The 144,179-nt window shown below is 47.2% G+C and overlaps 1 protein-coding gene across 1 annotated transcript; it reads left to right on the forward strand.

Annotated features, from left to right (window-relative positions):
* The first annotated feature begins 39,373 nt into the window (after positions 1-39,373).
* Positions 39,374-94,656, forward strand: LOC145353742 (RNA-binding protein 38-like). The gene is made up of 4 exons (XM_080204514.1): positions 39,374-39,698; positions 49,819-49,942; positions 52,617-52,671; positions 93,150-94,656. Exons 1-4 carry the CDS (start codon positions 39,489-39,491, stop codon positions 93,439-93,441), a joined length of 681 nt encoding a protein of 226 aa, XP_080060640.1. The 5' UTR covers positions 39,374-39,488; the 3' UTR covers positions 93,442-94,656.
* The last annotated feature ends 49,523 nt before the right edge of the window (positions 94,657-144,179 follow it).

A 144,179-nucleotide genomic window follows, 5' to 3' on the forward strand; every position in this document is an offset into this window, starting at 1 on the left:
GAAGGCCCACCACCGCCACCTTCTCAGGGCAATCAGAGATGGACAATAAACGCTGGCCCAGCCAGCAACACCCGTGTCCCAGGAGCAAATATTTTAAAATTAGTCCGTGACTATGTAAATGGGGCCAGCTGATAAACAGAAGCTAAAGAGGGCCCCCAAATGCCCCCAATTCCGACCCCTCCAATAGTTAGCAGGGTTACAGAGATGGTACGCTTTCTGGGCAAGTACACCGGACTGTACCTCTCCGCCGAACACCAACTCCCTCCCTGTTATGTGGCACTGTTCTGGGGATATCTGCAGAGAGGCACATTCCCAGAGGAAAGTCCAGGCCAGGATTTCGCCCCAGCTGCCAATGAATCGTGTTCAGTCTAAAGCTGTTTCAGACACAAGAAAGTTGAGCTGTGGGACATCTGATTCAGAAGGCTATAAATCCAGGGGGTTTGATAATTGATAGTTGCTCCACGATCCTTTAACAATGTAATTACCTTGTTTTCGTTGGTCAACAGTTTAATTAGTGCACACAGTGTACATGAAGCACTGCACTCAGTGCCTGCCATTTAGTTCCAGCTGACTTAGCACTGGACAAGGGAGCGAGCAGAGAACACCAGGCCCAGCTTACCTTGGAACTGCTGCTCGTGTGAAGTCAGCACTCTGCTGAGGGGTGGTAGGACAAGCTTGGGGCGGGGGAAGGGGGTCAAGATTAGTCCAATAATTGTCACTCTACCTGTAAATCTTAATCACATAGACAAACCAGGAAGGAAAAAATGCATTTATATAGCAGCTGTCATAACCTTTAGAAGTCTCGAAGCATTTCACAATCAATGAAGTATCCTTACTGTTGTAATATTAGTTATATGCAGGAAACACAGTAACCAATTTTTTTTTATTCATTCATGGGACATTTGATTTGATTTATTATTGTCACATAGATCATAGAATCCTACAGTGCAGAAAGAGGCCCTTCGGCCCATCGAGTCTGCACCGATCACAATCCCACCCAGGCTCTACCCCCAGATCCCTACATATTATACCCACTAGTCCCTCTAACCTACACATCCCTGGACACTAAGGGGCAATTTCTTAGCATGGCCAATCAACCAAACCCGCACATCTTTGGACTGCGGGAGGAAACCGGAGCACCCGGAGGAAACCCATGCAGACACGAGGAGAATGTGCAAGCTCCACACAGACACTGACCCGATCTGGGAATCGAACCCAGGACCCTGGACATGTATTGTGAGAAATATTATTTCTTGTCGTTGCACAGACAAAACGTAGAGAAGGAAAGTAGAGAGTGCGGAATGTAGTGTTACAGTCACAGCTAGGGTGTAGAGAAAAATTAACTGACTAAGAGGTAGGTTCATTGGGGTGGCACAGTGGTTAGTGCTGCTACCTCACAGTGCCAGGGACCAGGGTTCAACTCCAGCCTTAGGTCGTTGTCTGTGTGGAGTCTGCACATTCTCACTGTGACTGTGTGGGTTTCCCCCGGGTGCTCCGGTTTCCTCTCACAATACAAAGATGTGCGGGTTAGGTTGATTGACCACACTAAACTTGTGCCAGGGGGATTAGCAAGGTAATTATGTGGGGTTACGGGGATAGGACCTGAATGGGATTGTGGTCAGTGCAGTAATCATGGGCTCCTTCTGTACTGTAGGGATTCTGTGAAAAGTCTGATGGTTGCTGAGACAAAGCTGTTCTTGAGTTGGTTGGTGCGTGATCTCAGACTTTTGTATCTCTTTCCCGACAGAAGAAAGTGGAAGAGACTATGTCTGGGTGCATGGAGTCCTTGATTTTCTGAGGAAGTGGGAAGTGTAGACAAAGTCAGTGGGTGGGTGGCTGATTTGTGCGATGGTGGAATAGAATATCGCTGGCGGGCCAGCATTTATTGCCCATCCCTATTTGTCATGTTGCTGTGGCTCTGGAGTCCCATGTAGGCCAGAGCAGATAAAGATGGCAGCTTTCCTTCCTAAAGAAATTTATACCCAGGAAGCTGCACAATCATCATGTGTTTTTGGTGCTTGAAAGGTAGATATCAGCCAGATGCTGGTGAGGGTGGTGGCTGAGTGGGGTGGGGGGGGTAGGGGAGGAAGACTCCTGCTCTTCTAAGTAGCAGCTTTGGATCTTTGGCCTCCAGCCGAGAAGGCAGAGAGGGTTTTGTCTTAATGTTTCACTTCAAAGCTGGTACCTGATACAGTGCAGCACTCCCTCAGCATCATCCTGTAGGGCCAGCCCAGATTGTGTACGCTAGTCTCTGGAGTAGAATTTGAACTCACAGCCTTCAAGAGTGCTGCCACTGGCTATGGTTAGCACAGGTCTCTTAAATAAACAAAACGCTGGCTCTTGGTGAACAGCCTGACAGACAGAGGCAGGGCAAAGGATGGTTGAGTGTGTGACAGGAGCGATGGAAGAATGGCTGACTGGGGGAGGAGACAGTGCCACGTGGGCTGCAGTCAGGCCCAGTGGAACCAGGCCAACGTTTGTCCTCTCCCACTGAGAGAAACTTGGCCAATGAGCCCATATTGCGGATAAAACGGAAGGGAAAACCAGTCAAGGTTTCATAGAATCCCTGCAGTGCCAAAGGGGGCCGTTCAACCCATCGAGCCCACACCAACAACCCCACCCAGGCCCTATACTCCTGTCACCATGTATTTACCCTGCTAGCTCCCCTGACACTAAGGAGCGATTTAGCATGGCCAATCCACCTAACTTGCACATCTTTGGACTGTGGGAGGAAACTGGAGTACCCTGAGGAAACCCATGCAGGCATGGGGAGAACATGCAAACTCCACACAGACAGTGACCCAAGCCAGGAATTGAACCCAGGCCCCTGGAGCCGTGAGGCAGCAGTGCTGATCACCGTGACATCATGCTGCCCAAATTCACATCCAAGCAACAATCAGTAATACTGACTCTAATGAGTTCAATTTTCAGACCAGTTTGGACAATTTTATTGCTATCCATCATTTCCAAACTTCACTGTTTATTACAAATGTATGTGCCCCTAGCAAAATAGGGAAAAGAAGGTGAAGGGAAGTTGTCTGAGGGTTATCACTAAGTATAAAGTTAAATTGAGTTTTAAGTTAAATGAAAATGAATGAGAATTTGGAACTGTAATACCATGAGCAATGTGCTGGGAGCTGGAGCTTGGCAATTCAGTGGTGTCACTCAGTGTTTGGAAGTTTGGAAGATAAATGTACTGGCAAGTTACCTGCCCAATGATTAAAGGTATCGCCCAGGTCTAACAGAACGGTGACACAGGAAGCAACTGTGGCAGACAGGAAGTGTGAACCAGGTGCAAGATAAGAGCCTCAGTCGGAAGCTTTGTCAATTGTCCAGTTGAGGGGTGGCATGGTGGTTAGTATTGTTGCCTCACAGCGCCAGGGGCCCGGGTCCAATTCTGGCCTTGGGTGACTGTCTGTGTGGAGTTTGCACGTTCACCCCGTGTTTGTGTGGGTTTCCTCCGGATGCCCTGGTTTCCTCCTGGCAACATCCTCAGCAACCCACCAATTGTCCCAGCAAGATGCGTAAAAGTGGAAGTGGATGGAGGAAAACTGAACGCTGAGACAGAAAGCTTCGGCAGACGAGGGTTGGAAGGGCAGATGGAATTGAAGGTCCATTCGCCTGTCTCCCTCCATCTGGTAGTCCAGAGGGTAAATGGGGAAAAAAATACCCCTCGACTGTACTTAAGCTTTGGCAGATGGGTGATGGAAGAGTGGGCAGTGACGGACTCTGTGGGATAAAGATTGGCTAGGGCATCAGGGAGATTCTATGGCTATAGAATCCTTTCCATCCCATCCAGAGGATGGCATTTTCCATGGTGTTCTCTCTCAGTTCTGTCGTGGCAGCAAGGATTATATACTCAGTTTCTTGAAGTGGAATTCAATCCTCTGTAGTTCAGTTTGGGAAACCTGGTCGGCATGGAGGAGTGGGGGCCAAAGAGTCTGTTTCCGTGCTGTATATCTCAATGACTCTGACTCATGGTGGTTGGTTGTTTGGGTGAACCAGTAAAGATTTCTAGTTCCTGTAGAAGGGCATCTCAGCAAAAAACACAGCCTTCAGGAGAGACAGGAAGGCGAAAGTGTTGAAAAGGGGCAGGTTTGAACTCAGCTACTTCTATTCACTGCACCCAGAGGCAATTTATTCCTGTTCAAACATCTTCAAATCTTAGGATCCCTATTGTATTTGGGCACAAGCCAAAAACTGCAAACAAATGGCAGGCTGGCACAATGGTTAGCACTACTGCCTCACAGCTCCAGGGATCCAGGTTCGATTCCCGGTTTGGGTAACTGTCTGTGTGGAGTCTGCATGTTCTCCCCATGCCTGCATGGGTTTCCCCTGGGTGCTCTGGTTTCCTTCCACAGTCCAAAGATGTAGGTTAGGTAGATTGGCCATGCTAAATTGCCCTTAATGTCAGGGAGATTAGTAGGGTAAATATATGGGGTTATGGGAGTAGGGTCTGGGTGAGATTGTTGTTGGTGCAGACTTGATGGGCCCAATGTTTTTCTTCTGTACTGTAGGGATTCTATGATTCTGACTATGTGATAAGACTAGCCAGCCCATGTCCTGTCTATGGGGAAGCTGACCACACCACTGTACGGTTCCAAGACTCTAAACCCAGCAAGAGAGAAAGAAAACAATCGTTAATCTACAAGAATCAATGTTAAAAAATTCATTTTGATTTAGGAGTTGCAATTGATGACACGTCTCTCTTAAAAATAAGCCTGCTCATTTAGTAAGATATCAGTGAGCTGCCCCATTCTCTTTGATCCTCAGGGCAGGCCCAGCATCTCCCCAATCTTGACAAGAACAATCTGTATTTCTGTACAAACTTTAGACCTGAAAAATATCCCCTGGTGCTGCACGGAGGTGAATCATAGAAGCCTACAGTGCAGAAAGAGGCTCTTCGGCCCATCGAGTCTGCACCGACAACAATCCCACCCAGGCTCTACCCCCATATCCCTACACATTTACCTGCTAATCCTATGCATCCCAAGTCACTAAGGGGCAACTTTAGCATGGCCAATCAATCTAACACGCACATCTTTGGACTGTGGGAGGAGACCGGAGCACCCGGAGGAAACCCACGCAGACACGAGGAGAATGTGCAAACTCTGCACAGACAGTGACCCGAGCCAGGAATCGAACCCAGGTCTCCGGCGCTGTGAAGCAGCAGTGCTAACCACTGTGCTACCGCGCCGCCTTATGTAATCAGAAAAAGTGGCAACTGTCCCATTTACCAGACTGTTTCAGTAGAGCCCTGGGGGTGACTGGGAAGAGTTCCATCAGGGCTAGTCGTAGTGTAAAAGGTGGTGAAACACAAGAGAGGGAATGAGGGGAGGTGGAGAGATGGGGGATGGGTGGTTTGGGGTGGGGGGGGGGGGAAGACCCAAAGATAGAGTCTGAAACTCAGTCTAGCATTCACATTAAATCCCATTCCAAACAATAAATCTGATCTCAGTAATACACCTAGCCCAAACATTAACATCAAATCACAAACCATATCCTTTATGGATGTATCACAGCTTGACACGGCTCCAGCTCTGACCAAGACTGCAAGAAACTACAAAGGGTTGTGAACGTAGCCTAATCCATCACACAAATCAGACGCCCATTCATTGACTCTGTCTACAATTCCCACTGCCTCGGAAAAACAGCCAGCATAATCAAGGGCCCTACGCAACCCAAACATTCTCTCTTCCATCTTCTTCCGTTGGGAAAAAAATATAAACGTCTGAGATCATGTACCAACTGACTTAAGAACAGCTTTTGAATGATTTTTTTGACTTTTGAACGGATCTACCATATATTGAGATGATCTTTCGCTCCATCCTGCTTGTGAAGTGTAGTCACCATTGCAATGTATGAAGCACAGCAGCCAATGTGAACATAGCAAACTCCCACAACAGCAACCAGATCATCTGGTTTTTAGTTATGTCGACTGAGAACATAAGAACATAAGAAATAGGAGCAGGAGTAGGCCATCTAGCCCTTCGAGCCTGCCCCACCATTCAATAAGACCATGGCTGATCTGAAGTGGATCAGTTCCATTTTCCTGCATTCTCCCCATAACCCTTAATTCCCTTGTCTGTCAAAAACCTATCTACCCGTGACTTAAATATATTCAGCATGGTAGCCTCAATGGGCAGAGAATTCCAGAGATTCACCATCCTTTGAGTGAACAAGTTCCTCCTCAACTCCGTTCTAAACTGCACCCCCCTCCTTATTTTGAGGCTGTGCCCCCTAGTTCTGCTATCCTTTCTAAGCGGGAAGAATCTCTCTACCTCTACACGATCTATCCCCTTCATTATCTTATACGTCTCTATAAGATCCCCCCTCGTCCTTCTAAACTCTAACAAGTACAGACCCAGTCTGTTCAATCTCTCTTCATAAGCTAATCTTCTCATCTCCGGTATCAGCCTAGTGAACCTCCTCTGCACTCCCTCCAAGGCCAATATATCCTTCCGCAAGTGCGGCGACCAAAACTGCACACAGTACTTCAGTTGCGGCCTCACCAGTGCTCTGTACAGTTACAGCAAGACCTCCCTACTTTTATATTTTATCCCCCTCGTGATAAAGGCCAGCATCCCATTTGCCTTCTTGATCACCTGCTGCACCTGCAAGCTGGGTTTTTGTGATTCGTGCACAAGGACCCCCAGGTCCCTCTGCACTGTAGCATGCTGCAGCTTTTCACCTTTTAAATAATAATCCCTCCTACTATTATTTCTTCCAAAGTGGATAACCTCGCACTTGCTAACATTATACTCCAACTGCCAGGCCCTCGCCCACTCGCTCAGCCTATCCAGATCCCTCTGCAGACTTTCCACACCCTCCACGCAATTTGCTTTTCCACCCATCTTCGTGTCATCAGCAAATTTCGTCACCCTACACTCAGCCCCCTCCTCCAGATCATCTATGTAAATGGTAAACAGTTGAGGCCCCAGCACCGATCCCTGCGGCACTCCACTAGTCACCAACTGCCAACCAGAACCTGAAAGGCCCCCCCCAACTGCCAACCAGAATAGCACCCATTGATACCCAACTCTCTGCTTCCTATTAGACAACCAATCCCCTATCTACGCTAACACCTTACCCCCAACTCCGTGCACCCTAACCTTTTGCAGCAAAGACTGAGGGATGAATAATGCCGACAACATCAAGGACAGCTCCTTGTTCTTCAAATAGTGTTGCGGAATATTTCACATCCACCCACACAGGCAGATGGGGCCTCAATATAACAAGGAACCCACCCCCCCAGCAGTGCAATGCTCACTCTGTACTACATTGGAGTGTCAGCTTTGAGATCAAACCCTCTGGAGTGGCATTTCAAACAACAAATGGCAAAGAGAGGTGCAGCACAGGGACAGGCCCTTCGGCCCTCCAAGCCTGTGCTGATCATGATGCCCTAACTAAACTAAAAAAAACCTTCTGCCCTTACTCAGACTGTATCCCTCTATTTCCTCCCTATTCACGCACCCATTCAGATGCCTCATAAATGTTGCTATTGTGCCTGCTTCCTCCACATCCTCTGGCAGCACGTTCCAGGTACCCACTGTGCGAAAAACTTCCCCCCCACATATCTCCGTTAAGCTTTCCCCCTCTCACCTTGAACCTGTGCCCCCTTCTAACTGACACTTCCACCCTTGGAAAAAGCCTCTGACTATCCTCTCATAATTTTGTAGACCTCTATCAGGTCCTTTCTCAGCCTCCGTCTTTCCAGTGAAAATAATCTTAGTTTATTCAACCTTTCTTCATAGCCAACACCTTTCTGGTGAAACTTCTTTGCACTCTTTCCAAATCTTCCATTTCCTTCTGGTAGTGTAGTGACCAAAACTGCTCCAAATGTGGCCTAACCAAGGTTTTATATAGCTTCCAAGGTTTTATATAGGAGAATTTTGTGTTTCAGAAGGAAGAGTGCTACCAACCAAGTCACAACTGACACGCTCATTAACCTTAACAAGAGCTCCAACCATAATTCCAACACTAATGCCAAATTTATCACTAATGCAAACAATTAGAGAAATATTAACACTAATGCTAATACTGTTCCAACTTTAAAACTATCAGTAGCAATAATACTGACCTTACAAATACCACTAAATATTTATATTAGCACTAACTTTATAGACTGACTGTAGCATGAGACTATGCCAAAACTGAACACTACTCAGACCTCAGTACTAGCCAGAACCACTAAACGGGTCACGGGCAGCCCCACTGGCTCTGACATGGGCAGGCACAATAGCACAGCGGTTTGCACTGCTACCTCACAGCACCAGGGACCTGGGTTCAGTTCCCAGCTTGGGAATTGTAATTGGAACTGTCTACGTGGACGTTGCACACCGTGTCTGCGTGGGTTTCCTCTGGTTTCCTCCCATAGTCTGAAAGACATGCTGATTAGGCACATTGACCCGAACAGGCACCAGAGCATGGTGACTAGGGGAATAGCAGAGTAATGTAAGCCTTACTTGTGACTAATAAATAAATTTTAATAGTCTAACTAGAAGCAACATCAGCACTAACATGAAGCTAGCATTTGCACTAACACTGACATTACTAGTCAGCTGTCTGTACAGTGAGGAGATTGTTTGTGAGGACCAATGCCAGCTGGCTCCCTGTCAGCTCCCACACTGCTTCCTCTCAGGGCTTGGCTGTGTGCCCAGATGTGTACAGGTGTGTTACTTTTGCCGCCAGCCACCCAGCTTCACCTGTAAGCAGTGGCGGGAATGATTGCAAGCACTCAATACAAAGAGGCATAACTCACAACAAAGCTCACTCAAAGCAGAGCACTGCATTATTTTATAAAAATGGGATAGGTTTATAGAGAAACCCACAGACTGCAGAAAACACAGCCCCTCTATACAGTAACACAGTGACTATAGATAATACAGCTCTCTATACAGTAACACAGTGACTATAGATAATACAGCTCTCTATACAGTAACACAGTGACTACAGATAATACAGCTCTCTATACAGTAACACAGTGACTACAGATAATACAGCCCTCTATACAGTAACACAGTGACTACAGATAATACAGCTCTCTATACAGTAACACAGTGACTACAGATAATACAGCCCTCTATACAGTAACACAGTGACTACAGATAATACAGCCCTCTATACAGTAACACAGTGACTACAGATAATACAGCCCTCTATACAGTAACACAGTGACTATAGATAAGACAGCTCTCTATACAGTAACACAGTGACTACAGATAATACAGCTCTCTATACAGTAACACTGTGACTACAGATAATACAGCCCTCTATACAGTAACACAGTGACTACAGATATCACAGCTCGTCTGTATAGTAATACACAGACCACAGATAACACAGTCCCTCTGTACAGTAACACACAGACTATCGATAACACAGCTCGTCTATACAGTAACACACAGACTATAGATAACACAGCTCGTCTATACAGTAATACACAGACTACAGATAATACAGTCCCTCTATACAGTAATACACAGACTACAGATAACGCAATCCCTCAATACAGTAACACACAGACTACAGATAACGCAATCCCGCTATACAGTAACACAGACCACAGATAACGCAATCCCTCTACACAGTAACACACAGACTACAATAACAGTCCCTCTATACACTAACACACAGACCACAGATAACGCAATCCCTGTATTCAGTAACACAAAGACTAGAGATAACACACCTCCTCTGTACAATAACACTGACTACAGAATAACAGAGACAATCGATTACTTATAAATGATCTCCACAGCAACAAAGCGTGCCGAATATAAGGCACACCATACCTTAAATCAATGTACCTTGGAGAACTGATGCGTTTCTTGGGCGGTTCATATCAGTCACATTGTTTTGTAATATTTTGAAGTCATTCAATGTAATATCCTGAATTGTTGTAATAATGTTACAATGTGTGTGAATCAGGAGGTGTTTGATGATTCAGTAGGAGCATGGGAAGAGGACCACATTGCTGTATGAGCAGCTCTGAACTTCCTAACTCCACAGCACCGTGCCCACTGCTCTCCTCGGTGCTCCCCTCTACTGCCAGAATCCTGGAGGGGGGAGGATGCTCAGGGGGAAACTATTCCCTGCAGTGTAAAGGACAACTCACCAGTGAAAGGCCACAGCAAGATACCATTCAGAGGTCAGTTCTGAAACATCTCAGTGTACTGTTGTAAAAATCAGCCTGTTTTAACCCTTATACGGTGGACAAATAACTTTGAGTAGACGTCTTATTAGTACAAACAATATTTATTTAAACCCACACAATCAATAATCACCCACCCGACCAACAATAAGTTATCTTACAGAAATGCTAGAATTCAAGTACAATACAAGACCTTGACTTAACTGTCTGTGACTGACAAATACCCAAACAGATACTGGCCTTTATCTGTGTGCTGGTCTTGGTAGTTGTCTGTGTAGTTTGGTCCTTTGCTCTGGTCTGGCATTCTGGCTGTAGTCTCTCTTTCTTCCTTCTCGGGTGTGGTGGCTCTCCTCTTGCTGGCGATGTTCACCATTGTTGTAGCTCGTTCGTGGGGTCAGAGAGAGAGAGAGAGCGATTCCTGGTTGTGCAGCATCCTTTATACCCCATTTGGCTTCACGCCCTTTTTTTGGCCATTGCCAATCAATCGATCAGGACTTGATCACCCTGATCGATAAGAGTCCAATCAGGTGCTACCACACTGATCTCTGGGTGTGTCCCTGGCGGCCATGCCTGTAGGTGTTGTAGGCACATAGGCCACATACCTTCCTCCTAAATAAGGATTCACGGTGCCTTTACGTCTGGCACACAACCCAGTGTGATCAGAAAGTCTCTTTCATCCTGGAGATGGCCCATATCCTGTGTATTCACTCATCAGGGTTGCAGCCTGTTTGTCTCTGTCTTTAAACTGCAGCCTGTCGGTTTAGTTTCTTGCCCGGTTATCCCAGAGTGCTTTACAAAACGCCATTTTAGATGGCCTGTTTGGCTACATTCCCCCCTTTGATCCTGAACGCAAAGCGTGATGGATCACAAATTCAGGACCAATATCTGTCAGGAATTCCCCAGTCACTCAACAGTCAAGCAAGGCCCAGGTATTGACATGTACAGTAATAATGCATCCCTACAACATATTCCGGAGGCTACAGACAACAACAGTCTACAATACAAATATAAACAACCACATATTCTAAACCCCATTATTACAATAAACTAGTTACCCACAAATACAGACAATCAGATATTCCAAACACCAAACAAATAAATTAATTATAAACCAACACTTAAACAAACATTAGAATAAAGTATTCACATATCTGAGACACATTTTGGTAGTAGAATTTCTAATGGCTCATTAATATAAATGGTAAAATGGCAGCCTTCCTATAAACATTGTTCTACTGAATTAGAGGAGGCCATGATTCAAGGGCGAACCCTACATTCTGCCTCCGGGTCATCCTCTTTTTCCATCGGCTGAATTGGACTGTGAGGATGATCAGATATACTAGGGTAAACAAAATTAATACTACAGCTAGGTGTGACATTAAGCGAACAAATGGATGGATTTGGATGTTTGAGCCCCAGTTCCAAAGGTCATCCCACCAAGTGGTGACTTTGATTTCCTTAATCCTCTTTTTTTACCTCTTGGGTCTGCTGTACTACTTTGGTGAAGGTTCTGTGGGCTGTAGCCAATTTTGCCCGAATCAGGTTCAATTCCTCCAGCAGGAGGTTTAAGCTTGTATCATATTTCTCATGGTTCTCCCCTCGAGTCTTTTGGAGCTTGTCAGTGGCATGCACATCTATCCTCTCCCTCTTATGAATGTCTATTAGTTGAATGAGGCCCACTCTGGCTGGTATGTATTTTCCTGCTTCTGGTGGGATGAACCACATATATCCAGGGTATCGTAGGCTGCTCTTCTGGTCTTTGGTTGAGGTGGTGTCTGTGGTTCAGTCTGAGACGAGGAATCCCAGATAGCAGAGAAGTATGTTGTTCATTCTGGGGGAGATCAAGGTAGCACCTGTTAATTCTTATTAATATCTGATTTTCTTTCCAATTTCATTACAAGAATGTCGTATGACTCCCCCGCCCTTTTTTTTTAAAAAACAAAGAAATAAGTAAATGAATAATAAAGGCCCAATAGTGCCATACGAAGGGTTGGTTGGCAATCAGTGTTTAATGGGGTTGAGTGGGGTGAGGAATTTGCAGAGCGTGAAAATAAAATGTCAATTGGGTGATGCGTGGAGTGGCCGGATAAAGCTATTTACAATCTGGACTGTGATGTCCTGGTTCTTCCTGAGTGAAGAGAACTTATGTGGGCAGGCTTTGGCTGCCAGGTACCATCCCTGGTAGTGAGCGCCGGGTCAAACAGTTCTGGGAGTCCTGGTACCGGGGGTGCCGTAGGGGGTAAGGTTTGCGGGTTCCCCATCCTTTTCGTGAGGGTGCCCGGGCCATGGTTTTATTCCTGAAGCTCTGTAAATTGGAGCGGGGACCGTGGGTGTATCTGTTGGTCCTGGGGATACTGGGTGGGGGTTGTAGCTGCTTGTCGGGCCGGTCCTGCGAGGGACATGGGTTGGGGTCCATCGTCGGAACCTCTGAGATGGTCGTGTGGGGTAGTTGGGTGGTGCCCTACAGTCCCGGGCAAAGTGGTTGGGTTGCCCACAGGTGTAACACTGTACTTGTGGGCGTGGGCCTCTGGGCTCAGCTCTATATCGTTCTCGGTGTCGGGGATTGGGCCTATGTTCTGTGTGGCCTTGTGGTCCCCTGTGTCGGCGATCAGCAGGGTTGTATGGGTGTGCAGGGTTTGCTGGTCTTCTGAAATTTGGTACCCTACAATCTCGGGCAAAGTGTCCCGACTGCCCACAATTAAAACATGTCCCTCTATCTCTCCCTGGGGCTGCTGTGTAAGGTAGACCTGTACCTCTCTGGTATTGGTGATCCCCTCTACCTTCGTTTCTCCATACTGGACCCTGACGAGCCCTCATCGGAAGCATTTTTGCCTCCTTTTCTGACCGTGACGTTGGGGCTCCCTGAACTTCCTGTTCCCAGATTCGAGCTAAGCGTCGGAGAACCCACGCTTCATTGTGTGTGGTTTCTGCAGGGTCAAAATTAGCACAGGCTTTCTTGCCTTCCTCTGTAGCATGCGACACTAATGTCCTAGCCCATTTGGATGAATCAGCTTCATTTAATCTAGTCCGATCTAATTCCCCATATACTCCTGTGAAGTGGATCCACAAACGACTGGCAAAGGCAGTCGGATGTTCCCCTTTCCTCTGTCTGCATTTATTTAACCCATCTACAGGATCCCCTTTATTAAATCCTATCGCAGTCAATATCGCTTCCTTCATTTCGTTTAATGTCCCTTCCCCAACATTTTGAGGGGCTGGCAAGGCAGACCGTATAGACTTGCTTAAGCACATGACAATCAGCTTCACCTCCTCTCTCTCATCCAGCCCATGCATTATCTTTTGCTGCCTAACATCCTCAAAGAAACTGTATGGGTCAGCCGATGGCTCAAAAGTTGTGATTTTATTTGCGATCTCAGCCAATTGTGCCACTGTAAATGGAGTCGTGTATGTAACAGCCGGGTCCTGACCCCCTCCTGTCCAACGTTCAGTCGTCACAGGGTACATCGGTACTGGAGGTAAATCTGGGGGTGCCGTGGGTATGACCTCCCCTGGGAAAGGCAGTGGTGGACCCCAACTCTCGGTTTGCATAACATAAATTCTAGCATTCTCCTTTAACTCTCCCCAGTCTGCACTGTCTATCCCCTTTTCCTCTACTGTCCCGAAGGCACACATAAATCCATTTTGAACTGATAATAGGGATTCCAGCCTTGAGATTTCTCGTTGGCATTTTGAGTGGTCAGCAGTTGCCTGTCTCTGTTCTTTACTGGCTTGATGTAGAGCTTTTATAGCAGCCTGCAGATCAGTGCACTTAGCTTCCAATCGTGTTACTGCCTGCTCAGCTTCGTCTCTGGCCAAGACAGCACGCTGGGCATCTTGGTAGGCTCTCTCATACTGGGTTTGGAAATTGCCCAGATGTAATAAATTTGCCTGGTTAGTTCGCCTTAATTCATCTATCTGTCTGTCCTTTTCAGCTTTTATCTGTTCTATTCTCTCCTGCTGCTGTTCCTTTAGTCTCTTGATCTCCTCCTCCTTTTCCACCTGTGCCTGTTTTGATTCCTCCAGTGCCTTACGTATCTCTCTGTCCTTTTCGGCTTTTATCTGTTCTATCCTCTCCTGCTGCTGTTCCTTTAGTTTCTTAATCTCCTCCTCCTTTTTCACCTGTGCCTGTTTTGATTCCTCCAGTTCCTTACGAACTGTGTTTAACTCCTTTTCTGTACCTAGTAGCTGTCCGAAGCAGCTCACAATAGCAATCTGTTTCTCATATTTGTTTGCCTGTTTTCCCTGAACTTTCCTTAGATCATCCCAATACTTCTGCCCTAGGGATCCCGGTCCCGTCTCAGTATTGGCACAAGATTCTGCCCATAGGGGCCACCCTTTCTTCTTAATATAGTCTCTGATTTTTTTTTCCCATATGGGACACTTCTCTGCCATTCTATATTTAACGACAAGGGGTAGGGAGGCGATCGGACTGCGGGTATGGCTTTATGCTATGTTCCGGTCCTAATCCCTCTGGGTTCTAATACAAACCTACAGAGTTTACCCTATCCTCCTTGTTAGTAACAATACATGCACAATAAACAATTTCCCGAAAGCAATTATTTGTCCAATAAGGAGTTCACACCTGTTGGCTCTGAGTTTTAAATAACCATTCAATTTAAAGTCTGTGGGGTTCGATATCGGAGCAACAAAGTTACTTCTTATCGATGCCCACCCAGGGACGCCAAATGTTGTAAAAATCAGCCTGTTTTAACCCTTATACGGTGGACAAATAACTTTGAGTAGACGTCTTATTAGTACAAACAATATTTGTTTAAACCCACACAATCAATAATCACCCACCCGACCAACAATAAGTTATCTTACAGAAATGCTAGAATTCAAGTACAATACAAGACCTTGACTTAACTGTGTGTGACTGACAAATACCCAAACAGATACTGGCCTTTATCTGTGTGCTGGTCTTGGTAGTTGTCTGTGTAGTTTGGTCCTTTGCTCTGGTCTGGCATTCTGGCTGTAGTCTCTCTTTCTTCCTTCTCGGGTGTGGTGGCTCTCCTCTTGCTGGCGATGTTCACCATTGTTGTAGCTCGTTCGTGGGGTCAGAGAGAGAGAGAGAGAGAGCGATTCCTGGTTGTGCAGCATCCTTTATACCCCATTTGGCTTCACGCCCTTTTTTTGGCCATTGCCAATCAATCGATCAGGACTTGATCACCCTGATCGATAAGAGTCCAATCAGGTGCTACCACACCGATCTCTGGGTGTGTCCCTGGCGGCCATGCCTGTAGGTGTTGTAGGCACATAGGCCACATACCTTCCTCCTAAATAAGGATTCACGGTGCCTTTACGTCTGGCACACAACCCAGTGTGATCAGAAAGTCTCTTTCATCCTGGAGATGGCCCATATCCTGTGTATTCACTCATCAGGGTTGCAGCCTGTTTGTCTCTGTCTTTAAACTGCAGCCTGTCGGTTTAGTTTCTTGCCCGGTTATCCCAGAGTGCTTTACAAAACGCCATTTTAGATGGCCTGTTTGGCTACAGTACATTGACTTTAATACAGAATGGTAGCAGGGGAGCTGATGGCCTAGTGGTATTATCACTAGACAATTAACCCAGAAACTCTGCCAATGTTCTGGGGATCTGGGTTCGAATCCCCCTATGATAGATGGTGGGGAATTTGAATTTGATTTAAAAAATAAATCTAGAATTACAAATCTACTGATGACCATGAAACCATTGTCGGAAAAACCCACCTGGTTCACTAATGTGCTTTAAGGAAAGGAATCTGCTGTCCTTACCCTGTCTGGCCTACATGTGACTCCAGAGCCACACCAATGTGACTGACTCTCAACTGCCCTCTGACATAAACATAAGTAAACATAAACATAAGAAATAGGAGCAGGAGTAGGCCATCTAGCCCTTCGAACCTGCCCTGCCATTCAATAAGATCATGGCTGATCTGAAGTGGCTCAGTTCCACTTTCCTGCTTTCTCCCCATAACCCTTAATTCCCTTGTCTACCAAAAACCTATCTATCCGTGTCTTAAATATATTTAGCGAGGCAGCCTCCACCACTTCAATGGGCAGAGAATTCCAGAGATTCACCACCCTTTGAGTGAAGAAGTTCCCCCTCAACTCCGTTCTAAACTGCCCCCCCTTATCTTGAGGCTGTGCCCCCTAGTCCTGCTATCCTTTCTAAGCAGGAAGAATCTCTCTACCTCTACCCTATCCATCCCTTTCATTATCTTATACATCTCTAAGATCCCCCCTCATCCTTCTAAACTCCAACGAGTACAGACCCAGTCTATTCAGCCTCTCTTCATAGTCCAACCCCCTCATCTCCGGTATCAGCCTAGTGAACCTCCTCTGCATTCCCTCCAAGGCCAAAATATCCTTGCGCAAGTGTGGCCACCAAAACTGCACACAGTACTCCAGCTGCGGCCTCACCAGTGCCCTGTACAATTACAGCAAGACCTCCCTGCTTTTATATTCTATCCCCCTCGCTATAAAGGCCAGCATCCCATTCGCCTTCCTGATCACCTGCTGCACCTGCAGACTGGGTTTTTGCAACTCATGCACAAGGACCCCCAGGTCCCTCTGCACCATAGCATGCTGCAGCTTTTCGCCCTTTAAATAGTAATGCCTCCTGTCAAAGTGGATAACCTCACACTTGCTAACATTGTACTCCATCTGCCAGGTCCTCGCCCACTCGCTCAGCCTATCTAGATCCCTCTGCAGACTTTCCACACCCTCCGCACAATTTGCTTTACCACTTTTATATCACTTCCTGCAGGAACCCACAGGCAGCGTGCAAGGATCACTAAGTGAATGGGACTCTGAGACAGATGCTCCTTCCACTATAAAGACTACCACCACTAAGCAAACACAGGAGCAGAAAGAGCCAAATAACCCCTGTCTTTTATGATTACAGCACTGTTCCCCAGTGTCAACCTATATTACTGAAACACATTTTGCAGCCACTCATCACAGAGCTACTGTGGGAGCTTGCTGTGCACAGACCAGCTACTATATTTCACACAATGCAACCGCGAGTACACATTTACACAATGTAAACCCTTACAACAAAAGGGCCATTCAGCCCAGTTAGCCTGTGCTAGCTCCCCAAATCTGTCCCACTTTCCACTCTCTTTCCCCTGCAATTTTTCTCCATTATATTCCTTCCCCGTTCTGTCCCCTGATCACAACAGGCCCTGAAACATGCTGATCCTCCCCTCCTGTGACAGTCTGCAACACTCCGGGATGTGACGGGCGCTATATCAATGCAAATCCCTCTGGAAATTCCACTCTGTTTTTTAGATATCCACTCACCCCAATTCTCTCTCTGCCCCCAGGCCAGCTCAAGGGCAACTAGGGTTGTGCAATAAATACTGGGCCAGCCAGCAATACCCATGTCCCACAAATGAATTTTTTAAAAAAGCCAAAGTTTAGTGTGCGCAGTTCATGACGGGCTCACACTAATCCTGTGTTGCCCCTACAATGTGGCCTGCCCCATGGGACCATTCAGCCCCTCCAGCCTGTGCTATCATCCAAGTTGAAAATTCATTGAGATAACTTGTTTGGCGATTGTTGGTTGAGGGATAATTGTTGGCTAGAAAATAACATTCACAGTGTCACTCCCATTTATTCCCCATCCCTAGTTTGACCTTGAGAAGCTGCTGGTGAGGTGCCTCCTTGAATCGCTGCAGTCTGTGTGGTGGAAGTTATTGGCTTCGCAGTTCCAGGACTTTAACACAGCCACCGTGAAGAATTAGTATTCCTGGGGCAAGGTAGTCTGTGTGTGTGTGTGCCTGTGTGTGTGTGTATCTTGGGAGTGACTGGTGTTCCTATCATGCCCTTTACTGATCCTGTTCAGTTCCCCAGCACCTGACTCCCTTTGTGTTTCTAGATTGCTGCTTTCAGTTTGAACCTGTGTTGATAAGATCAGGGGTGTGGCTTTGCAAGTTCCCTCAGAAACAGAGTCTAGAGCGGGAAGGTAATCTCTAGGACGGATTTATCCAACCCAAAAAACAATCCCGCCCTAGACCCGCACTTAGTGTGTGTGCACTGCTCTCTGAATCCCAATGAATTAAATCCACATTAAAAGGGTCAGGGTTTTCTCGGTGTGATTTCTGACCCAGTAATCTCCCTCTCTCTCTTTCTCCTGTTCTGGTAAATGAGGCAGCTCTATGTATTTCAGTGGGTCTGTGATTTCTTTAAATCTCCCAATTCCACAATTCTTGGCTCCAGTCCAGTGCAGGCAAGAGGAATAGTGAAGGATTGTTAAAACCCGTGTGTTCGCTCTCTTTTTCCTGCCAGCTGTGTAGCTTTATGCCCTGTTTTAACATCAGGGTGTTCCATTTATATGAACAGGCTGCCAGCTATTAAAGGTGTTCTCTCCCGGAGCTGGCTGGATAGGCAAGAAAGAAAGTGACAGAGACCAGCTTCCCCTGAATTGGGACTGGGGACAATGAGGCTGAACTCTGTTCCAGAGAATTTTCACAGTAACTTCATTGCAGTGTTAAGCCTACTTGTTACACTAATCAACAAACTTTAAACTTGGCAATAAATCCTACATGACAGAGAGAGTTCCTGGACTGTAAAATAGTTCATTTTACATGGAAACATTCGATCAGCATTGCAACTTGTTTTATCCACAAGTTTGTAACAAATCCCAGTAATGCAGTTGGCTATGTGGGGCTCACTATCTCTCTCTAATGTATCACTGTCACTGTCAGTGTTACAAACCCTGCTCTGTTACACTGGTTACCATAGCCACCGGGTGGCGACGCTTGAACATCAGACCGTTCCCCCCTAGCTCCCCCGGGGTGGGGCTGGGGGCTGTGCTCATGTGTAAAGCTCCACTGGCTATCAAACTCCTGTAAAGTGGTGTTGCCATCAATACAGGACCCCTACTCAGTCTCTGATATCCCCCTCCCCTTCTTATTCCTATTCTTTTAAATGGTTTTGTGAGCTCCGACTGCGTGAAAGTTGATCACACACAATGTCCAGGAGGCTGTTTGCTATTCTGGTGGCACAGTGGTTAGCACTGCTACCTTGCAGTGCCAGGGTTCGAGTTAGCCTTGGGTGTGGAATCTGCACCTTCTCCCTGTGTCTGCTTTGGTTTCCTCCGGGTGCTCTGGTTTCCTGCTACAGTTGGGTGGATTGGTCATGCCAAATTGTCCCTTAGTGTCCCAAGATGAGTAAGTCAGGGGGATTAGCAGGTTAAATAAATTGGGTTACAGGGATGGGACGGGAAAGGTAAGAAGCTGTAACGGAAGGAAGGTGCAGACTCAATGGGCCAAATGATTTGTTACACTCTCAAACTTGTGGATAAAACAAAATGCATTGCCAATGGGCACAGAGATCAAATGTTTCCATGAGAAACAAGTTATTTTACAGCCCAGAAACTCTCTCTGACCTGTAGGATTAATCACAAAGTTTATTTATTAGTGTCACAAGTAGGCTTATATTAACACTGTAATGAAGTTATTGTGAAAATCCCCTAGGATACCTTGAGTGAATGTCTGTGCAGAGTCTTCACATTCTCCCCATGTCTGTGTGAGTTTCCTCCGGGTACTCTGGTCTCCTCCCAACTCCAAAGGTGTGTGGGTTGTGTTGATTAGGTTGTGGGTGGTATGGTGGCGCAGTGGTTAGCACTGTTGCCTCCCAGTGCCAGGGACTTGGGTTCGATTCCTGGCTTGGGTCACCACCTGTGTGGAGTTTGCACATTCTCCCCATGTCTGCGTGGATTTCCTCCGGGTGCTCCGGTTTCCTCCCACAATCTGAAAGATGTGCTGGTTAGGTGCATTGTTCTGAACAGACTCTGGAGTGTGGCAACTAGGGTAATTTCGTGGTAGCTTCATTGCAGTGTTAATGTAAGCCTTCCTGGTGAGTAATAAATACATCCTAACTTTGATTGGTCATGCTAAATTGACCCTTAGTGTCAGCGGGATTTACAGGGATAGGGCCCGGGTGGGATTGTTGCTGGTGCAGGCTCAATGGACTGAATGGCCTCCTTCTGCACTGAAGATATTCTATGATTCTGATTGTACCGATGGCAAATGATCTCAGAATGTCAGGTGGGAAACGTTGCAGTGGGAGCTGGGAGTTGTAGTTCACAGACAGCTGTCAGTGAGCAGGGAATCCCCACAGTGCAGAAGGAGGCCTTTCTGCCCATTAAAGCTCCACTGACCTCTTGAAAGAGCATCTTGCCGAGTAGCTGTTCAAGTGGTGGGGATGGTTTTCTCCTCCATCTCTGCTTCTGGCCCTCTGACTGAAATTTCTCCTTCATTCCTCCCAGACAAACATATATTTCTCAAGAGAGAGAGAGAGAGAGGAGGGTAGGATAGTGAGAAAGGGAGGGAGGGAGAGAAGTGAGTGAAGGAGAAGGGAGGATAGGAAACTGAGAGGGAGAGGGGAAGAGGGATAGGTGGGAGAGAGAGAGAAAGAATAGGGAGAGAGAGGGGGGAAGGAATAGAGATAGTGAGTGAAGGAGAATGGAAGATAGGAAAGGGAGAAAGGGGAAGAGAGATAGGAGAGAGCAAGAGACAAGGGTAGAAGCGGGAAACAGAGAGAGAGAGGGAGGGTTAGAGATATCACTGGTGCGAAAGAGGGAGCTAAGGATTGGATAGCGGTGTTTGAGGTGATCAAAACGCTTGATTAGAGCCATTAGTCTGAAGCAGTGTTTCTGCTTTGCTTACAATGCTGGGATAGCCCCACTTCCATTGTGTTCCCAGCAGGGAGCAGGGAATTAGGAACACACTGCTACAGGTGACTCACAGCTGAGACAACAACACACTGAAAGGCCAGGGATGAGTCCTTGGGCAATGAGGGTGATAGCAGGATTGAAGCATTTCACAAATGAACAGGCAACTGAGAAATTGAGGCAACTATCTTAATCACAAGAAGAATTAGCCTAATCCTGACAAAGGGGATGTGGGTGGGGTGGGGGGGTGGGGAAGTGGGGGGGAGAGTGAGGATATAACAGAATCTGCTAACTGCTGCTCCACTGTGTTTATTGGTCAGTGAGAGAGTAACAGTGAGGTTCGGATTTTAGGAGGTGGAAGTCATGATTTGATTTGATTTATTATTGTTTCATACATTAGTATACAGTGAAAAGTATTGTTTCTTCCGTGCTGACAGACAAAGCATACCGTTCATAGAGAAGGAAAGGAGAGAGTGCAGAATGTATAGTCAGAGCTAGGGTGTAGAGAAAGATCAACTTAATGCAAGATGAGTTCATTCAAAAGTCTGATGGCAGCAGGGAAGAAGCTGGTCTTGAATCTGTTGGAACGTGACCTCAGACTTTTGTATCTTTTTCCCGAAGGTAGAAGAGCGAATGTCTGGGTGAGCGGGGTCCTTGATTATGCTGGCTGCTTTTCTGAGGCAGTGGGAAGTGTAGGCAGTGTCAATGGATGGGAGACTGGTTTGTGTGATGGACTGGACTTCGTGCTCAACCCTTTGTAGTTTCTTGCAGTCTTGGACAGAGCTGTGATACAATTGGAAAAACTGCTTTCTATGGTGTATCTGTAAAAGTTGGGGAGAGTCACAATGGGCATACCAAATTTCCTTAGTCTTCTGAGACAGTAGAGGCTGGAGGGCTTTCTTAACTATTGTGTCAGCATGGGGGGACCAGGATAGGTTGTTGGTGATCTGGACACCTAAGGACGTGAAGCTTTTGACAATTTCCACTTTGTCCCCATTGATGTAGACAGGGATATGTCCTCCACTATGCTTCCTGAAGTTGATGGGATTTATCCCACTAATCCCCCTAATCTACACATCGGGGGCACTAAGGGGCAATTTTTCATGGCCAATCAACCTAACCTGCACATTTCTTTCATTTTATTAACATTGAGGGAGAGATTACTCTCTATCACTTTCCTGTACTACCCTGTAAATCACTCCCAGGGATTCTGTATATAAACCCCCCTCAAGCCTCGCAATTAGATTCTCCCAGGTACCTGTCATTCTATGTATGAACCACACAAACATCTCAAAATAGATTCCAATCTATGACTTGCTCCCCAGTATCTGTTATTCTATATTTATAATGGTGTTGGCGATGTTGAGGATATGGAGGAGCCGGCAGTTTAGCATAGGGTCAGGTAGATTGTCAATGTTGCAAAGTAACTCTAAGACAGAGGCAAAATACTGCAGATGCTGGAATCTGAAACAAAAATAGAAAATGCTGGAAAATCTCAGCGGGTCTGACAACATCTATGGAGAGAGAATAGAGCCAACGTTTCCAATCTGGATGATCCTTCGACAGAGCTCATCAAATTCGAGTCTGGAAGACTCTTCGCCAGCTCTGAAGAACGGCCATCCAAAATGGCTCTATCCTCTCTCCTCCGATGATGTCAGACCTGCTGAGATTTTTCCAGCATTTTCTGTTTCTGTTCATAGAATCATAGATTCCCTACAGTGCAGAAGGAGGCCATTTGGCCCATCGAGTCTGCGCAATCTCACCCAGGCCCTATCCTTATAAGACCCAGTATTTACCCTCACGAGTGCCACCCGACACTAAGAGGTCAATTTATCATGGCCAATCAACCTAACCCGCACATCTTTGGGAGGAACCGGAGCACCCGGAGAAAACCCACGCAAACTCCACAGGGACAGTGACCCAAGCCGGGAATCGACCCCAGGTCCCTGGTGCTGTAAGGCAGCAGTGCTAACCCCACTGTGCCACTGTGCCACAAAGTTGTAAGGTAACTCCTCAGACATAGACAGTAATTAGAGTTTAAAATATTCAGTGTTTCTGATACTAGTACGCTGCTGGAAAAAGATGAAGGATGCAGTTAATGAGTGAGGAAGTTAAGATTAGACTAGGTGGATGCTGTAGGTAAAACACCAACGCAAATTTACACAGAAATAGAACATTGCAGCTGGTGGAAAGTGCAATGAAAACAAAAAATGCTGCAAGTATTCAACATGGCAAGCAGCATCTGTAGAGAGAGGGAGAGAAACAGTTAACATTTCAGGCAATGTGACCTTTCACCAGAAGTGGGAAATATTAGCAAGTGAGGGTGCTGGGAAAGACAATAATAAAGGGTACCTCTGTGATAGGGTGGACAGGCAGCACAGATTACATGACAAAGGAGATGGTGGTGCATTGTAAAAGGAGAGAGTCATGGGCCAATTAAAGAAACATTACATGTGTTAATAGGAAAACACTAAATCAACAAACAGCTGCCATCTAAGAATAAATAAACCAAAAATGGGGCCAAAGGTTATGATCTGAAATTGCTGAATTCAGTTTTGGGTTCAGAAGGATGAAGTACTGTTCCTCAAGCTTTGGTTGAAATTAATTGAAACAGCACAGGAGGTCAAGGACAGGGAGGTCAGCGAGGGAGGCAGAGACTAATGTGAATTATCAGTCAAATGTAACTCACTCCCTGTATCTGTTATTCTATATATAAACCACTCAAAACACTCCATTGGATTCCAACCTGGAACTCAGTCCCTAGCATCTGTCATTTTAGATGTAAATCACCTAAAGCCCTCCATTAGATTCTAGCCTGTAACTCACTCCCAGGTATCTGTTATTCTGTATATAAACCCCTCGATTAGATTCTAGCCTGTAACTCACTCCCGGGTATCTGTTATTCTGTATATAAACCCCTCGATTAGATTCTAGCCTGTAACTCACTCCCAGGTATCTGTTATTCTGTATATAAACCCCTCGATTAGATTCTAGCCTGTAACTCACTCCCAGGTATCTGTTATTCTGTATATAAACCCCTCGATTAGATTCTAGCCTGTAACTCACACCCAGGTATCTGTTATTCTGTATATAAACCCCTCAAACCCCTTGATTAGATTCTAGCCTGTAACTCACTCCCGGGTATCTGTTATTCTGTATATAAACCCCTCGATTAGATTCTAGCCTGTAACTCACTCCCGGGTATCTGTTATTCTGTATATAAACCCCTCGATTAGATTCTAGCCTGTAACTCACTCCCAGGTATCTGTTATTCTGTATATAAACCCCTCGATTAGATTCTAGCCTGTAACTCACACCCAGGTATCTGTTATTCTGTATATAAACCCCTCAAACTCCTTGATTAGATTCTAGCCTGTAACTCACTCCCGGGTATCTGTTATTCTGTATATAAACCCCTCGATTAGATTCTAGCCTGTAACTCACTCCCGGGTATCTGTTATTCTGTATATAAACCCCTCGATTAGATTCTAGCCTGTAACTCACACCCAGGTATCTGTTATTCTGTATATAAACCCCTCAAACCCCTTGATTAGATTCTAGCCTGTAACTCACTCCCGGGTATCTGTTATTCTGTATATAAACCCCTCAAACCCCTTGATTAGATTCTAGCCTGTAACTCACTCCCAGGTATCTATTATTCCATCTATAAACCCCTCAAACCCATCAATTAGATTCTAGCCTGTAACTCACTCCCAGGCATCTGTTATTCTGTCTATAAACCCCTCAAACCTCCGTGATCAAGGAGAAAATAGCTAGGCATCTTGAGGAGAATTGTTTGATAGAGCAGACGCAGCACGGTTTCGTTAAGGGGAAGTCATGTCTGACGAATTTATTGGAGTTCTATGAGGATGTGTCTAGGGCGGTGGATAGAGGAGAGCCGGTGGATGTGGTGTTTCTTGATTTTCAGAAGGCGTTTGACAACGTGCCGCACAAGAGGTTATTACAGAAGGTCAAGGGGCATGGAGTTGGGGGTAGGGTGTTAGCGTGGATAGGGAATTGGCTATCAAATAGGAGACAGAGAGTGGAGGTCAATGGGTGCTATTCGGATTGGCGGTTGGTGACTAGTGGAGTGCCCCAGGGGTTGGTGCTGGGGCCTCAGCTATTTACCATTTATATAGATGATCTGGAGGAGGGAACCGAGTGTAGGGTGTCGAAACTTGCCGATGACACCAAGATTGGTGGAATGGCAAATTGTGTGGAGGGTGTGGAAAGTGGGCAGAAGGATCTAGATAGGCTGGGCGAATGGGCCAGGAAATGGCAAATGGAATTTAATGTTGGCAAGTGTGAGGTGGTCCACTTTGGTAGGAATAATGGTAGGAAGGACTATTACTTACATGGCGAAAAACTGCAGTATGCGACGGTGCAGAGGGACCTTGGGGTCCTTGTGCATGAGTCGCAAAAACCCAGCCTGCAGGTGTAGCAGGTGGTCAGGAAGGCGAATGGGATGCTGGCCTTCATAGCGAGGGGGATTGAATATGAAAGTAGGGAGGTCTTGCTGCAGCTGTATAGGGCACTGGTGAGGCCGCAGCTGGAGTACTGTGTGCAGTTTTGGTCGCCGCACTTACGCAAGGATATTTTGGCCTTGGAGGGTGTGCAGAGGAGATGAGGGGGTTGAACTATGAGGAGAGGCTGAATAAACTAGGTTTGTACTCGTTAGAGTTTAGAAGAATGAGGGGCGATCTCATTGAGACGTATAAGATGATGAATGGGATGGATAGGATAGAGGTGGAGAGGCTTTTCCCGCTCAGAAAGGGCAGTAGGACTAGAGGGCACAGCCTCAAGATAAAGGGGGGGGGGGGGGCGGTTTAGAACGGAGTTGAGGAGGAACTTCTTCACTCAAAGGGTGGTGACTCTCTGGAATTCTCTGCCCGTTGAAGTGGTGGAGGCTGCCTCGCTAAATATATTTAAGACGCGGGTTGATAGGTTTTTAATAGGCAAGGGATTAAGGGTTATGGGGAGAGGGCAGGAATGTGGAACTGAGACATGACAGATCAGCCATGATCTTATTGAATGGCGGGGCAGGCTCGAAGGGCTAGATGGCCTACTCCTGCTCCTATTTCTTATGTTCTTATGTTCAAACCCCTCCATTAGATTCTAGCCTGTTACTCGCTCCCAGGTATCTGTTATGCCATCTATAAACCCCTCAAACCCCTCAATTAGATTCCAGCCTGTTACTCATTCCCGGGTATCTGTTATTCTATATATAAACCCCTCAAACAGATTCCAGTTTGTAACTCACTCCCAGCTTTCTGTCATTCTATATATGAACTCTGATTAGATTCTAGTCTGTAACTCCCTCTTGTAACTCACTTCTGTCATTCTATATATGAACCCCTCAAATCCCTCGACTAGATTCCGGTCTGTAACTCATTCACAGGTACGTGTTACTCTATATATGAACAACTCAATTCAATTCCAATCTATGACTCACTCCCCAGTATCTGTTATTCTATATATAGAGTTCCCCCAAACCCTTTGATTAGCTTTTAGCCTGTAATTCACACCCAGGTATGTATTATTTTCTGCATAAACCATTTGATTTGATTACAGCTTATATCTCAATTTTCTGGATCCAAAACCATTGATTTAGATTCCAGCTTTTAAGTCACTGCTGGGAATAAAGTGGGTTCATTATTTGGAGAGGTGTGTGGGGGGGTAGGGGATTTTTACAGTGTCTATTTTCTTAACTAACAAAGATGTAAGGACGCTGCCTTGTGGCATTGCAGTGACCTTGTGGGGAAACAGTGAATTATGAGTTTATGTTATAACACCAATGTTATAAATAGATGTTGCATCAGATCTGACTCTATGAGTGAGTTAGCCAAGCTGAATACATTCTGCTAACAAGTATACTGCACTAGTCTCCAAGAGTTATTGCCTCAATGTCACAATTTAAATCTACTCTGCTTCTTAGCTCATTGTGACAGAGCCAAACTCTGCTCACAGCTACAAGACAGATAACAAGCTCTTCAGTAGTGAAGGTCGAACAAAGTTCGGGTAGAAATGTCTCCCTCCTGAAAGGAGAATTAGGAAGTACAGGAAGGCAAAACAAATTACATTTTTATCGCACCTTTCACATCCTCAGGGTGTTCCAAAGAGCTTTGCAACCAATTACATGCTTTTAAAAATGTAATCAGTGCTGTAAAGTCAAAAATATAGCAACTGATTTGCACACAGCAAGATCCCACAAGCAACAATGAGATAAATGACAAGATGACTGTATTGGGCCATGTTGATTGAGGAATACACATTTGGCAGGACGCTGGGGAGAACTCTGCTTGAATACTGCCGTGAGAAGTTTTTTATGTTCAACAAAGCTGTGTCTAAACGGGCAGCCCAGTGGCAGAAGGAAGCAAATCCTGCACTTCCCATCCCACAACTCTGTGTGCCGAAAGATCCATGGGTGAAGAATTAGTCACACAAACACCCGGAGCAGACATCATTCTCAAATTGATGGACACTGATGACAAAGACTGGTTATTTAGTTTGTAGAATCATAGAACCCTTACAGCACAGAAGGAGGCCATTCAGCCTCCACCAAGCCTGCAACAACAACATTTCCACAGAGGGATAGACCATGGAAAGGTGCCTGTGTCTGTGGGGTCCCTGGGGGACACTCTGGATAACGTGTCTGTGGGTCCCTGGGGGACACTCTGGATAACGTGTCTGTGGGGTGCCTGGGGGACACTCTGGATAACGTGTCTGTGGGGTCCCTGGGGGACACTCTGGATAACGTGTCTGTGGGGTGCCTGGGGGACACTCTGGATAACGTGTCTGTGGGGTCCCTGGGGGACACTCTGGATAACGTGTCTGTGGGGTCCCTGGGGACACTCTGGATAACGTGTCTGTGGGGTGCCTGGGGGACACTCTGGATAACGTGTCTGTGGGGTCCCTGGGGGACACTCTGGATAACGTGTCTGTGGGGTGCCTGGAGGACACTCTGGATAACGTGTCTGTGGGGTCCCTGGGGGACACTCTGGATAACGTGTCTGTGGGGTGCCTGGGGGACACTCTGGATAACGTGTCTGTGGGGTGCCTGGGGGACACTCTGGATAACGTGTCTGTGGGGTGCCTGGGGGACACTCTGGATAATGTGTCTGTGGGGTGCCTGGGGGACACTCTGGATAACGTGTCTGTGGGGTGCCTGGGGGACACTCTGGATAACGTGTCTGTGGGTCCCTGGGGGACACTCTGGATAACGTGTCTGTGGGGTGCCTGGGGGACACTCTGGATAACGTGTCTGTGGGTCCCTGGGGGACACTCTGGATAACGTGTCTGTGGGGTCCCTGGGGGACACTCTGGATAACGTGTCTGTGGGGTGCCCGGGGGACACTCTGGATAACGTGTCTGTGGGGTGCCTGGGGGACACTCTGGATAATGTGTCTGTGGGGTGCCTGGGGGACACTCTGGATAACGTGTCTGTGGGTCCCTGGGGGACACTCTGGATAACGTGTCTGTGGGGTGCCCGGGGGACACTCTGGATAACGTGTCTGTGGGGTGCCCGGGGGACACTCTGGATAACGTATCTGTGGGGTGCCCAGGGGACATTTTGCTGAGTTAAAGAATCAGTATGAATGCAGATTGTTGTTGGATTGCTTATAAGAGTGAACAGATACAAGGAAATGGAGGGAGGGAGGGAGGGAGGAAGTCTGGAGAACAAGACAAGAGGAGAAATGTGCAGGGTTTTCCAGTTTCGGAATGAACGCAGCTGGAAAATCCCACTCTAAGGAGCAATTTAGCATGGCCAATCCACCTAACCTGGAGTTTTGGAGGAAACCGGAACACCCGGAGGAAACCCACACAGACATGGGGAGAATGTGCAAACACCACACAGACAGTAACCCGAGGCCGGGATTGAACCCAGGTCCCTGACACTGTGAGGCAGTAGTGCTAACAACTGTGCCACTGAATTTTGCCGCTCCTAACATCATCCACTTTGGATTGGCATCCATTTTTATGATTCGCCCTCTGTGAAGCACTTTTTTTTGCCGTTTGATTCCTTGTATAATCCTAATTCTGAATTTTAAACTGATATCCTCCAGTCTCTGAACTTCTTCACAATGTGAAGGAATGATTCTAGTTCAATCTTCTCACTTATCCATCTTCCGTCTGTCATCTGGTAGAAGGGGGAAGGAGTTCCTTAAATGGGCATACATCCAGGGAGTAATTTGGGGAATCTGCTGTGCGCAGAACAGTCTATAATTAAGTGGGGGACGGGAGATAATTAAATCTGTCAATGTTTCTGATAGTGGATGGATAGGGGCTGGTGTTTGGAATGGGAATAGGCTACTCCACTGGCAGGGCACTCCTGGTGTTATCCAAATTTTCTTCCACAACACTCCTGGTCTGGGGGGGGGATTCTTCTGCACTTTCTCAGATTTCCAATCTTTCCCTCTGCTCCTTTTCTGGGACTATTCACACATCCTCCAAATCTTAGAGAAAAAAACATTATCTCTTCATGTCACTTATTTATTGACTGCTTTTCTTACTTTTTCCCTACTTCATTTGTAGTTACAGAAACAGTTACCATTTGGCCTGTCGTGTCTATGCTAGCTCACTGAAGGAGCAATTCAACTACAGCCACCCTCACCCCCCCTTTTCCCCATAATCCTGCACATTCCTCCTCTTGTCTTGTTCTCCAGACTTCCTCCCTCCCTCCCTCCCTCCACCTCCTTGTATCTGTTCACTCTTATAAGCAATCCAACAACAATCTGCATTCATACTGATTCTTTAACTCAGCAAAATGTCCCCCGGGCACCCCACAGACACGTTATCCAGAGTGTCCCCCGGGCACCCCACAGACACGTTATCCAGAGTGTCCCCCGGGCACCCCACAGACACGTTATCCAGAGTGTCCCCCGGGCACCCCACAGACGTGTTATCCAGAGTGTCCCCCAGGGACCCACAGACACGTTATCCAGAGTGTCCCCAGGGACCCACAGACACGTTATCCAGAGTGTCCCCCGGGCACCCCACAGACACGTTATCCAGAGTGTCCCCCGGGCACCCCACAGACACGTTATCCAGAGTGTCCCCCAGGGACCCACAGACACGTTATCCAGAGTGTCCCCCAGGGACCCCACAGACACGTTATCCAGAGTGTCCCCAGGGACCCACAGACACGTTATCCAGAGTGTCCCCAGGGACCCACAGACACGTTATCCAGAGTGTCCCCCAGGGACCCACAGACACGTTATCCAGAGTGTCCCCCAGGCACCCACAGACACGTTATCCAGAGTGTCCCCCAGGCACCCACAGACACGTTATCCAGAGTGTCCCCCGGGCACCCCACAGACACGTTATCCAGAGTGTCCCCCAGGGACCCACAGACACGTTATCCAGAGTGTCCCCCAGGCACCCCACAGACACGTTATCCAGAGTGTCCCCCAGGCACCCCACAGACACGTTATCCAGAGTGTCCCCCAGGCACCCCACAGACACGTTATCCAGTGTGTCCCCCGGGCACCCCACAGATACATTATCCAGAGTGTCCCCAGTGACCCCACAGGCTCGTTATCCAGAGTGTCCCCAGGCACCCCACAGGCTCGTTATCCAGAGTGTCCCCCAGGGACCCCACAGACACGTTATCCAGAGTGTCCCCAGGGACCCCACAGACACGTTATCCAGTGTGTCCCCCGGGCACCCCACAGACACATTATCCAGAGTGTCCCCAGGGACCCCACAGGCTCGTTATCCAGAGTGTCCCCAGGGACCCCACAGGCTCGTTATCCAGAGTGTCCCCAGGGACCCCACAGGCTCGTTATCTAACAATATTTGACACTAGTTGGACAGCTTGGCCAAAGAGGTTGGTTTTACGGAGTGCCTTAGAGAAGGACAGTGAGGACCTGGAGAGGTTTAGGGAGGGAATTCCAGAGCTTGAGGCCTTGGTGGCTGTAGAAAAATATCTGTGGGTGCAATAAAGTAATGATGTGGAGGTGCCAGCGTTGGACTGGGGTAAGCATGGTAAGAAGTCTCACAACACCAGGTTAAAGTACAACAGGTTTATTTGGTAGCAAAAGCTTTCGAAGTGTCAATCACCTGATGAAGGGCTGTGCTTTGTAAGCTGGTGCTACCAAATTAACCTGTTTGACTTTAACCTGGTGTTGTGAGACTTCTTACTGTGCAACAAAATAAGTCAGGAATGGTCAAGGGCCCTTCACAGATCTCACAGGGTTAAGACCATAAGATATAGAAGCAGATATAGGCATTTGGCCTATCAAATCTGCTCTGCCATTCTATCATAGCTGATGTGTTTCTCAACTCCATTCTCCCACCTTTTCCCTATAACCTTTGACCCCCTTACCAATCAAGAACCTATCTATCTCTGTCTTAAATACATTCAATGACCTGGCCTTCACGGACTTCTGAGGCAAAGAGTTCCACAGATTCACCACTCTCTGGCTGAAGAGGGTCAAGAGTGTTTTAATAATACAAACAAGAAGGCTGGTAGGCGACTTACAGAAATTAATGAGATGGAGGAGATTACTTCTCATTGCAAAGTGGGTCCATGAATGGTAAGAAGAAGAATAACGAGAAGTGTAGCACAGGAACAGGCCCTTGGGCCCTCCAAGCCCGTTCCCTAACCAAACTAAAAAAAAACCTTCTGCCCTTACGTGGATTGTATCCCTCTATTCCCTCCCGATTCATGTACCCATCCAGATGCCTCTTCTATGTTGCTAATGTGCCTGCTTCCACCACCTCCTCTGGCAGTGCGTTCCAGCACCCACCACACTCTGCAGGAAAATCTTCCCCCGCAAACGTTCCCCCCTCTCGTTTTGAACTTGAGCCCCCTTGTAATTGTAAGCGCGCGGAGACAGGAGGAACACCAGGCAAGAAGGTCATAGGAAGAGAACGAGAGGAGCAGGGGAGTACAAGAATGAAGGAGAGTAAAACAGAGCAGGAGGAAGGGAGAGCAGGGAGCAGACAGGAGTGGGGCTAGGGTAGGGGGAGCGGGAGAAGAACAAAAGCAGAGGTGAGGAGAAGCAGAGGAGGTAGGAACAGGAGAGAGGTCAGAGCTCGAGGAGAGAAGTGTGCGAGGGGAGCAGCGCACACTTGTGGCCACTGTTGACTCGGTTAGGCTTGACCACAGTGGCTGGGCAGCTGTTCACCTTGTCTACCCATAAGGTTGGATTGGTGACTGGACCTCCAAGAAGCTCACCGTAGACCCCAGTTTGGGTGCTGAGTGTGCCAAGACAAGTGTTTGGACATGCCTGGTATGATGTCCTGCCCTGGTCACACTGGCTACATGTCAAAATCAGTGACCAACTGAAGTCCTTGAATCAAACAGCAAGGATACATTTTATCAGATATGTCCCAATCCAATTGCTGCACTCCCCTTGTGTCACTCTTTCTGAAAACAATGTATCACATCTTCATCCAGCTGTTACATTGAAGGATATCAAGACATTCATATGTCTCTGAGTGCATCTCTCAATATATAAATACATAGATGTATGTATTTGTGTAAGTGTGCTTGTGTCAGTGTAGGTATGACATCCAAGAACTTCTCTAATGCAATAAAATGTCCTACGATACTTCATGGGATCATTAACTTATGCTACTGAGGCCCAGGAGACGGTATTAAAGCTTGGACAAGTAGAGGGGGTTTAAGGCGGAAAGTGAAATAGAGAGCAGTGTCAGGAGGGAATTCGAGAGTTTGGAATCGAGGTTAGTGAAGACACAGAAAGCAATGGTGATGAGATTAAAATGGGCTGTGCCAGAGCTAAAGGAGCGCTGATGTCTGGGACGGGTGTGGGACAGGAGGGGATTATGGTGATAGGGAGGGGTAAGCCCAGGGGGAGATTGGAAATTAAAGGACGAGAATTTTAAAATGAAGATGTTTCTTGTTGAGGAGATAATATAGGTTAGTGGGCATAGGAACAATAGGCGAATGGACCTTTGTGCAGCTTAAGACACAGGCAACAGAGTGTTAGATGAATGCAAGTTTCTGAAGGATAGAATGTGGGGGAGCAGCCAGCGGTGTGCTGAATTCTAAAATCACTGAATGTTACAGTCCAGAATCAGGCAGTTCAGCCCATTACACTGTGGCACAGTGGCTAGCATTGCTGCCTCACAGTGCCAGGGTTCAATTCTGGTCTTGGGTGACTGCCTGTGTGGAGTTTATACTGACCCTGAGTAAGATGCTCTTTCAGAGAGTTGATGCAGACTCATTAGACCGAATGGCCTCCTTCTGTATGGTAGGGATTCTATGATTGTGAGTGTGTCAGCTCTCAGTAACTTACCAAGTGTCCCTGCCTTTTTACCATAGCTCTGCAAATTATTCCTCTTCAGATAATAATCCAAGTATCTTTTGAAAGCCATGATTGAATCCACCTCTACCACACACTCAGACAGCACATTCCAGATCCTAACCATTCGCTGTGTGAATCTGTCTCCACCACACACTCAGACAGCACATTCCAGATCCTAACAACTCACTGTGTGAATCTGTGTCCACCACACTCTCAGACAGTACATTCCAGATCCTAACCACTCGCTGTGTGAATCTGTCTCCACCACACTCTCAGACAGTACATTCCAGATCCTAACCACTCGCTGTGTGAATCTGTCTCCACCACACTCTCAGACAGTACATTCCAGATTCTAACCACTCGCTGTGTGAATCTGACTCCACCACACTCTCAGACAGTACATTCCAGATTCTAACCACTCACTGTGTGAATCTGTGTCCACCGCACTCTCAGACAGTACATTCCAGATCCTAACCACTCGCTGTGTGAATCTGTCTCCACCACACTCTCAGACAGTACATTCCAGATCCTAACCACTCGCTGTGTGAATCTGTCTCCACCACACTCTCAGATAGTACATTTCCAGATTCTAACCACTCACTGTGTGAATCTGACTCCACCACACTCTCAGACAGTACATTCCAGATTCTGAACACTCGCTGTGTGAATCTGTCTCCACTACACTCTCAGACAGTACATTCCAGATTCTGAACACTCGCTGTGTGAATCTGTCTCCACCACACTCTCAGACAGCACATTCCAGATCCTAACCACTCACTGTGTGAATCTGTCTCCACCACACTCTCAGACAGTACATTCCAGATTCTAACCACTCGCTGTGTGAATCTGACTCCACCACACTCTCAGACAGTGCATTCCAGATCCTAACCACTCGCTGTGTGAATCTGTCTCCACCACACTCTCAGACAGTACATTCCAGATCCTAACCACTCGCTGTGTGAATCTGTCTCCACCACACTCTCAGACAGTACATTCCAGATTCTGAACACTCGCTGTGTGAATCTGTCTCCACCTTACAGACAGTATATTCCAGATCTACTTGCGGGGAGCTGGCAGACCAATCCCACTGGAGTGAAGGGGATCTATTGAGTCTCGTTGGGCACTGGGGGCTGCCTCTTGGGCATTGCCAGCCTGGGCCCCTAGCACTTCCCAAGAGGTAAATTAGTAATGCCCATGGGCACCAAGGGGGTGGGATCTAATGGAATGGGGCCAAATAGGGACAGGATCTCTTGGGGGTGATCAGTGGGGAGGATCCTGCTGCCATTCTGCATTTGGGCTGAGTGCCAGAAGGAGCGCACCAGTGATCGGGGCATGCCCTCGGGGTTGGACAGCAGTCAGCCTGCTGGGGGAGGTCAGAGATGGAGAGGGCTGGGGGGAACGTCGAGGTGGGCCGCTGGTGGGGTTTGAAGCTGGCTCGGGCATGTTGGGGAAGCCAGCAATCGGGCTGTAGAGAGGGTGGCAGGGCCAGTGATGTGGGGTGGCAGGGCTGGCAGGCTATCAGGAGGCTGGCAGTGCAGGGTCACTGTGCATGTGCCTATCTCGGTGCTGACAGATCAGTGTCTTTACCGTGGCCAGCACAGCGCTATGCTGCTGGCCTCTCCAGTGGGAATAGGCCCCTGGATTCTGGAATGATTCATGCTAAGGCACTCTGCAGTGCACAGGAAGTGGGAGATTCATTTTTAAACTCCTGCTAAAAACAACAGCGTGATTTATTCCAGTTTTTACGTAAATTTGACACTAAGAATTTTTTTGAGAAAATTGCTCCCCTGGAATTAAGAATCTACTGATGACCATGAAACCATTGTCAAATGTCGGAAAAACCCATCTGGTTCACTAATGTCCTTTAGGGGGGGAAATCTGCTGTCCTTACCTGGTCAGGCAAGTAGGGATGGGCAATAAATGCTGGCCGGCCTGCGGTACCCATGTCCCATAAATGAATTAAACAAACCCCAGGTCCAAATCTGGCCTCAGGTAACTCCAGAGCCACAGCAATTTGATTGACTCTCAACTGTCCTCTAAACAAGGGCAACTAGCCATGGGCAATAAATGCTGACCGGCGATGCCTGAGTCCCACGAATGAATTACAAAAGTGGTTGGAGTCTGGGAGGAAACTGGAGCACCCAGAGGAAACCCACGCTGACATGGGGAGAATGTGCAGACTCCACACAGAAACTTGGGGCTGGAATTGAACCCAGGTCCCTGGCACTGTGACATTTTTCAAACAGTATGATTGAAGGAGTCACCTGTCACTCATTACATGTCAGCAAATGTGCTCTTATTTTTAATTGTAGTATAAAAATATTCTTTATGATACTGTATTTTATTATAAGACTGAAACAAGAAGACAATTAACCACTGTGCCACCCTATCATGTCTAGATTCTATTGAAGTTGAGCTCTATTTTCCTCACACTTAATAACTTTCTCCTGACACACTCTATTTAACTGAATGCCCTTCCCCTTTTAGCATTAATGTGCATTATCTTGCATTTCTCGATTTAAACACATATTGCACAATTATGCAGTCTGTGACTCTTAGTTCCAGCCCTTTTCGCAATGATCTGCCCTCACAAACACCTTGTTGTCATCCTCTGATTGAAATATTCTGCTGTTAATGATTTCCTACAGGCCCAAGGCTTCTTCACCTCAGGGAGTAACTCCGACAAGAGGCTTCTGTGGCCCGGGTAGGCCTTTCCCTCAGACAACAGAACTCTACAGTGGGTTAAATGATGATGGCTCTAAGTTCAACTGGCACCAAGTCTCACTCAGGGAGCTGACAGGAGGGTGCGAGGAATGGGAGTGCCATCCTGGTGCACCGGGAGGGATTCTGCCTGAGGTTAGGGCTAGGAAGAATAGAAGGGGGCCTTTTTGAGGTCAGAACTCATCAAAGTCTGGAGACAAGAGACCACGCTAATCCCGGGAACACTTTGCAGTTTACAGCAGCTCTGATAGAAAGAACCATTAGTCTGTCCTTATCTAGAAAATCCTTAATCCAGTTCAGACTTTTCTCTTTTTTTCCCAAGGGGGTCTCATGTTAGTCACAACCCTGGGAACCTTATCAAATCTGTCCTCAACATCAAGATAAAAGTAAACACTATTTAACTACTAGGCACTAATTCTGTTAAATCTCACTGAACTGTATCTATGTCAGGGTATTGACACAGGCACATGATGCCTGCAACAATTGCCTCTATTTAAATATGCTTAAATTGCTGCTTTTTTTTAACACAGACTGTTGTGGAACAGTTTATAATCATCATCCCTGTGTCATTATTTACTGGCTGCTGATTTTGGAATGGTCCTGGGTTCAGCTCTGGTTTCACCCCCATTACCACTTTAGATACATAAATAAACAATAACTGCAAATTGGTGGAAAAATATCATTAAAATGACTGTCTCACTCCCTGGCTCAGCCATCTTATACTGAGGGCTCCCCATTTAGTCTTTGCTGAGATATTGAGAGTAGGTTGAAATGCCAGGAATAGCTCCCATGGCTTGGTACTCATAATGGGTCAGACAGTTGGGTAATGCCAGTCCATGAGGTCCCACATTGATTCCAAGGTCTGTGATTTGATCTGATTTATTGTTGGCACATATTAGTATACAGTGAAAAGTAATGTTTCTTGCATTATACAGACAAAACATATGATTCAAAGAGTATGTAGGGAAGAAGGTATGGAGAGGGTGTTACAGTCATAGCTAGAGTGTAGAGAAAGGGGTGATACAGTGGCACAATGGTCAGCACTGTTGCTTCACAGTGGCAGGGACCCAGGTTCAATTCCAGCCTTTGGTCACTGTCTATGTGGAGTCTGCAGATTCTTCCCGTTTCTGCTTGGGTTTCCTCCGGGTGCTCTGGTTTCCTCCCACAGTCCAAAGGTGTGTGGGTTAGGTGATTTGGCCATGCTAAATTACCCCTTATTGTCAGGAGGACTAGCAAGGGTAAATGCATTGGGTTATGGGGATAGGACTTGGCTGCAGGCTTGATGGGCCAAATGGCCTCCTTCTGCACTGGATCAGTGCTGGGACCTTTGCTGTTTGTAACATATATAAATGATTTGAAGGAAACTGTAACTCGATTGATTAGTAAATTTGTGGATGATACAAAGGTTGGTGGAATGAGGACCATCAGACAATATAGGATATAGATCAGCTGGAGACTTGGGCAGAGAGATGGCAGATGGAGTTTAATCCGGACAAATGTGAGGTATTGCATTTTGGAAGGTCTAATACAGGCAGGAAATAGACATTAAATGGCAGAATCCTGAAGAGTATTGATAGGCAAAGGGATCTGGGTGTACAGGTACACAGGTCACTGAAAGTGGCAATGAAGGTGGAGAAGGTAGTCAAGAAGGCTTACGGCATGCTTGCCTTCATCAGCTGGGATACTGAGTTTAAAAATTGGCAAGTCTTGTTCACGCTCTATAGAACTTTGGTTAGACCGCACTTAGAATACAGTGTTCAATTCTGGTTGCCACACTACCAGGAGGATGTGGAGACTTTGGAGTGGGTACAGAAAAGATTTACCAGAATGTTGCCTGGTATGGAGGGCATTAGCTATGAGGAGAGGCTGGAGAAATTTGGTTTGTTCTCACCGGAGCAACGAAGGTTGAGGGGAGACCTGATAGCAGTCTACAAGAAGTCTCAAGTCTGAGAGGCATGACAAAGGATCCTCTGGACTTGAAACATCAGCTCTTTTCTCTCCTTACAGATGCTGCCAGACCTGCTGAGGTTTTCCAGTGTTTTCTCTCAAGATGGAAAAGGGAGTTTATCTGGGATGCGAGGTGTCCTTGATTATGCTGACTGTTTCTCCGAGGCAGCAGGAAGTGTATACAGAGTCAATGGATGAGAGGCTGGTTTGAGTGACAGACTGGGCTTTGTTCACAACCCTTTGTAGTTTCTTGTGGTCTTGGGCAGAGCACAGCAAGCTGTGATAAACCAGAAAGAATGCTTTCTATAGTGCATCTGTAAAAGTTGGTGAGAGTTGTAGTGCACGTGCCGATTGCTGTGCTGACTTATATCAGCCTGGGTTACTCTGTATCCCCTGATAGTGCCCAATTATCCCAGTTTCCAAATCCAATTTGCAATCTGTGCTGATTTACTGAGGCATTAGGGCATGACAGCTGTACATGAGTTAGGGAGGGACCACCCTTACAGGTCTCGGTATGCAAATGGAACCCAGGGTAACAGACTGACAGTTGCCTATCATGTGCTGTAGGCTGATGTTAAAGGGAGCTCTGTATTATCACCCACATGAATCAAACCCAGCTCCCTGGCGCTGTGACACAGCAATGCCTCACAGCTACGTTAATGCATTGTGGGATCTTGCTGTGCGCAAGTTGGCAGCTGGAATGCATTTCCTGCTTTACTCCAATGTCCACACTCCTGAGCAGTACAGTATGAGAATCCTAGAATCACACAGTACAGAAGGAGGCCATTCAGCCCATCCAGCCTACACCATCAACAATCCCACTCAGGCCCTATCCCTGTAACATCATGTATTTACCCCAGCTAGTCCCCCTGACACTAAGGGGGGAATTTTCCCACAGTGGGCAAGGGCAGACCACGCAAAGGTCAGTTGACCTTGGGCAGGATTTTCCAGACTTGGGGTGAGCATGGCTGGAAAATCCCATCCTAAGGGGCAATTTAGCAACCCACATAATCTTCACACCTTTGGACAATGGGAGGAAACCGGAACACCTGGAGGAAACCCACTCAGACACGGGGAGAATGTGCAAACTCCACACAGGCAGTGACCCAAGGCAGGAATTGAACCTGGATCCCTGGTGCTGTGAGGCAGGTGTACTGTGCTGCCCTGTTGCTCTGGAATGCCCTGAACTCAGGAAAAGCTGTATCTTTTATATGTTGGTATACAGTCTGTTGGAGATCTAGCGGGGAGAGTGGGGGTGGTTCTTGTAAAGGATCAGGATTCAGAGGTTTAAGTGTTGTCACTGCCTGGCCTGGCTTTGGGATTTCAAGGAAGACTAGGCTGAACCAGTTGGGTAGTTTTTGCTACCAAATAAACCTGTTGGATTCTAGCCTGGTGTTGTGAGACTTCTTACTGTGTTCACCCCAGTCCAACGCCGGCATCTCCACATCATGAACCGATTGGAGCAGACACGCCCTCTGTTTCTGTTGTGTGTGAAAGGACTACAGCTCCCAGGTTCAGTTAGGGCAGATAAGACCGGGCCAATGAAGCGGCTGCAAGGTGGAGCTTTCAGCTGAGGCTATAAGAGGCAGTGTTGCAATATACTGTGAGTGTCACTGTCTACATGGACTGAGCTATATCAGTGTGTGTACATGGACTGAGTGCCTGTGCTGGCGGTTCTGAAGCTGTTCCAGCTTGGACTCTCTCTCTCTCTGTGTGATATCTCTCCAGTCTGTTCAATGCTCTGGCAGTCCCCTCTCGCCTGCACCGACCCTGACACCATGCACACCCTGCAGAAGGACACTACCTTTACCAAGATCTTTGTGGGCGGCTTGCCTTATCACACTACCGACTCGTCCTTGAGGAAGTACTTTGAGGTGTTCGGGGACATAGACGAGGCGGTGGTGATCACTGACCGGCAAACAGGGAAATCCCGGGGCTACGGCTTTGTAAGTACATGCGGGAGGAGAGTGGGAGACAGGGACTTTGCCCTTTCCAGCTTAACTTCTCTCTGTGCAGCTGAGGTTTGAATGGGGCTAGCTTTTTGTTTGGGGGGGGGGGGAGGGGGGAATCTCTCGGTCTCCTTGCAGAGTATATAGGGGGCTTTGAGACCCACACACACACACACAGGCAGGAGTTACTGTGTCACAGATGTGTGTCTGTAAGCAGCCTGGCTCGCTGTACGCTGTCAGAGCTGATAGCTCCTGCTGGAAACTACCTCACTTCCCCAATTGGCCAAAATGCAGAAGTAGCTGCTTGATTTTAATGTGTGTGTGTGTGGTATTTGTTTTTGAGTGTCTAATACTTGGAAGCTAATATGTTAAACCAGAAAGTTTAGAAACAAAGGATTAAACTGCAACAACTCAGTCGGTCAGGAAGTGGGCTAGTATGGCGTTGATAACTCTCGTGTGTGTCTGAATAAGTCCTGAGAGGACACAACAGGTGTTTTTGTACAGTGAGGTCTGTAAGATATGAAAGTAGGAGAGAGAGAGAGAGAGTCATACACGAACCCAGTCTGGCTGACTGCATTTAGAAGTGACAAGAAATTTTTAAAGTTTATTTATTAGTGTCACAAGTAGGCTTATGCAATGAAGTTACTGAGAAATCCTTAATCACACTTCCTGGTTTAATGTGGCTGCGTTCCCCCCCCCACAACAACAAAATCTATAATTATCCTTCATTTTGTCCCATGTAGCAGACAAGTTGTTTTTCTGCCTGGCTCTGCGGATCTCTCCTGCTCTGCAGTAAACACCCAGCTGCTTCTAGCATGTGGTGACAGTATCTGTGCTTCACTTTGTTCCTGCTCTCTCTGGTGGCCAGGCCAAGGGGTACAGATTACTGAGCCAGTTGGGCCAGGGATGAGGAGTGGGCATCCTCGGTCAGGGAGGGGCTCCTCAGTTGCTGCCTTGATGGGTGTGAGTCCGTGCGATGGAGTGAGCGGGGTGGGGGCGGAGGGGAATGACAGTGTCACTGGGACTGAGCATCTGAGGACGCTGGGTCTGTGCTGGATGAAGTTTAGAAGGATGAGGGGGATCTCATTGAAACTTGCACGATAATGAAAGGCCTGGATAGAGTGGAAGATGTTTCCATGAGTAGGAGAGGCCGGTATGCGAGGGCACGGCCTCAGAGTAAGGGACTGCCCTGCATAAGTGAGATGCGGAGAAATTTCTTCAGCTAGAGGGTGGTGAATCCGTGGAATTCATTGCCACAGAGTTGCTGTGGAGGGCAGGTCATTGAATATATTTAAGAGAGAGAGGTAGGTTCTTGATTGGTAAGGGGATCAAAGATTATGGGGAAAAGGTGGAAGAATGGGGTTCAGAATCTTATCAGCCATGATTGAATGATGGAGTAGACTCAGTGGACTGAATGGCCTAATTTTGCCCCTATATCTTAAGGTTACTTTGGGAGTGAGCCAAGTGACCACACAAGCACTGGGTGTGGCCTCAGCCTCCCTATCGGTGGGTTGTGATCTATTGGCGTGGCTCATTTTGCCCCGAGATCAGTTGAAGCTCAGACAGTGCTGGCACAGTGCCAGGAGCTTAGTCACGATTTGAAATTTGGTGGCCCAGCCTGGTATTTGACCCTCCTTCACGTCCTAATTGCCTTCTCCTTGGCTAAGAACAAAGGGACCCTGTTTGGAACCCGGACCCGGCATGGTAGCACAGTGGTTAGCGCTGCTGCTTCACAGCTCCAGGGACCTGGGTTCGATTCCCGGCTCGGGTCACTGACTGTGTGGAGTTTGCACATTCTCCTCGTGTCTGCGTGGGTTTCCTCCAGGTGCTCCAGTTTCCTCCCACAGTCCAAAGATGTGCGGGTTAGGTTGATTGACCATGCTAAAAAATTGCCACTTAGTGTCCTTGGATGTGTAGGTTCGAGGGATTAGCGGTAAATGTGTAGGGATATGGGAATAGGGCCTGGGTGGGATTGTGTTTGGTGCAGACTCGATGGGCCGAAGGGCCTGTTTCTGCACTGTAGAGTTCTAGGTAAATGGACCTGGTCTCTGCGTATGGATGTGCTCCGTGACGATCTGTCCCAGCAACTCTCTGCCTCACAAGCACACAAGAGAACAATGTCAAACTATGCTTCTGATTCCTGTGGGATGGTGTGTCAGAGAGTGTGCACTGAGCCCTGCCAGAGCAACAGGAGAGGGATCTAATTAACCAACACACCCACGGAGTGGGGAGAAACGAGGGGAGGAAAACAGTCCTGCTCCAAGTGACTTATCATTGGAAGGACATTTGCAAATGTTCTGAGGGTGGGGTCTGTGTCACCCCCTCAAGGGGGAATACTTTTCTGTGGTAACTGCCTACGACCACATGTGAGGAATAGCTAATGAGGAAAGGTGGTTGGTCCTGGTGCAGACTTTCCCCTGTCTTTAGAAGATGCCGGGGTCAAAAGAGAAAGTACATAGAGGGTGACATGTTGGCATTGCTGCCTTACAGCACCAGGGACCCAGATTTGATTTCTGGCTTGGGTTACTTCTGTGCAGATTCTGCATGTCCTCCCTGTGTCTGCGTGGATTTCCTCCGGGTGCTCCGGTTTCCTCCCACAGTCCAAAAGACATGCTGGTGAGGTGCATTGGGCCGTGCTAAATTCTGTGTCAGTATACCCGAACAGGTGTCGGAGTGTAGAGACTAGGGGATTTTCACAGTAGCTACATTGCAGTGTTAATGTAAGCCTGCTTGTGACACTAATAAATAAAGTTTACTTTAAATTGAGCACCCCTGTAATAATGCCCTTTAGAGAAATGGTGGTGGCTTAGAGAGCAGAATGTGTCTCATTGTTTGTCAAACATCTTACTCAAAAGTAAAACTGAGATTGGATCAGCTAATTATTGACGCCTCCGCTAAACCCCAATCACTCTGAGCAAATAAATCCATGAGTAACTTCAGAATGGGTTAAATAAATACAGATGGTGACTGAGGAAAGGCCACCCAATCTCCTGTCTCCGGGGAATGAACTGGGAGGTGCTGAACAGAACTGGATTAGCATAAAGGGACGGTTGGGAGTTTAGGCTGGGACGTGTTACTGAGTCCCACACGGTGCAAAGGAGCTAGGTTAACAACAAGTACAGATTCCAGCAGTAGCACAGGGTTTTTTTGGCAGTCAACTGCATGTATTTATTCAGCTTATACACACTGGGCAAAATAACAGGCCCATTCTGGTCATCTCAACTGCCTTATGTTGTCAGCTTCTGCTGTTTAAATATCAAAGCACACAAAGAAAGCCACACAAAAGGGATGTTGTTTGTTTTTTTATGGCTCGCTACCAGCAACAGTCAATAATCCTGAGTTTCCCATTTAAAAATATATATAATTTTAAAGATTAGAATTAAATACTGCAGTTATCTGAGAAAAATCTCAGGTGTTAAGTTTGAACTAATCCCGAGACAGGAGGGCGCAAATCACTTCCTTCAGCCTCGGAACATGATGGATCCACTAGGCCCTGTAAGTGGATTGCAAAGTCTCTCATGCTGTTTAAAGTTTTAAGTTTGTTTATTAGTGTCACAAATAGGCTTACATTAACACTGCAATGAAGTCACTGTGAAAATCCCTTAGTCACCACCCTCCAGGAAACACTGAGGGAGAATTTAGCATGGCCGGTGCTCCTAACCAGCACTTCTTTTGGACTGAAAGAGGAAACTGGAACACCTGTGGAAACCCATGCAGACATGGGGAGAATGTGCAAACTCCACACAGACAGTGACCCAAGGCCAGGAATCGAACTCAAGCCCCTGGTGCTGTGAGGAAGCAGTGCTGATCATTGTGCCAGCATTTTGCACACTTTCTTGGGCCAGTTGCTTGCTGGAGATACTAAATGATCCAGTCATACATAGTGGGGTCTACCTTCTTAAAAGGGCACTGTTTTAGAAAGAACTTGCATTAAATCATGCCTTTGAGCTCTGAATGCCCAGACTTTGTAGCCAGTACTTTTAAAGGGCACCCACTGTTGTCATGTAGGAAACACAGCAGCCAGTTTGTGCACAGCAAGCTCCCACAGACTGCAGCGTCTTTTGGATTTGTGAGCAGCGCAGTGGTTAACACTGCTGCCTCACAGTGCTAGGGATCTGGGTTCGATTCTGGCCTTGGGTCACAAGCTGTGTGGAGTTTGCACATTCTCCCTGTGTCTGTGTGGGGCTAAGGGGATAGGGCCTGGGTGGGGTTGTTGTCAGTGCAGTCTTGATGGGCTGAATGGCCTCTTTCTGCACTCTAGGGGGGTTCTATGATCTTGCCTCCTTCAGTGCGTTTCTGCAAGTCACACAGATACAAACATTGCTTCTTGATTACACATTTGCCATTGCAGAGTTTGAGGAAAAATGCGAGAGTGTTGTAAAACGTCTGATTGTTCTAACGTCCTGCCTGCAGATTTGTTCTTGTGTTTCCTACGTTACAGCAGTGACTGCACTTCAGAAATCAGCGACTGCACAGCCTGGAGTGGTGACTGCACCCAGGGCAGCTGAATATTCATGCTGCTTCCTCCTTGGTCACAGTTAGCGGGCTGTGCTGCAAACTGGGTCGACTGCACTTAGGGTGTTAGCTGTAGCTGTGGCCTTTATCTGGTCTGAACAGAAGGGGCTTGTTATGTCCCTCTGCACCATGCAGCACTCCATACTTCTGCCCCGTGTGGGCTGCTAGTGAGAGTGTCACTGTTGGGTGGGGCAGGAGTAGCAGAGTTTGTAACATGGTCATTTGGAATCACAGAATAAAATCCCTACAATGCAAAAAGCAACCATTTGGTCTATTGAGTCTGCGCCAAGTCTCTGACAGTGCACCTTACCTAGGCCCTATGCGTCCCTGTAACCTCATCTATTTACCCCACAAATTCCCCCAGCATCTTGGAACAGCTAAGAGGGCAAATTAGCATGGCCAATCCACCTAGCCTGCACATCTTTGGAGTGTGGGGGGAAACCGGTGCACCCAGGGGAAACCCACACAGACATGGGGAGAATGTGCAGATTCTGCACAAACAGTGACGCAAGAGTGGAATCGAACCTGGGTCCCTAGCACTGTGAGGCAGCAGTGCTAACCACTGTGCCACCGGTTTTGATTGGACCTCCAGGGATGCCCTATTGTCACCTGACAGAAGTGGCACCATTAAAATAATAAACCACCAGGAGATCTAATCAAACTGTTTAAAATAAAGCAGCAAAGCCGCCATTCCGAAAACACCATCGGAAACTTAACAACTAAATCATGACGTTATTGTCTATTAGCCAGTCCAGTCCCAGCATACAGATCCTGCTGGAGACTACATGCTCCTTCTCCAAGGCCACCCAGATAGAGACAGAGAGACTGGCAGCCAGAGGGAGCACCCTCCTTCCCCACACTAAGTGCCATTCTCTGGAAACGTTGCGTGTTTTGTTGAGATGTAGACTATTATAGCACAGAAATAGGCCACTCAGCCCTTCAATCTGCTGGTGATTTCCTCTATCTGAGTAGCTCACACAATCTGGCTCTCCTGCTTGTCTCTCATAAACCGATAATATTTCTCTATCTAATTCTCTTTCACAACAAAAGATGTGTGAGTTAGGTAGATTGGCTGGGCTAAATTGCCCCTCAGTATTAGGGGGATCAGCAGGGTAAATATATGGGGTAATGGGGATGGGGCCTAGGTGTGATTGTGGTCAGTGCAAATCTGTTGGGCTGAATGGCCTCCTTCTGCATTGTAAGGATTCTGATTGTAACAGTTTATGGACAGTGGTTTGAGCAGAGACCCCCTGTGTAAAATATTCTTTAATCTCCCCATCTGTTAGTTTGTGCCCTTGTGTGTGCTTAGTAGAAATGATGTACCATCTCTGAGCTCCTCTGTTGCCTGTCATCCATCTTTATCTCTCCCTGTTTTTCACAGTTTTGACTTTGGGCTGCATCAACTGTATATGCGTCACAGGACAGTAGCAGCTGTTAGGTTCTGATCTACTTCAACACTAGGATTCCTTTAGCTGTGTTGGACCTGGTGTTAGCTTGTTCCATTATTGGTGCCTCTCAGATTGATGGGGTTTTATGGTGCTGGTTTTGAGTCCTGGTGACACTGGAGGCACTGTGCCACATGATTGATCCAGCGATATTGGACATCAGCATCATCCCAGCCTTTATGGGCTCCTTTGGCTTTTCAGTGTCATAGATTCAGAGAGATATACAGCACAGAAACAGGCCCTTCAGCCCAACTCATCTATGCCAACTGGTTTCCTAAACCGAGCTAGTCCCATTACCTGCATTTGACCCATGCCCCTCTAAACTTTTCCCATCCATGTATTTGTCCAAATGCCTTTTAAATGTTGTAATTGTACCCGCCTCTATCACCTCTGGCAGCTTATTCCATATACACAGCACCCTCTGTGTGAGAAAGTTGCCCCTCAGGTTCCTTTTAATTCTTTCCCCTCTCACCTTTAACCTACGCCCTCTAATTTTGGACTTCCTTACCCTGGGGAAAAGACCTTGGCTACTCACCTTATCTATGCCCCTCATGATTTTACAAACCTCTATAAGGTCACCCCTCATCCTCCTACGCTTCAGGGAAAAAAGTCCCAGCCTATCCAGCCCCGGTAACATCCTTGTAAATCTTTTTTGAACCCTTTCCAGCTTAATAACATCCTTCCTATAGCAGGACAACCAGAATTGTATGCCAAATGCGACTTTACCAATGTGTTGCAAATTATAACATGGTGGCTGGAGTTTTATGACCTCACTTCTCCCGAAACCATAAAATGCCGCCTGAGGTCAATGGACTTTCCCATTGTTCGTCCCTCACCCGCTCTGATTCCTGTAGCAGTGACATTCTGGCCATTGTCCCAACTTCTGTACTCAATGCTCTGACCGATGAAGTCAAGTGTGCCAAATGCTGCCTTCAGTATCTGTCCACCTGTGATACTACTTTCAAGGAAGTATGTACTCGCACCCCTAAGTCTCTTTGTTTGACAGTACTCCCCAGGGCCCTACCTTTAACTGTGTAAGTCCTGCGCTGGATTGTCTTACGAAATGCAACACCTGACATTTATCTGAATTAAACTCTATCTGCCATTCCTCGGCCCACTGGCCCAGTCACTCCAGTTTGCTGCCTACAGTAAACCTGAATATTGCTCCCTTCAGTTCCTCATGCCTAGAGTGGTCTCCTTGCTGACCCTTGTGGAACCTCATTTCCCATAAGTTTCTATTCTGACAAACTTCCCTGGTCACATGGTTTGCCACTTTGAGTCACAGGGTTGTGGGCTCAAGACCCACTCTGGAGACTGAAGCACATTGTTCAGATTGGCAGTCCAGTGCAGTGTTGAGGGAGAGTGCTGCACTGTCAGAGATGCTGTCCTCGGGTGAGAGCATGGCCCTGTCTGCACCCCTCAGGTGGATGTAAAAGATCCTGTGTTACTATTTCTGAAGAAGAGTTTCTTTGGATTATTCATAATATTTATCCTTTAACTGTTATGATCCCGTTTGGGACTGTTAATGTTGAATTAAGAGTACCTAGCAATTAACCATCAGGACAGAACTATGCCACAGGATTTTGTGTTTCTAAACAATTGTGGTTTTGATTATCAACAAAACTAAAAAGTAAGCTCTGTTAACTTAACATTGTACTTATAAAAACTTAGGCAATAAATCTAGTTCTACTTTTTACTTCTGCCCTGCCCCCTTTCCCCCAAGAGTTCCCTTGTTTGACAAAATTTTGAAAGTTCATTCACCTTTCTGGTGACCAACCCCAAAGGTATGCCACAGCCCTCTGGAATTTACTTGAATTCTCCTTAGTTTCCAGCCATTCCTCTGATGTAAGATTCTATGGGGCTCCTTCCACTGGCTTCTTGGCTACGTGGCCCTTCAGCTTTTACTTCACCAACCTCGTGACTATGGATACCTCAGCTACTTGTTCGGGTTGCTGGCAGATTTCTAACTGCCCTCCACCCCAGCTTTCTGCGAAAAGGCTCTGTGAAGATCACTGTCGATATCTTCCAGCTGCCTTTCCCCCCTCAAAAACCAAATTGAATTATTTGATCAGTAGATCATATAGATAAATTAAACAAAAGAACCTTCTAAGCAAGGCTTCGCCATGAATTACTATCTCCATGACAATATGACACACTCTGGGATAATTTGACTCAAAATGCAAATGCATTAGTTTATCTTCAACGTACTACTTTTCATTCTATAAACCATATAGTTAATGTGTATCGCTAATTGATATCGTGGCCTTCCTCCAGAAATTGGAGGTACTGTTAAGGAACACTTCTGTTTGCAACCTGGTCCTGGCTTCTTTTGATTTGGGAACTATATACATCATTTATATTCTTTCACTGAAGTAAGTGTAGACCTTTTGGCTCTTGCCCAGAGATGGGATTATTTATTGTTCAAGCATTGATTTGAGTTGCATTTACAGTAGAGTTGATTATCACTTTCTCAATTAGATGCCCCCATTTTCTACAGCTGACACTTTTAATTCCTGAAACTAAAATTAACATTCTACAACATATCACTAAAATATTTGCAACAGCACCGAAATGGATTACCTGCTCATTGTAACATAGCTGGTTTGTGGTGCCTTGCTGTAGGCAAATTGGCCACTGCGTTTCTCACAAAAGTGACTATGATTAAAGAATTTACTTGGATATCAAGTGCCTTGGAAGGTACTGAGGTCACGAAAGGCTGTGATATGAATCACAGAATCTTTACAGTACAGAGGGAGGCCATTTGACCCATCGGTCTGGATCTCAAAGAGCATTCTACCCAATCCCACTCCCCTGCCTTATCCCCATAATCTTGCACACTCTTTCTTTTCAGCAATCCAATTCCCTTTGGAAAACCTCGATCGAGCCTGCATCCACCACTCTCAGGAAGCTCATTCCAGACTCTGGCTGAAAAACATTTTCCTCGCCTCGCTTCCACTTCTTTTGCCAAAGTGCAAATAATAATTATGTTTTAATATCGTCACGTTTTGCTGTCTATGCTTTAGCCGCCTCTCTTATCATGCGGCCACATTCCCCCTTCATTCCATTTGCCATTATCTTTGCTCCAAGTCTGTCGTATGAAACCTTATCAAATGCATTTTGAAAATTCATGTAAATTTGAGTGTTTGGCTTGGGGGGGGGGGGGGTAGCGCTGTCGCTATGGAGCTGGAGGATCAGAGGGCTGAGCCCCAGTCTAGAGGTGGCCGTATCGAAAGAGGTGGATTTGAACTGAGGTCACATATCCTCCACCCCAGGTGGGTGCAAGTGGAAGGGATCTCCGAACTATTAGAAGAGGAGCTCTCGGGCACCGATATCAAAGTAAAGATTACCCAACCTTTTGTTTCTGTGCACATTTGCAGCATGTTGCCACCACGTTTACCTAAAAAAAAAATTGGTTGTCCCTATACTTTGAGCTTGTGAAAGACTCTATATAAAGGAGTGGAGGCGGCTGGTATTATTATAAGTGCAGTGTCTCAGGTTAATTCTGTCCCCACACTATCCTAACCTCAGTGGTGAGGTGCGGTCCATTGAGACTGAAACATGCTCCTCTCCACAGAGACACTTATTTCAGTGCGACTTTATATCCCGAGCCTTAGTGGGCTGCTGTTTTTCATTTTTGTACCTTTTTTTGATACTTTATTCCCACTCAAAAATCCAGTTTGGCCCAATCAGAGTTCCCAGAAGAGAGACAAAACAGATCCAAGGTAGGACATCTTGGGCTCAGTTAAACAAGATCCAAGCTGACAGGATGAGGTATTACACCCACTCCCAGCCTCGGTCTCAGCTTCATCTTGGCCAAAGGGCCCTGATGGCTTCGAACAATTGCTTCAGGTGAAGCCTCAGTGTAACCTCATTGGCTAAGAGCAGGTTCAAGACCAAATATTACCCTTAATCTGAGCCGAGAGGCTGAGAGGCTCGGTAGACTGCTGTTGCTGACATCTCTGCTCAAGTCCAAGATTTGTAAGGTTGGTTGACGCACACTTGCTAGACCTGCCTGGCTCCTGTGGTCCAGGCTGGAGATCGCCTCTGGCCTACTCCAGTCGCTCTGGCTCAATTTCCCAGCCAATTCACTGAGGGAGTTGCACGCACTGGCTGGATTTAACTGCTAACAGTTTTGTTCATTTATCTATTTGCCATAGGTCACCATGGCAGACAGAGGTTCTGCAGACCGTGCATGTAAAGACCCCAACCCCATCATCGACGGCAGAAAAGCCAATGTCAATCTGGCCTACCTGGGTGCAAAGCCAAGAACCATACAAACGGGTAAGTAACCAACCTCTGTATGGAGCAGCTGCCCTTCTGGAGTCTTGCTGTGTACCCCTGGTGTGTGATTGTTGTACACCTTGAGACACCACATCCCTGCTTATCATTACAGCCGGCACAGCTGCCTCACAGCGCTAGGGACCCAGGTTCAGTTCTGGCCTTGGGTGACTATGTGTGACTATTGCACGTCCTCCCTGTGTCAGCGTGGTTTCCCTCCGGATGCTCCAGTTTTCTCCCACACTCCCAACGATGTGCGGGTTAGGTTGATTGGCCATGATAAATTTCCCCTTAGTGCCTCAGGATGAGTGGGTTGGGGGGGGGGTAATGGTTAAAGTCTGGATGGGATGACCTATCAAGGAGCTGGTGTACACTTGATGGGTCATTTAGCCTCCTGCACTGTAGAGATTCTATGAATCTTTTTCACTGCCCCTATTCCTCATCCAGTAAACTTCCTCGAATACTGCCTGACTTTTATTTTCCTGTATTTTTCTGCTTCTTTTGGTTAAAGGAATCTAGACTTCCTCCTTGGGAAGTTCGTCCTTCATTGAAACAGACACTGGTATAATGGTCAGGGTATAATGAGTGACTTCAGTGTCAGGGTATAAAGAGTGACCTCAAATCTTCCGTTCTCCCAACCGAGGTTGAACACTCCTCCCCATGTAGGGCAGTCACGTGACATCCTCTCCCTTCATCTCCAGAGTCTGGTCAGACTGGTGGGGATGTTAGCCACGCTCCCTTCTGCTGGTTTTGTGTGTAGAGCCCCTGTGGCAGTCTTGCCGCAGAATCCTGTGGCTACAGATCTCTGACATGGGCTACCTCTAACTCAGCTCCGAGGGGCTTCAAGGATAACTGGGGTGGGACAAAGTGTTTGGAAGGGCTTGAACACTGGGATTCCATCAGCAAAGTGATGGAAGGTGTCATTGACATCGCAATAAAGCACCACTTACTCAGCTCGCTGAAGCTCAGCTTGGTTTCTACTGAGCTCCTGACCTCAGTGTAGCCTTGGCCCAAACACGGACTAAAAAAGCTTAACTCAGGAGGGGAGGTGAGAGTTATAGCCCTTGATATCAAGGCAGCATTTGACAGAGGGAGCCCTAGGAAAACTGGCATCACTGAGAATTTGGGTGAGGGAAGAATCTCTGCTGGGTGGAGTCATGTCTAGCACAAAGGATATTGGTAAAGGTGGTCAGAGGTTAATCATCTCAGTCCCCTGGACATCACAGTAGGAGCTCCTCAGGGTAGTGTCCTCGGCCAGCCATCTTCAGCTGCTTCATCAATGATCTTCCTTTCATCATAAGGTCAGAAATGCGGATGTTCACTGATGACCAATTCCTGGCTTGGGTCACTGTCTTTGTGGCATTTGTACATGCTGACCGTATCTGTGTGGGTTTCCTCCGGGTGCTCCGGTTTCCTCCCACACTCCAAAGATGTGTGGGTTCAGTTGATTGGCCATGATAAATTAGCCCTCAGTGTCCTGGGGTGCGTAGGTTGAAGGAATTAGCGGGGTAAATATGTGGGGCTGTGAGGATAGGTCTGGATGGGATTCTTGTCAGTGCAGTCATGATGGGCTGAATGGCCTCCTTCTGCACTGTAGGGATTCTATGACTGCAATGTTCAGCATCATTCGCTACTGCTCAGATACTGAAGCAGTCCCTGTCCATATGCAGCAAGACCTGGACCACATTTTGACAAGCGGTTTGTAGCATTTATGCCACTTGCGTGTCAAGTACTGACCATCTCCAACCAAAGAGAATTTATCCATTGCCCCTTGACATTCAATGGTATAACCATTGATGAATCCTGCACCATCAATGTCCTTGGGCTTATCATTTGACCAGAAACTGGACTGGATTAGCCATATAAATACTGTGGCTACGACAGCAGATTGGATAGTGAGAATTCTGCAGAGAGTGACTCACCTACTAACTCTCAAGACTGTCCATCATCTTTTTGAGGGGTAGAAACTGGAATCCCACACTAGTTTTCTGGATTTAAACGTGGGCATGAGGACAAATTCAAGTCCTTCCAAATAATATATATTCCAGAGAGGACTAAATCTGGTAAGAAGGGGGAAAGATTTCCATGGCAAGTAAGGAAGTTAAAGACAACATAAAGACAAAACCTAAGGCATACTGTACTGCGAAGGCCAGTGGCACGCTGGAAGATTAGGAAACTTTTAAAGATTAACAAAGGGTCTCCAAAAAAATCATATAAGTAGCAGTGGTAAATTATTTAAGAAAACTAGCACAAAATATAAAAATGGAGAGCAAACACTTCTGTAAGTATTTAAAAGGGAAGAGAGTAGCTAAAGTGAATGTTGGCCTCATTTAGAATATAGTGTTCAGTTCTGGTCGCCACACTCCCAGAAGGATGTGAATGCTTTAGAGAGGATACAGAAGAGGTTTACCAGGATGTTGCCTGGTATGGAGGGTATTAACTATGAGGAGAGGTTGGATAAACTCTCAAGGGAAACTAGGGACGAGGAATAAATGTTTCCCTAGCAACTCCCATATCCAGTGAAAGAATGTAAATGAAACAAAATTGGGGGCAGCTGAGAAAGAACGTCATCCCATAACCCCCGTGCTCCCCAAAACATCTATCTAGCACAGTCTCAGGATATAACATTGATCTGTCTTGCAGTAGTTTTATTTATAGCCGATCATTTTGTTTACAGGCTTGGCTTTGGGAATTCAGCAGATTCACCCGGCCCTGATCCAGCGTCCCCTTGGGTAAGTGAGAACAACATTTGTTTTCAAAGTGTGGCCTTTTACAAAAGGAAGTCGTGTATCTCTGGAATGCCTTGCAAGGTGTCCCAAAGCCTTCTAGAGCCAGTGAGGCACTTTGTTATAGTGCACCTTTGTCATAAAGTAAGAAGTGTAGGAAGATCCCACAACGTGACAGTGAGCAGCTCATCTGCTTTAGTGAGCGTGGTTGATGGATAAATATTGGACAGGTTGCTGGGGTCAGTCTGATTCTCTTTGAATAATGTCACAGGATCTTTTGACCTCACCTCCATTCGCTCAATGTGCTGATGGACAATAAATGCTGATGGGGACGGGAAACACTGTTAAGATGGGGCCTTGGCTGAACATCTCGTCCAAAAAGTGCCTCTTCCAACAATGTCTTCCTTTCTCCTTTTATGTTCTGCTGTTTCTCAGAGGCGGAGAATCCATTTGGAGTTGTTCCCAATCATCCCGGCTGTTAAATTTCAATGGTATCTCTCCAGCTGGAGTGTCAGTTTAGATTTTTAAGAATTTATTTGTGGGACAATGGGCGTCACTGACTAGCCAGCATTTATTGCCCACCCCTCGTTGCCTGAGGGCAGTTGAGAGTCAACCACATTGCTGTGGCTCTGGAGTCACTTATAGGCCAGGCCAGGTAACGGCAGATTGCCTTTCCTAAAGGACAGGTGGGTTTTTCCGACAATCAACAATGGTTTCATGGTCATCAGTAGATTCTTAATTCCAGATTTATATTGAGTTCACCATCTACTGTGTTGGGATTTGAACCCGGGACCCAAGGGCATTACGCTGGGTCTCTGGGTCACCCGTCCAGTGACAACATGGTGGCACAGTGGTTAGCACTGCTGCCTCACAGCACCAGGGATCCGGGTTTGATTCCTGGCTTGGGTCAGTGTCTATGCACATTCTCCCCATGTCTGCGTGGGTTTCCTCCAGGTGCTCCGGTTTCCTCCCTCAGTCTGAAAGGTGTGCTGGTTGGCTGCATTGGCCGTGCTAAATTTTCCCTCAGTGTACCCGAACAAGTGCGGGAGTGTGATGACTAGGGGATTTTCACAACAATGTCATTGCAGTGTTAATGTGGGCCTCCTTGTGGCACTAATAAAGAGAGAGAAAAATACCAGTATGCCTTCTCCCCAGTTAGATAATGGCAGCTCTGCATCGTAAATTCTTTGGCACACCATGGTTCCATATCCCTTCAGTTCCTTGTTTGATTAAAATTGATCATTGTTAATTTTGAAATTGTCAACTAACCTAACATCCTGGTGTTCTGTGGGAGGGAGTGCATTCCTGGAATCAGCTCTAAATATCCTAACTCTAATCCCAGCTTGTACCCTCTCATTCTTCCCAACACAAAAATTGGTTTCTCTCTATCGATTCTAACAGATCCCTTATCTCAGCAATACCATTCACAGATATCTCAGCTCATTTTTTTTTCTCTCTCTTGCTCTCTTCCTAATTTTGATGGGAAACATTTGCTTAGTTTTATTAGCACTGAGTACACAGCATTGCATTCCCATTTGCCAAGGAGGCGGATAATCCCTTGTTTTTGAGCGTAGTTCAAATGAATTCACACTAACCTGAACCTTTCACATTGCATTAGATATTCAGGCAGAAAGAATGTCCGGACTGAATTCTGTGGAATCTCTTGTGTGCTTGTCTAATCCACCTTCCTTTCCCCTTTTATATTCTGCTGTTTCTCAGAGGCAGAGAATCCATTCGGAGTTGCTCCCAATCGCCCCAGCTGTTACGTTACAGAGCTTCTGACTTTTCAGTACAGTGGGCTGTGGAGCATTGAACCCAGCTAACCCAGAAACCCCTTGGTCCCATTCCTGGTCTGACTGGGATTCTGGTCCTGGAGATGCAACAGGCCTCTCTGAGTTATTTGTGCTGGGGAAGGTGGTATGACAAGTGGAGAGAACAGTTAGCATTCCTGCTCTTGAGGACAGCCCACTGACCTGTCTGTGTGTGTGTGTCAGTCTGCCTTTCTGTGAGTGTCTGCCTGTGTACATGTATCTGCTTGTATTTTTGAGTGTGTATGTGTGTCCTGTGTGTTTGTGTGTGAATGTGTACGTGTGTATCCTCCTGTGTGTCTGTCTTTGTGTGTATCTGAGTAGTTAAGTATGTATGTCTGTCTGTGTGTCTCTTGGGCTGCACTGTGATGGCGTCACAGTTGATACCCTGGTGCAGACACATTCCTTGTGTGTGAGTAGCGAGAATTTTTCCTGGGCCCTGTTCCAGGGCCAGATATATTTTTGGTGTCTCCAATGTGAGTTGCAAATTGGGAAGAGGGCAGTTTGAAATAAAAGTTGCGCTGTGGGTGCAGGAAAATCCCCTTCCTCCAGACTTTGGAGTGAGTTGCTTCAGAAACAGTAATATGTCATGTGTAGACCCTGTAAGATCCTGTCATTGGTTTGTCCATTCTTCTGGTTCCTGTTAAGAGCTGGGTATCCATCCAACTCAATCACCAACACCACATCCAGGAAAGGAAGGAACTGCATTTATGTAACACCCATCACAACCTCAAAACATTTTACAGCCTTTTCAAATGCAACTGCTCTTGTAATATGCAACAAGGAATTTTCTGTTTGCCAACAGCAAGATGCCACCATGATCTGAATGATGAGTTAAGAGCATGGTGGCACAATGGTTAGCACTGCTGCCTCACAGCGCCAGGGACCCAGGTTCGATTCCCAGCTTGGGTCACTGTCAGTGTGGAGTTTGAGTGTTCTCCCCATGTCTGTGTGGATTCCTTCCAGGGGACATTGCATAGAATCCTTACAGAATCCCCATAACATTCCTAAAGGTGCTCTGGTTTCCCCTCACAGTCCAAAAGATATGTTGGTTAGGTGCATTGGCCATGCTAAATTCTCCCTAAGTGTACCCGAACAGGAGCCGGAATGTGGAGACTAGGGGATTTTCAGTGACTTCATTGCAGTGTTAATGTAAGCCTATTGTGGCACTACTAAACAAACTGTAAACTAATCTATTTGTGCTGAAGCAGTGAGGAGGAAATGCGAGCCAGTTTCCAGAGAGATCCCCTGCTCTTCTCATATATCAGACCCAGCTGGGATGTGATTTAATATTTTGGTTTAAAACAGTGTCCCTGTCAGTCCCTCAAACTGGAACCCGTGATCTTCAGACTCTGAAATGGGGTATGGAGTGTGGGGGAGATATAGTTGTAAATTGAAGTAAAATGGCCCATAATCTTCAGTTCTGTGGTCATCTATTTATTTATTTATTTATTAGTGTCACAAGTGTGCTTGCATTAACACTGCAATGAAGTTATTGTGAAAATCCCCTAGTTGCCACACTCCGGCGCCTGTTTGGGTAGCTTGAGGGAGAATTTAACATGGCTAATGCACCTAACCAGCACATCTTTCAGACTGTGGGAGGCACCCAGAGGAAATCCACGCAGACACGGGGAGAGCGTGAAGACTCCGTACAGACCCAAGCTGGGATTTGAACCTGGTGGTGAACCTGTGGTGCTGTAAGGCATCAATGCTAACCACCCGTCATCATCCCTTCCCTTGCAATCTATAGCACAAGATCAGGGTCAGTTCTAGGAGGTTCCCACAATTGCCCCTAATCCCTGGCACTTCCTGCAACTTGGGCTTTGGTAATCAACTAGCTTCCTGAACAAAAAACAAATGTAGATCCCGGGGCCTCCACTGCTCGAGGTTCCCATTCTCTCTGCCAGTCTGAGTTGAGTTTCTCACGGCATTAGTTGTAAAGGTGAGGTTGTGCTGTGCCATGCTAGCCCACGCTTTGGTTCCTGGCAACTGCTGCTTATTCTAGGTTAGTTCATGGTGAAAGATGGTGCCTCTGTATTCTCGAGTCTGTATCTTGGAGCTACTTTAACTGAACATGGACCAGAGTAAGGAGCCAGACTCCAGGGAGAAATGTTATCTCCAGCCAAAGGCTCACTCCCTATTGAAAGTCAGGGGGTTGGACCATCACTGTACTTCATTGGAGTAGTCTACCTAAGACTTGCGAAATTTCTCCAAATTTATGATGCGTGTTGAGGACTGATTCTTTATTGTCATTTTCCTGCATGATGATACATTGAGGATGTGATCTTACCAGTCGTTTGCACCACACTCCTGCTGCAGGGAAGTTGGAGAATTTGGCGCCCAACCAAATCTCTATTCACTGCAGCGGGATGGAAAAATCCCACCGATGTGAATGGCTGTAACATTCCGGCATGAGACTTTCCATCATTTGGAAGTACAGGCTCTTGGCAATGCTGAAAAACAAGACCTGTCTAAGTTTTTCATCTTGCACTCATGAGGACAGATTCGTGAGATTTGATTTCCTTGTGTATCTGTCCTGATAAGTGGAAGATGAAAAACTTTGACAGTATGTCTCTTTTTTATCAGCAATATTATAGTTTTCTACTCTTGAGCTGTGGACAATTCTTAACTTATTGCCCATCAGTAGTCAGTGTGGGACTCTGATCTGTGTAGATCAGGCTATGGAGGGAGCAACTAAATCACTTCTCCTGGAGGGGTCTATGGATCAGTTACAGAGCTGCTGTTTTGTTCCAGTCCATAAATTGGACAATTAATCTTGCAAACATCTTTATCTTGAACATGCAAGCTCCACACAGGTACGGGGAGAAAGTGCAAGCTCCACACAGACAGTGACTCGAGGCTGGAAATAAACCCAGGTCCCTGGTGCTGTGAGGCAACAGTGCTAACCACTGCGCTGCCTGTGATGCTCAGGTCCTGGGAATGAATTGCAAAACATAAATCAGTTTGTCCTGGAGTTGCCTTTGATGGCATCCTAGCCTTGTCTTAATACCAGTCTCACAATCTTGTACTGGTAGCAGTTTTGTGTTTCTGAACAGAGGTGGTAATGGTAAGCAGATGGGCATGTTCATATATCGAGAGGGCCAGGTCTCCGCCAACGCTTTCTTCCTCAGTCTATATCTGGTTTAATATTTAGTGTTAGGAAACTTAGAAAATCATAGAATCATAGAAACCCTACAGTGCAGAAAGAGGCTATTCAGCCCATAGAGTCTGCACCAACCACAATCCCACCCACTAATCCCTCTAAGTTGCAATTGATTTCAGAAATGTTTAATCCTTCTTTCATTGTACGTGGCTGAGTCATACTAGGAGGACTTGCAGTGTGTTTAAAAAGATCACATGGGTATGGTGTGATGGTTATGTTACTGATTAGTAATCCAGACAATGAGAATTTGGGAGCATTGGAAGATTAGGCCATTTAACCGCACAAAGCTGTTGAGATTATAACTGATCTATGAGCTAACTCCATAGTTGATTCATTTTGAAAATGACAATACAAAATGTACTGGCTACAGTAAAAGTGACAATGAAGGTGGAGGCGATGGCGTAGACGTATTATCGCTTGACTACTGTTCCAGAAACTCAGCTAATGTTCTGGGGACCTGGGTTCGAATCTCAGGTAGATGGTGGAATTTGAGTTCAATAAAAAGTATCTGGAATTAATAATAAAAGCAAAATACTGTGGGTGCTGGAATCTGAAACCAAAAGAGAAAATGCTGGAAAATCTTAGCAGGTCTGCCAGCATCTGTAAGAAGAGGAAATAGCCAACTTTTCAAGTCCAGATGATCCTTTGTCAAAGGTTTTTTTCTCTCCTTACAGATGCTGCCAGACCTGCTGAGATTTTCCAGCATTTTCTCTTTTCTCTTTTGATTTCTGGAATTAAGAATCTGCTGATGACCATGAAACCATTGTCCATTATTGAAAAAACCCATCTGGGTCACTAATGTCCTTTAGGGAAGTAAATCTGCTGTCCTTACCTGGTCTGGCCTGCATGTGACTCTAGAGCCACAGCAATGTGGTTGACACTTGGTTACTTTTAGTCTTCAGGGCAACTAGGAGGGGCAATAAATGCTCTGCTGGGCGTCAAGAATGGATAATTATGGAAAAAAAACCCGGAGGTATTACTTCACAAATGTACTAATTAGTGATGCAGGACAAGTACTGTGGAGCTTGTGGCAGTGTGGAAATGCCAATGCTAACCTGTGCCTTTAGCATAGACTGAACTCTGAGGAATATTAGCCCGTTGTGTACACTATGCGACAAATAACATGCTCTGTCGCTAGGAGATGGCCTGTGGCCTGGGGCTGGGCTGACGATTACTTTGATTTGATTTATTATTGTCACATGCATTTACATGCAGTGAAAAGTATTGTTTCTTGTGCGCTATACAGACAAAACTTACCATTCATAGTGAAGGAGCGTGCAGGATGTAGTCATAGCTAGGGTGTGTAGAAAGATCAACTTAATGTGAGGTAGGTCCATTTAAAAGACCGATGGCATAAGGGAAGAAGCTTTCTTGAGTCGGTTGCTACATGACCTCGGACTTGTGTATCTCTTTCCCGACACAAGAAGGTGGAAGAGAGTATGTCCAGGGTGCGTAGGGTCCTTAATGATGCTGGCTGCTTTTCCGAGGCAGCGGGAAGTATAGACAGAGTCAATGGATGGGAGGCTGGTTTGTGTGATGGTTTGAGCTACGTTCACAACCTTTTGTAATTCCTGGTGCGCTGCTGGCAGGACCTAAGATCCCACCAGTGTAAAGATTTCAGTGGATATCTTCAATAGAATGTGTAGGATTTTGGAATTCTGCAGTGACCCAGTACTGAACTCTCTGTCACACTGTCTGACAGGGATTGTTAATAGTCAGGGCCCACGGCTCTTATTCAAAGCGCTTTGATTAAAATGATGCAGGTTTAAGTTTGACTCAGATGTAACACTTTCGGCACTTGGGTCAGAAAGCTTGAGTTTGAACTCGGTCTGGAACTAGGGCCCTTAATGCAGACAGACATTTCAGTGCAGTAATCAGGAGGAGTGTTGTACTATTTGAGGGGCTTAAGGTGTTGGAATGGGTTTTTCTTATCGCCTCGTTATTTGTGGCAACTTGCTATTGCCTGCTGCAACTCCCAAAACAACAGGTGACTGTTTTCAGACTGTGACTGTGCAGTGCGGTGGCGTGGTTAGCACTGCTGCCTCACCGCGCCAACGATCTGGATTCAACTCCTGGCTCGGGTTACTGTCTGTGCAGAGACTGCACGTTCTCCCTGTGTCTGCATGGGTTTTCTCAGGGTGCTCCGGTTCTCTCCCACAGTCCGAAAGATGTGTGCTGGTTTGGTGCATTGTCCCGGTGTGTGGTGACTAGGGGAATTTCACAGTAACTTCATTACAGTGTTAATGTAAGCCTTACCTGTGACACTAATAAATAAATTTTAAAAATTATTGTTATGCAGATTGGGATACAGCAGGAAAAGTATTGTTTCTTGCGTGCTATACAGACAAAGCATACCCTTCATACAGTACATAGGGAAGAGGGAAAGGAGGGTGTAAACTGTAGTGTTACATTCATAGCTAGGGTGAAGAGAAAGATCAACTTAATATAAGGTAGGTCCATTCAAAAGTAAGCAAGGAAGAAATTGTTCTTGAATCAGTTGGTACGTGACCTCAGACTCTTGTATCCTCTTCCCGACGGAAGAAGGTGGAAGAGAGAATGTTCGGGATGCGTGGGGTCCTTAATTATGCTGGATGCTTTGCCGAAGCAGTGGGAAGTGTGGACAGAGTCAATGGATGGGAGGCTGGTTTGTGTGATAGGCTGGCCCTCATTCACAACCCTTTGTAATTTCCTGTGGTCTTGAGGTTGGTGGACTGTCGGAAATGGTGGAAAACCCTGTGATTGTGAACACCGGTAGGATGGAAAGTGAAGACATGGGGGTCGGGTCACTGTTGAGAGGAAAAGCTGGGTTGGTGCGAATGGAGAGACGGTAGGTGAAGTGGTTTTGATTACGGGCTGTTTGCCAGTTATTGCTCGAGGGAAATCCTGTCTGATGTGCTGTGATATGGGTTGGGGTTGGAGACCGGAATGGAAAATGGAGGAAGACATGGAGGGTAATGAGAAGCTGAGCAAGAAATGTTTGGGGATACTGTTGGAAGAAGCATCATTCCCGGTTGTTCCGGGCTTGGTGGATTTGTAATAAATGCCTGTGGAAAGCCCAGGGGATGGTTGGGAGAGAGAATGCAGAGAAAGTGAGACAAAGTCCGAGGAAGGCAGAATTAGCAATGTACAATCGAATGATGAGTACCCTCTTTCCCAGTTAGTGTGGCTGGAATCCTCCAGCGGTTCATGCCGGTGGGGTTTCCCCATCCCATAGCAGTGAACGGAGATTTGGCTGGGCGCCAAATGCAGTGAACGGAGATTTGGCTTGCTACGGCGCTGATGTGTAATTTGAAGTGACCGTCTTCACTTCCCGGTAGCAGCCACTATAACATTTCCTTATGAATAAGCATTCCTGTTAATATTCACTCCAGCACCTCTGATGGATGATTTTGTTTGCTTGGTCCAGCCCCACTTGACATGTGATATTGTTTACAGTTTCCATGGCAACAGCAAGCTGTCATGAATGTATGTTTCCTGTTTCAAGTTTCCTGATCTTTGTTGTCCAATAAATAGTTCCTAAAGGCAGAGCTTCTCAATGCAGAAATCCATTCTGCCCATCGTCTCTGTACTGGCTCCTTGGTGGAGCAGATTAAAACTGAGCTTTCCTTTAATATGTTTATCCAATTTTCCTTTTTAAAGGGTTTCTGTCTGAAACATTCCTTGTGGCAAAGCATCCTTAGCTCTGTCACCACTTTAATGGATGCCCCACTGCCATTGACTCAGACACAAAAACACTTCTGTATTTGCTCACGTAAAATTTAACATAATTTAAAAGCAGTCATTAAGTCTTCTCTTGCCCACCTCCACAACAGTAGAAATAACCCTGGTCTCTCCTCGCTTAGTTTCCCATCCTGGTGTCATGCTGCTGAATTCAAACTGTACATTAAGGGAAGGCCATGGCCTACTGGTATTATCATTGACTATTGACCCAGAAACTCGACTAATGTTCTGGGGATCCGGATTCGAATCCCGCCATGGCAGGTGGTGGAATTTGAATTCGATTTTAAAAAGAAAATCTGGAATTAAGAATCTACTGATGACCATGAAACCATTGTCAATTGTCGGAAAAACCCATCTGGTTCATTCATGTCCTTTAGGGACCGTCCTTACCTGGTCTGGCCTCCATGTGAATCCCAGTGCCACAACAATGTGGTTGACTCTCAACTGCCTCCTTAGATGGCCTGGCAAGCCATTCAGTTCAAGGGCAACCCAGGGTCGGGCAATAAATGCTGGTTAACCAGTGACGCCCATGTGCAACGCAAAAATCGGTGTTGGTTGTCAACTGTGATTAAATGTATTCCTGGACAGACTACGTGACTTGTCCACATCCTCCAGCCATTAGTCAGCCAACACATCCATCCTTGTGATGTACTGCCTTCCTACTACACCAACTGGAAAACAAAAAGACCCATCATCCAATTATACAAACAACCTTTATTTCCCATTTCCAACATTTTTTTTTATATCTGGTAGAGAGAAATGTTCAAAGAAAATGTTTTGGGTGGCACCATGGTTAGCACTGCTGCCTCACAGCGCCAGGCACCCGGGTTCAATTCTGGTCTAGGATGACTGTCTTTATGGAGTACGCACATTCTCCCCATGTCTGTGTAGGTTTTCTCCGGGTGCTCCAGTTTCCTCCCACATTCCAAAGATGTGTGGGTTAGGTGGATTGGCCATGGTAAATTGCCCCTTAGTGCCCCAACATGTGTAGGTTAAGGGGATTAGCGAGGTAAAATGTGTGGTTATGGGGATAGACATGTGTAAGAGCTGATGCAGGCTCGATGGGCCAAATGGCCTCCTTCCGCACTATAGGGATTCTATAGAAGTGACAAAGAGAAACAATCCTTTTTTAAAGCCCCAAAATATTTCTCTAGGGTTACACACAGCAGTATCCCAGAGATTGATCTTATAAAACGCTGACAGGATTTGGCAGGGTAGATTCAGTAAGAATGTTCCCAATGGCAGGGGAGTCCAGAGCTAGGGATCATAGTTTTGACGATAAGGGGTAAACCTGTTAGAACGGAGGAAAATTTCTTCACCCAGAAGGTGATGAATCTGTGAAATTCACTACCATGGAAAGTAGTTGTGGCCAAAATAATGTGTGATTTTTAAGGAGAAATTAGATATAGCTCTTGGGGCTACAGGGATATGGAGGAGCCGGGGGGAGGGGAATGGGAATTAGGATATTGAATTTGATGATCTGCCATGATCGTAATGAATGGTGGGGCACGCTCGAAAGGCCAAATGGCCTACTCCTGCTTCTGTTTTCTGTGTATCAATTTTCAATTCCTGGAAAACCAACCTCTTCCTCTAAGTACGACCTGTACGTTGTTTGATACAAATTTATCACAGCCTCAGGACACTTGTATTCTCTGCCTCTATTTGCAAAGTTGGTTTATCAGTAACTTTTTCGGTGAATTGTGTTTGAAGCTCGAAGTTTCGACTCTTACGCAGGCCTATCCCCGTAGCCGCATACATTTTACCTCGCTAATCCCCTTAACCTACACATGTTGGCAACCTTTCTCATTTCAATCCTCCTCCCTCCCTCTTTTTCCCCTCCCTTTCTCTGAGTTCCCATCTGCCTTCTCTCCCTCGGGGCAGGTTGGATCCACTGCATCAGCTAAGGCTGTGCTGGTGGGCGGCTGGGGGAAGGGACCGTTGCTGCTTACAGCCACTATTTTTGTAACGAAGAATTCGTTGCATTGTATGCGTGGGTGTCTTTGTTTCAGCGCACAGAGGATCGGCACTTTCAGCCCTGTCTCTTTCTGAAATGAATGCTTGGATGTGGGCGTTGCTGCCATTGAACACCCATCCTCCTTTGCAGCATCAAGGAATGATGACAGTACACCAGAAGGCTGTTCAGCCCATCATTCTGGTCCTGTCTGTCCAAAGCGGAGCTGTCCAATCACTCCCCCTGCTCATTCCCCATAACCCCGCAACATTTTCCTACTTATCGGGAAGGTAATTAGTGTTTGGAGTTTGGTGTCACTGAGTCAGTTAATAATCAATCACATTGCGCACATCTCTTTTACCTTTTTTCAGCGAGGGGGGAAAAAATACAAGCCTGAGATACCAACTGACTCAGGAGCTGCTTCTTCCCTGCTGCCATCAGACTTTTGAATGGACTTACCTCACATTAAGTTGATCTTTCTCTAGCTATGACTGGAATCCCACGTTCTGCACTCTTTCCTTTCCTTCTCTATATATTGTTTGCTTTTATCTGTATAGCGTGCCAGAAACAATACTTTGTATGTTAATGCGTATGGCAATAATGAATCAGATCAAAATGTCCCCTGGATCACAAAGGAGGACATGTCTATACTCGATGGAGTTTAGAAGGATGAGGGGGAATCTCGTTGAAACTTGTAGAATAGTGAGAGACCTAGGTAGACTGGACGTGGAGAGGATGTTTCCACGAGTGGGAAAGACTAGAACTTAAGGGCACAACTCCAGAATGAAGGGACACTTCTTTAAAATTGAGAAGAGGAGGAATTTCTTCAGCCGATGGTAGTGAATCTGTGGAACTCGTTGCCACTGAGGGCTGTGGAGGTCAGGTCACTGAGTATATTTGAGACAGAGGTAGATAGGTCCTTGATCAATAAGGGGATTAAGGGTTACAGGGAGAAAACAGGAAAATGAGTATGAAAATCATATCAGCCATGACTAAATGATGGAGCAGACTCAATGGGCCAGATGGCCTAATTCTGCTCCTATATCTTATGATCTTATTTCCATTCTAATTTGTGTGTGTTGATTTCTCTGATTCTTTCCTATTGCTAAGTCTGACTTCAAATGACTTAGGGGCAAATAGGATTTTTTTTTTACTTTTGGCCAATTCCCCCTCTGACTGATACCTGAAATGATAGAATCCCTACACTGCAAAAGGAATCCATTCAGTCCATCGAGTCTACATCAACTCTCCAACAGAGCATCCCACCCATACCCTGTCCACATAACCCACGTATCTACAATGCTGATGCCCATTACCTACACATCTACCTTGCTAATCCCTCTCTAATTTACACATCTTGGGACACTAAGGAGGAATTTAGTATGGCTAATCTACCTAACCCGCACATCTTTGGAGTGTGGGAGAGAACCGGAGCACCCGGAGGAAACCCACACGGACACAGAGAATGTGTAAACTCCACACAGCCACCCAAGGCTTTAATTGAACCCAGGTCTCTGGTACTGAGGCAGCAGTGCTAACCACTGTGCCACCATGTCACCCCTTCCAGTCAACTGTCAAAACTGGAATTGAAATTGTGCTGGTATAAAAAACCATGTGGAGTGAATGGGATCTGAATGTGTGAAGTGTTGCGACACAGCTGGGTTGTGCTGATGCCATTGACCACTCCTCACTCAGTGTGCCAGGGTGGGTAAAACTCTCTCCGACCCACAGTAGCAACACTCCTCAGTCTCATTCAGATGTATATTTGCCATTGTTCTAGATGATTTTTTCATTTGATTTATTATTATCATGTGTTAACATACAGTGAAAAGTATTGTTTCTTGCACACTTACAGACAAAGCACACTGTTCATTGAGAAGGAAACAAGAGAGTGCAGAATGTAGTGTTATGGTCATAGCTAGGGTGTAGAAAAAGATCAACTTAATGCAAGATAAGTCCATTCAAAAGTCTGATGCAGCGAAGAAGATACTGTTCTTGAGTCGGTGGGTATGTGACCTTAGACTTTTGTATCTTTTTCCCGACGGAGGAAGGTAGAAGAGAGGAATGTCTGGGGAGTGTGGGGTCCTTAGTTATGCTGGCTGCTTTTGCAAGGCACTGGGAAGTGTGGACAGAGTCAACCTAGTGGTGATTTAACCTAAGGATCACCCCATCTCGGACATGGGACAAGACTGAGAAAGCAGGGCCTTCATGAATAACCTCAGCTGATATGGGAATTGAACCCACACTGTTGGCGTTGCTCTGCATCACTAACCAGCTGTCCAGCCACAAGAGCTAAAGGATTTCCTAGAAGAATGGTTGTTATAACACCTGAATGACATCTCCACCTCCCTCACTTGACACCCCCGAGTCAGTTTGTCAGTTTATGCTTGAGATGTGGTCATTACTAGTGGTGAACACTGGAAAGAAAGCGATGGCCTTTACGAGGGAAGCAACTGCCCCATTTAATTCTCTTCCTTTGAAAGCAAAATGGAGGATTCCGCAAAAGGGGTGGCAAATTTACTGCTCCTGGTATTATGCAGTTAGAGTTACAGGCCAAGTTACCCCAGAATAATTCCACCTGGTGCCCACATACACTTTTCTCTCTCCCTCCTCTGAAAGGCTGAGGGACTTGAGGTTTTTGTTAGAGAGAAGAAGGTTAAGAGGTGACATATTTGAGGCACACAAATGATCAGAGGGTTAGATAGGGTAGACAGTGAGAGCCATTTTCCTCATTTGGTGGTGTCTAACATGAGGGGACATAGCTTTAAATTGAGGGGTGATAAATATAGGATGGATGTCAGAGGTAGGTTCTTTACACAGAGGGTAGTAAGGGTGTGGAATGCCCTGCCTGCAGCAGTTGTGGACTGGCCAACTTTAAGGGCGTTCAAATGGTCAGTGGATAGGCATATGGATAACATTGGAATAGTTTAGGTTAGAGGTTCATTAGATTGGTTCCACTGGTCGGCGCAACATCGAGGGCTGAAGGGCCTGTACTGCGCTGTAATGTTCTATCTATGTTCCTACCATTCCCTGCAGTTACTTGTTAACTCTTGGGTCTTGCTTTAGAGTATGTTTTCACCTCTTTTGAGCTTGATGGAGGACTGCTGAGAGATTCTTTCATTGACTGGGTTACCCCCCGCTTGCCCCCCCGAGTCTCAGGGCTGATCAATGTTCAAGGAAGATGTTTCAGCACCTACAAGTAGCTGTGAAATGTTTGGGCACATGAAATTCAGTTCTACCATTGGCAGAGTCCAGCAATCCATCATCACTTAACTGTTGTGAATCTGTTCTATTTATAAGGCTCCTGGGACACTCGAACAGGGATATTTCCCGTCTGATGTTGTTGATGCCAGCCTGGCCTTGCATTGTAACATGTTAACAAGAACATCAGACTCCCCAATATAGGGGCTTGAGGTCTAGTGGGATCACTGTTCATCCAAAGATTGGATCATTCTGAGCTTTCTTGTAACCTGCTGGTCGAGTGAGTGATGAACTAAGTGGTGGTGTTCAACTGTTTGGTACTTGATTATGAGACTCTGATAACTGATTGCTGCTCAGGCTTGATTGATTAAGCCTGGATGTGGACTCAGAGCAAAGAAAGCAGGCACTGCTGAGGCTGGAGCACTAAACACAGTGCAGACATTTAGTGATGGCAAAGATATTTTAAAATTCTTGTTGGTAAATCTGTTGCACGCTCAGAGACTAACGTCACTGCTGCATTGCTCTTGTGACATATCACCAGTTCAAACCCCGGGCTGACCTCCCTGGTGCAGCATGAGTGAATCCTACACTCTCAGCAGAGCTGCCTTTCAGGTTAAGATGTTCATAGAATCCCTACAGTATAGATAGAGGCCGTTAGACCCATCGAGCCTGTACCAACAACAATCCCACCCAGGCTCTATCCCCGTAACCCCATGTATTTACTCTGCTAATCCCTCTAACCTACACGTCCTGGGAGACTAAGGGACAATTGAGCATGGCCATCCTATGGGGGGACGGGCTGGTATATCACTTTGGCCGGGACGGGAAGACAGGAAAATGCTGCCCTATGGCTGTAAAGTGCTCTGGGATGCGCTGAGCTCAGGAAAGGTGCTATAGAAATGCTATTTTCCCTGTTTGATAGAAGGTTTTGGATGCAGAAATGGTGCTGATGGGGGCGTGGGAAGCAGGGGGAAGGGGGGGAACGTTGATCCCGGGAAGCAGGACCAGGATTGTTGCCTGCAGTAACGATCGCTGTAATGTGAACTCACTGACCCTGCTGCTTCCTTGTCAGCCAACAACCTATTCTGCCTGATTGAGAACAGAAACTGGGATGCAGATCTGCCTGCTATTCAGTGGCAGTCTTCCATTCTGCACACGCCTCTATTTGGAGTGTAGGTCTTGAGCTTTTTCACTTATGCTCAGATTTCCCCCCCTGGAAAGGCCAGCGGGGTGCTCTGCTCCCTCCTCCCCCTACACGTCTGAACCTTCTGTGTCTGCGCTGACAGCTCTCGCTCCTCCTCCTGCTCTTTACTTGCCTCTATCTCTTCCACTTCTCACTCTGTCCTCCCCCTCTCTCTCTCTCTCACCCCCCTCCTCTTCTCACCTTCCCATCTCTCCTCCCACTCCAACTCTCTCTCCTTTCTCCTCCCCCCACTCTCGTCACCCTCCCACCTCTTTCCTGCCCACCTTCCTTTTTGCTACACCCCCATCCCTTTCTCTCTCTGCTGCCCCCCCCCACCCCCCCATCTCTTTCCTGCCTTGCTCTTGCTCTCTTTCCTACCTCCGCTCAGCTATTCACAGCTGTTCTCCCACCCCTCAGCTTCCAGTCAGACACGGTGTCGAGGAGCTCGGGGTTGGATTTGGCAGCCGGGTCCCAGCGTAGCTTCTGGGGCACCTGTTGCTGACCGCTGTCAGCTCCATCAGGCTCTCTCTCTGCTCAAGGGGATTTGAGAGCCATTCTGGACGTTTCTATCAAAGATCTGTCTGTTTTAGATATCCTGGGCTGCTCGTGGAGCCTGTACCCTGATTAATCACAGAAGAAAGCCATTCGGCCCATCGTGTTTGCATCAGCTTTCCGTGTGGGGAATCTACTGAGGAATTCTCCCATAATCTTGCACATTCAAATATTGTGCCGTTGTTCCTGCTTTCCAAGCATTTATTTCATGAAAACTGGTTTGAATCAACCTGAGTATAAAGAGGAAGCGAATTGTTCCTTATTGTCTCAAGGGTCAGTCAGTGTCTTTGGGGGATATCCTTGGAGCTACCATTTTGTATAAGGCTGCTCCTGAATCCTGGGATATCATCAAGTGGAGAGTGCTGTCCTCCACCCTTCAGTCACACCGCCCTATTTACCCATCCCGACCAACCATTCATCCATCCATCACCTCTGCCCCTCTCTCATACTTCCCCCAACATGTGCAATGTTGGTCTCTGAACCAGTGGTTTTAACTAGGATTGAGGAGGGTAAGGATTGCTGGAACAATGTCTTGATAGATCAATGTGCCTGCGTGTGCTTCTAACTAAAGCAAATATCAACTGTAGCACAGACCAGCCCAAGGGACGAGTGGACGACGCCGAGTGCTCAATGTGTTTTCAGCCTTCTCTCATAGAACTGTAGAGTCTCTACAGTGCAGAATGAGACCATTTGGCCCATCGAGACTGCACCCAGCCCCTCTCTCTGTAACCCCATGTATTTAGCCTGCTAACCCCCCAACACTAAGGTCAATTTAGCATAGCCAATCAATCCAACACGCACATCTTTGGAGTGTGGGAGGAAATGTGAGCACCTGGAGGAAATCCACACAGACACGGGGAGAATTGTGCAAACTCTGCACAGACAGTTACCCAAGCCAAGAATTGAACCTGGGTCCCTGGCGCTGTGAGGCAGCAGTGCTGACCGCTGTGGATTGTCTCACTGTTGTTTTGCTGCAGTGAGTGGTGTCCATGGCACTGACCCCTCACTCCCTGTGCTCCAGGGTCCCACCAAGGCAGAAGCCTCCTGCTATTGTCAACTTGTGGCTTACAAGGGAGCGATTTCCTTCTCCACCTTGAGGGAGTGAGTTACCCAGCAGAATCAACCGTGTGAAATAGGCTGGCAACTGTTTACCACTGATCTATTTTAGAGATAGTGAGCACATACGCACTCTGAGGTGGCGTTTGGTCCTCAAGCATCCCTGGTGGAGGGTGCGTGCGGGATTGGCATCACCCTGAGGAGTTGGAATAGGATGGGGTGGGGGAAAGTTGTTGGCCTATTCGTTATCTAGGCAGACGGAGGTTGGAAACTTTCACTCCCGCGTGTGAAGTCTGGTTCAGAAGATGGAGTAATATGTGTAACACTGGATGTGGTTTGTGTGAGGGCAAAATATTGAACAAATATTATTGACAGCCAGGAAGCAGTGCAGAAACCCATCAAGTAGTCCAAGTTCTGTAGGCTGGAGCGCAATCTCAAAAGTGTTTACTGAGCTTTAACCTGACCATCATATTGAGGTGGGCAATAAGTGATACAAAATGACCACCCCTGTAATGGGAAAGGGCTCCCAGTCACAAGGGGGCGATCACCATAGGATGGTGTGACCCTTCCTCTTTCCTGTATATCCGGTTCCCCATCCTGGATTCACTAACAATGCCAAAAAATATCTAAGCTTAATGTATTTTAAAAGCTTCTCATCAAAATGAACTCTGAAGTGAATATAGGAGCCCAAAGAAAGCGGCATCATAAGCATAAGAAACAAAAATGTTTTTGTGGAAGGAAATTGCAAAGACATTCAGTGGAATGGCAGCAAAAGGAACAAAAAAAAAATCAGGGCTGATCACCCTCCAGTCACTGATGTTTATTCCATCCCAAATATTGGCGCTAATCCTAAAGTATAAAATCTGCCAGATATTTTGGGAAATGTCTCGGAAACAGGGACTGAGGGAATAGGACAATAGACATGTCAGCTGGCTTGATCTGTTAAAGATCCATGCAGACCAGGGGCCTGGGTTGGGGCTGGGGCTGGGGCAGTGTCAGACCCTGGGCCTGGGCCGGGGCAGGGGCAGCGTCAGGCCGGGGGCCTGGGCCTGGGCCGGGGCTGTGTCAGACCGGGGGCCTGGGCTTGGGCTGGGGCTGAATGGCTGGTTGTGGGATTGACCATGCAATGGGTGCAGGTATGTGGGAGCACAGGAAGGTGAGATCTGGAGCCGAGGTCTGTAGCTGAGGCAGGAGAGAGTGTTCCTCTTCCTCCCATCTCTGGTCAGTCCCCAGGAAACTAAGCAGCAGGGCTTCTGCCTCCTCTCCTCAGACTGCTCTGCAGGAGTCTGACAGGAAAATGTCTGGTAAAAAGTTTCTTCTTGTGCTAGCTGACAGTGGGGGACGTGTGTTGTATGATTGATGTTCGAGTAGGCAGCACACAGCCACATCCCTCTTTGGCAATCCAGACTGCGATGCACACAGTTCTCTATGCCAGTGTAAAACATTTTCTAATACAATTGCCATGGAAACCAACAGATCTGTGGTTTCCATTCTGGGTGTATCTCCACTCTGGTGATGCGTTCTGAGCTCAGAATGTTGCGCCTCTGCCTTTGTTGAACATCTGCAGAAATGGCTGTTCCTGAGAGCTCACCATCACTCTTATGTGGCTCTGCTGCTCACATCCCAAAAATAGGAACCTTTTTTTTTATAGTAACATATGTACCGGTGACGTTCCGTCACGTGGGACTTCAGTCCTGCCCATCCTCTGGAGAAATGGGGGTGCTCTCCTCCAGAGCAGCAAAGGTTCAGGGGAGTTTAGAAAGAGGCGTTCAAAATGATGGGGGTTTTGATGTAGTAACTCACTACACGAGAGGTCTTTTTTCATGTTCCCTTTGAATCAAAGAATGGAATCGTAGAATCCTTCAGTGAAGAAGGAGGCCATTCGGGCCATTGAGCCTGCACCAACAATAATCCCACCCAGGACCTATCCCGGTAACCCCACCTGCTAATCCCCTGACACTAAGCGGCAATCTAGCACGGCCAATGCCCCTAACCAGCGCAGCTTTGACTGTGGGAGGAAACCGCAAGATGCTGAAGAAACCCACGCAGACACAGGGAGAATGTGGAGGAAATAGAACATAGAACATTACAGCGCAGAACAGGCCCTTCGGCCCACGATGTTGCGCCGACCAGTTTTAAAAAAAAACAACAATGACCCACTAACCTAAACCAATCCCTTTTCGTCCATAAACCTGTCCACAGAACTCTTAAACGCCGCCAAACTAGGCGCATTTACAACCGCAGCAGGCAGGGCATTCCAATCCCTCACCACCCTCTGGGTAAAGAACCTACCCCTGACATCCGTCCTATAACTACCTCCCCTTAATTTAAAGCCATGCCCCCTCGTGCTAGCTTCTTCCATCAGAGGAAAAAGGCTATCACTATCCACCCTATCTAAACCTCTAATCATCTTATATGTTTCAATAAGGTCCCCTCTTAGCCGCCTTCTTTCCAGCAAAAACAACCCCAAATCCCTCAGCCTCTCCTCATAGGATCTCCCCTCCATACCAGGCAACATCCTGGTAAACCTCCTCTGCACCCTCTCCAAATCCTCCACATCCTTCCTGTAATGTGGGGACCAGAACTGCACACAATACTCCAAGTGTGGCCGCACCAGAGTTGTGTACAGTTGCAACATAACGCTACGACTCCTAAATTCAATCCCCCTACCAATAAACGCCAAGACACTGTATGCCTTCTTAACAACCTTATCTACTTGATTCCCAACTTTCAGGGATCTATGTACACATACACCTAGATCCCTCTGCTCCTCCACACTATTCAAAGTCTTCCCGTTAGCCCTATACTCAACACATCTGTTATTCCTACCAAAGTGAATTACCTCACATTTCTCTGCATTAAACTCCATTCGCCACCTCTCGGCCCAGCTCTGCAACCTGTCTAAGTCTTCCATTAATTACGGACAATCTGTTTACACCGGCAGGAGGATCAGTGCCTGGAGGACACAGCTTGACCCTAATAGGCAAATAAGAACCAATGGGTGGTACTTGCTGCCTCACAGCGCCAGGGATGCAGGTTCAGTTCTGATCTTGGGTGTCTGTGTAGTCTCTACACATTCTCCCCTATGATTCCATCCTATGATTCAAAGGCAACATGAAGAAAGACCTTTTATGTAGTGAGTTATTACCACTGGAATTTGCAGCTTGAAAGGGTGCTGGAAGCAGATTCAGCAATAACTGTCAATAGGGAGCCAGTTTGGAGAGCTGTGGATACGCTCTTTCAAAGAGCCAGGATAGATAGGATGGGCCAAATGACAGCCTCCCATGTTAATAGAACTCCATGCTCCTACTCTTTTGATAAATTTTGCTTCTTCAACATTAAATGACTTGTTTAGTGGCTGTCCATCTCTTCCCATTCATTCAAGGATGGGGACGTTGCGGACCAACCCTTAACTTCCTTTCAACAAGTTTACCAGAATTCTTTGAGGACGTAACTAGTAGAGTTGATGATGGGGGAGCCAGTAGATGTGGACTTTCAGAAGCCTTTTGACAAAGTCCCACGTAAGAGATTAGTGTGTAAGATTAAAGCAAATGGAACAAGGGGTAGTGTATTGAGGTGGATAGAAAACTGACTGGCAGACAAGAAACAAGAGTAGGAATAAATAGGTCTCTTTCCGAATGGCAGGCAGTGACTAGTGGTGTATCACAGGGATTGGTGCTGGGATCCCAGCTATTCACAGCATATAGTAATGATTTGGAAGAGAGAACTGAATGTAGTATCTCCATATTTGCTGATGAGACAAAGCTGGGTGGGAGGGTAAACTGTAAGGAGCTCCTTCAGTGTGAATTGGACAAGTTGTGAGTGGGCAAATGAAGGGCAGATGCAGTATAATTTGGATAAACGTGAGGTTATCCACTTTGGTAGCAAAACCAGGCAGGCAAATTACTATCTGGATGGCCATAAATTGGGAGAGGGGAGTGTGCATTGAAACCTGGGTGTCCTCGTAAACCAGTCGCTGAAGGTAAGTATGCAGGTGCAGCAGGCAATGAAATAGGCAAATTTGAATATAGCGATGGTTAAATCTTGTTGCAGTTATACAGGGCCTTGGTGAAGCTACACCTAGAATATTGTATGCATTTTTGGTCTCATTATCTGAGGAAGGATGCTCTTGCTATAGAGGGAGTGCAGAGAAGGTTTACTGGAGTGAATCCTGAGATGGTGGGACTGACATATGAGGAGAGATTGAGTCGGTTATGATTGTTATTCACTGAAGTTTAGAAAGGAGTGGCCGGGGGAGTCTCATAGAAAACTATAAGATTCTAACAGGGTGGATTCAGGAAGGATGTTCCCGATGGTGGGAGTGTCCAGAACCAGGGCTCACAGTCTAAGGATGGAGAGTAGACTGTTTAGGACAGAGAGGAGGAGAAATTTCTTCACCGGGAGAGTGATAAGCCTGTGAAATTTGCTACCACAGAAAGCAGTTGAAGCCAAAGCATTGTGGGTGGGATTTTTCAGCTTCACTGGCACCAAAACCGGAAAATTCCACCCAAGGTCAACAGACCTTTGCATGGTCCTGTCCTCCTGCTACAATTTCTGTGGTGGACAGGACAGGAAAATTCTGCCCTGTATGTTTTCATGAAGCAGTTAGATGCAGCAACTGGGGTGAAGGGGACAAGAAGATATGGGGCGGGGGAAAGCAGGATCAGGCTGTTGAATTGGATGATCAGCCATGATAATGAATGGGGGAGCAGGCTCGAAGAGAAAAAGGAGGCCATTCAGCCCTATTTCTGACTGATAGGTTGGGCATTTCAGATGATTGATTCTTATCGATCACATTGTCGTAGGCCAGACTGGGTAAGGACAACAGATTTCCTTCCCTAAAGGACATTGATGAACCAGGTGGGTGTTTACCACAATTTTGGAGCTTCCTGATCCCAATAGTGGGGCTCTGGCCAGGGCTTTCCTCTCCTCGGAAAATGGACCATTTTTAGAATTATTTAGCATATGATTATCAGGGCCTCTGCCTGAATCATCCCCCTGCCCTTTCAGGAAAACCATGTCCACACGGCCACAATTTTGGTCTCCTTATCTGAGGAAGGATGCTCTTGCTATAGGGGTACGGTGGCACATTGGTTAGAACTACTGCCTCACAGCACCAGGATCCAGGTTCAATTCCAGCCTCGAGTCACTGTCTGTATGGAGTTTGCACATTCACCCCGTGCCTGTGTGGGTTTCATCCGGGTGCTCTTGTTTCCTCCCACACTTCCAAAAATGTGTGGGGTTAGGTTGATTGGCCATGCTAAATTGACCCTAGTGTTCGGGCGATTAACAGGGTGAACGAGGGTTACAGGAATAGGCTCTGGGTGGGATTATGGGTGGTACAGACTTGATGGGTCGAATGGCCTCCTTCTGCACTGTAGGGATTCTATGATTAGTATGAGGGCAGAGCAGTGCCAATCACGGCTGGTCTGCCAAGGCAGGCACTTCGTTCGCAGACCCCCCCCCCCCCCCCCCCCCCCCACTCCTAAACTGGCATTTGGTGAGTACATTGCTCGGGGGGTGGGGGTGGTGTAATGCCAGGGCGTGCTACCCCCTGGCACCCTCTGTGCACTGCTGCTGGGGGAGCCTTTAAAAATGGAGCCCTGACCCTGGTGGGACTAAGTTGTGGACGGGGTGGGCGGATCAGAGGCTGCCCAGCCAGTGTTATGTGGTGGGACCCGCCCCGATTTCCAGGAGAATTCAGCTCCATCTTCGATTTACTCTGAATGCAGTGATGGCTGAGACATTGAGACCTCTGACCAGAGCTGCCTCCTTTTCGTGGGGCCATGCTCTAACAGCTGCCCTGAAAGACAACACCTCTAACAATGTAGCAGGCCCTCAGAGTTGCCCGGAACAACAGCTGAAGGGTTATCTAACTCCCGGGGTGAGCATGTTCTCAATTGAGCCACTGATCAGAGTCATTTAGTCTGTCGATGAAGAGCAAAATGGCTTGAAGCCACCCTGCTGGAGGTACTATTACTGCCAATGTGCCCCAACAACAGCTACTTGGTCTTACTGTAACCAAAGAGAATGGACATGGATGGGCTGAATGGCCTCTTTCAGCTCCTTGATTTATGTTCTTGTATCTCCTCCAGCGTACCTGTGAGGCTCCTGGTTAATCTATGCCATCTTTTCTTTTATTCATTCATGGGACATGGGCGTTTCTGGTTGGCCAGCATTTACTGCCCATCCCTAATTGCCCTTGAGAAGGTGGCGGTGAGCTGCCATCTTGAATCATTGCGGTCCATGTTCTGTGGGTTGACCCACAATGCCGTTAGGAGGGAATTCTGGGATTTTGACTCAGTGACAGCGAAGGAATGGCAATTATATTTCCAAGTCAGGATGGTGAGTGGCTTGGAGGGGAACTTGTAGGGGGGTGATCTTCTCGTGTATCTGTTGCCCTTGTCACAGAATCATTGAATCCCTACAGTGCAGAAGGAGGCAATTCAGCCCATCGAGTCTGCACCGACCACAATCCCACCCCGGCCCTATTCCCGTAACTCTACATTTTTACCCTGCTAAACCCCCTTACATTAATGGGCAATTTACATTGGCCACTCAACCTGACCCACACATCTTTGGAAAGTGGAAGGAGCACCCAGAGGAAACCCATGCAGACACGGGGAGATCATGCAAACTCCACACAAACAACAACCTGAGGCTGGAATTGAACCCAGGTCTCTGGCACTGTGAGGCAGCAGTGCCAACCACTGTGCCTAGATGGGAATGGTTGTGGGTTTGGAAGGTGCTGTCTAAGGATCTTTGGTGAATTGCTGCAGTGCACCTTGAAGAAAGTGCTGCTACTGATGATCAGCTGGAGATGCTGGCAACCTCCTAACCAGTGCTCTGAAGCCCTCGGCAGTGTTGAAGTTGGCAGCTGTCATGTACATACGGTATGTGGCCCCTTTTCACTAACTCTTAAAATAAACCGCAGGAGATGCAGCTACTGTTTGCTTCCTGTTGTGATTGGGAATCACTTAGTTGAACCTTATCAAAGAACAACCATTTGAGAATACAGCTCTGATCTGCCAGCTGAAGTTTAATGCTGTCAGTTTATTGTGAAAGAGAGGCAAATTTTTGGATTTGCGAAGACTTTTATCGCTGCTCTTGGCAATGATCCAAAATGCTCCACGTACAGTGAATTCTTTTGAAATGCAGTCACTTGTTATACAGGCAAACACTGCCAGTTCATTCCTGCACACAATAATGAGATGGATAACCATTGCTCTGTCATTTTGTTGGTGGCGTTGGAGGAAGGCTAGACTCGGGAGAACGCTGTCTTTATGGGTGGTGTGGTGTCACAGTGGTTAGCACTGCTGCCTCACAGTAGCAGGGAGGGGAGATGATGGCCTAACAGTATTATCGCCATGTAATCCAAAACTCAGCTAATGTTCTGGGGACCCGGATTCGAATCCTGCCACGGCAGATGGTGGAATTTGAATTCAATCAAAAATATCTGGAACTAAGAATCCACTGATGACCATGAAACCATTGTCAGAAAAACCCTGGTTGACTAATGCCCTTTAGGGAAGGAAATCTGCCATCTTTACCTGGCCTGGCCTACAGATGACTCCAGAGCCACAGCAATGTGGTTGACTTTCAACTGCCCTCGGGCGACTAGGGATGGGCAATAAATACTGGCCAGCCAGCCAGCAACATCTACTAATGAATTTAAAAAAAAATCCCAGGTTCAATTCTGGCCTTAGGTCACTGTCTGTGTGGAGTTTTCACATTTCTCCCTGTGTCTCCGTGGATTTCCTCTGGGTGCTCCGGTTTCCTCCCACACTCCAAAGATGTGCCGGTTAGGTTGATTTACCTGGTAAATTGCACCCTTCGTGTCAGAGGGAATAAGCAGGATAAATAGATGTGGATTGGGCCTGGGTGAGATTGTTGTCGGTGCAGGCTCGATGGGCTGAATGGCCTCCTCTGCACTGTAGGGATTATATATAATTCTGTAAGCTGACACAGATTCACTTTTGCACCTCATCCTTCTAATTCTATCCATGAAACACCCATTTGAGCACCTTGTGCATTCTGTCAATCAGGTAGACATGCCTAAGAGCTAGTTGGATGCAATCATTATCCAGGCTACCCTCCAACTTGTGCGTGTGAGTGTTTTTGATGAATTTGTAGATATGAGGATGTTAAGTGGATGAGGAAGAATGTTGGCTTGCCTCTAGCAGACAGGCTCTTCCTCTTTTTTTTTGTGGACCTGAACTGGCCTTCAGATCTGAACCACTTCCCTTTTATAAGCTTAATGAGTTAGTGTGTTATCCAGTACTCTGTTCGTTTTTCTGCTTAGCTTCATCTCTGTCTTTGCTTGGTGAATGATGAGCCAGTGGATAGCCAGGGTGGAGATAGGGGAGGGGATGGGGGTGGGTGCGCAGTGTGGCTTCAAACTGCTCCAGTGTCCCACTGGAGCCCTGTCCCTGCCCAACCTACATGAACTGTCCATTAATTTTCCACGCAGAAGCTGCACTGTTTTCTGTCGATAAGTAAGTTCTGTAGCCATGGGAAGCAATGCAAAATATTTTGAGTTGTCAGCCTTTTTTTTGGAGTGAAGCCTGATGCAAAATTCTGAATTTGGGTCAGTTGAACATTTGTCTCGAGGACCTGGCGCAGCGCTGACTCGGCAACAACAACAGTGGTTAGTACGGCTGTCTCACAGTGCCAGGGACCCGGGTTCAATTCCAGCCTCGGGTGACTGTCTGTCTGCGGGGAGTTTGCACATTCCCCTTGTGTCTTTCCTCTGGATGCTCCAGTTTCCTCCCACAGTCCAAAGATGGGTTGGGTTGATTGGTTATGCTAAATTGCCCCTTAGTGTTGGGGGTAGGGGGGTTAGCAGGGTAAATGAGTGGGGTTTCAGACCTAGATGGGATTGTTGCCAGTACAGGCTCCATGGGCCGAATAGCCTTCTGTGGGGATTCTATGAAAGGTGCTCCCAACCGTGACACTGGATGTTACTGAGTTAAGTCATCTGTCAGCTGTGTGGGTTCTGACATTAAGCTTTCTTGCCGTGTGGGAGTGCTTTTCGATTCGCTTGTTCTGACTTGAGCAATCATGAATTATTATTCTGAGTCACGCTGGGAGCTCGGAGGCGGACAGGCCATCCTCACCCGTGGGTATTTTCCAACACATCATCCTTTTCTGCAGCTTTCCCCCAGTCCTCCTCCAGGAGAAACACTGCATACAAGAACCCATTGAACCCTCGCAAAGGGGAGAGAGGGAGGTAGCTGGGAGTGGCGATCCCGGGCCTGACTCCAGTGTTGCTGCGGAAACCTCTTCTGGCCTCCATACCATTAAACCCTGCCAAAACGAACAGGTGCTCAGTACAGAATGACCTTGCTGGTAGGGCAAAAGTTAACTTCAATTCCAAAAAAGTGTAATGTTTGAAACTCCTGCTTTTGAGTTACAATTTGAACGTCTGTGAGGCTGTGTGTGAAATGTGACACTTAGTTAGCTGGCACACTCGTGGGGCCTTGCTTGTGCGGCTGTTCAGATGCCTGAAATATTTCCATCTTTCTTCCGAGGCCTGCGAATGAACTGAGAAGTGGACCATTTTGGTTATCTTTGACACTGTGATGATGTCATGTGCACAGAGGTTGCAGCAGACGTTTCTGTTTTCTCTTCTTCAAAGGGTGCATTGTGCAATTTGGGAAGGACAATGGCATGTTTTGTAGGTCAGTGTGTGTGCTGCAGATGCACAATGTACAACAGCGTGTGGTTGTGCAACAATGTGCTGATTGAGGACACCGTGACTGCACTCGCCACACGACAATGTAAATACGTATCGAAGCTTCATCACAGCTCTTATTTCCTATCTTTGTCGCCTCTCATTTTACACTTGGACTCCCAATGGGTTTTTCTTCCGTTGGCTCCGTCCACTACCCAAACCAGGTGACCACTCTTGTTGTTGGATGTTAGGTAGTCCGTGTTGAGGACCTATGGGATGGCACAGTGGTTAGCACTGCTGCCTCACAGCGCCAGGGACCCGGTTCAATTCCCGGCTTGGGTCACTGTCTATACGGAATCTGCCCATTCTCCCCGTGTCTGCATGGGTTTCCTCCGACCGTCTGAAAGACGAGCTGGTTATGTGCATTGGCCATACTAAATTCTCCGTCAGTGTATCTGAACAGGTGCCAGAGTGTGGCGACTAGGGGGATTTTCACAGTAACTTCATTGCAGTGTTAATGTAAGCCTACTTGTTGACACTAATAAATAAAATTTAAGCTATTCAACTGCAGATGTGAAATGCCCACCTGCCTCTGGGCTCCACTTCTGTTTTGCCCATTTTACCTTTCTCCTCATTCCCTTTCTCATTTTTATCTTTGTCCCCCCATTTCTTCCCATCCGTTTCTGTCTCCTCGCAGCTCATTGCATCCCCTCCACAGTAAGCTCAGTAGAACGTTTGCTCAATGGAAAGTCATCTTTTTTGCCCCTTGCTAAGTTAATGACTTAAAGGGGGTTCCGTCTCCATGGAAACGGATGTATGTGTCTATGTACGTCTCTCTCTCTATCTCTGTTTCTATAGATGTGTGTGTCTCTCTCTTTCTCTGTGTCTTTCACTCTTTCTTTCAACCTCTCTGCCACAATGAATGTATCTCTCTCTCTGTCTCTTTCTCTCTTTTTCTGCGTCTTTCTCTCTTTCTTTCCATCTCTCTGCCACAATGGATGTCTCTCTCTCACTATGTGTGTATGTATGGATGTTTTTCGCTCGCTCTCTTTCACACACTTCTTTCTATCTCTCTGCCACTATGAATGGAATCTTGTGCCCTCTCTGGTGCCAGGCCTGGACTGTTATGTACTTGGGCAGATGGTGCTGCACCAGAAGCCCACTGTGCCGCGCCCCCATCTGAATTACATTCTGGGTGGAAAGGCCCCTGATTGGCCTTCCCACTCTGTTCCCAATTCAGGCCTTTAAGTGGAGAATTAACGACCAGTTATGGGCCTCACCCCACTGCTGCAGGTATAAAGCCGGCTGTGGAGGGGCCTTGTGGCTTGTGTGGCCAGTGCAGGCTGCTTGTCACCTCCTGGGAATGGGGGGAGTGGGCTTTGGTCAAAGGCACTCAGCCTGATCGAAGGAAGGGCCTTTCGAGAACTGCCCACTGCTCTTACCGCCATTTCCCTCACACTGCTCTCCCCGTGACTCCCCACCCTGCAACAAGCACCTCACTATACTTATAGGGGTCATCTCTCAATCCTGAGATTCTGGTGCCTGTCCCACTGGCAGTATCAGGGCCTCCCCAGGGGCACAGCACCCTTTGGTAGGTGAGACTCCCATCTCCCCTCCCCAGGGGGCTGATCCCAGGAAAGGGTTATCACTGGCCTGATTGGTTCAGACGAGACCCTCCCCCCAATCCCCAACAAGATTCAGCTCCATGTCTGTCTCTGTCACTTCTTGTCGCGTTCTCTCTCTCTCTGTCCTTCTCCTCTCTCTTGTTTTGCTTGTACGGGCTTCTGTCTGTAACGCTGCCTATTTTCACTGTGTGGACCTCTCTGTGTCTCTTTCTCTCTCTGCTCTGCTCTCTGTGCTGATCCAGGCTGGAACATAGACAGCTGCCCCTCTTTAAATCCTCCTTAATCCCCTCATGTCAAATGGAAAGATACCTTTTATTTTGCCCTTGGAAAATCTGGCTTGCAGAGCCAGTCAGCTGCTGATCGTCTCGACCCAGCCAAGCAGGCTGGCACACTTTAGAGCAAAGAGTTCTGACTGTGATATTGAACGGAGGAAGGGTGGCAGCTTTGCAAAAGCTTTCGAAATGCTGCTGTAAATTGGTTTGATTTATTCTTGTCACATGTATTAGAATACAGTGAAAAGCATTGTTTCATGTGCACAATACAGACAAAGCATACTGTTCATAGAGTACATGGGGAGAAGGAAAGGAGAGGGTGCAGAATGTTGTGTTACAGTCATAGCTAGGGTGTAGGGAAAGATCAGCTGAGTGCGAGGTAGGTCCATTCAAAGGTCTGACAGCAGCAGGGAAGAAGCTATTCTTGAGTCAGTTGGTACGTGACCTCAGACTTTTGTACCTTTTCCCTCGTGGAAGAAGGTGGAAATGAGAATGTTCGGGGTGCGTGGAGTCCTTAGTTATGCTGGCTGCGTTTCCGAGGCAGCGGGAAGTGTAGACAGGGTCACTGGATGGGAGGCTGGCTTGTGTGATGGACTGGGCTTTGTTCACAACCCTTTGTAGTTTCTTGCAGCTTTGGGCAGAACAGGAGCCATACCGAGCTGTGACACAACCAGAAAGAATGTTTTCTGTGGTGCATCTGTAAAAGTTGGTGGAAACAGGAGCTAAGACAGAGTGTGGGGCAGGCCCAGCACTCCGAGCTCGGGATCTAAAGGAGAGCAAGTTGCTTTTTCCAGCCCATCAGCTGGATGTAAGAGTGGGAGGGAAGGAGACTGTGGAACTGGCAGCGGGAGGGGGTGGTGAGCAGAAACATCGGTGAGAAGCTTCCTGGTCAGGTGGTGTGACCTCAGGAAGCACGCACGTGCACGCGCTTGCCTGCACACTCGCACTGTCTTGCCTGCACATGCACCCTCTAGCACACACACGCTCGTACTCTCTAACACACACATACACGTGCCCACACGCATGCACATACATGCACGCGCACACACACACACGCGCACACACGTACAGTGTCAGCAGAGGAAGCTGGTCCAGCTGGCACTGCTTCCTTCAAGCTGTCACCCAAACACTCAGTTCAAAAAATAACACCTTCTTATTTTCAAATGGAAGATTAGTCTGTCCCAAACCTGATCACCAGCTGCTTTTAAACATACATAGGAATTTGGAGTGGGAGTAGGCCATTCGGCCATTCCAGCCTGCTCTGTCATTTAACATGTCATGGCTGATCTTATCCTAGTTTCAGCTCCACTCTCCTGCTTGCTCTCCATCGCCTGTTCATCAGAAACATATCTATTTCTCTCTTGAATCTGTTGATCGATTCTGCCTCTGTTGCTCTCCGGGGCAGTGAGTTCCATAGATTCACAACCCTCTGAGAGAAGTAGTTTCTCCTCACTTCAGTTTTGAACCTATCTCCTCTACGACCTCTAGCTCTGGACTGTCCCACAAGAGGGAATATCAATTCAACATCCATCTGATCAATCCCCTTTAGCATTTTATATACTTTGATCAATCCTTCCCCTCATCCTTCTGAACTTCAGCAAGTATAAGCCTGAACTATCCAACCACTCCTCGTACAACAGCACTTACATCCCTAGACTCAATCTGGTGAACCTCCTCTGAACTGCCTCCAATGCCACCACATCCTCCCTCAAGGAGACCAAACCTGGATGCAATCCTCCAAGTGTGGTCTCACCAACACCTTACACAATTCCAATAACACTTCTCTACTTTTAAAATCTAGTCCTTTTGCAATAAATGCCAAGATCGCATTTGCCTTTCTTATTACATGCTGCACCTGCATACTGACTTTCTGTGATCCATGCACAAGGACACCCAGATCCCTCTGCACTGACGCACTTTGAATCTGTTTCCTAGTTAATTAATAATTTGCCCTTTTGTTTTTCCGGTCAAAATGAATAACCTCTCACTTATCCACATTAAACTCCATCTGCCAGTTTCTGGCCCATTCTTCTAGCCTGTCAATCTCGATCTGTAAACTTTTAATCTCCTCATCACTGCCTGCTTTTTCACTGATTTTAGTATTATTAATATCTGGGTATCGCTGCACATCTCAGTTACCCTTCAGAAAGTGGTGGTGAGCCATCTCCTTGAACTGCTGCAGTCCCTGAGGTGTAGGTACACCCACAGTGCTGTTAGGGAGGGAGTTCCAGAATTTTGACCCAGCAACAGTGAAGGAAGGCGATACACTTCCGAGTCTGGATGATGAGTGACTTGGTGGGGAGCCTCCTTGTGATGTGATGGTTTGGGGATGGATTTTGGGTGACACAATTTTCCCAGCCTATTTCCTTGTCTTCCCCACAGTGAAACTATTGTGTTGCACAGGCTTTTGTTTTGGGTGCAGTCACCTGGCTGACAGCACCCCTGGCTCATGCGATGCTCTTAACTTATCAAAACCATTTCCCCTCACTCTCAATAAAAACCAAAATAAAACCCACTGAACAGTTATATATGTAAAAGGTGACTACAGCCAAAGTTGTAGTAAACTCTCAAACTGTCAGTACTGTTCATGAGATGAAGTCAGCCTTGTTAATGTATGGTGGTTGGTTAGAATTTTCTCCCCTCACCTGTAGGTGCTGGGTCCTGGGGCACAGTTCCATGGGTCCCACTCCCTCACCTGTAGGTGCTGGGTCCTGGGGCACAGTTCCATGGGTCCAACTCCCTCTCCTGTGGGTTCTGCGTCCTGGGGCAAAGTTCTATGGGTTCCACTCCCTCTCCTCTGGGTTCTGGGTCCTGGGACACAGTTCCATGGGCCCCACTCCCTTTCCTGTGGGTGCTGGGTCCTGGGGTGTAGTTCCATGGGCCCCATTCCCTCTCCTGTGGATGCTGCATCCTGGGGCACAGTTCCATGGGTCCCACTCCCTCTCCCGTGGGTGCTGGGTTCTGGGGTGTAGTTCCATGGGCCCCATTCCCTCTCCTGTGGGTGCTGGGTCCTGGGGTGTAGTTCCATGGGCCCCATTCCCCCTCCTGTGGGTGCTGTGTCCTGGGGCACAGTTCCATGGGTCCTACTCCCTCTCCTGTGGGTGCTGGATCTAGGGTACAGTTCCATGGGTCCCACTCCCTCTCCTGTGGGTGCTGGATCTAGGGTACAGTTCCATTGGCCCCACTCCCTCTCCTGTGGGTGCTGGATCTAGGGTACAGTTCCATGGGCCCCACTCCCTCTCCTGTGGGTGCTGGATCTAGGGTACAGTTCCATGGGTTCCACTCCCTCTACTGTGGGTTCTGGGTTGTCCTTTGACACTCTGACCTTTGTTCTCTGATTTACACATTCCAATCTCTCTTAATCACCACTATTGGCATGCTTCATAACTATGGTCACCGCCATTTATATTCCCTTTTACTTTTTGTCTATGACATCTTTGCCGGTCTATCACACCGCCCCCCTCCACTCACCCTAACAGAATAAATATCATCCTATATTCATTCTATTGTTGTCAGCTTTGACGAAGGGTCACTCAGACTTTCAACATTGGCTCTATTATCTCTCCATAGATTCTGCCAGATATGCAAAGATTTTCCAGCATTTTCTGTGTCAATTGCTGTGTTCCCGCCACTGCCTCCCAACACCCCATAAATATTGGACCCTAGGGCCTCAAAGCTATAAGACATTCGACAAGGATTTATCCTTTGAACTTATAGCCATATCCAACAGGCTGGTTACCTTGTTTAGTCCCATTTCCATATTCAGGGCTATCATTTTAACCTATGGGTTCAGTCTACATCACCATGAGTGTATACCCTAGCCAGAACATTATAGTGCAGTACTCAGAGTGCAGCACGGCTAAGGTGAGGTGTTTTGAATAGAAGGTTAAACTGAGGGCATAGCTGCCAGCAACACATGAAACATTTTAATTATATTAGTTCAAGAAGAGCAAGGGTATATCACTGTGTAACTCTGGATTACCACACTGTGTCAGTGCGTAACACTGGGGCGCTGTTTAACAAGGGTACAGTACTGGTGCTACATTACTATACTGTATCCCATATCTGTCACTGAATAGCACTGCATTACAATACTGATGTCATCAAGAATGACTCTGTATAGCACTCTATATAGCACCAGTCTCTGTATAATGCTGGGGTACAGTACCAGTGGAGACAGGTCTGTCGCTGTATAACTAGGTTTCAGTGCAGGTGGGTACAGATGTGTCATTGGGCAAAGTTCTGGTGAGTACAGGTCTGTCCCTGGATAACTCCCAGTTATAGTACTGTTGGGGATAGGTTTCATTGTATAACACTGGTGCGGTGTACTGTACTGTTGGCGGATCTGTCACTATTAGACTGGTGTACAGTATTGTTGGGGATGGGTCTGTTACTGTATAACACTGGTGTATAGTATTGGCGGGGATATGTCTCCTGGTGTAATACTGGATTACAGTACTGGTGAATAATATTCAGTCAGTGGAGGACCCTGGGGTTCAGTGCTAGTGGGGATAGGTCTGTTATTGCATAACACTGGGATATAGTATTGATGGATAGGGTGTTGCTGCATTGCCCTGGTGGTTACAGGGCTGTCTCTTTATAATGCTGGAGTACAGGACTGGCATGTGCAGATCCGTCTCTGTATAACACTGGGCACAGTATTGGTGGGTACAGGTCTGCCACTGTGACATGGGTAGAGTACTGGTTGGTACAGGCTATCGTGGTTTTAGATGGGTGTACAGTATTGGTGGGTACAGATCTGTTGCTGTATAACACTAGGATATGGTACAGGTGTGTCAGTGTATAACACTTGGATATGATATTGGTGGTTACAGGTCTGCCAGTATATAATACTGGATATATTACTGGTGGGGTACAGATTTGTTAGTGAATAACACTCAGACATAACACTGGTGGGTACAGGTGTGTCAGTATATAACACTGGGATATATTACTGGTGGAGTGCAGGTCTGTTAGTGTACAACACTCGGATATAGCACTGGTGGGGTCAGGTTTGTCAGTCTATAACTGTGGGATATAGTACAGATGGAGACAGGTTTGTAACTGGACAACTCTGTAGCACAGTACTGGTGGGTACAGGTCTATCACTGCATAACACTGGGGCACAGTACAGGTGGGGCCAGGTTTGCCATTGTCTAACAGTGAAATACAGAAATGGTGGATTCAGGTTGGTCACTGCATAACACTGGGTGGAGACATGTCTGTGCATAACACAGGAGTACAAGACTGGTGGATATCACTCAGTCACTGGAGCACGCTGGAGTTCAGTATTAGTGTGGATAAGTCTGAGACTTCTTCATAACACTGGGGTACGGTATTGATGGATGGAGTGTCACTGTATAACACTAGGGTACAGTGATGGATAGGATATTGCTATATAACACTGGGGTACGGCATTGATCGATAGGATATCACTGTGTAACACTAGGGTACAGTATTGATGGATAGATGTCACTGTATAACACTGGGGTACAGGATGGATAGAGTGTCACAGTGTAACACTGGGGTACAGTATTGATGGATAGGGTGTCTCTGTATAACACTGGGGTACAGTATTGATGGATAGGGTGTCTCTGTATAACACGGGTACAGTATTGATGGATAGGGTGTCTCCGTATAACACTGGGGTACAGTATTGATGGTCTCTGCATATTTATCTGTGTGTAGTTGTTATGATCTGGGATTAGTGACCTGGTGTGATGGAAGTGGATTCAATAAGTGACTTTCTAAAGGTGATCTGATAAATAATTAAATACGGAACATTTTCAGGGCTGACGTGAAAGAGTAGAACAGAAGCTTAATTGGAAAGGTCTTTTGCAGAATCCTTCTCCCTCTGCACTCTGTAGGATGCTCCAATTCTCAGCTCTGCTGGCAGTTCATGTTCCCTGACTCACTGCTAGAATTGCAGTAGCTGATCAGATGCTGATGGGTTTGAGATGAATTCTCCAGCAGGAATGGAGAGCAGAGATCCTCTCTCCAAATGCTGCTTCGACATCAACAGGAAACTTGAATGCGGTGAGAGTGCAGTAATGACCTCCCCTGTGCCACCTCAGCAGGGAATTAACTCCCTGCCAATCAGGCTAATGACCTCCCAGTGTGAAAATGGAGTTTGTTATGCTGAAATGTACCTCGTGATACAAGGATGTGGAGACGCTGGTGTTAGACTGGGGTGGGCACAGTAAGAAGTCTCTCAACACCAGGTTAAAGCCCAACAGGTTTATTCGATAGCACGAGCTTTTGGAGCACTGCTCCTTCCTCAGATGAGTGAGCTAGCGAGTGGACTAGTGACCACTCACCTGATGAAGGGGCAGCACTCTGAAAGCTGGTGCTACCAAATAAACCTGTTGGACTTTAATCTGGTGTTGTGAGCTTCTTACTATGATACAAGAACAGAGAGAGTTCCCTACCAGATTGTCTCTTTGGATTGTCAGGACAGTGAGCTTTGTGGTTGTTGATGGTCGATGTTACCAGGACTGGAAGATTTGAATTATAAGGAGAGGTTGGATATGTTAGAACATTATTCCCCGGAGCGTAGGAGGATGAGGGCTGATCTTATAGAGGATTATAAAATCATGAGGGCATAGATAGTTTTTTTTTAAAGTTTATTTACTAGTCACAAGTAAGCCTTACATTAACACTGCAATGAAGTTACTGTGAAATTCCCCTAGTTGCCACACTCCAGCGCCTGTTTGGGTCAACGCACCTAACCAGCACGTCTTTTCAGAATGTGGGAGGAAACCGGAGCACCCGGAGGAAACCCACACAAACACAGGGAGAACGTGCAAACTCCACACAGACAGTGACCCCAGGCCAGAAATTGAACCCATGTCCCTGGCACTGTGAGGCCGCAGTGCTACTTACTATGCCACCCAGATAAGATGAATAGCCATGGTCTTTTACCCAGGATTGGAGAATCCAAAACTAGAGGGCATAGATTGAAGGTGAGAAGGAAGGATTTAAAAGGGTGATGTGTGTCGGGAATGAACTGCCAGAGGAGGTGATAGAGGAGGGTACAATTGCAGCATTTAACAGACATTTGGACAGGTACATGGGTGGGAAAGGTTTAGAGTGGTTTGGGCCAAACACAGGCATATGGGACTTGTTCAGTTTAGGAAACCTGTTCGGCATGGACAAGTTGGGCCAAAGGACCTGTTTCCGTGCTGTATATCTTTATAACTCTCTCAGGCGAGACCAAAAATTCCTACCAGAGGCCAACTGTGATTTCCATTGTCAGACCCTCGCCTGCTCCGAGTTCCGGCTATGATTCCAGTTCCATGCATCACTGTAGGTGTTCCTCGGGGCGGTGTCCTAGGCCAGACCGTCCTGGGATGGTCCTCCCTTCCATGATGAGATCCGAGGTGGGGATGTTCACTGATGGCTGAACAATGATCAGCACCATTTCACATTCTGAAGTAGCTTGTGTCCATTTGGAGCAAGACCTCAACAACAGTTTGGGTTGATAAGTGGCAAGTAAAGTTTGCTCCACACAAGTGCCACTGACCGTCTCCCCTTGACATTTTCCACTACATTATCAGCACTGAATCCCCCACTAGCCACATCCTGGGATTGACCAAGACATTGAAGGCAATTCAGGATGGGCTGCCAATCCTGGACTTGCCAGCGATAGTCACCTCAACATCCAGAACAAAGCAGCCTTTTTAACTGGCACCTTTTATCCCCCACCTCAATCGTTCACTCCCCCTGTCACTGGCATGGTGGCAGCAGATGTATCATACATTTAGTAGTTGAACTTTTTAAAAATTCATTTTACAGGACATAAGCATCGCATTATAGACCAACATTTATTGTCCATCACTCCCCTTAGGCAGCTCAGTGACACAGTGGCTAATACTACTGCCTCACGATGACCCAGGTTTGATTCCCAGCTTGGGTCACTGTGCAGACTCTGCACATTCTCCCTGTGTCTGCATGGGTTTCGTCCGGGTGCTCTGGTTTCCCCCCTCATGCTAGTTTGGTGCATTAGCCATGCTGAATTCTCCCTCAGTGCACCCAAACAGGTGCCAGAGTGTGGTAACTAGGGGGTTTTCCACATTAACTTCATTGCAGTGTTAATGTAAGCCTACTTGTGACACAATTAAATAGGCTTTAAACTGACTGATTCGCCCGTTGCTCCGTTGTAGTGCTATCGCCTGCAGATAGGAGGAGTCTGGATTGCCTACCAGTCACACACAATTCCATGCAAGTTAAATGCTAGTATTCTACCGCCTCGCCCGCCATGTAATCGGAGCGGGCTAGGGGCGGACAACGGAAATGTCTGTTGGCCTCGAGCGAGAATTTCCGGTCTCGCTGTAAAATCCCCTCTACCAAGAATACTTTATATATACTGGAGTACAGAGGGCGGGGGGAGATGAGGAAGTTGAGGCCTACGAAACAGGAAGTTGAGTGAATTATTTCACCGTGGTGGAAAGGAATTGTGGAAGGAATTGCAAAGTGATTTTAGCAGCAGGTGCAATCGACAGTTAGAGAGAGAGAACTGAACTGGAGTCGGGGCATTCAAGGATACCAGCCTTTTGTGCTTGAAGAGATTGCCCTAAAATGAAAGTGCACAGGCTTGGTGTAAGTGGCGTTCTAGTTGACCTCCACCCAGCTGGAGAGTGACCATTTTTGGGCAAATGAGTCAACTTAAAGCACAGAGTTTTATGCACCCCCCCCCCCCCCCCCCCCCCGAAGAAAGGTGGGCTCTAAGGTGAGCAGGCAGCATAAAATTGAACGGACAGAACTCTCCCCACCCCTGTGTACCCACCCATTAAAATCCTAACCCAGTTTCATGCTTGGGCAGTCAGGGCCTTCGGGTATTGGGTGGAGGGGGGGGTGCGTGGATGGGGGAGGAGTGGAGGGTTGAGGGGGGGTTAGTGGGGGTTGGAACTACATTTGCTCCCTATTAAGATCCCACAGTAGCCATTTAATGACCATTTAAAGGTCTTTTCGCAATTTTTTAGGCTGGTGGCAGTGGGTTTGATTTTGATTTGATTTATCATTGTCACATGTATTATGGTGAAAAGTATTGTTTCTTGTGCGCTATATGTACCATTCATAGAGAAGAAAGAAAAGAGTGCAGAATGTAGTGTTACAGTCAGTTAGAGAAAGATCAGTTTTAATGTAAGGTAAGTCTATTCAGGCAGCAGGGAAGAAGCTGCTCTTGAGTCGGTTGGTACATGACCTCAGACTTTTGTACATTTTTCCTGGTGGGAGAAAGGGTGGAAGAGAGAGTGTCCTGGCTGTGGGGGGTCCTTGATTATGCTGGCTGCTTTGCCGAGGCAGCAGGAATGTAGACAGGGTCAATGGATGGGAGGCTGGTTTGTGTGATGGACTGGGCTACATTCGTAACCCGTCTGTAGTTTTTTCAGATCTTAGGCAGAGCAGGAGCCATATCAAGCTGTGATACAACCAGAAAGAATGCTTTCTATGTGCATCTGTAAACATTGGTGAGAGTCATAGTGGACATGCTGAATTTCCTTAGTCTCCTGAGAAAACAAAGGCCTTGGTGAGCTTTCCCAACTATAACATCAGCTTGGAGGTACTAGGGCAGGTTGTTGGTGACCTAAGCACTAGAAACTTGAAACTCTCGATCGTTTCTACTTTGTCCTCATTGATGTAGACAGGGAAATATTCTGCAGTATGCTTCCTGAAGTCGATGGGGTTTACCCACTAATCCTCCTAACCTACACATCTTGGGACACTCAGGCAATTTTGCACGGCCAATCAAACTAACCTGCACATCTTGACTGCGGGAGGATATCGGAACTCCTGGTGGAAACGCACACAGACACGGGGAGGATGTGCAGATTCCACACAGACTCGCCCAAATCCAGAATCAAATCCAGGTCCCTGACGCTGTGAGGAAACTATGCTAATCACTGTGCCACTGTACCACCATGCAAGTACAAAGTTTTTCCTGGGCACTGGGTGCTCTAGACAATGGGTGCTCTTTGCCCTGTGGTGCCCATGAGTGGGAATGTATTGCTGTTAATTCTGCAGACCCCCTCCCATAAAGGAGGGGGGGGTTGCAGCATGTTCAAAGTGGGTACCTGTTGCAGAACTGGCACTACCATCTTGTAGCTCTCTATGTAGCCCTTGCTCACTCTGAACTGTGGGGTGTGTAAATTTGCATTTGCCGAGGGTACGAGTGTAACAATTGGGCAGTATAAATACACATGAGAGAGAGAGGTGCCCCAGACAGAGGTTTTGTTGACTGATGGACTGGGATTGATTGGGCAAATGGCCAATTCTAGATCAGGACTTTAAGGGGATTTCCAACACTTGCATCGAAAACCAAAGCACGTCTGATGCGATCTTAGGATAGGTTTGTAACTGGGCAGGATGCCCATCACCGAGAAACATGTTCTGTGAATACATTGCCCACTTGGCCCAGGCAGTAACTAACCATCTTTCAGCAGGTCCCTAGCACCAGAATTACTTTACGGGGAGAGATTGTTTTGCTCCTCTGAGTTCCTTCACAAGAGAACTTCAATGGAAGGAAGTTTGGCTGTGTTTAGGATAACCAGGCAACCCTGCGGCCTAACCGGTGGTTTTGAGAATAATCCCTGAAGGCCCAGCCGCCAATGGAAAGGGAAGTTTTTGATGAATGTGAATCTGATTGTGAAGCCTGTCCCAGCTCTCCAACAGTCCTGGTGTCTGTGGCCAATGTCCTCCTGATCTCCTGCCCTCCCAATCGTTCCCTCACCCTGTGTGCTCTCCCACTCTCCTCCCTCTCCCTGCCAATCTCTAACCCCCTCCTCTCAATCTCCTCATCTCCCTCCTCAAGCTAACCTAATAACCCCACCCTCCACCTCCTCCCCCCCACAATGACTCACTATAGGGCCTTCTGTCTTTAGAAATGAAAGACCTACTTTGGCCTGAGCACATAACCTAGGCTGACACTGTAAAGCAGCACTGAGGGAATGCCGCACTGCCTGCGATGCTGTCTTTCAGATTAAATGCTAAATTGCACCCCCTCAGGTGGATGTGAAAGATTCTATGATGCTACTTAATGTTTATCCTTCTCCCAACATCACTAGAATATTATTACTGTTTGTGGGATCTTATCATCATAGAATAGAATCTCATAGAATCCCTACAGTGCAGAAAGAGGCCATTCAGCCCATCGAGCCTGCACCGACTCTGAGAGAGCATCTTATCCAGGCCTCTTCCTCCCCGTAACCCTACCCATTTACAGTGGCTTCACTCCTGCCCCGGGATTTACCTTTTCAAAGTCCCGGGACCTTAATTCCAGGCAGAGTGTGCAGTGCCACTTCTGCCCACTGCAGTGCTGTGCCTGGCCAGCTGGAAGAGCTGTTAGCCAACCTGATTGGCTGCCAGCTGTCATGGGCGGGACTTGTTGTCATGGACTAACTGCCAATCAATGTTCAAGTGTGTTAAATGGCTGAGGGAGTTTGAGAGTTGGTGGCTGCGTGTGAAGTGCCAGCTGTTGGGATGGCAAGCAATTGACACTTGCCATCTTTGAAAGCCTATCCTAATTTCCTTTCCCTGGATGTCCCCTGTGGTTTTTTTTTTTTGTCTCTCCTCACTCCTCTGACTCTGAAGGCCACGGCTCCGAGCCCCACTCCAGAGACTTGAGCACAAATTCCAGGCTGGTAGCGTTGGGAGTGGCATTCATCCTAAACCTTCCCTGCCCACTCAGCTAGATAGAAAAGATCCCACTGCAATAGCACCAGAGACCTGGGTTCGACGGCTTTGGGTCATCGTCTGCGTGGAGTCTGCATGTTCTCCCCGTGTCTGCGTGGGTTTTCTCCAGGTGCTCCAGTTTCCTCCCACGGTCCAAAGATGTGGAGGTTAGGTTGATTGGCCATGCTAAATTGCCCCTTAATGTCAGGGGGATTATGTAGGATTATGGGAATAGGGTCTGGATGGGATTGACTCGACGGGCTGAATGGCCTCCTTCTCCACTGTGGGGATTCTATGGATATTATTCTGAAAAAGGAAGGCGGGGACTCTTTGCTAGTGCGTCCTGATCAATATTGATCCCTCATCCACTATTGGCGAGAAAAATATGCAGATTGCTCAGGGTCACACTGCTGTTTGTGGGATCTTGCTGTGTACATGTTTGCTGCTTCAGTTCCTAAACAGCAAATACACTTTCCAGCCAATGAGATACTTTGAATGCACTTGGTGACAGACCGAGATTGTGAAAGGTGTGACGGGAATCCTATTTCTTTTTCTGTTGTACTGTTGCCTCGTAGGGATGTTTCCTAATGTGTTTCCCTCTGTTTTTTTGCAGACTGACTGCGCAGTACATATACCCACAGGCCATTGTGCAGCCCGGAGTTGTTCTCCCAACACAGCTACAGTCGGTGACTTCCCCTTTCATTGACTATACCACTTCTGCCACCTATGCTCAGTACGCCACCTACGATCAGTACCCATACGCTGCCTCTCCTGCTGCCAGCTACCTGGGATTTGGCTATTCCACCCTTCAGCAGCCTCTGGTGGGCGGGAGCCCTGCTGGTGCTGCCACGGCTGCCTTTGTACAATATCCTCCTCAGCCACTGCAACCTGACCGGATGCAGTGAAGGAAACTGAGGGAGGGGAGAAGGAGGATTTAACTGATCAAGGAACTTCATATCATCCACTTGGAGACTGTTATTCCAAGGTGCAAAAAGACACACAAGCGATGAATGGGATATTCCTGTCAGATTTCATTGAACGGGTGAAGATGGAGAGTTGTTTTGAAGTATTAATGGGAGCAGCAGGACCCACCAGGGCCTGGGTTCCTTGAAGACCAGTCATCTCTTTCCGTTTATCTTCTCGACAGAAGTACCTCCAATCACAAACTGAACATTACTCACAAAGCAGGAAAGCCGACAACTCTCTCTCTCTCTCTCTCTCTTTGCTTTCTCTCCGCCTTTCTCTCATCAGCCTCTCTCTCCCTCTTAATGCCCCCCTTTTCCTCCCCCATTTACTTATTCTCTCCTTATTGCCACTTCTTGCGATGAAGAATGGCAGACTGTTTAATGTAAGGTACGAGCTGTGGCCAAAACAATGCAGCGAGATGAAAGAACACACAAAATAAAACGCTATTTTTGTTGTATAGAAACCTATTATTTATCAAAGCCTTACAGAGGATAAAAAATTGTGACTACTTTTTAATATTTATTGCGATGAGCTGTGAATCGCAACTGGGGAAAGAGAAAAAAAAAATAGTTCTTCAGCTACAAATGTATAAATTATTGTATGTAGATTATAAATTACTAGGTTGCTAATTAATTTCAATATGCAAAAAAAAAATGACTTTGGAAGGGAAGCAATATATCTGTAGTCAGAACACTGTTCTATTTTCCTAATTTTGTAATTAATCTTAAGAACATCTCAACTTGGGTATATATTTTTTAAAATAGAGCTTTTTTTTAGAAAGCTATTGTATATGAACAGGACAGTAATTTTTATCAGTTTAATGATGCAGTATTCATCTCATGTTCTATCCGATACCATTCCTGAATGGTATTCGAACTTCCTCATTGTAAAAACCCCTGCTGTGTAGAGGAGCAAACTGACTAGATGTCTCGATAGATTTGGATACCAAATGTTTCTACCCAGCTGAAAGGAATGAGAAGTTTAAGTTATAAATGGAATTTTTAAATAACCTTTTTTAAAAAAAATGTTTTTTAAAAAAAGGCAAAAGGATTTTAGGCACCAGAGCAACAATTACATATAATGGCATTCCGGTCAACCTGTGCTGCAGGTACTCAAAAAATGTTTTCAATGTTTGTAATAAAGGAAAATAAATGTCAGATGAAAACTTGGTTGTTCTATGATTTGTCTCTTGCTCACGGCTAAGATGGGTTTTCTTTTTTACAAGGCAAGTTGTTTTTTCCTTTCAAACTTCCCAAGATGTCACTGCTTGGTATGGCATCTGTTCTGACCAAGACCATAAGAAACTACAAAGGGCTTGTGAACGTAGCCCAGTCCATCACTCAAACCAGCCTCCCATCCATTGGCTCTGTCTACACTTCCCACTGCCTCGGAAAAGCTGGCAGCATAATCAAAGACCCCACGCATCCCGGATGGCCTGTCTTCCACCTTCTTTCGTCAGAAAAAGATACAAAAGTCTGAGATCGCCAACTCAAGAACAGCTTCTTCCCTGCTGCCATCAGACTTTTAAATGGACCTTCTTTGTTAAGCTGATCTTTCTCTACACCCAATCTGTAATTGCAACAGCATATCCTGCACCATCTCCTTTCCTTCTCCCCTCTATGAATGTCAATGAACTTTAACATGGTCCACCCCTTCCCACCCCACAGTTGCTATAATTCCCACGGCAGGTAGGATGGTGAAATCTGCCCCTTTGGATGGTTCTGACATGGTTCCCCCGGCGGTACACAAATAGTTCCTCAGAAAAGCGTTAGAAGAATTCAAACTTCTTCCAAAGTCTGGGTAATGATTGTAAAAGATCCAGACTGACTGCTCCACTTATCCCCCCTGTGGCCTCGCTCAGGACTGTACCCACACCCCCCAATGTCTCAGAGAGGACCCCCCCCCCCTCCGCCCCAGTTAACCACCCCACCTTCTGCCCCACCTAGTATCCCCAACCCTCCTGACACCCCCTTCTCCCCGTTACCTGGGACTCCTCATTCCTCCCTTGCCCCATAGGCTAGGCTGTCACCCTGACCTGACAACCCCAGCCTGACTGCCTGCCCACACGCACACACGACATGATCCCCCCACCATGCAGGCCGATCCTAACCCCACCCACGATCTGCCTCCCCCTGACCTCACCTCAGACTCCTCCCACACTCCCAATGTCTGACATTCCCAGTTGCCACGCCCTCCTCCCATCTGCTGCTGCACCACCACCACCGATATCTGATCTCCCCAACTCCCCTCCCCAGCATTTAAAAAAGTATTTGCAGAGAATGTGTTTCTGGATATGAATGGTCTGAGATGGAGAGTGAGGGAGCCTGATTCTCCTGATCCTAATCGCTAGTTGGGACTATGTGATGCTGGCAAGTGTGGTTTGGAGGTACCAGAACCGGTAAGCGTAGGGGCCTTCACGTTTAGGCTCAAAACAAATTGGGAGAGATGGCCAAGAGTTGAGGAATGATCTCCAAATTTGAGTCAGCAGTCTCAGGAGAGGAGGAGAGAAAACTGCTGAGGTGATAGGGATGATAATGAAGCTTCATTGGCGTTATCACACACGTTCCATTGATTACTAATTGCTGCCTGGATAGGCTAATGAAAGTACAGGCATTAGATGGTTGCTAAACATCCTCCTGGCAGTGAGCTGGGCAACAAAGAAGCAGCACGGTGGCACAGTGGTTAGCACTGCTGCCCCACAGTGCCAGAGACCCAGGTTCAATTCTCGGGTCATTGAATGTGTGGAGTCTGCATTTTCTCCCCGTGCCTGCGTGGGTTTCCTCCGGATGCTTTGGTTTCCTCTCAGCATCTGAAAGATATGCTGGTTAGATGCATACTTGTGACACTAATAAATAAATTTAAGCTTAAAATGGTAATGGTTATTTAGCAAACAATCCTGAAACCTATCTCTAAATGTACTTCCAGACATGCTGGTTCACGTGCTTTAGCCATGCTAAATTCTCCCTCAGTGTACCCGAACAGGCGTTGGAGTGTGGCGATTAGGGGATTATCACAGTAACTTCATTGCAGTGTTAATGTAAGCCCACTTGTCACACTAATAAGTAAGCTTAAAAAAAAACTTCAAAAAGTCACCTCGCAGAGCCCTGAATCTGGTTTTTTAAGGCCATCTGGCCTAAAAGAACTTTATTCGGGTTCATGCAAACCACATTTACTGTAAATGCTGCAACACAAGAGCAATCCATTTTACAATTTATATCTGTAACGTGGGTGCTCCTCTCTGATACTGTCTGGCTCCACCTGGTCAAAGCACTAGTAAAATCGGCATCAATAGGGTTACTGGTTAAGGTTACACATATTCCAAGAAACTTGATCATGTAAGTTGATGGCTTTAAGGAAATTTGATTTGAAAGATGACATCAATAAACAAATGTCCTGTCCACTGTTAATAACACAGGAAATTTCAGCCAGATTCAATTCAGTGTCAACATATGTGTTTACGTACATCGAGGCATTCCAGAGTGTTAGCATTGAGTTCATATTGGCTAATTAAAGAACTAACTCCACTCCTGAAGAGGAAGAAAGAAATTGCATTTGTTTAGCATTTTTCACTGCCCGAGGATGTCCCAAGCACTTTCATGCCAATTATGTACATTTTAAATGCAGTTTATAATGTTTGAAAGGACACAGACATTTTGCACCAGTAAGCATCCAGAAATAACGTTGAGATCATGACATTGGTTACGGTATAAGTATTAGCCAAGTCATTGGGGGAAAACCCTTTTGTCAGAATTGGGAAAGGGATTTTTGAAGTATATCGGAGAGAGTTTTGCATTTATATCATTTATACTGTTATACTTCCACCACCACTGGACATTTTCAAACACGTTTTTAAAAATTTGTTAACAGCATGCAAGACTAGCATTCATTGCCCATCCCCAATTGCTCTTCAGAAGCTGGTGGGTGAGCTGACTCCTTGAACCACTGCAGTTTATGTGGTGCAGGTACATCCACAGTGGTGTTATCGAAGAGGTCCTTTGGCCCATTAAGTCTTCTGCGCCCACATGCCAGAAACACCTGAACTCCCACCTAATCCTATTTCCCAGCGCTTGACCCATAACCCTGAATGTTATGATGTGTTCATCCAGGTACTTTTTAAAGGATGTGAGGCAACCCTCCTTTATCGCCTTCCCAGGCAGCGCATTCCAGATGGTAACCTCCCTCTGGGGAGAAAGGTTTTCCTCACATCCCCCCGAACTTCTTGCCCTTCACCTGGAACTTATGACCCCTTGTGACTGACCCTTCACCTAAGGGGAACAGCTGTTCCCTATCCACTCTGTCCCTGTCTCTCATAATCTTGTACACCTCGACCAGGTTTCCCCTCAGTCTTCTCTGCTCCAACAGAAACAATCCAAGCCAATCCAACCTCTCTTCGTAACTTCCGACCCAGGTAGTGTCCTGGTGAATCTCTTCTGCACCCCTTCCAGTGCAATCAGATCCGTCCTATAATATGATAACCAGAACTGCACACACTTTGGCCTCACCAAAGTGCGATACAACTCCAACATGACGTCCCTACTTTTGTAATCGATGCCTTTATTGATAAAGTCAAATGTCCCATATGCCTTTTTCGCCACCCGACTAACATGCCCTAATTATTAGGTAGGGAGTTCCAGGATTTTGATCTATTAAACCATAGAAAATAGAAGCAGGAATAGGCTATTCATTTTGATTATGCTGATCATCAAATTCAATATTCTGATACCCCCTTCTCCCCCATATCCCTTGATCCCTTTCGCCCCAAAAGCTATATCGAATTTCTTCTTGAAATCACACAATGTTTTGGCCTTAACTGCTTCCTGTGACTCAATGAAAGAACAGTGATGTATTTCCAAATCGGGACGGTGAGAGATGGAGGTGAATCTCCCAGGTATCTACTGCCCATGTCCTTCTAGATCGTAGAGGTCATGAATTTTGAAGGTGCTGTTGAAGGAATCTGTGTGAGTTGTTACACTGCATCTTGTAGATGGCACATACTGTTACCACTGTGCATTGGTGTGGAGGGAGTGGATGTTTGTGGATGGGTGTCAGTCAAGTGGGCTGCTTTGTCCTGGATGGTATCAAGCTCCTTGAGTTGGAGCTGCACCCATCCAGGCATGTGGGGATTCTGACTTGTGCCTTGTAAATGGCGGACAGGCTTTGGAGAGTCAGGAGGTGAGTTACTCACCCCAGGATTCCCAGCCTCTGCCGGTCATAAAATGATGCAATGGTTCCTAGACACACAGAAGATTAATACGAAGGGAGAAAGCTTGACAACATCAGCAGCAGAGCAGTGTCTGCTGTGTTCTGCTCTCAGGACAAAGTGAAACTAAGACTGGATTACAAAATGACATACTCTCCTAGTGACAGCATGCTGATATCCCTTAAAGGCATTTTGCACCATTCCCCTTTCTTTTTAAAGACTCTTCTCCCCCATTCTAAAGAAATATAATTATTTACAATGCATCTTCATGTTTAGTTACCATTACATGACTATATAGGATTGGTGAATCTAAGAGTCTCTAAAGTGTAGAGTTAATCTACTGATACATGCGGACCGTGATGGTGACCTTGACTAGAGGTTTGTTGTTCACAGTGATTATTATTCTTGGATTTTATTCCCTGATGCATTTGGGATCTTGTCCCAGACTGCAACAAGTTTGTATGGCAGTTGAGGAGATGGAATGCCTCTGATTTATCCTCAGTTATGACTTACCCATTGCACATTTGTGTATAGTGACTTCATAGGACCTTGGTACTTGTCACATTGGCTGGTTGCCATGTACCTTCTGTGGGATAAACAACATGAAATTTTGCATATTGGTCACTTCTCTTGCAGTTTTATAAGTTGCTTTAGTTTATGAGGAAGTAAAGTGGGTGAGAATAGATTGATTTGTATACACTGGTCTGTTGAATATGAGCTCTGTCAGAATAGTAGTTAAAGTTATTGCTTTCAGATGTAACACTCTAATATGTAGATCTCACTTGGTTTGTCAACATTTGAAAATTAGAGATCTCATCATGTGAATCTTTTGCTCAGCTGGGCCATTAGATCTTGGGTAATAAGGAAAAAGGTGGTGTGATTGAAGTTCCACTTCTCAAACCTGAAAATAGTTTTTCAATAAATTAGAAACCATAGAATCCCTAGAGTGCAAAAAAACATTCAGCCCATTAAGTCTGCACATCCTACCCAGGCCCTATCTCTGTAACCCCACATATTTACCTCGCTAATCCCTCTAATTTACACATTCCAGGAGAGTAAGGGGCAATTTATCATGTACCTAACTCACACATCTTTGGACTGTGGGAGGAAACTGGATCACTGGAGGAAACCCATGCAGACATGGGGAGAATGTGCAGACTCCACGTAGACAGTGACCCAAGCTAGGAATTGAACCCAGGTTGTGAGGCAGCAGTGCTAACCGCTGTGCCGTTGTTCTGCCCAAATTGTGGATTATTATCTGTAATAATTTTTCTAAGCACACTATTAAAGATAGTTTTAAGTAATTGTTTTATGCTTATAGGAATAATCTATAGCTTTAGGTAAGATTAATTTGTTTTTCCATATTTGGGCGCTAAAAAAGAACTTGGGTTTTGGTTAGATTTTTAAAAGTTGCCTGTAAGTCTATGGGTTTTATATTTAACTGTACTGTTTGTAATGAGGTTTTCATAACCGTAAAATGTATACACAGGGTGTAAAAAACTATTGTTGCTTATCAACCAAGGGCCCATAAAGCAGTTTGAATCATTTGGAAGAAGGTACTCTTGAAGCAAAAAGCTTTTCACCCGAATTGTTTGAACGGTGACAAGGGGAGGCTAAAAAGAGCAAGCCCAAAACTAAAGAACAGAAAGGTCCTAGAAACCAGGGAATGGATGGAAGAAAGTTTCAGGAAGATTACAAAGTCAAGGGAACAAAGAACAGGAGTCTGGAAGATAAAAGGTCCTGATCAGTGAAGTCAAGAGTGAGGAGCAGTGGGAGAGGCTCCAAGTTGGAAGATAATTCAGTAACCACCTTCCACATATCTAAAGATTAAGAATTAGGATTTATTGAGTCGGTTTCACCCTGGGATCTGATTTGTTCAGTACTAACATCAGCTGATAATCTGAAAATAGCACTTACAGTGTACATAACAGTTGTGCTCAATTTAGCGTGCAATTGCACAGCTGGACATCCGACAGATTGCGTGGAAGGCAAAGCTTGAAGGGGCATGGTGATTCAGGGCAGAGGGACATTGAAAGGAGGGAGTAAATCCTGGAGGTGGATTCTTGGTGAAGTAGTCAACACTGACAATGAAGTCAGTGTCATGTACATGAAAGATGTCAGATGTGATTTTGACTGAGGATGAGTAGGAACTGCACGTGGTTCTTTGTGCTGACTTGGCTCTTGAGATGACTCACATCCCTTGACAACAATTTCATTGTCATTGTTCATACCCAGCCAATAAGCTGTCTCTTTTATAAGTCTTCTCATCCAATCTCTGCCCTTTTGTGAGTGATGAAGTGGCAAAAGAATATAAAGTCACAACATTTTCCTAGTATGATGACTTGCATACCTTTGAAAATGATTCCCTGGGAGATGTCTAGCTCAGCCCAAGAAGGTCAGAATGTCTCACGTGCTCGTGTTCATGTTGAAGTTGATCAGGTCATCCTTTGATTGCTGTCTTTCACAATCCAAAAAGGATATGAAATGTAGTAAGCTCTTGGGAATTCACTGCTTGTTTGTACTGATTAGTTATCATGCTCACCTCAAATGAGAGAAAAAAATATGTACTTCCAAATTTTGGATTTAGCTCAGCTAATGTGGATAATTTGTAAGAACAATGTTTGAAATCTGTGTTTAGATTCAAGGTGTATTTTCAATAATCTTTCCCATGCATTTTGGTCAGAACAATGGGAAGGCGACTCATTATATAAATGGGGAGAGGCTTCGGGGTGCTGCAGTGCAGAGGGATCTGGGTGTCCTTGTTCATGAGTCACAGAAAACTAATACGCAGATACAGCAGATAATAAAGAAAGCAAATGGAATGTTGGCATTTATAGCTAAAGGAATAGAATATAGAGGTAAGGAAGTACTGTTGCAATTATAGAAGGCATTGGTAAGGCCACACCTGGAGTAATGGTCACAGTTTCGGTCCCCTTATTTGAGGAAGGATGTAGTGGCATTGGAGGCAGTTCAGAGGATGTTCATGAAACTGATTCCAGGGATGAGGGGTTTGTCGTATGAAGAGAGATTGAACAGTTTAGGCCTATACTCTCTGCAATTTAGAGCAGTGAGGGGAGATCAAATTGAGGTGTACAAGATGATAAAAGGTATGGATAAAGTAGACATGGAGCAGATGCTTCCTATTGTGGGGCATTCTAGGATGAGAGGTCAGTCTTAGGATAAAGGGTAGCAAATTTAAAACAGAGTTGAGAAACTGCTTCTCCCAAGGGGTTGTGAATCTGTGGAATTCCACACCCCAAAGTGTGGTGGATACTGGAACAGTGAGTAAATGTAAGGAGGAATTAGATTTTTAATTTTTAATTTAATTTTAAATTTTTGATTTAAGGGTTGTAGGGAGAAGGCAGGAAAATGGGGATAAGGATCGAATGGCAGAGCAGACTCAATGGACCGTATGGCCTAATTCTGCTCCTATATCCTATGAACTTATGACTTGTGATTGAACTGCTTTAATCTGTGTGTTTGTGAATCCTTCTAATATATATCGCCTTCTAATAAATATATCGCTTTCTTCATTTTGTCTAGTTTGACTTTTAATTTGTCTCATAGTTGGATGCAGCATTTACATGGTGGATCAATTGACAGAATTGCAGTCTCCTGCAGGTTTTATGTTGCAGCTGTCTGGAAAATGTCAGTATCATCAAAACATTCTGGATATTTTCATGTTAGGATGTGAGCTGAGGTGAGAGGAGCAGTTTTGGAGATTAACCTTCCAGGCGATGTCTGGGCTAATTCCATGGATTGTTACTAGTGTGAGATGATGACAGGTTTGTAGATCTGTGATTGCCGAGTCTTTATTTTCACCGTGTGACAGTCAGGAGGATTGACTGTACTTGCAGTCCCACACCAGAACTCTACACTGCCCTGCTTTTAGGTTGGGGGAGTAGAGTGGTCGCTCTATTCTCAAAAACAAACTTCTTCCAGAGCTTTTGGGAAAATTGGATCATCTTCCAGAAAATAATAATAAAAACACTAAAATACTTCAAGCTTGATGTAGATGGTTTGAAACTCCTTTCACACATTCAGATCAAATTATTCTCAACGGGAGTTAAATGTTTATCATGCCGGAATGGTGTGTTTACAATATGGATGCAAAGACAGGATGTGAATCTTCAAGAAAAATTCCCAGGTATAAAACAAAGAGATTTAGTTGCCTTTTTCCCCCTTACTTTCTGTCTACTTTGGAGGGACTTCCCTGTGATTTCCTTACAATTCTGAGAATCACAGGTGCTGTTTTGTTTTGGGGGGTGAAAGCGCAGATAATATTTACATAAATGCAAAACACTGTGGGTGTTGGAATCTGAAACAAAAACAGAGAAACGCTGGAAAATCTCAGCCGGTCTGGCAGCATCTGTGGAGGAAGGATAGAATCAATGTTTCACGTCTGGATAACCCTTTGTCAGCGATTGGCGAAGGTCACTCAGACTAGAAACATTATCTCTATTCTCTCTCCACGGTTGCTGTCAGACTTGCAGAGATAATATTTGTAGTTTTACCTCAGTTTGGTTACAGAGGGTCAACCCTTCGTGTAAAATGAATAACAAAACTTCAAAAGAAATAGCTTCTTGGTTTGAAAGTCCTGATCCACTGTGAAAGCTCATGATCACAATTGTAGAAAAAAACTGCTTTCAAATTTGTTAAACATCTGTTCTGTTACATATGAACACTCTCCTTCCTTTACTGAGGGTGTGTGAAATTCACTATGCACACACACGGCAGGTTCAACCAGAATTCTCCACTCCCAGCCACTGCTGCCAGCGAGGACAAAGAATTTAGTGCTCAGCCGAATCTCTGTTCACTACGGCTGGTGTGGACGGCCGGAGAATCCCACCCCTTGTTTATAAAGCCCTCCACAATGGAACTCGACATATCAAGCCAGCATTGAAAAGATTAATGGTTGAATCGACCAGAGTAATATAGTGTGTCATACCTGTCTCCTCCACCTCACATTTATCCCTGACACTTTGATTTGATTTGGTTTATTATTGTCACATGTATTAACATATAGTGAAAAGTATTGTTTCTTGCATGTTATACAGGCAAAACATACCATTCATAGAGAAGGAAACAAGAGAGTGCAGAATGTAGTGTTACAGTCATAGCTAGGGTGTAGAGAACACTTTTGGACACTTTAGGAATTTTCAAGCAGTTATTGGATAGGCACATGGAGCACACCAGCATGACAGAGAGTGGGATAGCCTGATCTTGGGTTTGGACAAGGCTTGGCACAACATTAAGGGCCAAAGGGCCTGTACTGTGCTGTACTGTGCTATGTTCTATATTCTATCAACTTAGTGCAAGATAGGTCCATTCAAAAGTCTGAAGGCATCAGGGAAGAAGCTGTTCTTGAGTCAGTTGGCACATAACCTTAGACTTCCGTATCTTTTTCCTGACAGAAGAAGGTGGAAAAGAGAATGTCCAGGGTGCAAAATCCAAAATCTTTGATTATGCTGGCTGCTTTTCTGAGGCAGCGGGAAGTATAGACAGAGTTAATGGATGGGGGGCTGGTTTGTGTGATGGATTGGGCTACATTCATGACACTTTGAAGTTTCTTGTGGTCTTGGGCAGAGCAGGAGCCATACCAACTGTGATACGAATAGAAAGAATGCTTTCTATGGTGCATCTGTAAAGGTTGATCATCATGGACATGCAGAATTTTCTTAGCCTCCTGAGAAAAGCATTGGTGGCTTTATTTTACAATTTTACAATTTTTACAATGAAGAATGTCAACAGCGTCACTGAACATCCTAACTTTATCCTTTTAAGGACTTAGGAAGCCATTGGAAGACAGAAGGCCACACCCAAGCCCAATATCCAAGGCCAAACTGTGAGACAGATCACATCCCATGCTTGGGAGGTAATCCACTCCTTTGTTTCACTGTTGAAAATGTCACATGTTGGGTTACCTGGCCAGTGGCCAGTCTAAGCTGAGAACACTCAACTTGGAAACGGGGTGAGTAATTTTGACCCGTGTCAGCTACAGAGCTAATTGAGTATTGAGACGAACTCCTGAACCAAACCACCCCAAACTGTTAACTGGTGAGAGTGAGGTTGGGTGGATTTGTAAATACTTAGGAACCTAAGATCAATACCTTGTGGCTCTTTCAGTATTGTTCAATCTAGTACCGTGGCATCTCTCTGTCCAGTATGTTCTGAAACTTTACAGTATTTTAAAATTCAAATCTCATTTCACCCCGCCAACACAGTCCAGAGAAATGCTGGGCTTCGGTCTGACAGCGGAGGTGGGCTTCGGTCTGATAGTGGAGCTGGGCTTTGGTCTGACAGTGGAGCTGGGCTTTGGTCTGACAGTGGAATTGGGCCGTGGTCTGACAGTGGAGCTGGGCTTTGGTCTGACAGTGGAGCTGGGCTTTGGTCTGACAGTGGAGCTGGGCTTTGGTCTGACAGTGGAGCTGGGCTTTGGTCTGACAGCAGAGGTGGGCTTTGGTCTGACAGTGGAGCTGGGCTTTGGTCTGACAGCAGAGGTGGGCTTTGGTCTGACAGTGGAGCTGGGCTTTGGTCTGACAGCAGAGGTGGGCTTTGGTCTGACAGTGGAGCTGGGCTTTGGTCTGACAGCAGAGGTGGGCTTTGGTCTGACAGTGGAGCTGGGCTTTGGTCTGACAGCAGAGGTGGGCTTTGGTCTGACAGTGGAGCTGGGCTTTGGTCTGACAGCGGAGGTGGATTCTGGGCTGATTGCAGAAATTGTGGGAAGTCTAAACCAATGTTGGAAAGTAAGCTGGTTCAAAATTGACCACTGGAGTTAAGCTGTGATACTTGGACTATTCCGATTTCTGCCCATGTGCTACAGAGTGTTGGCGTGGTGCTGACTGGGACCCTGTCCCAGGCACACAATGTGCAAATCTAAATGGACATTTTGGGATCCTGTCTCCCTGGGTGTATCCAAGTGCCTGGCCTGTTGGGATGTTTCCCAGGACTCTCTTCAGATAAATGTTTGGATCTCACCAGCCAATACGTCTGAATAGTTACAAACCACATCCCCTGCCCCCCGCACCCCCCCCCGCCCCACCCCCTCACTCCCCTGCACTAGAGGTACTATTTTCCAAATGGATCCAGTCCAGATTGGCTTAAAGTTTATTTATTAGTGTCACAAGTAGGCTTACATTAACACTGCAATAAAGTTACTGTGAAATTTGCCTAGTTGCCATACTCCGGTGCCTGTTCAGGTACACTGAGTGAGAATTTAGCACGGCTAATCCAGCCTTTCAGACTGTGAGAAGAAACTGGAGCACCCGAAGGAAACCCACGCAGACATGGGGAGAACTTGCAAATTCCGCACAGACAGTGACCCAAGCCGGGAATTGAACCCAGGTCGTTGGCACCGTGAGGCAGCAGTGCTAACCACTGTGGCACTGTGCCACCATTGTAACACATTCTAGCAGCTGGGTGTTAGTTCGGCAATAACAGTAGTCTCAACATGGTTATCAGTTGAGCTCTTCAACGTTCATCAAGAGATCTCAGGAGATCACAGTCCATCTCTATTCACCAACAGACATCTGACCGCTGAGAGGCAAAGAGATCATTGCAATTGTCACCTACCTTCATGGTCATTTGATAATCGGGAGGATTTGGGATTTTATGACTCTATTGTCTGTCAGTTATCCTTCAGGCCGATTGGTTCAGCATCATGCTAACAGAGGGAATTACTTTACCAGCTCTTTCCAGCTGGATTTGTACAGCCAGCTTTGTAAAATCTACTTATAAACTGAGTCTTGTGTATTCCAATGCTGGAGCAGTCAAATAATCATAGAGTTATAGAATCCCTACAGTACAGAAAGAGGCCATTCAGCCCATTGAGTCTGTACCAACAACAACCTCCCCCAGGTCCTATCTCTGTAATCCCCTTGACATTAAGGGACAATATAGCATGGACAATGTACCTAACCAGCACATTTCTGGAGTGTAGGAGGAAACCCACACAGACATGAGGAGAACATGCAAACTCCACATAGACAGTGACCCGAGGCTGGAATTGAACCCGGGTCCCTGTGAGGCAGCAATGCTAACCACTGTGCCATTGTGCAGCCTTAAAAGGAGGATTTGATTTTGTATCAACTCTTCAAATGAGCATCCCATCCGCTGATCCCCATTCCCCATTCCCCATCCCCTGCCCCATTGCAAGAACCCCATACATTTGTTGTGGCCAATCCACCCAACCTGCACATCTTTGGAGTTTGGGAGGAAACTGGAACACCCAGAGGAAACCCACACAGACACAGGATGAGCAACTTGGTTGGTTATGTGTCAACAGCGGTGTTGGAGGAACGTGGGAACAGCGTCACTAATGCAAATGGATTCTGATCAACAACTTTGTATTGATAAGCAACAACCTGTTAGAGCTGGCTGCCAACTCGATTTGTTAAATTGTACAAAACAAAGAGGTGGCACGGTGGCACAGTAGTTAGCACTGCTGCCCCACAGCACCAGGGACCCAGGGTCGATTCCCAGCTTGGGTCACTGCCTGTGCAAGATTTTCCAGTTCTCCCTGTGTCTGCATGGGTTTCCTCTGGGTGCTATGGTTTCCTCCCACGGTCCAAAGGTCTGTGGGTTAGGTGGATTGACCATGCTAAATTGACCCTTAGTGTTAGGGGGATTAGTGGAGTGAATATGTGGGATTACAGGGATAGAGCCTGGGTGGGATTGTAGTTGTGCAGGCTCGATGGGCCAAATGGCCACCTCCCATACAATAGGATTCTATGTTTCTATGTCTTTTAGACTGTGGGAGGAAACTGGAACACCTGGAGGAAACCCATGCAGATATGGGGAGAATGTGCATACTCCACACAGACAATCACCCAAGCTAGAAATCGAACTTGGGTCCCTGGCACTGTGGGGCAGCAGTGCTAACCACTGTGCCACCGTATCAGCCACAATGATCAGGAAGTTATAAAAAGGAGGCAGAAAGGGTGCAATGCCGGTAAGGTCAAATCATCCACCTCAAATTTGAAGTAGACTTCCCATTCATCCCACTCTATCTCCTCATTTCTGGGCAATCCTTTCCCCCTCAGAAACAATCACTCCAGTTTCATCCCCCTCCTCCCCCTCCCAGTCACCCTCTCCTCCACACCTCAGAAAATCCCTGCAGACTCGGGGATCAGTAACTCACCTTTCAATCTGCTGCCTTCTGTATTCAACACTGAGTTCAACAATTTCACTCTGAACCTCTTCCTTTCTCTGTTCCAGTGTGTGTCTATCTGGGTGCTGTTTCTCCTCACTCTGCCATTCTTGTTTCATTTAGTAATATTCCTGTTCCTGTTAGTAATATTGCTAACAGATCTACGATTCCCAGAAATGGCAGTGATCTGAAACATTAACTCAGTTTCTCTCTCCACAGATGCTAGCAGACACGCAGAGTATTTCTGGAATTTTCTCTTTTTATCTACCCAAGTCTCATTTCTCCTCAGCCTTCACCTCAATCCACTCACTCCATCCATTGCCCCTCACTCAGTTACCCCTCACCTCAATCCACTCACTCACTCTATTACCCCTCACCCAGTTAGCCTCTCACCTCAATCCACTCACTCACTCTATTGTCCCTCACCCAGTTACCCCTCCACCTCAATCCACTCACTCCATCCATTGCCCCTCACTCAGTTACCCCCTCACCTCGATCCACTCATTCCACTCCATTGTCCCTTAGCCAGTTACCTCCTCACCTCAATCCACTCTATTGTTCCTCACCCAGTTACCCCTCCACCTCAATCCACTCACTCCACTCCATTGCCCCTCACCTAGTTACCCCTCCACCTCACTCCACACCATTGTCCCTCACCCAATTACCCCTCAAACTCAGTACACTCACCTCCTTTCATTGCCTCTCTCTTAGTCATCCCATCTCCCAGTCAGCCCTTTCCTCCCAGTTGCCCCTTCTCCCTCCACCTCTGCTTCTGGGGTATAGTGGAGGAGTGTGCAATTTATTGCCTGTGCTTTGAAATGATCTTTGCTGCTGAATATCCCGGGGCCCCCAGCTGGTGTTTAAAGCTCTCAGGAGCCAAGGTCTCAGGCTGATCTGTTCTAAGCATTGCTGTCTCAGTGGCCCTGCCTGCTGGGGCTGGGCCCTTTAGAACCTGCTTTGACAGTGTGATATGTGAGGCTCATGTTAGTGGGCAGAGATTTATACCAGCTCGCCCCTAAGCAGGTCACAAAGAGGCTAAAGGTAACATAAGAACATAAGAAATAGGAGCAGGAGTAGGCCATCTAGCCCTTAGAGCCTGCTCTGCCGTTCAATAACATCATGGCTGATCTGAAGTGGATCAGTTCCACTTTCCCGCTTTCTCCCCATAACCCTTAATCCCCTTGTCTATCAGAAACCTATCTACCCGCGTCTTAAATATATTTAGTGAGGTAGCCTCCACCACTTCAATGGGCAGAGAATTCCAGAGATTCACCACCCTTTGAGTGAAGAAGTTCCTCCTGAACTCCGTTCTAAACCACCCCCCTTTATCTTGAGGCTGTGCCCTCTAGTCCTGAAAGGTGAAAGGTGAAGTTTCTCAGGCATCCAGCCAATGATGTAACCAAGGGCAGCACAATGGCACAGTCGTTAGCACTACTGCCTCACAGCACTAGGGACCCAGGTTCAATTCCCGGCTTGGGTCACTGTCTGTGTGGAGTTTGCACATTCTCCCTGTGTCTGCGTGAGTTTTCTCCGGGTGCTCTGGTTTCCTCCCACAGTCCAAAGGTTAGATGCATTGGCCATGCTAAATTACTCCTTAGTGTCCAAAGATGAGTAGGTTAGGGGGATTCGTTGAGTAAGTACATGGGGCCTGGGAAAGAAATGGTGTGTTGGAGAGAGGGTGCAGACTCAATGAGGTGAATGGCCTCCTTCTGCACTATAGGGATTTTATGAACCAGAAATAGATCCCATTGCTCAAACAGCCAATGAAATTGCTTGTAAATGATGCTGTTATGTTTGGTTCAGATAGCACGTAGTTCACACTGAAACCATAAAGCTCGGTGCCATCAGGTCTAACTCAAAGGAAACAACTTCCCATATTTGGTTAACACAGGAAACTTCAAATCACAGTTCCTAGAGTGAATCCGCGAGCCAGCTCAATGTTCAGATTGTATTTAGAATACGAATATAATGGCTTGAAATGATTCCAGCTCCTCATTCCCAGTTAACTGGCAGCTTTTAGTAATGTTTGAACAAAGTCCTGTGGAGTGGTTTACAGATAAAGAATTGTGTGGGTGCTGTCAGTGTGGGATACAGACATCCTTACGCTTCATCTTACAGCAATCATTGGCTGTCCCGTTAACCACTTAAAGAAGAATGTGTCTGTTACCCCTCAGAAAAGCCCAAAATGCTTTGCAGCCAATGAAATACTTTGGGCGCACACTTACTTGTAACATATGGAAAAGCAGGAGTCAATTTGTACATAGCAAGTATAGATAGCAAGGGGCAGCGTGTTGGCACAGTGCTGCCTCACAGCGCCAGGGAACCAGATTCAATTCCAGTCCCGGGTCACTGTCTGTGCGGAGTTTGCATGTTCATCCCATGCCTATGAGGGGTTCCTCCGGGTGCTCCGGTTTCCTCCCATCGTCCAAAGATGTGCAGGTTGGGTGAATTGGCCACGCTAAATTGCCCTTTAGTCTCCCAGGGCGTGTAAAATTAAGGGGATTAACCATCGTAAATGGGTGGGGTTACGAGAAGGAAGAGGACCTGGATAAGATGCTCTCTCAGAGAGTCGGTGCAGGCTCGATGGGCTGAATGGCCTCTTTCTGCACTGTAGAGATTCTGAGAGATTCTATTCTATGAAGATAAGATCCCACAAACAGTAATAATACTCTAGCCACGTTGGGAGAAGGATCAACATTAAGTAGCATCATAGAATCTTTCACATCCACCCGAGAGGGCGCAGTTTAACATTTAATCTGAAAGACAACATCACAGGCAGTGCAGCATTCCCTCAGTGCTGCTTTACAGTGTCAGCCTAGGTTACGTGCTCAGGCCCCATAAAGTGAGAAGACAGGAGGCCCCATAGTGAGTCATTGTTGGGGGGAGGAGGTGGAGGGTGGGGTTATTAGGTCAGCTTGAGGAGGGAGATGAGGAGATTGAGAGGAGGATAGAGATTGGCAGGGAGAGGGAGGAGAGTGGGAGAGCACACAGGGTGAGGGAACGATTGGGAGGGCAGGAGATCAGGAGGACATTGGCCACAGACACCAGGACTGTTGGAGAGCTGGGACAGGCTTCACAATCAGATTCACATTCATCAAAAACTTTCCTTTCCATTGGCGGCTGGGCCTTCAGGGATTATTCTCAAACCCACCGGTTAGGCCGCAGGGTTGCCTGGTTATCCTAAACACAGCCAAACTTCCTTCCATTGAAGTTCTCTTGTGAAGGAACTCAGAGGAGCAAAACAATCTCTCCCCGCAAAGTAATTCTGGTGCTAGGGACCTGCTGAAAGATGGTTAGTTACTGCCTGGGCCAAGTGGGCAATGTATTCACAGAACATGTTTCTCGGTGATGGGCATCCTGCCCAGTTACAAACCTGCACGAGCTTTGGCTTTTGATGCAGGTGTTGGAAATCCTCATAAAGTCCTGACCAAGAATTGGCCATTTGCCCAATCCCAGTCCATCAGTCAACAAAGCCTCTGTCCGGGGCACCTCTCACTCAAGATGTGCCCGATTGTTGCACTCATACCCTCACCTGCCTCAAATTTACACATCCCACAGTTCAGAGTGAGCAAGGGTCACAGAGAGAGAGCTACAATATGGTAGTGCCAACTCTGCAACAGGTACCCACTTTGAACATGCCACCCCCCCACCTCCTTTTGGGAGGGGACTGCAGAATTAGTAACAATACATTCCCACTCATGGACACCACAGGGCAAAGAGCACCCATTGTCTAGAGCACCCAGTGCCCAGGGAAAACTTTGTACTTGCATGGTGGTACAGTGGCACAGTGATTAGCATTGCTTCTTTACAGTGCCAGGGACCTGGATTTGATTCTGGATTCGGGCGACTATCTGTGTGGACTCTGCACATCCTCCCCGTGTCCGCGTGGGTTTCCACCGGGTGCTCCGATTTCCTTCCACACTCAAGATGTGCAAGTTAGGTTGATTGGCCATGCAAAATTGCCCCTGAGTGTCTCAAGGTGTGTAGGTTAGGGGGATTAGTGGGGTAAATCCCATCGACTTCAGGAAGCATGGGGGAGAATATGCCCCGTTCACACCAATGAGGATGAAGTAGAAATGGTCGAGAGTTTCTAGTGCCCAGATCACCAAGGACCTGCCCTGATCCCTCTACGCTGATGCTATAGTTGAGAAAGCCCAACTGCTTTCTCAGAAGTCTAAGGAAATTCGGCATGTCCGCCAGGACTCTCACCAATTTTTACAGATACACCATAGAAAACATTCTTTCTGATTGTATCACAGGTTGGTACGGGTCTTGCTCTGCCCAAGATCGTGAGAAACTACAAAGAGGTTGTGAATGTAGCCCAATCCATCGCGCAAACCAATCTCCCATCCGTTGACTCCATCTACACTTCCCGCTGCCTTGGAAAAGCAGTCAGCATAATTAAGGACCCCACACACCCAGACATTCTCTCTTTCACCTTCTCCTGTCGGGAAAAAGGTACAAAAGTCTGAGGTCACGCACCAACTGACTCAAGAATAGTTTCTTCCCTGCTGCCATCAGTCTTTTGAATGGACCTATCTTGTATTGAGTTGGTCTTTCTCTACACTCTAGCTATGACAGTAATACAATATCCTGCACCCTCTCCTTTCCTTCTCCGTTGCGTACTTTATGAATCGTTTGCTTTATTCATATAGCGCACAAGAAACAATACTTTTCACTCTCTCCCAATAATAATAAATCAAATCAAATAAATATGTGGGGTTGTGAGGATAGGGTCTGGCTGGGATACTCTCTTGATGAGTTGCAGATGGGCCGAATGGCAACATTCTTGCACTGTTGGGATCCTATGATTCTAACTGCAGTGAAGAAGGGAAGGTGAAAGGAGATTTGAGAAAGAGTATGCAGCCTCTAACAGTCGGAACCGCAGTTCGTTTCAGGTTCACTCCTGGTGAATGACCTTGCCATAACCTTATGGATCAGCACAGGTATTGGAACCGTTCCCGCTGAAACTTCCCGGCTATTTATTAACTGCGGTATGTAAACCTGAGACGTTATCTGCTCCACCTCAACTGTCTGCCGCTGAACTGCACAAAGTAGGAGTATTGTTTCACATGTGAAACACGGGGAATGCGTGAATGAATGAAAGAACCCACTCTGACTGCTCAGAGCCTGGGTCGGAGAAATCTAACAGGAAATAAAAGCAGCCAGTCACACAGCAGTAATTGATGGATTCCACACTCTCGGTTAGATCTGATTCCTGATGCTCACTTTAACCGTTACAATGAATGTTTGCCTGTTTTGATGAGTGCCGAGTGGCATTCTGCGGGCAATATAACTCACTCAGTGCGCAGAGGCCAGCAGGGACCCACCACTGTGTCTGGAAATAAAAGCCGTGTTCGATAAACAGAAAGGACTGTGTAGCGTGGCAACTGTGCAAACACTGAGCAGGTGCCCAGCTAACCTTGCATTCTAAACCCGCTCGTTACTAACCAAGATTAACCGACAAAAGAATAACTTGCTCACAATGTGAAAAAAAACACATTGCATACAGCAGCGGCAAAACCAGCACTGACAGAACTTGTGTCACTGTCTGTGGATGTCTCCACATCTCTGTGTCTTCATCTGTGTCTCTGTGTTTCTGTCTGAGTCCCGCTCTCTGTCTTGGCTAAATTCTCCTTCAGTGTACCCAAACAAGCTCCAGACTGTGGTGGCTAGGGGAATTTCACAGTAACTTCATTGCATTGTTAATCTAAGTCTACTTGTGACACTAATAAACAAACTAAACTGAACTAAAGACTGTGTGTCTCTGCCTATGCATCTGGGTCTGTGTTTCCACCTCCATCTGTGTATTTCTGTCTGTGTATCTCTGTGTACGTCTGTCTGTTACACTTTCTGCGTCTTTGTGTGTCTATATGTTAGTGTGTCTGTCTGCATCTCTGTGTGTCTCTGTCTGTCTTTATCTGTGTCTCTGTCAGTATGTCTCTGTGTCTCTGTCAGTGTATCTCTGTCTCTGTCTCGTTAGTGTATCTCTGTCTCTCTGTGTGTCTCTGTCTGTGTACATCTGTCTGTTTGTCATTGTCTGTATCTCTGTTTGTGTGTATCTATCTGGTGTCTCTGTCTGTGTGTCTTTGTCTATGACTGTTTGTGTCTGTCTGTGTGTATCTGTCTGCGTATTTCTGTATGTGTGTACCTGTCTATGTGTCTCTGTCCATGCGTCTCTGTGTGTCTCTGTCTGTATGTCTCTGTCTGTCTCTGTCTCTGTATCTGTCTGTGTGTCTCTGTCTTTGTGTGTATCTGTCTGCATCTGTGTCCATATCTGTCCATATGTCTCTGTCTGTGTGTCTTTGTCTATGTGTCTGTCTGTGTCTCTGTCTGTGTGTCTCTGTTTGGATATCCCTGACAATATAGCTGAAAAATCTTTCAGCCAGGTGGGGGCTGCACATGTTGGTCAAAGAACCATCAAGGAACGCTCTCAGTTCTGTGTCAGAGGCACTCTGGAATCAAATACCCTCAGGCACTGAACTGGCCACCATTGAGGACCCCAACCCACCAAGAGCTGCTGGCCAATCAGAGGCTGGCATCTCCTCCTAATGGGGAGTCAGTGTTGTAGTGGGATTGTCAATGGACTAGTAATCTAGAGACCCAGATAATCCTCTGGGGACCCGGGTTCAAATCCCACCACGGCAGATGGTGGAACTTAAACTCAATAAAAATCTGGAATTAAGAATCTACTGATGACAATGAAACCATTGTCGATTGTCGGAAAAACTCATCCGGTTCACTCATATTCTTCAGGGAAGGAAATCTGCCATCCTAACCTAGTCTGGTCTACATGTGATTCAATCTGGTTCAATCTTAACTGCCCTTTGAAATGGCTGAGCGAGACACTCAGCTGCTTCAAACCACTGCAAAATCTATCAAAAAAAAGGAAGGAAAATAACTGGACTAGACGGCATCGACCTCAGCACCGGAAACGACGACGGCAAACCCTGCCCTGTGAACCCTGAAAATTCCTCCCTAAGAATATCTGGGGGTTTGTGTGAAAATTGGGAGAGTGTCTCACAGACTAGTCAAACATCAGCCTGACGTAGTTATACTCACAGAATCATACCTTACAGATAATGTCCCAGGCACCACCATCACCATCTCTCAGTCTGTCACCAACAGGACAGACCCAGCAGAGGTGATGGCAGCACAGTGGTATACATTCGGGAGGAACTTGCCTTAGGAGTCCTCAATATCGACTCTGGATCCCATGATGTCTCCTGGCACCAGTCAAACACGAGCAAGGAAGCCTGCCGATTACCATGTACTATCCCCCCCTCAGCTCGTGAATTAGTGCTTCTCCATGGTGAACAACTCTTGAAGGAAGAACTGAGGGTGATAAGGGCACAGAACGTACTCTGGGGGAGGGTCTGTACGTTCAAAGAACAAAGAACGGTATAGCACAGGAACAGGCCCTTCAGCTTGCCAAGTCTGTGCCGACACAGATGCCTCTTGAATTTAATATTTTCCTGTCTCTACACAGTCCATATTCCTCTATTCCCTGCTTATTCACGTATCTATCCAGATGCCTCTGAATGTTGCTATGGAATCTGCTTCCATCACCTCCTCTGGCAGCATGTTCCAGGCATCCTCTGTGTGAAAAACTTGTCCCTTTTAAACTTTCCACCTCTCACTTTCAACCTATGCCCTCTGGGTAATTGACCCTTCGACCCTGGGAGAAAAATTCTGACTGTCCACTCTATCCAAGCCTGTCATCATCTTATAAACTTCTATCAGGTTCACCCCTCCAATGCTCCAATGAAAGCAATCCGAGTTTGATCAAACTTTCTTCATAATCCATATCCTCCAAACCAGGCAACATCCTGGCAAATCTTTTCTGCACCCGTTCCAATGCATCAACATCCTTCTGGTAGTGACCAGAATTGTACACAATATTCCAAGTGCGGCCTAACCAAAGTCTTACACAGCTGCAGCATCATTTTCCAATTCCTATATTCAACACCCTGACCGATGAATGCCATACGACTTCTTGACCACCTCGTCTACCTGAGTTGCCACCTTCAGGGAAGTGTGGATCTACATGCCAGATCCCTCTGTATGCTGTATGTTTGTCTCTGTTTGCTTGTCTACGTCACTCTGTCTCTCTCTCTCTCTCTCTCTGTCTCGGTCTGACTGTTTATTTGTTTCTTTGCCTCTGTTCACTTTGCTCCCTCAGCGATGGATGTTGTAATGACTTCAGTCAGGCCATTGAGGTTGGCCTACTGGAATATGATCTCCTTGATTAAGGAGTCCAATTGATGGGCCAAGAGGGAGTCTTTTCCTTGTATTTAACCGGGAATGTCAGATCCTCTGGCACTCCCGAAGGTAGACCGCTGACTGATAGCACTCAGTGTACTGCTGCTGGAATTGTAAAGAAAGGGATTTTGGTGACGGGATTTCTGCCTCCGAAGACTCATTCCAGATGTCTAGCTGAAAGCAGCTGTGGATTTTCTCTGCTTCCTCTTTGTCATGGCTGGCTGGTGAGGAACTCAGGCTCCGATGTAGAGATTTGCATGTCTTTATTTAGAAAGGCCCCACCTGCCTGACTAACATCCTCTGACAGAATCTGAACTGCCCCCAGCACAACTTCACCAATACTGTTCAACTAAATATAACTGAGAAGATGAGAGCCAGTCTCTCTGCATCAACAATGGCCAAGGGCATTGAAATGAGAGTTACAACTCAAACCAGGATCCTTTGAAATTCAATCTTACAGACTGTAAATGCAAGCTTGGTGTTGGGGGTTATTTATGCAAATAATGCAAAATCATTACTGATGGTTCACATTTTCAAAACCATTTAGCAAAGGCTGCGTTTTCCACCCGTTAGTGGGTGGGGAATGTTGAAGATTGTGATACTCAGTGCAACATGATGTGTGGGGCAGGCCTGATGGACTAGCTTCTTTCTCCTGCCTCATTCTCATGACTGTCCAAAGCCTGTCCACCATCTATTTGAGTTGATTTATTATTGTCACATAGAACATAGAACATTACAGCGCAGTACAGGCCCTTCGGCCCTCAATGTTGCGCCAACCAGTGGAACCAATCTAATGACCCTCTAACCTAAACTATTCCAATGTTATCCATATGCCTATCCACTGACGGTTTGAACACCCTTAAAGTTGGCGAGTCCACAACTACTGCAGGCAGGGCATTCCACCCCCTTACTACCCTCTGAGTAAAGAACCTACGTCTGACATCCGTCCTATAATTACCATCCCTCAATTTAAAGCTATTTCTCACTATCCACCCTATCTAACCCTCTGATCATCTTGTATGCCTCAACCAGGTCATCTCTCAACCTTCTCCTCTCCAACAAAAACAACCTCAAGTCCCTCAGCCCTTCCTCATAAGACCTTCCCACCATACCAGGCAACATCCTGGTAAACCTCCTCTGCACCCTTTCCAATGCCATCTTTCTTATAATGCGGCGACCAGAACTGTACGCAATACTCCAAGTGCGGCCGCACCAGAGTTTTGTACAGTTGTAACATGACCTCACGGCTCCAAAATTCAATCCCTCTACCAATAAAAGCTAACACACCATATCAACCTGGATGCCAACTTCCAGGGATCTATGCACATGTACTCTGCTCGTCGACACTACCAAGAGTCCTTCCATTAGTCCTATATTCTGTACTCCTGTTACTCTTACCAAAGTGAATCACCTCGCACTTTTCCACATTAAACTCCATCTGCCACCTCTCAGCCCAGCTCTGCAGCTTATCTATGTCCCTCTGCAAACTGTAACATCTATCCTCACTGTCTACAACTCCTCCGACTTTGGTGTCATCAGCAAATTTACTAACCCATCCTTCTACACCCTCATCTAGGTCATTTATAAAAATGAAAAACAGCAGTGGCCCCAAAACAGATCCCTGCGGTACACCACTTGTAACTGAACTCCAGGTTGAATATTTCCCATCAAACATCACCCTCTGTCTTCTATCAGCTAGCCAATTCCTGATCCAAACTGCTAAATCACCCTCAATCCCATGCATCTGCATTTTCTGCAGTAGCCTACCATGGGGAACCTTATCAAACGCTTTGCTAAAATCCATATACATCACATCAACTGCCTTACCCTTATCCACCTCTTTGGTCACCTTTTCAAAAAACTCGATAAGGTTTGTGAGGCACGACCTACCCTTCACAAAACCGTGTTGACTATCCCTCATAAATTTATTTCTCTCTAGATTATAAATCCTATCCCTGAAAATTCTTTCCAAAACTTTGCTGACAACAGAAGTAAGGTTCACTGGTCTATAATTCCGGGATGGTCCCGACTCATGTATTGGGACACAGTGAAACATACTGTTTCTTGTGCACTATACAAACAAAGAATACCATTCATAGAGAAGGAAAAGAGACAGTGCAGAATGTGGTGTTACAGTCATAGCTAGGGTGTAGAGAAAGATCAACTTAATGTAAGGTAGGTCCATTCAAAAGTTTGACAGCAGCAGGGAAGAAGCTGTTCTTGAGAATGGTTGGTATGTGATCTCAGACTTCTTTATCCTTTTCCTGACGGAAGAAGGTGGAAGAGGGAATGTTTGGGGTGCTTGATTATGCTAGCTGCTTTTCCAAGGCAGCAGGAAATATAGATTTAGTCAATGAATGGATGCTGGTTTGTGTGATGGACTGGGCTTTGTTCACAACCCTTTCACCTGGAGCAGGTCCAACCTCCTCCACTTGGGAGTCCATCTCTGCCTGGCTGAGGAATCCTGGCCAGCAAACTGGCAGGAGCTGGAGACCAGAGTCTCCGCTCGCCTGAGTCACTGGACAGGACTGCTCCGAGTGTTGTCTTACAGGGTATGAGTCTCTTCATAAACCAGCTGATCACCTCCATGCTGTGATACCGGCTGGTCACTGTGATACCGGCTGGTCACTCTGATACCAGCTGGTCACTGTGATACCGGCTGGTCACTCTGATACCGGCTGGTCACTGTGATACCGGCTGGTCACTGTGATACGAGCTGGTCACTCTGATACCGGCTGGTCACTGTGATATGAGTTGGTCACTGTGATACCGGCTGGTCACTGTGATACGGGCTGGTCACTCAGATAAGGGCTGGTCACTGTGATACGGGCTGGTCACTCTGATACTGGCTGGTCACTGTGATATGGGCTGGTCACTCTGATACCGGCTGGACACTGTGATACGGGTTGGTCACTGTGATACTGGCTGGTCACTGTGATACGGGCTGGTCACTCTGATAGGGGCTGGTCACTGTGATACCGGCTGGTCACTGTGATACGGGCTGGTCACTGTGATACCGGCTGGTCACTGTGATACGGGCTGGTCACTCTGATACCGGCTGGTCACTGTGATACGGGCTGGTCACTCTGATACTGGCTGGTCACTGTGATATGGGCTGGTCACTCTGATACCGGCTGGACACTGTGATACGGGTTGGTCACTGTGATACGGGCTGGTCACTGTGATAGGGGCTGGTCACTCTCATACGGGCTGGTCACTGTGATAGGGGCTGGTCACTGCGATATGGGCTGGTCACTGTGATAGGGGCTGGTCACTCTCATACGGGCTGGTCACTGTGATAGGGGCTGGTCACTGTGATAGGGGCTGGTCACTGTGATACCGGCTGGTCACTGTGATACGGGCTGGTCACTGTGATACAGGCTGGTCACTGTGATACCGGCTGGTCACTGTCATACCGGCTGGTCACTGTGATAGGGGCTGGTCACTCTCATACGGGCTGGTCACTGTGATAGGGGCTGGTCACTGTGATACCGGCTGTTCACTGTGATACCAGCTGGTCACTCTGATACCGGCCGGTCACTGTGATAGGGGCCGGTCACTGTGATACCGGCCGGTCACTCTGATAGGGGCTGGTCACTGTGATAGGGGCTGGTCACTCTCATACGGGCTGGTCACTATGATACGGGCAGGTCACTCTGATACTGGCTGGTCACTGTGATACGGGCTGGCCATTGTGATGGGGCTGGTCACTGTGATAGGGGCTGGTCACTGTGATACAGGCTGGTCACTCTGATACCGGCTGGTCAGTGTGATACCAGTTGGTCACTGTGATATCGGCTGGTCACTGTGATACGGGCTGGTCACTCTGATACGGGCTGGTCACTGTGATACGGGCTCGTCACTCTCATACGGGCTGGTCACTGAAGGATAGGCAGGAGGAAAGAGGGGGTGGCGTAGCTCTGCTGATTAAGGACAGCATCAAGGTGGTAGCAAGGGATGATATCGGAGCCAAAGAGCAGAAAGTGGAATCGTTGTGGGTGGAGATTAGGAACAGCAAAGGGAGGAAGACGCTGGTGGGTGTCGTCTATAGGCCCCCGAATAATGATCTGGAGGTGGGGCGGGCTGTTAACGCGCAAATAAGTGCGGCGTGCAGGAATGGGACGGCAGTAGTTATGGGGGATTTCAATCTGCATATTGATTGGTCGACCCATGTTGGACGAGGTGGGCTCGAGGAGGAGTTCTTGGAATGCTGCCGGGATAGTTTCCTGGAACAGTGTGTGTTGGAGCCGACGAGGGAGCGAGCTATCTTGGATCTGGTGCTATGTAATGAGGCGGGTAGAATTAGGGACCTTGAGGTGAAGGATCCTCTTGGAGAGAGTGATCATTGTATGGTGGAGTTTCTGTTGCAGATGGAGGAGGAGAAAGTGGGTTCCCGGACACGTGTCCTTTGTTTGAATAGAGGGGAGTACGGTAGGATGAGAGAAGAATTGGCGAATGTGGACTGGGGGAGCGTGTTGGGAAGGTAGGTCTGCTGAGGAGCAGTGGAGGATCTTTAAGGAGATCTTTCTTGGTGCTCAGCAGAAATTTATTCCGATGGTTAAAAAGGACAGTAGGAAGAGAGGTAATAAGCCGTGGATAACGAAGGAGGTGAAGGAAAGTGTTAAATTAAAAGCGGAGGAATTTAGAGTAGCTAAGAGCAGTGGGCGAGAAGAGGATTGGGAAAGGTTTAAATGTCAACAAAGATTGACAAAAAAGTTGATAAAGGAGGGTAGAAGAAGCTATGAAGCTGGGCTAGCGCTTAATATAAAAAAGGATAGCAAGAGTTTTTATAAATATATAAAAAGGAAGAGGCTGGCTAGGGTGAACGTTGGTCCTTTAGAGGATGAGAAAGGGGAGCTAGTGGTAGGGGATGGGGATATGGCTAAGGTCTTGAATAACTTTTTTGTTTCTGTCTTCACGGAGGAGGACGTGAATAATTTGCCGGGTGTTAGCGATGGAAAGGTGGTAGGACTGGAGGGTCTTAATGACATTACTGTTACTAGAGAGGTGGTGCGCGACAGACTGGAGGGGCTGATTGTGGACAAGTCCCCAGGACCGGATGGAATGCATCCGAGGGTTCTGAAAGAAATGGCGGAGGTGATAGTGGATGCCTTGGTGGTTATTTTCCAGACGTCGCTGGATTCCGGGGAAGTGCCGGAGGATTGGAAAACGGCTAATGTTACGCCGTTGTTTAAGAAGGGTGCCAGGCAAAAGGCGGGGAATTACAGGCCGGTTAGTTTAACGTCTGTGGTAGGTAAAATGTTAGAATCCGTCATTAAGGAGGAAATTGCGAGGCATCTTGAAGGGAATTGCTTGATAGGGCAGACGCAACACGGTTTCATTAAAGGGAAGTCGTGTCTGACCAATTTACTGGAGTTCTATGAGGATGTGTCTAGGGCGGTGGATAGAGGAGAGCCGGTGGATGTGGTCTTTCTGGATTTTCAGAAGGCGTTTGATAAGGTACCTCACAAGAGGTTACTGCAGAAGGTCAGAGGACATGGAGTTGGGGGTAGGGTGTTAGCGTGGATAGAGGATTGGTTGTCAAATAGGAGGCAGAGAGTGGGGGTCAATGGGTGCTATTCGGATTGGCGGTTGGTGACTAGTGGGGTGCCCCAGGGGTCGGTGCTGGGGCCTCAGCTATTTACCATTTATATAGATGATCTGGAGGAGGGAACCGAGTGTAGGGTGTCGAAATTTGCTGATGACACCAAGATTGGGGAAAGGCAAATTGTGCGGAGGGTGTGGAGAGTCTGCAGAAGGATCTAGATAGGCTGGGCGAATGGGCCAGGAAATGGCAAATGGAATTTAATGTTGGCAAGTGTGAGGTGGTCCACTTTGGTAGGAAGAATGGTAGGAAGGACTATTACTTACGTGGCGAAAAACTGCAGCAGGCGACGGTGCAGAGGGACCTCGGGGTCCTTGTGCATGAGTCGCAAAAACCCAGCCTGCAGGTGCAGCAGGTGGTCAGGAAGGCGAATGGGATGCTGGCCTTCATAGCGAGGGGGATTGAATATAAAAGTAGGGAGGTCTTGCTGCAGCTGTATAGGGCATTGGTGAGGCCGCAGCTGGAGTACTGTGTGCAGTTTTGGGCGCCGCACCTGCGCAAGGATATTTTGGCCTTGGAGGGAGTGCAGAGGAGGTTTACTAGGCTGATACCGGAGTTGAGGGGGTTGAGCTATGAGGAGAGGCTGAATAAACTAGGCTTGTACTCGTTAGAGTTTAGAAGAATGAGGGGAGATCTCATTGAGACGTATAAGATGATGAATGGGATGGATAGGATAGAGGTGGAAAGACTCTTCCCGCTCAAAAAAGACAGTAGGACTAGGGGGCACAGCCTCAAGATAAAGGGGGGGCAGTTCAGAACGGAGTTGAGGAGGAACTTCTTCACTCAAAGGGTGGTGAATCTCTGGAATTCTCTGCCCGTTGAAGTGGTGGAGGCTGCCTCGCTAAATATTTTTAAGAAGCGGGTTGATGGGTTTTTGATAAGAGAGGGGATTAAGGGTTATGGGGAGAGGGCGGGAAAGTGGAACTGAGCCACGACAGATCAGCCATGATCTTATTGAATGGCGGGGCAGGCTCGAAGGGCCAGATGGCCTACTCCTGCTCCTATTTCTTATGTTCTTATGTTCTTATGTTCTTATATGGGCTGGTCACTCTGATACGGGCTGGTCACTGTGATACGGGCTGGTCACTGTGATAGGGGCTGGTCACTGTGATAGGGGCTGGTCACTGTGATACCGGCTGGTCACTGTGATACAGGCTGGTCACTGTGATACCGGCTGGTCAGTGAGATAGGGGCTGGTCACTCTGATACGGACTGGTCAGTGTGATACCAGTTGGTCACTGTGATATCGGCTGGTCACTGTGATACGGGCTGGTCACTGTGATACCGGCTGGTCACTGAGATACGGGCTGGTCACTGTGATACCGGCTGGTCACTCTGATACCGGCTGGTCACTGAGATAGGGGCTGGTCACTCTGATACCGGCTGGTCACTCTGATACCGGCTGGTCAGTGAGATAGGGGCTGGTCACTCTGATACGGACTGGTCAGTGTGATACCAGTTGGTCACTGTGATATCGGCTGGTCACTGTGATACGGGCTGGTCACTGTGATACCGGCTGGTCACTGAGATACGGGCTGGTCACTGTGATACGGGCTGGTCACTGTGATACCGGCTGGTCACTCTGATACTGGCTGGTCACTGAGATAGGGGCTGGTCACTCTGATACCGGCTGGTCACTGAGATAAGGGCTGGTCACTCTGATACCGGCTGGTCACTGAGATAGGGGCTGGTCACTCTGATACCGGCTGGTCACTGAGATAGGAGCTGGTCACTGTGATACCGGCTGGTCACTCTGATATGGGCTGGTCACTCTGATACCGGCTGGTCACTGTGATACGGGCTGGTCACTCTGATACGGGCTGGTCACTGTGATAGGGGCTGGTCACTGTGATACAGGCTGGTCACTGTAATACTGGCTGGTCACTGTGATATCGGCTGGGTCACTGAGATAGGGGCTGGTCACTGTGATACGGGCTGGTCACTGTGATACGGGGTGGTCACTGTGATACGGGCTGGTCACTGTGATACCGGCTGGTCACTGTGATACGGGCCGGTCACTGTGATACGGGCTGGTCACTGTGATACCGGCTGGTCACTGTGATACGGGCTGGTCACTGTGATACAGGCTGGTCACTGTGATACCGGCCGGTCACTGTGATACGGGCTGGTCACTCTGATACCGGCTGGGTCACTGAGATAGGAGCTGGTCACTGTGATACCGGCTGGTCACTGTGATACCGGCTGGTCACTGAGATAGGGGCTGGTCACTGTGATACTGGCCGGTCACTGTGATACGGGCTGGTCACTCTGATACCGGCTGGTCACTGTGATACCGGCTGGTCACTGTAATACTGGCTGGTCACTGTGATATGGGCTGGTCACTCTGATACTGGCTGGTCACTGTGATACCGGCTGGTCACTCTGATACCGGCTGGTCACTGTGATACGGGCTGGTCACTCTGATACCGGCTGGTCACTCTGATACCGGCTGGTCACTGAGATAGGGGCTGGTCACTGTCATACGGGCTGGTCACTCTGATACCGGCCGGTCACTGTGATACCGGCTGGTCACTGTAATACTGGCTGGTCACTGTGATACGGGCTGGTCACTCTGATACTGGCTGGTCACTGTGATACCGGCTGGTCACTGTGATAGGGGCCGGTCACTGTGATACGGGCCGGTCACTGTGATACGGGCTGGTCACTGTGATACCGGCTGGTCACTGTGATACGGGCTGGTCACTGTGATACAGGCTGGTCACTGTGATACCGGCCGGTCACTGTGATACGGGCTGGTCACTCTGATACCGGCTGGGTCACTGAGATAGGGGCTGGTCACTGTGATACCGGCTGGTCACTGTGATACCGGCTGGTCACTGAGATAGGGGCTGGTCACTGTGATACTGGCCGGTCACTGTGATACGGGCTGGTCACTCTGATACCGGCTGGTCACTGTGATACCGGCTGGTCACTGTAATACTGGCTGGTCACTGTGATATGAGCTGGTCACTCTGATACTGGCTGGTCACTGTGATACCGGCTGGTCACTCTGATACCGGCTGGTCACTGTGATACGGGCTGGTCACTCTGATACCGGCTGGTCACTCTGATACCGGCTGGTCACTGAGATAGGGGCTGGTCACTGTCATACGGGCTGGTCACTCTGATACCGGCCGGTCACTGTGATACCGGCTGGTCACTGTAATACTGGCTGGTCACTGTGATACGGGCTGGTCACTCTGATACTGGCTGGTCACTGTGATACAGGCTGGTCACTCTGATACGGGCTGGTCACTGTGATACAGGCTGGTCACTCTGATACCGGCTGGTCACTGAGATAGGGGCTGGTCACTGTGATAGGGGCTGGTCACTCTGATACCAGCTGGTCACTCTGATACCGGCTGGTCACTCTGATACCGGCTGGTCACTGAGATAGGGGCTGGTCACTGTGATACGGGCTGGTCACTCTGATACGGGCTGGTCACTCTGATACCGGCTGGGTCACTGAGATAAGGGCTGGTCACTGTGATGCTGGCTGGTCACTGTGATACGGGCTGGTCACTCTGATATGGGTTGGTCACTGTGATACCAGCTGGTCACTGTGATACCGGCTGGTCACTGTGATATGGGCTGGTCACTGTGATAGTGGCTGGTCACTCTCATACGGGCTGGTCACTGTGATAGGGGCTGGTCACTCTCATACGGGCTGGTCACTGTGATATGGGCTGGTCACTGTGATAGGGGCTGGTCACTCTCATACGGGCTGGTCACTGTGATAGGGGCTGGTCACTCTCATACGGGCTGGTCACTGTGATAGGGGCTGGTCACTGTGATAGGGGCTGGTCACTCTCATACGGGCTGGTCACTGTGATGTGGGCTGGTCACTCTGATACGGGCTGGTCAGTGTGATAGGGGCTGGTCACTGTGATAGGGGCTGGTCACTCTCATACGGGCTGGTCACTGTGATACGGGCTGGTCACTGTGATACCGGCTGTTCACTGTGATACCAGCTGGTCACTCTGATACCGGCTGGTCACTGTGATACGGGCTGGTCACTCTGATAGTGGCCGGTCACTGTGATACCGGCTGGTCACTGTGATACGGGCTGGTCACTCTGATAGGGGCCGGTCACTGTGATACGGGCTGTTCACTGTGATACCAGCTGGTCATTGTGATACCGGCTGGTCACTCTGATACCGGCTGGTCACTGTGATACCGGCGGGCCACTGTGATACAGGCTGGTCACTCTGATACCGGCTGGTCACTGAGATAGGGGCTGGTCACTGTGATACCGGCCGGTCACTCTGATACCAGCTGGTCACTGTGATACGGGCTGGTCACTCTGATACGGGCTGGTCACTCTGATACCGGCTGGGTCACTGAGATAGGAGCTGGTCACTGTAATACGGGCTGGTCACTTTGATACTGGCTGGTCACTCTGATACCGGCTGGTCACTGTGATACCGGCTGGACACTCTGATAAGGGCTGGTCACTCTGATGCCGGCTGGTCACTCTGATATGGGCTGGTCACTCTGATGCCGGCTCGTCACTGTGATACCAGCTGGTCACTGTGATACCGGCTGGTCACTGTGATACGGGCTGGTCACTCTGATACGGGCTGGTCACTGTGATACGGGCTGGTCACTGTGATAGGGGCTGGTCACTGTGATACGGGCTGGTCACTCTGATACGGGCTGGTCACTGAGATACGGGCTGGTCACTGTGATACGGGCTGGTCACTGTGATGCGGGCTGGTCACTCTGATAGGGGCTGGTCACTGTGATATGGGCTGGTCACTGTGATAGGGGCTGGTCACTGTGATACGGGCCGGTCACTGTGATAGGGGCTGGTCACTGTGATACGGGCTGGTCACTGTGATAGGGGCTGGTCACTGTGATACGGGCCGGTCACTGTGATAGGGGCTGGTCACTGTGATATGGGCTGGTCACTGTGATACCGGCTGGTCACTGTGATACCGGCCGGTCACTGTGATACGGGCTGGTCACTGTGATAGTGGCTGGTCACTGTGATACGGGCTGGTCACTCTGATACGGGCTGGTCACTCTGATACGGGCTGGTCACTGTGATACTGGCTGGTCACTGTGATACGGGCTGGTCACTGTGATACTGACTGGTCACTCTGATACGGGCTGGTCACTGTGATACGGACTGGTCACTGTGATACGGGCTGGTCACTCTGATACGGGCTGGTCACTGTGATACTGGCTGGTCACTCTGATACGGGCTGGTCACTGTGATACGGACTGGTCACTGTGATACGGGCTGGTCACTCTGATACGGGCTGGTCACTGTGATACTGGCTGGTCACTCTGATACGGGCTGGTCACTGTGATACGGACTGGTCACTGTGATATGGGCTGGTCACTCTGATACAGGCCGGTCACTGTGATACAGGCCGGTCACTGTGATACCGGCTGGTCACTGTGATACGGGCTGGTCACTGTGATACGGGCTGGTAACTATGATCCCTCCCCCTGACTTTGTCAGAAACATCCCGAGACCCCTTGTTCAGTTGTTCTGGGAGATTGGACTGCACTGGGCCCCTGCTGAGGTTCTATATCTCCCATTCAGGGAGAGTGGTCTGGCGCTGGTCGGCCTTCACACACACGTGGTGACCTTCCGCCTCCAGACCCTGCAGGGATACCTTTATGTTCAGCCTCCTCCTCGATGGTGTGTCCCTGGTGATGTATTTCTTCTGCCAGATGCACGGCCTCAAGTATGACGTGCAGCTCCTGTACATAAATCTGGGGAGTCTTCGGAGCCCCTTGCAGGCGTTGCCTGTTTTGGATAACAGGACCTTTTCAAAGCCTGGAGCAGGGTTGCCTTGTGCCGCAGCTCTCTCCCATCAAGAGTCGCTGCTGCTCAGGAATTCGCTCCTCCAAGCAGAAATACAGGTGGCAGGACAGGAGGGTCGAGGACACCGGGGTGACCAGGATCGGGGATGTACTGGGTGGCAGAGGAAAGGACTGGATGAACCGCCATGAGTTCATTGAGTGGCCAAAGCCATCTGAGAGCTTAGGATGGTCATGTTCTGACCTGAGTGCACACGTAGTCTTGAGAAGACGTCACTGTGCAGTGGGATCCAGCCAGAGTGTGCCTCTGCATGGACAGAATTTCACATTGTCCCCAAACCTGGACACCCCCCCCCCCACCGGGTCAGGTTCCCCACAGCTTGAGCCGCCTTGTGGAAATGCCCTTCATGCCCTTTGCCACCGCACAGAGGCATTTCCTGTATGGCTGCTGCTGCACACCTTCTACTGCCATGTCCTTGCCTGTCGCCCGGACACACCTTAGCGGGTCTTGTTGCTGCCAGTTGGCGGAGGCTCCATTGGAGATCCCTCTATTGAAGGATCCCCTCCCCCCACCCCCGACGATCTCGGGGACCTGGGATGCACGCAGCAATACCGTACAACTGTAGGGTTTCCTGGCTGACGGGCTCCCAAGCTTTTTTTGCAATTTTGTGGATTCAATGGACCATGTCTACATTCTGTGTTATCGGCTGCACAACCGTTTCAGTTTTCTAAAAAAGCTTTTATAGATGTTCTGTTTGCACTTCAGTCTCACGCTCCTGATCTATGGGCACCCGGTGCAGAGGGGGGCAGGGAAGGAGGAGGATCTCAAGGTGAGGTCCTGGCAAAGTACAGGTCCAGGCAGTGGGCAATCGAGGGGGTTATCCAGCCTGACTGTCTGCCTCTCTACTGCAACTATATTCGCAGCTGGGTCAACCTGGAGAGGGAGGATGCGGTGTCCAAGGGCACAGTTGATGTCTTCCATGCCCGGTGGGCACCGCAGGGACTGGAGCGTATTATCAATCCCTTTAACAACTCTTTGAGTTGATGTTTTAAGTTTCCTTTCCACTTTGCCTTTTGTTTTGGGTGGTTTCCTTCCTTTTAGGGAGCTGCCCCTTTTTGAGTTGTCCTTAAGTTAGTTTGATTTTGTCTATTTGGTTCAATGTAAAAAGCTATCCCTGATGAGTCCTAATCGATGGCCCAATCAGGGAACTTCATGTTCTCTATTAAAGCAGGGAGGACACAGGGAGTAGACAGGGAGGACATTGGAAGCACACAGAGAACACACAGGAAGCACACAGGGAGCACGCAAGGAGCACACAGGGAACACACAGGAAACACAAAGGGAGCACACAGGAAGCGCAGAGGAAGCACACAGGAAACACAAAGGGAGCACACAGGAAGCGCAGAGGAAGCACACAGGAAACACAAAGGGAGCACACAGGAAACACAAAGGGAGCACACAGGAAGCGCAGAGGAAGCACACAGGGAATACACAGGGAGCACACAGGGAATACACAGGGAGCACATAGGGTGCACACTGGGAGTATGCAGGGAGTACGCAAGAAGCATGCAGTGATCACACAGGGAACACACAGGGAGCACACAGGGAACACTGGAAACACAAGGAAGCACACAGGGAGCACACAGGGAAAACACAGGAAGCACAGAGGAAACACACAGGAAGCACATAGGGGACACACAGGGAGTACATAGGAAGCACACAGGGAGCACAGAGGAAACACACAGAATTCACACAGAAAGCATACAGGGAACACACAAGGAGCACACAGGGAGCACACAGGGAACTCACAAGGATCACACAGGGAGCACACAGGAATGACAGAGGAAGCACATGGAGTACACAGAGAGAACACAGGGAACACACAGGGGAAACACACAGGAAGCATACAGGAGCACACAGGGAACACAGGAAGCACAGAGGGAACACACAGGAAGCACAGAGGGAACACACAAGGATCACACAGGGAACACACATGGAACACACACGGAACATACAGGAAGCACACTGAAAACAACACGGAGCATACACGGAGCACAGAGGAAGCACTTTATTGTATAATATGTCTTGTAAATAAAGGAACTTTTGGTGATGGGGCCTTCACTTCCATGGAGTTGTTACAATTTAGTTAAGGCATCCAGGATTCTGCTCGAACCCACTGACAAGCTGAAGGAGAAAAATACATCAATAGCAACTTGTTTTTAATTAGCTAATAAATGAACTGAGAATGTTTTAATCCTCAAAATAATACCTTGGGAAGAGTAATCAGTGGATGGAATCACTGCATGAGTCTTTAGCAGTGATGTAGATTGGAAGCATGTAGCATCTTATCACGAGTGTTGAACATTATCAACTCCTTGTCAAACTGTTGTAGCTTTAAGGCTGTCTCAGGAGATGTCAGTTCAGATTTCCCTCAGAACATTTCTCAAACTTGTGCTGAAGAAACCAGCGGAATTCTGGGTGACTTCATAAAATCCATTGGTCTGTGTATCCCAGGGAACTAAATTGGTCATCTGTGGGGAATGTAACGTGTAAGGTACAGGATGTTACATTGATTCCTGCCCAGTAACAAGAGTGGGACTCTCTGGGCTGTTTTGCTTGATCACCAGATCATCTTAGGTGTTTAACAAACTCAACGCAGGAATTTTAACCTTGGAATTCTGTTCTCAACAGGAATTTATCACGACTTTCTCTGGCTGGGAGTTTCCAGCCCTGCCACGGTGGGGTTCCCCACGCCGGATTCAGTGAGCCATTTAAATCTCTGTTGATTTCGGCGTGATTGGAAGATCTCACCAGTGGGAAATGCCAAAATCCCCCCGACTTCTGGCCAGTTCCATAAACCTCCAAGAAAATGTAAGTTGCTGATGACAGAAATGGAGACGTTTACCGAGAGCACAAAGGATGGTTTCAATATGAAACTTCACAAGAATATTTCACATTGTATGGGTTCCATTCTATTCATGTGCACATCATTGTTATTTACTGAGATCAGAGAGCTAAATATATTGTCATGATTGGTGCTTTGACAGTGACGGTGGATCTTGGGACATTTCTTTATTGTGGATACAATGATGGTGTGCTTTTCCATTCCCTCTTTATTGAATGTTCATGTTAGTGTTCAGTGTTATACTCACCACTTGTGGGACATGGCTGAACTTGCAGACTCAGCTAACCCTCTCTCCCATGTATTGTAAAGGACATTGTCCAAGGTCATTCACAGTGGGGTATATTGCAATGTTGTTTGTCGGCAAGTTGCAGGGGAGGTGATGGCCTCGTGTTATTATCGCTCAACTATTAATCCAGGAACTCAGCTAATGTGCTGGGGACCCGGGTTCAAATCCTGCCACAGCAGATAGTGGAATTTGAATCCAATAAATAATATCTGGAATTAAGAATCTACTTATGACCATGAAAGCATTGTCATTTGTTGGAAAAACCCATCTGGGTCACTAATGTCCTTTAGGGAAGGAAATCTGCCATCTTTGTCTGGTCTGACCTACATGTGACTCCAAAGCAACAGCAATGTGGCTTCTCAACTGCCCTCTGAACAAGGGCAATTAGGGATGGGCAATAAATGCAGGCCAGCCAGCAATGCCCATGTGCCAGGAATGAATAATAAAAACTCAAAGCTGGCTTGAGATGGATCTACATGTGGACAGTACTAACACCACCCTTTACAGCCCTAATTTTCTTACCTCACTGACTGTTCCCACAACCAGCCCTTCCTGAATTCTCTCCTCTACCTGGCTCAGCTTCTTTTCTCCCCTGGTCACTGGCTAGTCCTTGCCAATCTAGAGTGTCCCCTGCAAGCTGCCATCCTCCTGTGCCCCTTGGTTATGTCTCAGAGTTAGATAAAGAAAACCACTGACCTCAGACACAATGGTACAAAGCTAATTCTTACCCGCCATCCTTAAACAAACATGCACCACAGGGCTCCCATGCACCATGCACCTAATCCTGATGACTGAATAAAGACAGGAAGTTTTGTTATTCTGAATAATTATGGCAAGTTGGTCTTTGCATCACAATTTCTGTCCTGGGGGTGTTTGATGGGGACATGTAGAGGGAGCTTTACTCTGTATCTAACCCTGTGCTGAATCTGCCCTGGGAGTGTTTGATGGGGGCTGTGTAGAGGGAGCTTTACTCTGTATCTAACCCTGTGCTGTACCTGTCCTGGGAGTGTTTGAAAGGGACAGTGTAGAGGGAGCTTTACTCTGTATCTAACCGCATGCTGTACCTGTCCTGGGAGTGTTTGATGGGGACATGTAGAGGGAGCTTCACTCTGTATCTAACCCCGTGCTGAATCTGCCCTGGGAATATTTGATGGGGACAGTGTAGAGGAAGCTTTACTCTGTATCTAACCCCATGCTGTACCTGTCCTGGAAGTGTTTGAAGGGCACAGTGTAGAGGGAGCTTTACTCTGTATCTAACCCCATGCTGTACCTGTCCTGGAAGTGTTTGAAGGGCACAGTGTAGAGGGAGCTTTACTCTGTATCTAACCCTGTGCTGTACCTGTCCTGGAAGTGTTCAAAACGGCAGCGCAGAGGGAGCTTTACTCTTTATTTAACCCTGTGCTGTATCTGTCCTGGGAGTGTTTGATGGGGACAGTGTAGAGGGAGCTTTACTCTGAATCTAACCCCATACTGGGCCTGTTCCTGGGAGTGTTTGATAGGCACGATGTGGAGATGCTGGCGTTGGACTGGGGTAAACACAGTAAGAAGTCTCACAACACCAGGTTAAAGTCCAACAGGTTTATTTGATAGTAAATCCACAAGCTTTCGGAATGCTGTTCCTTCGTCAGGTAAGTGGAAAGTTCTGATCAGAAACAGGGCACATAAAGGCACACACAGTTTACAGAATACTGATTAGAATGTGAGTCTTTACAGCTAATCTGCTATTCAAGTCTTAAAGGTACAGACAATGTGAGTGGAGATAGCTTTAAGCATAGGTTAAAGAGATGTGTATTGTCTCCAGACAGGACAGTTCGTGAGATGTTACAAGTTCAGGCAAGTCATGGGGATTACAGATAGTGTGACATGAACCCAAGATCCCGGTTGAGGCCGTTCTCACGTGTGCGGAACTTGGCTATCAGTCTCTGCTCAGCAACTCTGCGCCGTCATATGTTGTGAAGGCCTCCTTGGAGAACACTTACCTGAAGATCAGAGGCCAAATGCTCATGACTGCTGAAGTGTTCCCAACGGATGAATGAACACTTCTCGACAATCACCAGGCAAGACTGTTCTCTTCCTGTCGGCGAACACTTCAGCGGTCATGGGCATTCGGCTTCTGATCTTCAGGTAAGCATTCTCCAAGGCGGCCTTCACGCCACACGACAGTGCAGAGTCACTGAGCAGAGACTGATAGTCATGTAACCCCATGACTTGCCTGAACTTGCAACATCTCACTTACTGTCCTGTCTGGAGACAATACACATCTCTTTAACCTATGCTTCATGCTATCTCCACTCACATTGTCTGCACCTTTAAGACTTGAATAGCAGATTAGCTGTAAAGACTCACATTCTAATCAGTATTCTGTAAACTGTGTGTGTCTTTATGTGCCCTGTTTCTGATCAGAACTCTCCACTTACCTGACGAAGGAACAGTGTTCCAAAAGCTTGTGGATTTACTATCAAATAAACCTGTTGGACTTTAACCTGGTGTTGTGAGACTTCTTACAGTTTGATACGGACAGTGTAGAGGAAGCTTTACTCTGTATCTAACCCTGTGCTATACCTGTCCTGGGAGTGTTTGATAGGGACTGTGCAGAGGAAGCTTTACTCTGTATCTAACCCTGTGCCATATCTGTCCTGGGAGTGTTTGATAGGGACTGCGCAGAGGAAGCTTTACACTGTATCTAACGCAATGCTGTATCTGTCCTGGGAGTGTTTGATGGACATGATGTGGAAATACCGGCGTTGGACCTATGTTTGATGGAGACAGTGTAGAGGGAGCCCAGGCACGGCACAAATATGCTTCTGATTTTACCTGTACATCTGACCTTGCTGTTGGCTCAGTGAAGTATTCGCTCCTGCATAATTGAGCCACCACATTCACTCCCCTCAGTGTTTGTACAACTAGTCTCTACACAGAGCTTCCTGCAGCTCCATGTGGAGATGACCATCAGGGTGAGGATGATGTCCAGTACATTTTTCCCCCTTTATTCTGAGACCTGTACATTGTGTCCCTGTAGACATGGCCCGTTCTCAATCTTCTGGCAAAGCAGAAGTTATCTCGGGAACCCGCTACGTGTAGGAGTGGGATATGGGCCTGAACTGTGTTCCACAAAGTAACACTGAGAGAACCTCACAGCTTACCTGCGCTGGAGAGGGAGTGTCACCCTCCCTATCCAGTTTCTGATTGTGTGGTTACTTCCAATGAGCAGTAGCTGTGTCTGCAAACTAGCTGGGTACCAAATACTTGCCACGTTTGCTCAGATAACAAGGTCACCACTCTTCAAAGAAACCCAGTGAGATGTGAAGCCCTTTGTGATGTTTCTGAGAAACATTACTCTAAAGAATCCTGTGATTCTTCCTGACCACAATTTGTTTACAAATAACTAACGGAAATAAAGCTGATTCAAAGTGACAAGCAGCTCCCGGCCTCCTCTGTATCGGAATTATTTATAAATGCAATGATTAGGGATAATTGGGAGGAACGGCCTCCATTCTAATCCAATAATGTGTCAAGCTATTGATACTCACTGTGACCACCAAGCAGCAGATATCAATACTGCTCAAGACCATTTCCTCATCCTTACAGAATCAATGCAGCGACGTGCAGTTGGCTCTGCTCAACTTTGACCCCTGCTGACAGAGAAAGTTTGCACTTGTTGTAAATGGCAGTGTCCTCCATTTTGGAATGTTCCACCAAAGTTCACAGGTCAAGGGCACACATAAAGCAGGGTGGATACAGAGTAAAACTCTCTCTACACTGCCCACATCAAACACTCCCAGGACAGGTACAGCATGGGGTTAGATACAGAGTAAAACTCTCTCTACACTGCCCACATCAAACACTCCCAGGACAGGTACAGCATGGGGTTAGATACAGAGTAAAACTCCCTCTACACTGTCCACATCAAACACTCCCAGGGCTGGTGCAGCACCAGGTTAGATGCAGATAACAGCTCACTCTACACAATAACATCAAACACTCTCAGAACAGGTACAGCATGGGGTTAGATACAGAGTAAAGCTCCTTCTGCACTGTCCCCTCAAACATTCCCAGAACAGGTATAGCAAGTGGTTAGAAACAGAGTAAAGCTCCTTCCAACTGTCCCAATCAAGCAATCCCAGGATAAGTACAACATGAGGTTAGATACAGTGTAAAGCTCTCTCTACATTGTCCCCATCAAACACTCCCAGGACAGGTGCAGCACAAGGTTAGATACAGAATAAAGCTCTCTCTACATTGTCCCCATCAAACACTCCCAGGACAGGTACAGCACGGAGTTAGATACAGAGTAAAATTCCCTCTACACTGTCCCCATCAAACACTCCCAGGACAGGTACAGCACGGGGTTAGATACAGAGTAAAGCTCCCTCTACACTGTCCCCATCAAACACTCCCAGGACAGGTACAGCACGGGGTTAGATACAGAGTAAAGCTCCCTCTACACTGTCCACATCAAACACTCCCAGGACAGGTACAGCACAGGGTTAGATACAGAGTAAAACTCCCTCTACACTGTCCACATCAAACACTCCCAGGACAGGTACAGCACGGGGTTAGATACAGAGTAAAATTCCCTCTACACTGTCCACACCAAACACTCCCAGGACAGGTACAGCACGGGGTTAGATACAGAGTAAAGCTCCCTCTACACTGTCCACATCAAACACCCCCAGGACAGGTACAGCACGGGGTTAGATACAGAGTAAAGCTCTCTCTACACTGTCCCCTCAAACGCTCCCAGGACAGGTACAGCACGGAGTTAGATACAGAGTAAAGCTCCCTCTACACTGTCCACATCAAACACTCCCAGGACAGGTACAGCACAGGGTTAGATACAGAGTAAAGCTCCCTCTCCACTGTCCCCTCAAACGCTCCCAGGACAGTTTATCAGAGGGCAGCAGTTGATGACATGGAGAATAACCAGCATCTTCAGGGCTGGGGAAATGACGACAAAATGTAAAAATGAAGGCAGCAAGTGTGTGGAAGAAGCAGCTAACACAGGAAGATTAGTGTTGGGATGCTAGCTGTCTCGTACGAGCTGACTGAAACTTTCTTGACATCTATATATGGCTGGAGAATGCAGCTGTAAATTTCAGACGCAGCACGTTGATTATCAGTTTAAATATATCCTGTGCCTTTGAGAGATAACTGTACATGGTCTGCAATGTTTTCACCTTTCCTTCAGACAGCCGGAGATACTTCCTGCTGCTCATGTCCAAATTAAGCAAGTTTAAATCGGTGTTGACTGTTCTTGGAATTCTGCAAACATTTCTTTAAACCCATGGTGCAGAGCAGAAGAGAATGACTGAGTCACTCTAATACTCTGCAAATTACACTCATCTTAACGTCAATCCTTCTCTGCACAATCGAAACGAGTGAAAGGAGACAGTTCGTGCATCTTCAACATGGTGTGGTTTCAGTATGTCTCAGTGTCTCAGAGCTCAAAGCTTTTTTTCTATTTCCCTTTGTGTCTGTAAATAAGGTGTCCCACACCTGGACGTGTCTGCATGCTGTGAACACTCCTGACGAAGGAACAGTGTTCCGAAAGCTTGTGGGTTTACTATCAAATAAACTTGTTGGACTTTAACCTGGTGTTGTGAGACTTCTTACTGTGTTTACCCCAGTCCAACGCCAGCACCCCCACTACATGCTGTGACACAGCACTGGTGTGCCTGCACTGACACCACTGCTAACTGTACTCTTTTTTGTCAAATATACTTTATTCCTAAAATATCTGAAAGACACATTACAAAGCATTTTAAATGGTTACAACGGAAAAGTGCAATGATATTCACGTTTTCTTCAGTCGTCAAGATGCACTCTGAAGTGCTTCAGTTCACTGAATCATAGAATCCCTACAGTGCAGAAGGAGGCCATTCTGCCCTTTGAGTCTGCACCGATCACAATCCCTCCTAGCCCCTGTCATGTAGCCCCACATATTTATGCTGCTAATCTCCCTGACACCAAGGGGCAATTTAGCATGGCCAATCAACCCAACCTGCACACCTTTGCACTGTGGGAGGTACTCAGAACACCCAGAGAAAACCCACGCAGACATGGGGAGAATGTGCACGCTCCACACAGATAGTGACCCGAGGCTGGGAATTGAACCTGGGTCCCTGATGCTGTGAGGCAGCAGTGATAACCACTGTGCCACCGTGCTGCCGAACAATGAATATATTCCAATATTTTTATTACAGAGAGTGCAATTCTTTTCAAACTATAAACATCAGTCATGTTGCTTCTGAGGTGCTTCACTAAACTTCCACACAGTTAGGATGAAACGCATAGGCTGGAATTTTACCATCCCGTCTGACATGGGAATCAGAGCAGGCAAGGGGCGGACGATGGAGCTGAGGTGGGATTTTACAGTTTCAGGATGAGCAAGGCCATAAAATCCTGCCTAATGCCTGATGCATTTTACCCGGTTACCAGCCCCTTGGTGCACATTGGCTGAAAGGCCTTAGACAATGGCCGTTCCCCCATTGGCGCCAGCCACCCCAAACTTGAGTGCTTCCCTCAGAACATCGTCCTGGATCTTGGAATATGCCAGTCTGCAACACTCAGCCCAGGACAACTCTCCGCACTGGAAGATCAACAAGTTTCAGGTAGACCAAAAAGCATCATCAGTTGATGATCCTCTAGCTGCCATTCCAGAATAAAATGCTCACAGGTCACACATAGTAAAGCTTGGCTGTGGAGGGTTAATATTTCACATTTAACACCCAGATAACAGAAAAGTGTGTAAGTTGAGTCTGAGATCCTGCCAAAACAGCTCTAACTTTATGACATAAAGCTGAAGGGACTACTTTGGCTTGTCCTAGTTCTGAGCTAGCATCATCCTTCGAATAAGAGTCAGTGCGATCTCATACAAATACATAACGGCTCTGTTACTAATAGTGAAAGTAAGCACAATCCCTTCTACATTCCCCTGTCAGTTTGCTTGAAGGACATCTTGTGACACTGTTCGAGTCTATTTGTCGATAATTTTGTGCTGTGGGCTCAGGCCTAGTGAGAAGGTGCCATCTTAATGAACTCACTAACTGAAGAGGTGAGGCCTGAATATTTTGGATGCTTCCTCTGTATTTTTTCAGAGTTGGGAAGTGTTTTCACAGAAATTTCTTCCCGGAGGTTAAAAGATGAAATGCAGTCCATGATGGAGAGGGAAGTCACTTCTAGGGCAGTATGGTGGCGCAGTAGTTGGCATTGCTGCCTCACAGTGCCAGGGACTGGGGTTTGATTCCCAGCTTGGGTCACTGTCTGTGCGGAGGCTGCACATTTTCCTTGTGTCTGTGTGGGTTTCCTCCCACAGTCTGAAAGGTGTGCTTGTTCGGTGTATTAGCCATGCTAAATTCTCCCTCAATGTTACTTGAACAAGCGCTGGGGTGCTGCGACTAGTGGGTTTTCAAAGTAACTTCATTGCAGTGTTAATGTGAGCCTACTTGTCACACTAATAAATAAATACTACAATTTCACACCATTGATTACATCATGGTCTTTAGCATACATACTTGGCTAATTTAGTTTTCCTTTGTCCTTCAGTGATATTGCTCCATTAAGATTCCCACTCCCATTGCCCAGGCACTCTCTGGAGGTAAGTGGCTTGGTGTATGGAGTTGAGTATAGAAGTAGGGATGTTTTGCTGCAGTTGTACAAGGTGTTGGTGAGGCCACACTTGGAGTATTGTGTACAGTTTTGGTGTCCTTATCTGAGGAGGGATTTTCATGCCATAGAGGGAGTTAAGAACATAAGAACATAAGAAATAGGAGCAGGAGTAGGCCATCTAGCCCTTCGAGCCTGCCCCGCCATTCAATAAGATCATGGCTGATCTGTCGTGGCTCAGTTCCACTTTCCCGCCCTCTCCCCATAACCCTTAATCCCCTCTCTTATCAAAAACCCATCAACACGCGTCTTAAAAATATTTAGCGAGGCAGCCTCCACCACCTCAACAGGCAGAGAATTCCAAGGTTTGCCAGGCTGATTTCTGGGGTGGCAGGTTCGTCATATATTAGAAGGCAGACCCTACCTCCCCTTGCCTTGCCTGTCAGGGGAGCAGTTCCGGGGGGGCCGTGCTGAGAGGCAGTGTGGCGGGGGCAGTGTCGGGAGGGCACTGTCAGGGGGACACTGTCAGGGGGGCAGTGTTGGGGGGGCAGTGTCGGGGTGGGGGGGGGTGTGCTGAGGGGCAGTGCCAGGATACCACCTGGGTCTGACCTTCTTCCTCCTGAGTGAGTCACTCACCCGAGCTCTTCGGGCAGCTTCTGCCCCCCCGAATGCCCGCTATGGGGGCCCAGTCGTAATTCATGTGACCTTCCCTCAATCCAATATGAATGGGTCATGTGGGGGGGGATTATTATTGGGCTTGGGGGGCCTGGTAATTAGATCTGAATGTATTTGAATGGGGATTCCAATATTGGGATTCCAGTGACCTGACTGGCAGCTGGAGGGGTGTGGGGGGTTGGGGGAGGGGGGGGGGAGGCGGTAGAGGGGGTGGCAACCATGACGTGAACCCCAGTCCAGACATCTCGTGAGATTTTCTGCTCCCGTCACCAATCTTACCCAAAAATGATGGGAGCAGAAATCCCCCCCCCCCAACACACAGACTCTGCCACTTTAAGCAGCAGAATGTGCTGCCACACTGGGGGTGGCACAGTGGCAGTGGTTAACACTGCTGCCTCACAGTGCCAAGTCCGTGTAGTGTTTGCATTCAGTTTATCATAGAATCCCTGCGGTGCAGAAGGAGGCCATTCTGCCCATCGAATCAGCACCGCCAACAATCCCACCCAGGCCCTACTCCCGTAACCTCACAGATTTACCCTGCTAATCCCTCTAAGCTATGCATCCCGGGACACTAAGGGACGTTTGAGCCTGGCCAATGAACCTAACCTGCAAATCTTTGGACTGTGGGAGGAAACCGGAGCACCCGGAGGAAGCCCACACAGACGCAGGGAGGATGTGTAAACTCCACACACACAGTGACCTGAGGCAGGAATTGAACCCGGGTCCCTGGAGCTGTGAGGCAGCAGTGCTAACCACTGTGCCACCATGCCACCCCAGTGCCACCTTAATGCCCCCAGTGTTCTCCCCATTTCTGTGTGGGTTTCCTTCAGGCGCTTCGGTTTCCTCTCACAGTCCAAAGATGCGTGGGTTAGGTGGATTGGCCATGCTAAAATGACCATTGGCGTTGGGGGAAATGTCGGAGGGATTAGTAGAGTGAATATATGGGTCTAAGGCGATAAGGGTTGGGTGGGATTGTGGTCAAGTAGACTCGATGGGCTGAATGGGCTCCTCCTACACTGTAGGGGTTCTATGATTCAGCCCTGGACCCAGTGGTGCAGGCTGGTCATCACCGCTATAACACATTCCCAACATTCTTCATGTCCAACGTCCGGGAATAGCAGCGGATAGTGGAAAATTGCGGACGCTTAGGTTGCTGATAAATCCAAGAGTTAGTGATTTGAAAATGGTGGCAGGGCTGCCAGTTTCCACGCCAGGTTGTTTTGTATAATCCAGGAGACTGGTATGAGGTTGGCGTACTGCAGCACAGACATCATCACACTGTATTTTATGGGTGGGATTAAAATCCAGTCCCCTGGCATTTACCTGGGACCCCTCAGTCTGTACAGGTTGCGTCAGTGAGAGGCTGTTGCACTAACTGATTACACCAGTCAACTCCACAGTTTCTATGTAACCTCGCTGAACACATTTGTGAATTATTGTGAAACAGGATTGAGATCTCTCAGCCCAGCTGGCCAATCCTCAACCCGCCGTAACAAGGTGTGAATGAACAAACGAGAGGGACTCTGATGCAATCAGCTCTGTCTGAGGCATGTCTGAGCGTGTCCCAACAATTGGCATTAGCAAACAGCAAAGGGGGATTAATGTGCTCAGTTTCAAATTGATCAATGTGTTTGACATTCACATTTTGATGTCTTACGCTCAGGTTGATAACAAAAGAGAATTGCGGTCGTGAAGGGAGAGGGTTCGTTAGAAAAAGTCATCAGGACAATTAATAAAAGAGAAACTGGGTAATTCAGAAACCACACTGATGTAATCCCTTGGTCAGATTGTTTCTCTTTATTCAGCCTAACCAGTTTGGATAAACGATAGTACTTGTTACCATCGCGCTCCTGTTTTCCCTATTCAAAACAACGATATTAATTTTTAACCCATCCCCAGCTATTTTTAACTGAATCATTTTTCATTGAATCCCTACAGTGTAGAAGAGGCCATTCAGCCCATTGGCACTGATTCTCTGACACAGTATCTTACCCACGCCACCTGCCCCTGCCCTATCTCCATAACCCCACACATTTACATTGATACACAGTGGCTAGCACTTCTGCCTCTCAGTGACAGGGATCCAGGTTCGATTCCCATTTTGGAATGTCTGCGTGCAGTTTGCACATTCTCCCCCTGTCTGCATGGGTTTCCTGTGGGTGCTTGGGTTTCCTCCCACAATTCAAAAGATGTATTGTTTAGGTGCTTTGGCCATGCTAAATTCTCCCTTAGCGTACCTGAACAGGCGCTGGAGTGTGGCAATGAGGGGATTTTCACAGTAACTTCATTGCAGTGTTAATGTAAGCCTACTTGTAATGCTAATAAATAAACTTTGAACTTTCCCATGACTCATCCATTAGACCTTTATCTTGAAACACTTTATTTTAGTCTGGCCAATCCACCCAATCTTTGGACTGCAGGAGGAAACCAGAGCACCCAGAGGAAACCCATGCAGACATGGAGAGAACATGCAGACTCCACACAGTCACCTGAGGCCAGAATTGAACCTGGGTCCCTGGAGCTGTGAGGTAGCAGTGCTAACCACTGAACCACACTGCCACCCTTTGAGCTTTCTCAAAGCTCTCCCTCGAGAAGATGTACTTTATAAATCCTATTATTTTCATTCATTCTACAATTGGATAGAATCTGGTGCAGTCCATTAGGTGCAGGTACACCCACACTGCTGTTAGAGCTGGCCCAGGATTTCCAATGACAGTGAAGGAATGGCCGATATATTTCCAAGCAGGATGATGGGGGGATTGGAGGAGAACCTTCAGGTAGTGGTGTTCCTAGGTACCCTGTCCTTCTAGATGTTAGAGGTCATGAGTTTGGAAGGTGTTGTCAAAGGAGCCTTGGTGAGTCGCTGCAGTGCATCTTGTAGATAGGTCATAGTTGAGATGTGGAGCATAGATGAGCTTAGTTAGCAATGCGGGAGAAAGGAGTAGGAGGATATGCTGATGGGCTGAGATGAAGAGATAGGTGGCACAATGCTGGGCACTGCTGCCTCACAGCGCCAGTGTTCCAGGTTCAATTCCGCCCTCAGGTCACTGTCTGCGTGGGTTTTCTCCGGGTACTCCAGTTTCCTCCCACAGTCCAATGATGTGTGGATTAGGTGGATGGGCCATGATAAATTGTTCTTTAATGTCAGGGGGTTCAGCGGGGTAAATACATAAGGTTAAGAGATAGGGCTTGGGATGGATTGCTTTCAGTGCAGGATGGATGGACTTAATGGACTCCTCCTGCACTGTAGGGATTCTATGATAATAATAAAAGAGGATTGGAGATGGTTTGCATGGGGCATGTGTCCTGGCCTTAACCAGTGGGGTATATGCCTTGTGTCTGAGACGTACACTCGATGTAACGATGCAGTCTGTGACGCTATCACTTCTTCAAACACCTGAACAAAAAGATTCATGAGAAACAGGGAGCAGGAATGAATGATTCTCTCTCACAACGTTCTCAGGATAATGCTGGGTGCGGGGCTCTATTGCAGCAACAGTTCCGGTGATTTATCTCTGGTAAACCCAGCAGAAAGAGGACCTCGTCTTTCAGCTAGTTTCCTCATCCCAGCACTCAGGGTGAGACAAGCTGCCTGAGTTACAGGGCAAGGCTGACAAGTCTTACAGCTGAGAAGGTGGCATAGCTACACAATGAGTGGCACCACGGGTCTGTCTCCTCAATCTCATGCAAAGCTACTAAGCATTGGTTTCCATAGAAACACACCTGAGTTTCTCGATGCTGGCTCGATGGGGGCAGTTTTGATTATGGCCTAGTTGCATGTACCCATTCCCCAATTCACACTGTTAGTTCTGTCAGCCTGGCTCAGTGGGTAATATTTTGCCTCCACACCCCATCCCCCCCTTCGCCCCACCCTCTGTGCCAGTGTGCTGGATGCTGCCATATTAGTTAAATTGATGGGCGGCACAGTGGCACATTGGTAGCATTGCTGCCTTACAGTGCTAGGGACCCAGGTTCAATTCCCAGCATGGGTCACTGCCTGAGTGAAGTTTGCATGTTCTCCCCATGTCTGCATGGGTTTCCTCCAGGTGCTCCAGTTTCCTCCCACAGTCCAAAGATGTGCGGGTTAGGTAGATTTGCCATGCTAAATTGCCCCTTAGCGTCCAAAGTTGTGTAGATTAGATGCAGTAGAGGTTACAAGGATCAGGTGTGTGGGCCTGGGTAAAATGCTGAGTTGGTACAGACTCAATGGGCCGAATAGCTTCCTTCTGCACTGTAGGGATTCTATGACTTTGCATACTTCCTTCGTGGTTACCTAAAGCAGGCATTATGTCCTTTAAATCTCAATGATAGGCCTAAGGCCTGGTCTCTATATTCCTGTTCTGAATTGGCCAATTGACGATTGGCCGCTATGTCCTGAGCTAAGAACTCAAGATGTGGAACCCTTATATTCAAACCAGAAAATATTGGAAAAACTCAACAGGTCTGGCAACATCTGTGGGGAAAGAAGCAGAGTTAATGTTTTGAGTCTGTATGAATCCTCTTCAGACATACATATGCTGCTTCAGACATTAATGCTGCAACTTTATAAGACTCTTGTCAGACCCCACTTGGATTACGGTGCTCAGTTCTGGTCGCCTTATTACAAGGAGGATGTGGAAGCTATTGAGAGGGTGCAGAGGAAATTTACAAGGATATTGCCTGGATTGGGAGGTATGCCTTATGAGGATAGGTTGAGGGAGCTAGGTCTCTTCTCCCTGGAGAGACGAAGGTTGAGAGGCGACCTGATAGAGGTTTATAAGATGCTGAGAGGTATAGATAGGGTGGATTCTTGGAGGCTATTTCCCAGGGCTGAAATGGCTGCCACAAGAGGACACAGGTTTAAGGTGCTGGGGAGCAGGTACAGAGGAGATGTCAGGGGTAAGTTTTTCACTCAGAGGGTGGTGAGTGAGTGGAACCGGCTGCCGTCGGTGGTGGTAGAGGCGAACTCGTTGGGGTCTTTTAAGAGATTTCTGGATGAGTACATGGGATTTAATAGGATTGAGAGTTATAGATAGCTCTGGTAGGTATGGATATGATCGGCGCAACTTGTGAGCTGAAGGGCCTGTTTGTGCTGTATTGTTCTATGTTCTATATGGACCAGAATTCTCCAGCCCTTCACACTGGCAGGATTCTCCGGTCTGTCTGCGGATCACTCGCTGGTGTGGGGTGAATTCCCATTGACAGCAGAGGGATCAGAGAATCCCGGCGCTGGCAA

This window comes from Carcharhinus amblyrhynchos, chromosome 16 (assembly GCF_965287045.1).
Source record: "Carcharhinus amblyrhynchos chromosome 16, sCarAmb.v2.hapA, whole genome shotgun sequence".
NCBI classification, from domain to species: Eukaryota; Metazoa; Chordata; class Chondrichthyes; order Carcharhiniformes; family Carcharhinidae; genus Carcharhinus; species Carcharhinus amblyrhynchos.

What these genes read in the sequence shown, in the direction of transcription:
- LOC145353742 (XM_080204514.1), top strand. Translation starts at nt 39,489, where the DNA reads ATGCTCTGGCAGTCCCCTCTCGCCTGCACCGACCCTGACACCATGCAC. An exon ending in AATCCCGGGGCTACGGCTTT is followed by an intron (nt 39,699 to 49,818) that starts GTAAGTACATGC and finishes TATTTGCCATAG; the next exon opens with GTCACCATGGCAGACAGAGG. An exon ending in CTGATCCAGCGTCCCCTTGG is followed by an intron (nt 52,672 to 93,149) that starts GTAAGTGAGAAC and finishes GTTTTTTTGCAG; the next exon opens with ACTGACTGCGCAGTACATAT.